At 32.0% G+C, this 119,956-nt stretch overlaps 4 protein-coding genes across 5 annotated transcripts; 3 read left to right on the top strand and 1 right to left on the bottom strand.

Annotated features, from left to right (window-relative positions):
- The first annotated feature begins 8,640 nt into the window (after positions 1-8,640).
- Positions 8,641-37,810, top strand: LOC113515697 (aminopeptidase N-like). The gene is made up of 16 exons (XM_026899969.3): positions 8,641-8,769; positions 17,170-17,635; positions 18,713-18,871; positions 19,398-19,733; positions 20,144-20,327; positions 21,197-21,350; positions 24,527-24,608; positions 24,867-25,050; positions 26,347-26,542; positions 28,849-28,994; positions 30,579-30,713; positions 31,213-31,384; positions 32,510-32,684; positions 34,325-34,471; positions 35,709-35,787; positions 36,808-37,810. Exons 2-16 carry the CDS (start codon positions 17,172-17,174, stop codon positions 37,024-37,026), a joined length of 2,832 nt encoding a protein of 943 aa, XP_026755770.2. The 5' UTR covers positions 8,641-8,769; positions 17,170-17,171; the 3' UTR covers positions 37,027-37,810.
- A 742-nt stretch (positions 37,811-38,552) lies between these two features.
- Positions 38,553-55,097, top strand: LOC113515696 (aminopeptidase N-like). 2 transcript variants are annotated; one of them, XM_026899968.3, is made up of 14 exons: positions 38,553-39,268; positions 44,877-45,035; positions 45,980-46,270; positions 46,943-47,123; positions 47,692-47,969; positions 48,815-48,989; positions 50,006-50,189; positions 50,381-50,484; positions 50,709-50,903; positions 51,336-51,529; positions 52,189-52,365; positions 53,098-53,244; positions 53,889-53,967; positions 54,821-55,097. In XM_026899968.3, the coding sequence occupies exons 1-14, from the start codon at positions 38,724-38,726 to the stop codon at positions 55,028-55,030; spliced, it is 2,919 nt and encodes a 972-aa protein (XP_026755769.2). In that variant the 5' UTR covers positions 38,553-38,723; the 3' UTR covers positions 55,031-55,097. The 2 variants fall into 2 exon arrangements, with proteins under 2 accessions (XP_026755769.2, XP_026755768.2); XM_026899967.3 differs by lacking the exon at positions 38,553-39,268 and adding an exon at positions 42,565-43,251.
- A 5,952-nt stretch (positions 55,098-61,049) lies between these two features.
- Positions 61,050-77,601, top strand: LOC113515547 (aminopeptidase N-like). Its single transcript, XM_026899798.3, has 14 exons — positions 61,050-61,702; positions 61,871-62,023; positions 62,787-63,074; positions 65,219-65,399; positions 65,943-66,214; positions 66,970-67,144; positions 67,582-67,771; positions 68,619-68,722; positions 69,442-69,636; positions 71,156-71,346; positions 73,077-73,253; positions 74,340-74,486; positions 75,314-75,392; positions 75,716-77,601. The coding sequence occupies exons 1-14, from the start codon at positions 61,110-61,112 to the stop codon at positions 76,493-76,495; spliced, it is 3,525 nt and encodes a 1,174-aa protein (XP_026755599.2). The 5' UTR covers positions 61,050-61,109; the 3' UTR covers positions 76,496-77,601.
- Positions 77,602-81,430: 3,829 nt separating this feature from the next.
- Positions 81,431-119,154, bottom strand: LOC113515678 (glutamyl aminopeptidase-like). The gene is made up of 13 exons (XM_026899944.3): positions 118,584-119,154; positions 99,625-99,798; positions 94,973-95,293; positions 92,159-92,348; positions 91,533-91,792; positions 90,873-91,065; positions 89,605-89,788; positions 86,288-86,385; positions 85,467-85,655; positions 84,533-84,711; positions 83,324-83,443; positions 82,687-82,771; positions 81,431-81,745 (listed from the first exon to the last, which is right to left on the bottom strand). The coding sequence occupies exons 1-13, from the start codon at positions 119,033-119,035 to the stop codon at positions 81,638-81,640; spliced, it is 2,553 nt and encodes an 850-aa protein (XP_026755745.2). The 5' UTR covers positions 119,036-119,154; the 3' UTR covers positions 81,431-81,637.
- Positions 119,155-119,956: the final 802 nt, after the last annotated feature.

Genomic DNA, 119,956 nt, shown 5'->3' with positions numbered 1-119,956 from the left:
ATTATACTAAAATTACAAATGTAGAACAAAAATGTAAAAATATTTATTACTCAATCACGAAAGAGACACTTTATTATCATGAGAGGTGGTAGTCACTTTCCATCAGGTGAGCCGCATGCTCGTTTACCCCCTGTGTTGTAAAAAGAACACAGCATACAAACAACTACTTCACAGCAGAAACACGAATGGTACAAAAGTACCCAAGCAGATAATAAAAGTTTCTTTTTTATTTTATTTTATATACAACTTAGAATGGCAAACAAGCTGACAGCCCACCTGATGGAAAGTGGTAACCGTCGCCTATAGACATGAGCAGTACCATGGACATAACAGAGTATACTGTTTCGTCCATGATACCCCCCATGCGTTGCCATTCCTCTGTATCCAGTAAATTCACGCCATATCCCACCCTTCAAGTTATATAAAGTCTCTACACGCATTTTTTCACAGTAAATTTTGAAGAGATTTATTTTATTAAATATTGAGTTAATTAATCAAAGAAACTTATAATGAAGAGATTGGTATTATTACTAAGAGATTAGCTATAGCTATGTCGGTCTACTTGACGTATTACATTATTGGCGACGGTATGCGTCAATAATTTGTGCAAATTAAATTGTTCTGCTTCTCGGTCAAGCGGTATTGGTTGGTCACCAATTGACCCATATCTACACTAGCATCATATAAAGGAGTTCACGTTCACAAGAGGTTCACCAGAGGGAGACTTTGTACAAAAGTCGTTTGCTTGGGTAACTCTGTCCCATTCGTGTTTCAACCGTAAAGCAGTTGTGTTTGCATGGCTGTGTTTCGGTTTGAAGGGTGGGATGTGGCGTGAATTTACAGGGTACAGAGGAATAACACCTGAGTTCTCAGGAATGGCATCGCATGAGGGGGGGGGGTATCATGGGCGAAACAGTATACTCTTTTATGTTTATGATAATGCTCATATCTGTAGGCGACGGTTATCACTTTCCATCAGGTGGGCCGGATTTGGAATACTATTTTTTTTTTTCTACTTTTCTATGCAAAGCTGGGGAAATGGTCGTTAGTATAGTAGAGCGGAGAAAACATGAAAGTGTAGAGTAAAATATTTTTTATTGTACTACTGTAATAATTAAACTAAATAGATTAGATAGTTAGCGCTGTCTAATAAGATTAGATTACACATATCAGTGTCACAAATATTAATTATTAGTTACAATTAAATGTCTTAAAACAATTCAAATTAATCCGGCTGACAGTAGACTAGCTCCCTGCCACGTTTAAATAGCTTGAAAAGGCTCGGCAAAATATGGGCATATCCAGTGATACAATTGCCAGTCCCTGTTCCCTCCCCGTGGAAAATTATCTTAAATGGGATTATTGTTCAGGGGTTTTTTTAAAAGATAACAATAGAATGGTAACCCCGCCTATGCTAACGGTATACGCTGGCGGGGCACCAGTGAGGGATAATAGATGATAATGAAAAGGCAGGTCAGTTAGTCCATCGTGTGAATACACCTAGAATTCAGCACAACGGCTTCCAGAGCGACCATATGGAGGTCGGATTACTAACAATCCCTTCTCTCTCAAGAGGGCTTGGCTCTTTAATAAAGCGCATATGTCCGCTCAGGCTGTCTCTCTTAGTATTTTCGAAGCTTCACAATTCTGTGCGTGGGCACGGCTTATACAGCCCCCCTTCTAATTACGTCAATGATGATACGTTCAGTGTAAAGGTTATAATCAACAAATGCCGCCAACTCCTGTTCAAGTACAACAATAATCATTTCTCATGAAATTGATCGTTTACTCGTTTACCTCTATATTTAATAAATTCTTCAAAAAAGGCAACCAGAGTCCACAAAATTTTAACAATATTATTATAATTTGCACCAACTATAAATTATTAAATCAATTTTTTTTTTTACATTTATAAATAAATAACATTAACTTAACCTACTTTTTTTTTATGTTAGCCAGTATATGGATCATTCTGCAACGATTCAAATACTGGCAGTCTGGACGGTCCGCAAATACCCTTAGAATAGCGCTAGAGCTGTCCCGGACTCTACGCATCAGAGATGTGCACCGCTTTCGTATAGTAGCGTAGAAACAATCAACACGCGCTTCGGCGAATATTCCCGACGCACTACGAAACCGGGACAGCCCCAACAGTATTAAACGCATTATTATACTGGACTCGTAGGGCGCTGTACTGTTTCTGAGTATAAAAAGCCCACAAACAAAAACAAAAAAAACAGTGCTTTTGACGTCCCTCGAACAACGTGAAAACCTACGAGCAATCATGTTGGCCCTCACAGACAACACCCTACGCTCCCTCATTTAAGAACTAGCGATCCGCTTAGGCTTCGCATAAGTAGGTAAAAAGATAAATTATATATATATATATATATATATATATATATATATATATATATATATATATATATATATATATATATATATATATTCTTTATTGCACTAAAACATACATTAACAACAATAAGTTAATAACAATGTTAGGTGTAACAAAGGCGAACTTATCTCTAAAAGAGATTTCTTCCAGTCAACCTAACGCAGTGGCATAGGAAGTAGTGAGTGGGCAGTAATAGTGCAAGACAGAAATTAAAATAAATATTTACATAAATTATAAATTTTATGTTACCTTTAATAGGCAAATTATCTTTTGTTCCTTTTTTTATTTCACTTCAAAATGTATTCTACTATCTGACGGAAAGTGCTAACCATCGCCATGGGTATCACATTACAGGTGACGGTAACAATTTCCCATCAGAGAGAGTTTATTATTATTTCAGCCGTTAACTGTCCACTGCTGAACATAAACCTTCTCCATAAGAGGAGTATTGCCAGTAGTTGCAACGCTTGGCAGACGGGCTGGCAACCGTAGTTAGGCTTTTAGAGATGTTTTAAGCGGGACCCTGCTGCCCATCCCTCGCCCTCCCTTAGTCGACTCTTACGACACCCACGGGAAAGGAAGGGATGGTCTATTTTATGCTGGGATCATATTCTATGACAGATCCGATTACGGGATCAGAGAAGGTAGGGAAGCATGATACCCTAGTTCTCAGGAATAGCAACACATGAAGAACGTATTATGCGTGTCACAGTATATTCTGTTATGTCCATGGTGCTGTACATATCTACATACGATTATTACCTACAATTAGGTGGGCCATCAGCTTGTTTGCCAATTTAGTTTTTTAAAAATGGAATACAATAAATTCCTTCAAACATTTGCTTCCAGATACTGCCTAATGACGTCATCGAACTCTAAAATCCACTGCAAAGTTCGTAAGACAAGAACACCGGAGCATAGTTTTCCAATTGGGAATATTTTCAACAGGAAATTTCTCATGCGAATATCCTTTGAATGTCTGTAAATTGAGAGGTTGTTTGAATTTCATAAAAGTTTCTTTTACAGACTTGGATATTTATATCTGGAGTTCCTTTCATTAAAGCAGTGACAGAGTCAGTATTGGTTTAGTAAATTATGGAGGGTGTCGAACCGCTTATATCGCTGCGAGGGCGAAAGGAAAATAAAACGTTACCGGTGGCGCGCTCTGGTGTTAAGAGTTTTATCGAGTGTCTACGATATTACCACGAATATTCTTTCAATCGACACAAGTTAGTTACTTCAATCTTTACCTTATATTAATTTAGTAGTAAATGAGGTGACTTGACTACTTTATTTGTAGAAGACGTACTTCCTAATAATACCACTTCTATAGTTCTACCTATTTATTTATTTATTAAATTTATACCTATTAACATTACATTAAAAGATAAAAGAATGATATTGCAAATTACGAAAAATTCATTTTTTTTTATATATGTACTGTTCGGTTTTTTTCCAGCCATTATTAATTAGGAATTATAATTATATGTATGTTTTTTCTAAAAATCATACTTGTCGAATAGTAATGTATTGAAAAATCAGTTATAAAGAGAGATAGTTACAATGTATTGAGTACTACTATTATTATTATGAATCAGAAAGTTTGTGAGGGTATATGGATGAATATTTGTTAGTATTTCACCCAAAAGGTACTAAACGGATTTGATTAAATCCGTGATACACTGGTAAGTAGCCGTGTGGGTTCCGGCATAGAATAGGCTATCCTTTCTCGTGGGTGTCTTTTGTTGTACAACAACAAAACAGGTAGGTTATATCTTGACTTTAATTTTACGTATTCAAGATCAATATTTAAAAAAAAATTAAATCTATCCGCATTTCAAACACACACACACACACACACACACACACACACACACACACACACACACACACACACAGAGAGAGAGAGAGACGCACACACACGCATGCACGCACGCACGCACACACGCACCCACGTGCATACGCCCATACGCGCAAACTATAATGAAGAACTCCTTCCTTTTCGAAGTCGGTTGAAAATGAATTTCGCCTAAAATCTATATAGATTTTATGAGCCACAGCAGAAGTGAACGAATCATAAAGCAAAAATATCAATATTTGTGGAGCAATAAAAAGAGAATAAAACGTTAGATACGGTGACAATTCGACAATCTGCATTTATGATCCACAAATATGTTATATTCGCACTTTGTCACTGATAGCGGACACTCTTATCTATGGAAGCGGCTCTCGTACATAAAAATACCTACATAAAATGGCCAAAAGACGCAGTTTGAGCCGATTTCAGAAATAAAGATTTCAGATTTAAATCCTTACTAATATACTGTTTATAGTTCTCTCTATCCAAAGGTTGCCTGGAAGAGATCACTTTTAGAGATAAGGTCGCCATATTGTTTTCTCATTGTGATTATTTCTTGTAATTGTTTATATCTATAATAAGTTTACTATTGTTATCTTTTGGAGGAAACAATAAAGAGTATCTATCTATCTATTTACAAATCACAACTTGGTAACATCTTTCCATCAGGTGGATTGTCAGCTTAACAACAAAGAGTGTACACAACATACTCAATACACATGTCCTTGGTGTCACAGTATATTCAGCATAACCCCGTTTTCAATCTATAGTGTTGTATATATCTCTGGCCGGTTCACCATAACTTTTAGTACTCTCTTTTTTTGTTCTTACCTTAACAAATATTTTAAAATTAAACTAGACAATACTTTATTGTTAAATTTCATCTTTTAACAAAATTGTATAAATAAAACAACTTTTAATTTAACATGAAAATATAAAGCAGGTATATTTGTCTCTTGAGAGATTAAGATAATACGAACTTATTCAATTTTTTTTACGACCTCAAACAATGAATCGTACGAGACAAGAAACAAAATACAATGTGCTCAAAGGAGTGTCGCTGAAGTGTCCATAAAATTTTCAACTTTCTGCCGTTAAATAACCTTCTAATGTTCCACTTTATAAATTTCGACACGTTCTGTAAAATAACAATGTATCAGATAAAATAGGATGAGTAAATAAACAAATAATTTTTTAAATACAACTTGAAAATGTTAAAAAAAATTGCTCATTATTAAAAAATAAGATTGATAGAAAAAAAAAATTAATTAGTTTTTACTTATTTATTCAGAGGTTTATCTTAAATTTAATGTGTCCACGAAATACCTCGTTTATTCAGTTCACCGTTTTGTTACAATTTATTTATTTAACACTTTATTGCACCAAAAACATAAAAATAAACAATGACATATTGACATGGCTGTTGTATGATATTTATTTTATTTATTTAATACTTTATTGTACACACCAATTATTTATAAAAATATGACAGAGGTAATCAAATGTACAAAGGCGAGCTTAACTGTAAAAGAGTTCATTTTCCAGCAAATTCATTGATATTATTATTATTTGTTAAATTATATATTTTTTGTTTATATGTTCAATTTAAAACTTATAAAATAATGTTCGTACAGTATAATATAAATTAAGTCTACAAATAACGTAAACTATTGATAATTTATGTACCTAGCAAATAGTATTTTACAATTTATCTCACATTTTAACGAAGTCAATCAATTTATAAGTGTCGTAAGAGGCGAGTAAGGGATCTTAATAGTCTAGGGATGGACAGCAGCGTCACTCTTAGATCATCACCATCGTACAACCCGCCATAAACTAAAATTTCATCCCAACCACCGTTCGTTTTTCAAGGACTATTTAACATTTTTGCACAGTTTCGACTTCGTTGCGATTTTATTATAAGCAAAGATAAATGGAGTCAAAAACTAATAATGTCACACTATTAATCTACGAGTCTCTTTATACGTTATACAAGATGTTATTGATAGGTTATATGAAGGTTATGAGAAAAAATGCCTAGTTTTTATGTGTTATTTACTAAAAGTAAATTTAGAAAAAGTACAGAAAGAAGGATTTCGCCATATGGTCCATGGCTTATGTTCAGCAGTGGACAGTTAAAGGCTGATATGATGATGATGATGACAGGTGTTTGTACAATAAGCTGTAATAGTATAACTATAAAATTAATAATAAAAATAAAGTAAACAAAATATGTATGTTTGTATATATACGATTAAATATAATTAGTTATGTATAAACTTAAGTTAGTCTCGATCTTTTTGTTTGAAACTTGTCACAATATTGTACACCACTGTACCCGCTGACATTGATGCTCCTTTCTTTTGGTTTTGCTGGAAGAAAACGCTTTTAGAGTTAACTTGTTGTAAATTTGCTTATATCTGTCATATTTTTTATGTTATATTAATGTGCAGAATAAAGTATAAATAAATAAATAAAGTATTTTTTATTATGATGATTAGAGTAATAATCAAGCTGACAATCTCGTGGATAGTCTCAATTGTGTATCTACCGTGAAATAGTTGTGTTTGCATGGCTGTGTTTCGGTTTGAAGGGTGGGATATGGCGTGAATTTACAGGGTACAGAGTAATAACACCTGAGCTCTCAGGAATGGCAACGCATGTGGGGTATCATGGGCGAAACAGTGTACTCTGTTATGTCCATGGTACTGTTCATGTCTATAAGCAACGGTTACCACTTTCCATTAGGTGGACCGTCAGCTTTTTTGCCATTCTAAGTTGCATAAAAAAAGAGATGGAATGTGGTAATTATCGTCCATAGACATGAACACAGTGGATGGCATAAACCACTGTAAAGCTAATTACCAAGTAGGATTTTAAAATTACCTACTTTCTATTTACAGTTATGCCTTATAAATACAGGTTTTAACAATACTAAAACGCTTTGTGCATTGTATATTAGTATTGGATTTCCATTGAAAGCGGTCGTTCCAGTAATGAAGTGTACTACCATGCTGCACGGCACGGATGTTCCTTGACCTAGCCATCGATTCTCCCATGCTTAGATATACATAGTTTGTTTCAATAGAAATTGATGGAAATGTAACCAAGTTTTATTAAAATCAATACATAATATAGGAGGGAAGGGATTGTTAGTAATGGGGACTAGCAATCCCCTGGCTAGCAATATACCCTATCAGGTCGACCTCCACACGGTTCCTCCTGGAAACTATCGTGGTTAATTCGTGTGTCACGATGGGCTAAATGAACTGCTTTCATCCTCACCTATCATCTCTCGCTGGTGCCCCGCCAGTGTATACCGATAACGCAGGCGGGATCACTATTTCATTTTCACCTATTAAAAAAAATAATACATAACATATTGAAAATTTTAATTAGCCCATCAGTAAGCACAAGACACTGAATGGCAAAAGATGAACAACAAAAGAAGAAGTGATGTAAACATCATTTCATCATCATCATCCCCTGTTTGCCATCTTGCTCGGTATATTTAATTTGACAGGCGACATTCTTAGATTTATATTTATATATTATTTAGTATAGATAGAGCATCAAGTCTCAAAAACGGGTCAATTTTTGTCAAATAATTAGCTGACTCGTTTTTTTTACCAGTGTTCTATATACTTACGCACATAATGTATCTTGACGTATCTATATTTAATAATTTAATAAATAAAATGAGTTTTTACGCATTAAAAAGATGCAAAAATTTTAAAACAAAGTGAATAAAGGAAACACTATTTATCATGCAAAATTTTATGAAAAAGTTGAGCGACTTTTATCGAAGCATTTGTACACGTATGGATACACTCTCTATATAATCTAAGGCTACATTACATACCAGAGGGAGACTTTGTACAAAAGTCGATTGCTTGGGTACCTCTGTCCTATTCGTGTTTCAACCGTGAAGCACTTGTGTTTGCATGGCTTTCGGTTTGAAGGGTGGTATATGGCGTGAATTTACTGGGTACAGAGGAATAACACCTGAGTCCACAGGAATGGCAACGCATGGGGGGTATCATGGGCGAAACAGTATACTCTCTTATGTCCATGGTACTGCTCATGTGTATAGGCGACGGTTACCACTTTCCATCAGGTGGGCCGTCAGCTTGTTTGCCATTATAAGCTGTATAAAAAAAAAAAACATTAATTGTCAAATGTAAAATGACATCGTACGAACGAAAGTTAAAAGTTTGTAAAATAAATTAATTGTAATAACTAATAACTGGCTATACATATATATATAATCTTTTCAAATATAAAAATATATATATATGTATAATCTACATCGTTATCTTTAAATAAGTAGTTTATTTATCAGCGAAGGTAAAATTTTAATGATTGTAACTCCATCACATTCACATTATCGTGATAATTATAATTACGTTAAGCAGTTAATGTGATAACCATAGATTAAAAAAGATTATTGATCCCTTGAATTACGTTTTTTAAATTTTAATCAGTCTATTTATCACGGTGTACTAGTAAATACGAGGTATGTTGGTAGTTTTTTTTTTTATATATATATTTATTGTTTACGTAACTATCAAAGAAATAATTAGGTATAATATTTTTTTTTTTATATTTATATATTTTTTAATGGATGATAATGAAATGGTAGCCCCGTCTGCGCTATTGGTATACGCTGGCGGGACACCAGTGAGGGATGATAGATGAGGGTGAAGCAGGTCAGTTAGCCCATTGTAGCAAATTCAACAATAAACCAATCACGATGGTTCCAGGAGGTCGACCTGATAGGGTTTATTGCTAGCAATAGGGTTGCTAATCCCCATTACTAACAATCCCTTCCCCCCTATATTTATATTTTGTGTGATGAAAGAAAGAGATTATAATGTGTTATCATTCCTTTCCATCTACAGAATGTCATAAGAGGTGTGTAATGTAACTAGAAGGATACTTTGTACAAAAGTCGTTTTTTTTATACCACTGAGGTGGCAAACAAGCATACGGCCCACTTGATGGTAAGCGGTTACCGTAGCCTACGAACGCCTGCAATACCAGAGGTATTACGCGCCCGTTGTCGACCCTAAAGAAATCTCTTTACCCCCCTTTTGAAGAACCCCATGCTGTAGTCTCATGGAAAAACCTCGGCAGGGAGCTCATTCCATAACCTGAGTGTTCGTGGGAGAAAACATCTCTGAAACCGCGTTGTACGCGACCATTTAGGCTGTAGGGTATGTAGGTCGTTTGATTGGCCACCTCTGTCTCATTCGTGTTTTTACCGTGAAGCAGTTGTATTTGTACGGCCGTGTTTCGGTTTTGAAGGGTGGGATATGGCGTGAATTTACTAGGTACAGAGAAATAACACCTGAGTCTGATCAGCTCTGAATGCTAGATACATTATTTCTATATTGATTCACCGATGATCCGAGATAAAATGCCAATACGTACCCGGTGGCTGTTTGGTCATACTATAAAATAAATAATAAGCGTTATGTACGTTGTTTGTCCAAGATATTTTCTTTATGCAAATTGGAATTAAAAAAAATAATGAAATCTTGATTTTAATAGCACGCGCGTCAAATCAATACATCTTGGTAACGCGAACGAAGTCACGGGTAAAAACTAGCATATATTAATAACACACAGTTCGAAAAAATACTACATCGCTATTCTTGAATAGGCGGTTAAAAAATAAAAGAGACACTTTTTACAGCAAAATGAATATCCACGGCCTCGCCCTGGGAACTCGTTATGGCAGATTCTTTGAGTATTATAATAAACCGTTTCTTAATGGCTTGGACTATATAGATAGAGCATTGAGTATTAAAAACGTCTCAGAAATTATTATTTTTTTAATCCAAACAAAGTACGCTATTTTCAGTATTGCATGTTATTAAACTTAAAAAAATTCAGTTTAGATCGATTTTAAGTTTGAATTTGGAAATAGTTCTGATATAATATAAGTATACATACATATGTATATTTGTTGTATACAAAAAATAATATATATGTATTAATTAAAACGGTGGCCGTTTTCAATGATTTGAAAACGAAAACATATTTTATGTCTATACTTTGATATAAATCAAAGTATTCATATGTTTATCGTGTTCTTTCAAATATTTTGTAAGGATTTTTTAACGTTATTATTTTTCAATTTAACACTACAACATAATTTCTCCCATATACAGAGTAATAAAGGTGTATTATTGCAACCCTATTCACGCACACATAGATAAAAATGTTGGCTTATTTTTGACGAAGCGTTTATATGGAGACACTCCATCTATATGAGTAGAATCTACTCTTAATGGATTACAGCCATATAAATCTGTGCAATTCCAAGTCTTCACCAGAGGGAGACTTTGTGCAAAAGTTGTTTACATGAACAACTCTGTCCCACTTGTGTTTCTGTCGCTAAGCACCTGTATTTGCACGGTTATGTTTCAATTTTTAGGGCGAAATATGATAGTAAAATTACAAAGTACCTGATTCTATATATTTTGAACAATATATATAACATAATTTATAAATAATTTGAATTTATTTTGATCATATTTCTCTACAATTCCCTATACCTGGCCACTAGTGAATAATATATATATATATATATATATATACACATTTTATTTTCTAATATTATATTTTCCGAAAGTTTTATATCACTTTTTATATATTTATTTATATTAAAATTTTTACTTAACTTATTTACTTACATAATCTATAATATATATATATATATAATATAAAGTAATATATTTCATTTATATATATGATATATATATATATATATATATATATATATATATATATATATATATATATATATATATATATATATATATATATATATATATATTTACTGACCGGGATAAAAAGTAACTGTGTCATAAATATCAGGTGGGCCGTATGTTTGTTTGTCACCTCAGTGGTATAAAAAAAGTATATATATATAAATTTTTGAGCTATCAAATTATTAAAACGTATTTATTGTGTTATTTATTTATGGTGTTAGTGATTAGATATGAGATAACTCATTAATACGTCATATATTATCTGACTTCTGTTTAAAATAGTGTAATTGAGTTTATATTATATCCAACAAGTAGTCTTTATTAATTTGATAGGATCCATCGAATGCTTCTTTTCGTGGGTCTCCAATATTTTCATTATCTTACACTTGCAATTTTTATATGAATATTTATTTCAATAAGTCTTATCTAATTATGGAAGCATTTTGTTTGTAGATCACGCGGTTTGTGAACAAATTTATTTTTTAATAAAAAAAAAAAATCTTATACTAACTTCATTATTTACGGCTTGCTATTCTAAGATTCATAAAAAAAAAAACTTAAGCACTTTTTATTTTATCAAAAAAAAAAAACTAGCGTGCTTGTAATTCAAATTTATACCTCTATGTACTTACATAAATAGGCTTTAAATACTTAAAAAGTCAATCCATCGTGGTACATTTTGGAGGAATAACGAAAAATATTTATTATAAATTTTAAAAATAAATATTCCTTTTTAATTTTTAATTATATTTTTGTATTAAAAAGTTCAATTATATTTTTAGCAGCTATCAGCCAAAATGCCTTTTTAGACTGATGGCTAGAAGTCAAAGCCTAATAAATAAAAAAAAATTGCGGGAAATCATTGGCAGTGCATCTAAAATTATTTCATCGTATCATCATCATCATGAGACGTTAGCTGTCCACTGCTGAACACAGACCTCTCCCGTAAGGGTTATAGATTTTTTTTTTAATTTGTATTAAATGAATGAAAAAATTAATTAAAGAAATAAATATTGATTCAATATGATTTAGTGTATATTTAAACAATAGCTACAATAGCCACCTGACTATATACCCAATATAGGGTAATTACAAGGGTAAGATCGCCGTGTAAGTCCCGGCATAGAATGGACCACCCCTTCCTTTCCTGTCGGTGTAGTAAGAGGTGACTAAGGGAGCACATGATAGAGGGATGAGCAGCAGCGTCCCTCTGAAAACATATATAAAAGCCTAACTGCGGTTGCCAACCCGCCTGCCAAGCGTGGCAACTAGTGGCAAAACACCCCTTATGGGAAAGGCTAATGTTCAGCATTGGACAGTTAACCCTTCTTTGCATACTAGTGGAAATTTCCATCATAATATTGAATGTTTAAAACTTATATAAAAGACCAAGTTCACTTTAAGTTGATTGTGTCTGGATAATTTTTAATGTCCATTGCAGAAAAAAAAACATAGCTGTCAAATTTATTGCTTTAACCATTTTTCCTTTAATTTTAAACATGAATTATATCACTTTGATTATATGACTTTGATTCCACCAATAAAAAAATCATGCAAAGGCGCTGAAATAAAAAGAGGGTAAGAAGGTCAATAATAAATAATGTGGAGGGGAAAGGATTCGAATGGGAAGTAATGGTTTTGAAAACTATTATTGTTAATTCTTGATGAGTTCGTCACGATGGGTCGATTGATTTGCATTTATCTTCTATCGCCCCTTATTGGTACCTCGCCAGTTGTTTTTATGCGTGTTCTGTAAGTAACGCAAATAAATTATCTATCTATCTATTTAATGACCCAATTTAAAAAATCCTCATCGTGCTTTATGTCAATTTATAGAATAACTAGCATTTACACGTGACTTCGGCCACGTGACCGAGATGTGTTTATTGACCGGGATTAAAAGCTTATATCCCATATAGTGCGTGTATAACAAATTTCATAGTGATTAGTTAAGTCATTACCGCACTATAAATTAACAAACAAACAAACTGATTTATCATTTATAATATAAGTAGGGATGTCTATCTCCGTATCATCTGTTGTGTATGTAATGTTGAAGATAAAATAGAAATAAATGAATAAATAAAATAGAATTATCACATATAAAATTATTTTTATAAATTAAAAAATTACAATAGATATCCTACTACTAGCGTCATCTTGTAAGAAATGCCACAAGAACGAATTATGCCTACTATATGCTACATTTCATTCCTGGCGACTAACGCCATCTTGTGCGCAATTTAGAAATTGAGAGTACAAAAATATTCAAGCACTTAAGTAGATAGTATTAAAATACGATAAATGCGCCGTTAGGTGTCACTAGTAATTAATGTTACTAATATAAAAATTACTTACTAACCTACTACTAATTAATTTGTCACCGATTGATAACTGTATGTGTAAGATATTTAAGAAAAAATTATATGGGGGTTCTTTACCCTCGACTTCGTTCGCGTGACCATCAATATGTTTACTGACCGGCATAAAAAATAGTCTATATCATTTTTTTATTCAATATAGTACTTGCATAACAATTTCCATAGCGATCGGTTAAACCATTAAGACTCTATAAGGTGACAAGTGAACAGATTCACTTTCATATTTATAATATTGTATTTGTAAGGATTAGCGATCTGCTCTGGCTTCACACGGTAGTAAAATAATATGGAAAAATTGGATTTTTTAAATTAAATACCAATATTTCTGATATACCTATTCTGATATATATAATATATATATATATATATATATATATATATATATATATATATATATATATATATATATATATATATATATATATATATATATATATATATACATATTAGACAATATTAATTAATTAACCGCTCTACCTGCTGATATTGATGCTCCTTTCCACTTTGGGTTTGCTGGAAGAGAACTCTTTTAGAGTCATATTTGTCATGTATTACTAGTATGTACAATAAAGTATGAATAAATAAACAAAATAATATAAATATTTATAGGTATTGTATGGGAATCGAATCCTCAACTATTAGTGAGACAGTATAGTAAACTACACCACAAAGGTTATCGTTGGTGATGCTAGAAACCACTTCTAAATGAGACTTTTGACCTAAGTTTAAAAGGATGTGTTAATTTCAAATAGGCCAAACTAAGTTTCAAAGGGTCACTCACGCCACTTTATCTATTTAACGATATAATTTTAACAAAATAATGTTATTATCTAGGTATTTAATAATTAATCCCTTTACACGTATTTGTTTTCAGTAAATCGTATGTCACTGATAAAATATTCAAATAAATTATAATTAAAATTCTCTATAAGTAGATAATTATATGTGTGTACAATATGTATGTATTGATATTGTATATATATATATATATAGTTATTTGTAATTTATGTAAATATCTGCTACTATGTTAGGTTAACTGGAAAAAATCTCTTTTAGACATAAGTCCGTCTTTGATAGCTTTGTTGTTATTACTGTATGTTTTAGTGCAATAAAAAATAAAAATAAAAGATACAAATTAATGCACAACTCGAACGGATATATAGTACGTAAAATTTACTAGATCAATTTTGGTGAAATTTAATATGGTGACAACTTTATTACTGGTTCAACAATTGTGTTAATATTTACAATAGAAAATATTTCATTTCTATAGAAAGATATGAAATTTTGCAAATGACGTTCATAGCTGAGAGTATTTTTTTAGTAAATTTATTCATTAGTAAAAGTCGTGGGTGAAAATGAAATGGTAAACCTGCCTCTGCTATCGGTATACACTAGGGATGAGAAATATCGATATCGCTCCTATATCTATATATTGGGTTTCTCTGGACACTGATGGCGGTAAATAAGCCATCACCTATTTCGATGTCGCCCACATCAGTCTCATATCTGTATTAATTTCGAACAGCTTCTTCATTTCGATATTATATATTGGTTAACTCACATTTTTTTTTTTTTTTTATACAACTTAGAATGACAAACAAGCTGACGGCTCACCTGATGGAAAGTGGTAACCGTCGCCTATAGACATGAGCAGTACCATGGACATAACAGAGTATACTGTTTCGCCCATGATACCCCCATGCGTTGCCATTCCTAAGGACTCAGATGTTATTCCTCTGTACCCAGTAAATTCACGCCATATCCCACCCTTCAAACCGAAACACAGCTATGCAAACACAACTGCTTCACGGTTGAAACACGAATGGGACAGAGGTACCCAAGCAATCGACTTTTGTACAAAGTCTCCCTCTGGTACATTTAATATATTTGTTCATTATCATCATATCAGCCTTCAACTGTCCACTGCTGAACATAAGCCTCCCCTTAGGGGGTTATGCCAATAGTTGCCACCCTTGACAGGCAGATTGACAACCGCATTTAGGCTTTAGAGATGTTTTAAGAGGTACGCTGCTACCCATCCCTCGCCCTCCCTTAGTCGCCTCTTACGACACCCACGGGAAATTAATGCGTGGCCTATTCTATGCTGGGACCACACGCCCATATATATTCGTTGTTAGGCCAATATAAAGATATTGCTAAATATTACATATCTCTTGTATATATTGGCGGGGCATCAGTGAATAATAACAGGTGAGGACAAAAATAGGTAGTTTGGCCCATCGTGATGAATGTAACAAGAATCGAACCGGGACAGTTTCCAGGGGGAACCGCGTGAATGTCGTAATATTCTGTTAGTAATAGGGCTGTTAGACCCCATTACTAACAATCCCTTTCCCCTATAGCTATTATGTATATTATGTTTGTAATTGTATTCGTATTTTGTCATGTAAATTAAATAATTTATATACAACTAAATGCCAAAATATTACCAAAAATAACAAGTATCAGCATATTTAGATAAAGAGTATTTTTTTTCATCATCGTTTCATTCTCATTCGACTATTTTTTTTAATTAAATTTATAACTGTCTGTTTATTTATAACATTATCAATTACAGTAAAATAACTAAACAGATATCAATGAAATTTTACAATTTAGTAGCTTATTATTTAATTTATATTATATTAGTTATTAGTTTTATAATAATTGATATTTATTATATATTTATGCTAATATCCATATTAGTCTAAATGTGATTCTTTTATCTATGGTTTAAAAAAACAAATGCATGTTCTAAATAATTGGTCGGGAGAATCTTATAGTTCGCTAGACAATGACTATACCTAAACTCCTCTACTATATGAACTCTCGTCGAATGCAGAGGTCTTTGTAAGTCGGAAACAATTTAAAAATTTAATCCGCTAGATGGCGTTAGTACCAAATTAATATCCAATATGAATTACCTAGTGTCAATAATACAAACTTTATACAGTTTGCAATTAGATGGCGCTGAGTAATACGTAAAAGGAAAATATAGAGCATATTTTATATTTCTTCAAATACAGTGACTAACAACTAGTATGGATCTTTTTAGTGTTTTATCATATCAATATCTCATGCCGATATGGCCTGGTATTCCGTTTATCTTGAGTTTTTATTACTTATCGCTTCAAAAGATATCTTATACTACATACTTCACAGATAAATACTTCATTTTAGAAAATAAATTGTGTTGCGTAATTTTTTCTTTTAAATTAAATATAGCTAATTACTGTTATGTTAAGGTATAAAATGGGATATATATATATATATATATATATATATATATATATATATATATATATATATATATATATATATATATATATATATATATATATATCCATCGCCACGTAAACCAATTTGAATAATATAGCTTGTATCCTTCATTATTTCATTAAATTTCATAGTAATTGGACAAACCATTTCGGCATTATAAAGTAACAAACGAACAAACTCAATTTTACAATTATAATATTAGCAAGGATTATTGTTAATATTGCCATGTGATACAGTCATAGAATGTGCCACCCCTGCTTTCCCATAGGTGTCGTAAGAGGCGACTAAGGGAGCTTATGTTGCAGGGATGGGCAGCAGCATACCTTTTAAAGAATCATCAAAATCTAAACTGTGGTTGTCAACCTGCGTGCTAAGCAGCTACTGGCAAAACCCCCTTTATGGGGAGGCTATGTTCAGCAGTGGACAGTTAACTGTTACAACAACAATATAACAATTGTTTAATTTTATTTTCAGATATGTTATTACTTGTACTCGTGGGCCTGTTGGCCGCTGCGAATGGCGTTCCAATAGCCAACGAAGATGCTAGAATAGACATATCGAATCCCTACGCTCTTCCCGGTACATCCATACCCACTTTCTACGACGTACGCCTCTTCTTCGATCCGAACAATGAAGAATACTTCTTTGGGAATGTCACTATTAGGGTTATACCAACAGAAAATATAAACGAGATAGTTCTGCAAGCTATGGAATTGGAAATTGACTCGATTGAAGTATTCGCCGATACTGATTTCAGTCAACAAACAAATTTGTTCGCAAATTACACATACTCTAATGAGACGCATTTGTTGAGGATCGGACTGGACACAGATATAGGAGCGCATCAACCACACGAGATTAACATCAACTATGTTGGGCACTACGCTGATAATATGTTTGGAGTTTACTTATCTACTTATGAGGATAATGGCAGAACTGTGTAAGTTTTTTATTGCCTTTTTCTCAGTGGATAAAAAAAAAAGAAAATTAGACGATAGATATACAAATTCTGACCAGAATACTCGTAGAAATAGTTTATTTTGTATTGTATTCTATTGTAAAATCTTTATTATACATAACTCAGATTAAACACTGGTAAATGATTTAATATACAATGGCGGACTTATCCCATAAAGGGATCTCTTACAGTCAACCTTTGAGAAGCTGAAAGAAAACTGTAGAATGTATAAGGGTAATAACCGTACAATTAAAGATAAACTAAATAATACCCAGTAAAAAATTGAATATATAATACAATAAAAACAGCTTTATATACCTACATATGTAAATAATAAAAGTACATGAATAATAATATTAGTTTATTCTGTATTGTTTACATATGAATTTAGTCCTGAGTAGGTATGGGTAATGTAGATACCGATCCGATATCTATATATCGGGTCCCTCTGGATATTGATGACGGAAAGAAGCTCATCACTCTCATGTCGGTCGGAATGGTCGGATATCTATTTTCGAATATGTTAAAAGTCTGTTATCCAATATTATTTTTTGGGTAACATACTTTTAATATATTAGTTATTGGACACGTATATAGATTTTGTGACTAAAATATATAGATATTGTTGTATATTACCCATCGCTAGTCCTGAGGACTAGGGATGTGTTAACCCTTCTTTGCATAATGGTGAAAATTTCTAACATAACATTGAATGCCCAAAAATTATATAAAAGACCAAGTTCATTTTAAGTTAATCGTGTCTGGATACCTTTTTAATGTCCATTGCAGGAAAAAAAACATAGCTGTCAAATTTATTTTTTTAACCATTATTCCTTTAATTTTGAACATGAATTATATCACCTTGACTTATTTCACCAATAAAAAAATCATACAAAGAAGATTTAAGCCTACGGATCTGATAATTTCACTGGTATATCTCACTCTTCAAACCGAATCACAGCCATATAAGCCTAGCTGCTTCGTGACAAAAACTCGAGAGTACATAGAGGTATCCATGCAAACGACTTGAATGCAAAAGTCTCTGCTGTCTTGTTTCAGAAAACTTGTGACCACTCAAATGCAGCCGACGTTTGCGCGTCGTGCGTTCCCTTGCTACGACGAGCCTGGGTACAAAGCTGTTTTCAGGACTACCATCTATGCTCCCTCTGAATACCCCGTTGTACTATCAAACACTCCAATTGGGGATATAACGAGGCAGTAAGTTTATTTATATTTATTTATTTATAATATATATACATATATTTGGTGAGCTTTACAGATTTACCAATGCACTCACCAAAAACCATAGAACAATTTTATAATACGTTAACGGAATGACATACTGTATGGTTCCGGCATAGAATTGACCACCCTTTCCTTTGCTCGTGGGTGTCGTAAGAAGCGATTAAGGGAACTTAGTGGACGAGGGATGGCCAGCAGCGTCCCTCCTAAAAGATTTTTAAGGCCCAACTGCAGTTGCTGCGTATGCATATGGTATGTTATATTGCTAGTAGTTGCCACGCTTGGCAGGGCAGATTGGCAATCACAGTTGGTGTTGGTGTTGGCAGTGGTGATGTTTTAAGAAGGACGCTGCTGCCCATCCCTCGACAATTAAGGTGCCTTAACCGCTTCTTACGACAACCACGAGAAAAGGAAGGAGTGGTGTATTCTATGCCGGAGCTACACGGCATGCCATTCTAATGTAATTTTGTATTCTCTACTTGTTATTTTTTTTTTATTTCAGACCAAACGTACCAGGATATGTAAAATATGAATTCGCCGACACTCTGCCAATGTCGACTTATCTGCTTGCATACGTCGTGTCCGAATTTGAACATATTGGCAATGTTGATAGCAATGGAAACCTTAATAACGATGCCATCTACAACATACCATTCCGCGTATATTCAAGACCAGGAACACAGAACGCGTCGGAATTTGCTCTGGACTACGGACAGAAGAATATGGTCGCTTTTGAGAATTACACCGACTTTCCATTCGCATTCCCAAAACTGGACAAAGCAGCGATACCCGATTTCACGGCCGGGGCTATGGAAAATTGGGGACTGGTACTGTATAGGTATGTTGTATGATATATTTAATATTTAGGTAAATTGGTTTATTTATATGTCAATTTCTTAAAAGATCTTTTCTAAACCAGCTCAGGGCTGGGTGTTCTGTTTTATTACCTGGTTCCTTATAACTCAGGGTATCCTATGGATCCTGATCCTGAGGATCAGGTGATTGGTTTGATTGTGTAGCACTTATTATCATTATTTATTTTTGTCTTTAGTTTGTTTTCTCCTTATCCTTCGTGAGTGAGATATTTTTGAATGTCTTTTTGAGCTTAGATGAGTCACGACTATTGCCATTCCTAAGGGTTAACATACTATGTCTCCATAGAATGTAGTTAACATAATCTTTTCATTTCATATATTCCTTGGATTACAACAAACATTTGAAAAAAGATAATCGTTTTAATTATTACAGGGAAGTAGCTCTCCTGGTAACAGAGGGAGTCACTACAACCGCCACAAAACAGGGCATTGGCAGGATCATATCCCATGAGAACGCCCACATGTGGTTCGGAAACGAAGTCAGTCCTGTTAATTGGACTTACACGTGGCTAAACGAAGGCTTCGCTAACTTGTTTGAGAGTTTAGGCACCGACTTTGTAAGTAATAATTAAACATAATAATTGGATGTTGTAAGCACCCTTGATTCTTTACAAGGAGTGAATTTACGATAGATAGAAATAATAGCATTTAATTAATAAAATTTGAAGAATTTAAGATTTTGTTCAACAATAAACACACAAAACCGCATGCAATTAAATTGCAGGTAGCAGAATCATTCTTTGGTTCTCGCCCTGCTGCACCTAATTGACTATTTTAGTAATGTTGTTTTGCTTTATATTGCTTTTGTTTAGTTATTATATATCAAGCTAAAAGATGTCTCATCAAAATTTATATCTTTTTAATTATTATAGATGTGTGTATGTATGCGTGTGTATGTGTATGTGTATGTATATGTGTATATGTATATATATATATATATATATATATATGTATATGTGTATGTATGTATGTGTATATATGTATTTTGCATATATAAAAACCGATCATTGTCATTACGCAAATGTGAAAACGATTCATGGCTTAATATAGATATAAATTTGATTATGTATTGACCGTAATTCAGCTGTTCGTTTTCCAAAAAATAAATAAATAAATAAATAAATAAACATCGACTTTAATTGTGACTAAACTAATTATTTTGATTTAAAAACTAAACTATTGAAATGATTTTGACAAAACTTCTATGGAATCAATTTGGTAATTTATTTTCTTTTAGATAAAAAAAGAACTTTCTATATCGGTTTATTTTTGACGGAGTTATGAGGTAAACATAAAAATGTGTTTAACATTAAAATTATCAGAGGAAGACTTTGTACAAAAGTCGATTGCTTGGGCACCTCTGTCCCATTCGTGTTTCAATCGTGAAGCAGTTGTGAAGTTGCCTAATATATTGTTATTATTACAGGTACTACCAGAATGGCGTATGATGGACCAGTTCGTGATATCTATGCAGAACGTGTTCCAGTCTGACGCTGTATTGAGCGTTAACCCGATGACCCATACAGTCCGCAGCCCATCAGAGATATTGGGAACATTCAACGCCGTCGCTTACCAGAAATGTATGTATTTATATTCTGAATAAATAATATCCTATTAATATTTATAAGTGCTTTATATTATTCCCAAATTCATGTATAATATAGTATATATCATATATGTGTAAGTATATTTGTTATTCATATATATATTTATTCGTTTATATATGTAATTTTAGTATGTATGTATATCAATAATTACTAGTACCGCATTCGAGTATGACACTTCCCTATGGTTGACTGGGAGAGAATGCTTTTAGCATTAAGTCCCCCATGTACACATATTTGTACTAATGAATAAATAAATAAATGAAAAATAAATATTTATTCAAATTTGTTGTTGTCCAAAAAACCAATTGTAATTTTTTGGAGGAAACAATAAAGAGTATCTATCTATCTATCTATAATATTATCTACCGACTTAAAAAAGAAGAAAGTTCTCAGTTCGGTTGTATTTTTTTTTAAGTTTTAACCTTATAACTCCGTTAGTTTTAAACCGATTTGGAAAATTATATTGTTTTATCTGAAAGAACATACTTACGTATTATTTATAAATAGACTATATTATTTACATATATTGAATAATTCATATATGTAATAATAATTTTGTAAAAGATATATAATTCTTAATAAATATTCATTCTTTACTATTGCAATTTTTTATACAATATATTATAATGTTACTATTCTTAATCAATTAATTTTTAAACAAAAAATGCTTAATATATAAATACATATACAAATAGTGTTAAAATTCAAGTTATATTTATACAAATAAACTCGTTTACAAGCTATTTTGAATCGCCATTTTTAACAAATCTACTACAGGGTTCGGAATGTTGTCATCTGCTGAGAAGAACCCGCAAGGAATTCAAGTTACTCTTTTAAATCTCTGTCAACATTATGTATATTTAAGACACACTCTATGTTGAAGAATGTACTGCACACAATCTATTATAATATTTCATCTATTGAGATGAACGCAATTGGATACTACCCAATTGATAACATCAAGAGTGTTTTATATATTATTATCAGTAGAACATGATTCAAATATCAATATACGACTATATCTATTGCGAAATCGACAATACCTGTCGCCCTTGTGCGATGAACGTGAATGTACCATGATATCACTAATACATTTCATTGCTATTTGTCATAATTTATGTATGATAAAGTATTGATGAATCATAATATACTTAATCATTATGATTAATATAATTAATCATAATATAAATAATACCAGAGGGAGACTTTGTACAAAAGTCGATTGCTTGGGTACCTCTGTCCCATTCGTGTTTCAACCATGAGCAGCTGTGTTTGCATGGCTGTGTTTCGGTTTGAAGGGTGGGATATGGCGTGAATTTACTGGGTACAGAGGAATAATACCTGAGTCCTCAGGAATGGCTACGCATGGGGGTATCATGGGCGAAACAGTATACTCTGTTGTGTCCATGGTACTGCTCATGTCCATAGGCGACGGTTACCACTTTCCATCAGGTGGACCGTCAGCTTGTTTGCTATTCTAAGTTGTATAAAAAAAAATTGGAGAATTTTCCAATAACAAACTACTTCATCATCCTATCAGTCTTTAACTGTCCACTGCTGAACTTAAACTTCCTAGGAAGGCTTTGCTAGTAGCTGCCATATTTAGTAAGTGGATTGGCAACCGCAGTTAGGCTTTGGAGATGTTTTAAGAGGGATGCTGCTGCCCATCCCTCGCCCTCCCCTAGTCTCTCTTACAACACTTACGGAACAGAAGGGGTAGCCTGGGATTCTTTGTCGGGACCACAGGATCAACTACTTCAGTTACGACGAAAATAATAAAAAAGCCAGGAGTAAGTTTTTCTATTTGTCCGTGTGATCCCGGCATAGAGTAGGCTACCTCTTTGTCCTGTGGGTGTGGTAAGAACCGACTAAAGGAACATAATGGTAGAGGGATGCAGCGTCCCTCTTAAAACATCACCAAAGCCTAACTGGGGTTACCAATCCGCATGCCAAGCGTGGTAACGACTGGCAAAACTCCTCTCATTAGGAAGGCTTAAGTTAACAATTGAAATGAAGCTTCTAGAATTAAATAAGAATTTTTTAATTATACATTATTATAAAGGAACAAACTCTTAAATTATTTAATTAAATAATCATTAAACAACATCAATTTCGTTGTTACAATTTGTTTGATTTAAAATTTATATCTAGTAATATACTGATTTTGATCAAATTTCTATTGGACTAACCTAAAAGTAGTAAAAAAAAAAGAGAATTTACTAAATTAATTTATAAGTGACGCAGTTATAGGGCAATAAACATAAAAAATACAACTGAGTTTAGAATTTCTTTAAGACTGTAAAACCTTAAAATCATTCAACAAAATTTCTATTGTAGGTAGTATATTAATTTATTTTAACATTTATTGTATAAGTAGGTAGGTATTATATTTATATATAGTATATGTATTTATGTAATATTTTATTATATATCTTAATATTTTATTTAACTATATTTTTGTCTATGTACTCTAAATATTAATAGTTGTTGTACTTCAGCTACCCGCTAACAACATGCTTTCTAATTGTATTGGGTTGACTGAAAGAGATCTCTGTCAGAGATAAGTCCACCCTTGCTCACAATATTTATAAATGCATTAACAATGTAATTTACAAGTGCAATAAAGAATATATATAAATCCTCCTTTTTTAAGACGGTTGAAAAATAAATTCATTTTAATAATACTAAAACAACAACAATGATGTCCCATATATTATATTATTATAGTCTTATTTATAATATATGAGTAAATTTTTAAGATTTCAAAAAGAATCATTAAGGTTTGTTCTGAACTAATTAACAAAGATATTGCAAAACTTACTTAAATTGATGTAAGGTGTTTTAACAGGAGAAACAGAAGCTAAAACAATAATAAAAAAATCCGTCTACATATCTGTTTGATCTGATATCATGCAAAAACTATGGCACTAAACTTATGGTAATAAACTTATCTCTAAAAAAGATTTCTTCCTGTCAACCTAGCACAGTGACATAGGAAGTAGTGGGCAGTAGAAGTGCTAAACAGGGGACTAAACATTTTATTGCTGGTGAGTCATTTATGACTACATTAGACTGTTTTTGAGCGTGTGTGTATTAAAAATATATATTATATTAATAATAGATATTATATTCAAGTTATTTTGTTACAGCTGGCTCCGTTATTCGCATGACACAACACTTCCTTACCCCTGAAGTATTCCGACAGGGCATTGTGAAATATTTGAGAGCTAAGTAAGTGTAATTTTTAATCTTAAATATAATATGGCATAGTATATAGTATAGTATATGTTATAACCATTATATACCATATCATATCAGCCATTGCTAAACATAGGCCTTGCTCTGTTGGAGGGTTTTGCCAGTAGTTGCCACGCTTGACAGACAGATTGGCAACCGCAGTTGGGTTTTGGAGATGTTTAAAGACGCTGCTGCCCATACCTCAACCACTAAGTTCCCTTATTGTATACTTTACAATAATTTTATTTTCAGTTCACGAAAGGCAGTCGTTCCCGGCGACTTGTTCGCGGCTCTCCAGGAAGCTTTGAATGAATCTAATCATTCAATACCGTACACGGTGGCGGCAGTATTAGACAGATGGACCACACAAGGTGGATTCCCGGTCATCAACGTCAGGAGATCCGCGCCAGCCGCTAACTCTTTGTCTCTTGACCAAGTATGTTTTATTTTTTTGTCTGACTACGTGTCGATATCTAGACTTTATTTATGTATAACATAAGAGGACAATGGTCAAGCATTGCTCTCTACGTAGCCTCATTTCTCTTCTGTAAGTGTCATCTCTTATTGGAGGATGGAAAAATATTCATTCGATCTTAATTTTATCCAACGCGTTTCTGATACCGGTATCTGGTGCTAATTCCGAACAATTGTCATAGGTATAATGCCTAGTGAAACTTTGAAGTTTCACTCAAGAACTCCTTTTTCTCCTTAAAACCCCATTTCATAGTTCTGTAGGTTATAATGGATACTTCACAGTATAAGCTGTTAGACTGTGGAACCCTCTTCCACATTGTATTCACAATAGCTAGTTGCCGAACACTTTAGTCGCCTATAGGCATGAGAGTACCATGGACATAACAGAGTATACTGTTTCGCTTAAGATACCCCCCATGCGTTGCCATTACTGAGGACTCAGATGTTATTCCTCTGTACTCTGTAAATTCACGCCATATCCCACCCTTCAAACCGAAACACAACCATGCAAACACAACCGCTTTACTGATAGAAGTAGATAGGATTTCGGTTTGCTAAAAAAAATTATAGGATTAAGCTCACCTATTGTATTGCCTATTTTTTCTAAGTTAAAATCTTACTGTTATTTCTTTATTACTGTCAACCGTTAACTGTCCATTATGACATACACACACAGAACACAGGTCTCCTCCATAAAGGGGGGCAGGGGGTTTCCAGTAGTTGCTCGCTTGACAGGCGGGTTGAAAATCACAGTTAAGTTTTGGTGATTTTTAAGAGTGACGGTGCTACCCAACCCTCGACAATTAAATTCTCTTAGTAGCCTTTTACGACACATATGGTAAAGGAAGGAGTACGACTAAGAAGATTTATATGATTATGGTATGGTCTAAATATAGATATGCAAAGCACCATTGTCACCCACACACACACACACACGCACACGCACACGCACACGCACACGCACACGCACACGCACACGCACACGCACACGCACACGTACACGCACACGCACACGTACACGCACACGCACACGTACACGCACACGCACACGCGCACCCAAACTCACATGAAACATTATATAGATTAACCATGTTCGCCGCACCATAACTGTAAAATTACTTGCTTTGACTTCCACGAAACAGGCTTTGCCTAGTGTGGGGTCATAGCTATATTGTACCATAGGCTAATTTTGTTCAAGGAAATAAAAATATTCTTATTCTTATTCTTATTCCATTGTAATATTTCCGTTTTATTTCAGGAAAGATTCCTATTAGACAGAAGTCAATGGTCCAATGAGCGTTGGCATGTACCACTGAATTGGGTATTGTCCACTGATGTAGACTTCTCTGATACTAGACCTCAGCAATGGTATCCCGTTACATCCTCACATTTGTCCATTAATATACCCGGACTCTCGAAAGCTGAGTGGTACATTATTAACAAACAACAAACAGGTAATTTGATCATTTATTAAAATTAGTGTGGAGTTCTTCAAAAAAGGTATTATATATTAAGGTCGGTCTTCAGGATCGGCAATGTGCAAGTGACACTCCTAGTATTGCAGGTGTCTATAGGCTACAGTGAACGTTTACCATCAGACGGGCTGTATGCTCGTTTGGCACCTTTGTGGTATAAAAAAATTATGCTGATACTTTGTTTGCTATTTTAATTTATTAAGAAACAAAATCATAGTGAATTATAAATTCTGATCCTTTCAATATAATAAATACAATCTACTTTTTTCGAGGATTATTGGAAAATAAAATATCGAATAAATTATTGGTACAATAATTTACTAGGGTTTCCAGATGCAACCTTTTATTTTTACCCAATACTAAATTTAGCTATGTCCGAACGCAGAAAGAAACTATATTACGGTTTTTATTCTTTCTCTTATCTTGTGTTTTGCTACCTATATTGGTATATATTATTATATTTATTTCCCGCTGTACAATGTACAATTACTAAACCTGTTAAAAAAATTACCAAAATTTCTTCAATTCAAAAATGTTTCTCCTAAATTTGGAGGTTACAAAAACATTACAGAAAATTTCGCAATTCTCTGTTTACGTCATATTGGTGTAAAAGTAAAATATATAAATCATTAAATTTTTATGTAATTATGTAATTTCGTCAAATTACATAAGTATCAAATATGTGTTTCTGATCGGGATCAACATAATCAGGAAATTCCATATATTTAACAGTTACTTAGAGATCATACATGTGATTCATACGTACATATCTATAACTAATGTCAATCAAAATAACATTGATATTTTATCATGATTTTTGTGTTGCAAGTGTTCAATAATTTTACGTTTATTTCCTGGCATAAAATAAATTCCCAATTGAACACTTGCAAGAACTAGAACATATCTATAACCAATGTCAAACAAAATAACATTGATATTTTATCATGATTTTTGTGTTGCAAGTGTTCAATAATTTTACGTTTATTTCCTGGCATAAAATAAATTCCCAATTGAACACTTGCAACACAAAAATTATGATGAAATATCAATGTTTTTGATTGACATTGGTTATAGATATGCTCTAGTTCTTGCAAGTGTTCAATGGGGAATTTATTTTATGCCAGGAAATAAACGTAAAATTATAAAAGGAAATATATTAAATTCTTAAACGTTAGAAGTCTGCATTCTTTTTTTTTCAAAAATTTTTAAAACATCCTTTTTACTGCCTCTAATGACAATTATTATTGTTACAAATTATTTCTAACATAGAATGCACTTTAGTAACGTAACAGGAAATAATAAATATATCATAGGAAATAATATAACAAAATAGACATATTTACATCAGCTGATAAGTAATCAATACAAGCAGATAAAAAGATGTCTGAAAAATAACAACAGGAAATAATTTAAGATAGACATTTCCTTTTATCGACTGGCAAAATTAAAGATTGTGTCCCACAAAAAAAAAATTATACTTGTAACAAAAAGAAAATATATATTTTCATTTAAAAATTAAACTGTTAAATCGATATTGATAAAATTTATATGAGACCAATCGGTGAGTATATTCTTTCATATAAAAAAGATTTTTTTATAAAAAAGAAATTATCGTTATATTGAGAAAAAAGAAATAAAACATCTCGCCAATTCAGAAACTTTCAAATTATCTTTAATTAAAAACAATAAACAATTACCCAAAGATTTCAGAATAGAATAGCAATGCATAATTCACATAGTGTGTTGCTCGTTGTACTCGTATTTATGATATTGGCAATGCGTTAGAGAGGGATTTAAAAACGTATCTGCCTTTCAACTAGTTCGTAGTAGTCAAATTCATCAAGATATGTATGCCACTTGTTTTTAACTCAGCCTATAACCCTACCAAATTCAGATACAACCTGCTTGCATACTTTCTACATAAACTGTGTCGAATATGTAATCTAGTAATGTAAATGAACAAAAATTTTACATACACATTTTCAATGCACTAGCCTGCTATGAATTGAGAAAAATAGCAACTGATGGTGTATCTTTCGTTCTCTTTTTATTTCTTATTTTTGCATAAGAAGAAAGGAGGAAATAATATGATTTGCAGTTTTTATTTTATCATTCCTTCTATGTAATTTTTAGCGAAAACCACAAGTCTTGATTCCAGCGCCATCTAGTATTTCTTGTCTAATTCTGTTTAGCGATCAATCACCTTGATCGTTAAAGTGCTAAGAAGTAACAAATAAACTCATTTTCACATTTATAATATTAGTAAAAATTCTCGTATTCCACAGGTTATTATCGTGTGAACTACGACGTTTCCAATTGGCAGGCTTTGGCTAGAGTTCTGAACTCGTCCTCGGAATACTTACAGATTCATGTGCTGAATCGAGCTCAGATCATCGACGATTCGTTCAATTTGGCAAGAAATGGACGACTTGTAAGTATTATTATAGTATGTGGAAATATAACAAAAAAGAAAAAAAACTTAACGAGTATCAGCTTCGTTATATCGGCTGGTAACTGTCCACTGCTGAACATAGGCCTTCCCCATAAGGGCAGTTTTACCAGTAGTTGCCACGTTTAGCAGGCGCGTTAGCAACTATAGTTAAATTTGGCAGTGTTTTAAGAGGGACGCTGCTGCTCATCCCTCGGCCATTAAGTTTCCTTAGTCACCTCTTACGACACCCACGGGATAGGAAGGGATGGCCCATTCTATGCCGGGACCATACGGCAACAGAATGATTACACTAAACTGTTTTTGAGTGTGTATTAATGAAACAAAACTAAACAATTTCCAATGAACATAAGTCGTAATAGGAAATTAATTATTCAATTTTCCATACAAACTATGCAATAAAAGTATAGTTTCAAAAAGCTTTTTGTAATAACCAGTCTTCCAAGATTGATAAATCTAGTTAGAGCATTGCGTCCCAAACTGCTGTAGAATCTTTTGGGACATACAAATGTTAGTTAGCTTCTGTTAGTTCTTTATATAGATAGATAGATACTCTTTATTGTTTCCTCCAAAAGATTACAATAGTGAACTTATTATAAATATAAATAATTACAAGAAATAATCACAATGAGGAAACAATGGGCGACCTTATCGCTAAGAGCGATCTTATTTTATACTGTCAGAATAGTATAAAACTAGAATAATATGAATATTCTGTATAACAAGAAATTAATAAATAAATTACATGATTCAGGGTTATCACTTTATAGTTGATTTTTTTTAATATATTTTAAGCAGCTGGGATATTACGGTAAGTATATTTAAATATTCACTTTCCTATAAGGTCATATTCTATCTGTAAGCTATTCTAACTATTCAATACTACGCTGACCGTATACTTATTTTCCACTTTAATAGTGTCAAAAATATAACGATGTTGTTTTTTTTTTTTATTCATAAAAATATAAAGCCTATTTCAGCTATTTTAGCTATCAAATTGACCATTTTACGTCAGCTAGACCATCATCTTGTTGATCATTGTTTCATTAAAAAATATCATCATTATCATATATATGTTACATGGCCTTTCTTATAAGAGAGGTTCTACTACCCTTGGCAGATGGATTGGCAACTGCAGCTAACCTAACTGCAGTTGGCGACCCGTCTGCCAAGTTGCCATTTGATGGGTTGGTGGTGTTTTAAGTGGATGCTGCTGTCCATCCCTTGACTATTAAATTCTCTTAGTTATATTTTAGAACAACCACGGGAAAGAAAGGAGTCGTTCATTCTATGCTAGGACCACACAGTATATACATTGGAATAGATAGATACTTGCTGTTTATTGTTTCTTTTTAAAGATTATAATAGTAAACTTATTATAAGTATAAACAAATACAAGAAAAAATTACACTGAGCAAACAATGATCGGCCTTATCGCTAAGAGCAATCTCTTTCAGGCAACTCTAGATAGATATATTATATAGAAAAAAATATATTGGAATTGAATTTTTAATTGAATACTTATTTGTATACGTATTTTAAATAAAAAATATTAATAATTTTCAGAATTACCTGTATCCGTTTGAAATTTCAAAATATTTGGTACAAGAAAAAGATTACATCCCGTGGGCAGCCGCTAACGCAGCTTTCAGTTATTTAGACATAGTACTCAGTTTCACAGAGGTCTACAACTTGTACAAGGTAAGATTATGATTACAAACTGAACAAATTGTTATTTGCTTGATACGACATTACAGTACAGATATACATTACACACACATATAGTAACATAAGCAATTAGAAACATGGGAATTTTGTTCCATTTTTGCTCCACAAAAAAAAAACAACCGATCAACTTCAATTTTGACAGAAATAGTTATTTTGATTTTATTTATATACGCACGCACGCACGGGCGCACGCACGCACGTACACACGCACGCACGCACGCACGCAAGTCAAGCACGCACGCACACACGCACACACCTATATATGTATGTACTTGTATATAAATATATACGAGTACCTACATACACATCTTCATAAAAGCATCTTCTAATGGTAATAGACGAATTTACCATCAGATACACTGTATGCTTGTTTGCCACATTTGTAATGTAAAAAAATAAGGAGATTAGCCTCTAATTAGTTATTTTTTTCTGTTTTCTGCAACTATTTTTAAATATTTTATTATTATCACAGAGTTACTTGCTCAACATAACGGAGCCGCTTTACAATGAACTTGGATTCATAGCGTCGTCTGATGAAGAACACGTGACAGCATACCACAGGAACATCGTGCTTGATATCAACTGCAGATACGGGAATGTGGATTGCTTGAACAAAGCCTCCGATCTGTTGGAACAATCGAAAAGTAATCATTTTTACATTTTGATAAAGTACTTTATTATAATTGCTCTTATTGCACTTTGTTGGACTCTTCTACTATCCATGTATTACAGAAAAAATATATACCAATTAATACAGAACAATACAGAATTTATTAACAGTATCTCATAATTTGTAAAAGAAATCTAAACTGGTTGACCCGGCAATCTACATTTTATCCCTCATTACCATCTATCGAGTCCATTTATTCTTACCGGGATAAAACAATCCTATCTTTTAAAGTTGGAGTAAGCATTTGTAAATATGTATTATATTTATAAATGTTTGAAATGATACTCACAGGCACCTTTTATTATCGCACCGCTCGTCATAGTCGGGGAATTTATCTTTACACGCTTGAACCTAAATGTTCGAACCGAATAATTCCTCCGAACAATCGAAGTTTCTTGTAAAGACTACATGGTACGGGGTTCTTGAAAAGGAGTATATTCAGGTTTCTAGGTCTATAGGCGACAATTATTACTTTCTATCAGGTGGGTCGTCAGCTTGTTTGCTACACAAAGTTGCATAAAAAAATAAAAAAGAATATTTTTTGAGAATAGCGTGTACAAAGATTGTAACACGCGACTTTTTACCCACTACTTCACACGCATGTTTTTAGAAACAGAAAAAGTAATGAAATATACCATTTCTGGATCTCTCTCTCTCTCTTTCTCTTCAGTCGTACACTCTTGATAGTGTGGTCGTGGTTTTCACAATGACAGTGGGTCGTCGATGAGGCTCTCCTTCGCGATTGAGGTCCTCGCAATATGTCTCCATCTACTTCTGTTCACCGCTGAGCGAGAGCATTCCACAATAGACTGCTGTGTGGCCGTTTTGCATTTCTATGTTTGGCATTCCTAGATGACATATGAAAACATATTTTATATCAGTTTTTATTTTAGATTTGCAGGAAAACACAACAGGAAAACTGGATCTAAATTGACAAACATATAGCTAGACAAAATTTTAAAAAATATTGTTTTAGTCTCTATTGGTCTTATTAAGGACCCCTCGTATAATTTTTTCATAATTATTTCCTACAGCATTAGTAAGAAGACATCATATATTTACAATTTTAAGATGTACCAAACAACATATTATTCTGCAGCTCAATCCATCAACCCTGACATCCAGAACTTGGTTTTCTGCGCCAGTCTTCGCGGTGGTGATAGAGACAACTTCGATTACCTCTGGAGTCTGTACGTGGCAAGCACCGATTCTACCTTCCAGTCTATTCTGTTGAACGCCCTTGGATGCACTTCAAACGAAGAAGCTCGGACAGAGTAAGTTTTTTTTTTTTTATAATAAACCCATTTTACTATAAAATGTTTGTATAACTTCTTCCCATTCATATTTCTTTCATCAAGTTATGTTTGTGCGGATGTTTTGATTTAAAGGGTTCCACCCTTTGACAGTGAAATTACAGGGTATGGAGGATTAACACCTGAGTCATAACTAACATCTTATTTCCTTGTAACGTCTCCGATGTTATTCATATCTATAGATAACAGTTATCACATTCCATCAAGTGGACCGTTAGCTTGCCTGCTATTCTATGTTTTATAAGAAATCTTTAAGTTTTTAGATTCTCAAAATATTAATTAGATTTTCAACGCATACCTTTCTTATTATTATCATTATGTATATAGTGTATATATATATATATAATTTATTTAGTTTATATATATAACTTACTTGAATGGCAAATGTGCATGGTGTTAATCGATCATGCACGGCCTTTTTAATGGCCATGTAATTTTAGACATAATACATTTAAATAAATAAATATAATATAATATAAATAATATAAATAAGAAAGGTATGCGTTGAAAATCTAATTAATATTTTGAGATCTGGTATATATATATATATATATATATATATATACCAGAGGGAGACTTTGTACAAAAGTCGATGGCTTGGGTACCTCTGTCCCATTCGTGTTTCAATCGTGAAGCAGCTGTGTTTGTATGGCTGTGTTTCGGTTTGAAGGGTGGGATATGGCGTGAATCTACTGGGTACAGAGGAATAACATCTGAGTCCTCAGGAATGGCAACGCATGGGGGGTATCATGTGCGAAACAGTATACTCTGTTATGTCCATGGTACTGCTCATGTCTATATGCGACGGTTACCACTTTCCATCAGGTGGACCGTCAGCTTGTTTGCCATTCTAAGTTGTATAAAAAAAAATACTACTAGTATACTATCAATTAAACTTTAAAGTTCATTAATTTGAAATATTTGAATTTAGAACAAGCAATTACGTCTATATTTTGTTTTGTGTCAACTGCAGTTTACTCCGCTTCAAACAACTCAAAACTAATACAGGAGCAAATTCTGTTAATTGCAAAAAGAATTATAAAACTTGACTCTTAAATTAAATACATAATCATAAAATATACAAAAAAAAGTTGAAATTGAAAACCTACTCCATTTGGAAGATTTTTAAATAAAGAAAAAGTTTTTTAAAATCCCTTGCAAAATACATGGCTTCATCTCGTCTTTCCATTACTTAGCTATCAATAAATTTATTATTAATTAAGATTTTTGGAAGCACCTACTTATATTTGCTTAATTTTTTATAAATACGCCTGAAGACGAAGTTTCGTAACCGGTCATGTGTATTAATTATACACATGACCGGTTTTTCTGTAAGAATATACTTTCAGATAATTTTCATAGAATTTCTTTTGGAATCTATCAAAAGAATTTCCGAATCATCAAAATAACCTTCAAGAAAAGAGCATATTTTTTTAAATCAAAATGCAACTGGTTTTACTACGATTGAAAACGCATGCTCGTTTGCCCCCAGTGTTGTTTTTTTTTCTGTGATATACTAGATAATTTTGATTGAATCTTTAAATACCCAAAATATAAAAGATATTCCGTTCTCGATTGTAACTTAATTTATTTTCTGTCAGATATTTGAATCAAGTCATCGATGACGACTCACCGGTCAGAGAGCAGGACAAGCATACCGTGATTGTTGCAGTCATCAACGCAAGCCCAGAAAACACTGAAGCAGCATTGGACTTTGTCATAGAAAACTTCGAACTGATTAAACCTAGGTGAGAGACGGCAACTTCATTTGCTATTAAATGTTTCCTGGCAGTTTGTTCACACGAATCTGTGTATAACAATAATAATACTTTAGACGAAAATGGAATAGCCTCCCATAGCACCACAATTACATAGAATATAGGTATATATATACATCACACACAAACACACACGCATACAAACACACACGCCCACAAACACACATGCACACAAACACACACGCACGCACGCACGCACGCACGCACGCACGCACGCACGCACGCACGCACGCTCGCACGCACGCACACACACACTACACTAGGTTACGACCCATAAGTATAGTATACGATAGCATAGTAACGTATGTACCAGCTAATACTGAGAAAAAAGGATAACTATGTTCTTATGGATAACGTTAGTAAATTCACACACAGATATACACAGAGTATATTTACATAGTAATAGTAATCAGCGCTGTACAATTCCATTGGAAATTGCCCGGCAGTGATTAACGTACACACAGTCTAGCCTGCTTGTCATCATATTCAAGACGCTGTTGGCACTGGCATGTAGGCTGCGTATCAGGATTGCGCACCTTTTCTGAATCGTGGCGTAAAAACAATCTACACGATGCTCTGAAAACATCCTGGATACGCTCTATAGAATCGTGGTAACCTCATCAACACCTTGAACGCATTGTTATATTGGATGCGAATGTCGCTATAGGATTTTTGAGTATATACAAACATCCAAATGTCTTCAGAGATTTTTACACTAATAATGTTGTTAGAAATAGAAATAGCTTTTACCCGCAACTTCATATAGGTGAATTTTAGAAGTACGCATATTAATAAATCACTTCTAAATGGCGTGAAGAGATAGATAATTAGTGACTTATAATTTATATTTAAAGCCGAATCTTCAAGAAAACAGCTGTGTAAATGGCATTCACTTTGGGTGTACCACTTTTAGCGTTATTCCGTAATAAATGTACAGACGGACGTAGAAAATGTATAAAAAATTATTTTATTTATTTATTTTTTATTGATTCTTTATTATACACAAACGTATTGATAAGAAAATTTTAATATAAATATAATGTACAAATGCGAGCATATCTCAAATAAGAAATTTCTTGTAGCAGAGTTTATTGTTCTTTTTAAAGCCCCTTGTATAATTTTCTTAAATATCTCCCATGTTTAGTAACAGTTTTATCATTTAAATAAGATAAACATATAATTTAGTTATAATACAATATTTTTACAGAGTACAAGAGCTCAGTGGAACTACTAATATCCTGAATGCCTTCTCCAGAAGGTTAATATCTGCAGAACATTTGAGCAAGGTAAGTTATTTTTAATAAATCGATTTGTCAATAATTTATATTTGAGAATGATATGTGAAGTGCCACACACAAGTCCAAGAGATTTAAGTGGTACTAAAAATTCTTAATTTTTTGTATGTATTTACACGATGATTTAATAAATAAAATCAAAATTAATTGATAAAATGTTTCTCTGTTACTATTTTCATTTAAAGTGCATTTCTGGGATTTTCTTTATTCTTTTCATTTAAGAGTTTCCTCTCATCGGTGCAAATAATTCATGCATCTTCTTCCAGCCAGCTCTGTCCCAGGCCATATCCTTGACTTCTGTATACGACATGACACCTAGTGTTTCTTTTATCTGTCCTGGGATCATTTCAATAAATTTAGCTACCTTCTCATTAATTTTGTTTTTACTATCGTACAATATGCCACAAATTAAAGAATGTTACTATATCTTCATGATCTGGATGACTAACGCTTTTCCACCTTGCATTTTTCAATGCACTTTCTTCCTCGTATAACCTTTGAAATCAACTTCTAGCAATAGTCGCAGCTTCTAAGGGGCAGCGTTTCCGACCTGATACGACATCGTAAATTTCAAGAAAAAAACATATTCCATTTTGAAAGATCGGTAGCATTCCTGCAGTTTCTCTGATCGTTAGTGCTCATGGGTGGGGGTAGGCACTTACCATTAGGCGAGTTGCATGGTCGTTTGCTCTCTGTGTTATAAAAACAAAATTCCATTAAAACTAAATACACGCAATTTCTAGTCGTTTATCGAAACCTTAGCTGTTACTTGCGACTTCGTTCCCGTAACCGGGATATTTACTAACCGGGAAAAAAAGCAAGCTATCTCCTTCTCCGTCCCATATAGTATATTGTCATTGATTAAGCCATTAAGGTAACAAACAAACACACTTTCACTTTTATAATATTAGTAAAGATTATCTGACCTTTAATTAAAGATAAATTCCTTAGTTCACGATTAAAGTCTCTTCTTTTTTGTGAAAAATAATTATACTTTATTTTTTATCTCAGATACAGACCTTCGAGTCACGTTATGACCACATCTTCTCCGCTGGCGAACGTGCTTCGGTGGCGGCCATCAAGGAAAATATCGGTGCTTCGATAGCTTGGTCTGAAGATAACTTGCCAAGTGTCAATTTATGGTTAGACGATAATTATGGAAATAGTGCTGTCATATTTACGTCCAACGTAGTTATGATGCTTTTAGTTGTTTTAGCCATTTTATTCTAATTTAACACTTAATTTGTAACTATTGAAGTAGATCTATTGTAATAGAGTTTGTGAAAAATGTAAACAAATAATAATTTCACTATAAAATTGTCTGTTGATATCCAATTGTAATAAATGTAAATGAAAAATCGATCGATCGATCGATTAAATGTTTCGATTTGTTACTTCATTTAGAGATAATATCTGTAATCATTTTAACAATACTTCGATATTTTTTTCATTAAATTCTATTAAAATAGACAATTGTTTATTATGTTTTATTGCAAAAATAATAAATAGATTAACTTAGGTTTCTTGTCGAGAATGATTGACTAAATTCAAAACCATCTGGTACCTTTAATCTTAAGTCGCCTTTTTGCGAGTATGCCTAATAAGAAATACACTTAAATTATTCCGATTATAATGTTTGCAACAAAGTATAATATATACTAGTACTTGTACTCGTGTCAATAAAATAGTTCATTATCGTTATATTTAATTTATTTATTATACAGGGTGAAATCGAATTGAATCAGTAATAATGTAACTCTGTAAATAAATAAATAAAATAATCAGTTTCGCTGGTAATATGGCATTTGTAAAAAAATGCTAACGATTTGGACTTCACCCTATATACATAAATATTATTTATTAAATACGTGTTTTGATTGTATATAAATAATTGAAGATTCGTTATCAGCTTAAATCTATTATTGTAAATAATAAATTATTATTATTTTTATTTTATATAAGAAAGTTTGGTAAAAAGTTGTGATGGATATAAATAAAATGTGATATAGTTTAATTGAAATGTTTTTTTATTTTATTTACCTATATAAACCTTTTTTTTTTTACTTTTAAATTATCAAAAACAGTTATAAATCGGTTCTAGCTCACATATATTCTGATATTAAATTATATTTTTGACGTTTGTACAGTTTGAATTTAAATATTGAGAGTAACAAGTCTAATCATGATAAAAGTATTGTTCCAATAATCTTTTGTTAATATAGTAAAGCTTTATTTACCTAAATCAGGATATTGTAAGTAGAATGTAAATAAAAACATAATTAAAAACATTTTAAAAGTACCTGATTCAATACTATTATTATCTTATTCAATAATTAAATCCATGCCCATTGTGCTGTTTATATCTATAAGTGACCACTTTTCATTAGTTTGTTTGCCATTTAAAGTATCATTAAAAAATTTTAAATATAATAATCTTATTCAAAAATGACCTGTGTGTTTGTGTCTTTTTATTTATTAAATTTAAAAGTTCTTTAAGAACTTTTAAATTTAATTTTTCATTTCTTAATATCATTTCTTATGAGTAAGAAATAATATTAAGAAATGAAAGGCTTAGCTTAAATCTGTGAATCGTAACGCAAATACATCATGATAATTGTTATTCAAATGATACCTATCTGATATCTAACGTCCAATCAGATTTTGTTAATCTTTACTTTATTGACACTTTCTTGTGATTTCAACTATTATCTTAGACAATTCCACTTAACATTCAAATGGTTTCAATTTTTGCCATTAGTATGAATTTGAACACAATATCAGCATGTAGTTTACCATAAAATTCTTTTTATGTTGTCAGCCATTTTCTTCATCTAGTAAGGTGATTAACAATTTGATGAATCTCTATGAGTGATTGTAAAACTGTGTTAATTTTCTAAAGATTAATAAGTATATTTACTTCAGTGAAAATGAATCTTTTAACAGTGATTACCGTGTTTTCTCTGATCGTATTTTCCGGGACTATACCAATATCGATAAAAAATCATGATACATTTAAAAAATCAAATGTCATCAATGATTTGAAAGCTAATGAAGGTTTTAACAAAGCGAACTCTGAAGACATTAATGAAAATATAATAATAAATGATAGTAATATATTAGGTATAAACACAATCAGGCCCGGCATGAGTGTAACCAACTATGCAATAGCGATTGAGCCCGATTTGGATAGTGGAACTTTTGATGGAGTCGCAATAATTGATATTATCATCACAGAGGCGTCGACGAGGGGAGAAGATGTAATATTATACTCAACAGATTTAGACATTCATTCAGTTAAATTCGTTGTTGGCAGTGGTAACAATTTTCAAAATGCTGAATTTAAAGTCAATGATGAAGCTGGTCGACTAGAAATTTCTACACATGACGACGTTACTCTTTATAGATTCATGATAGAATATACGGGAAATATGAACGTTGGTTGGGGATTGTTCACCGGACGTTATGACGAAGAGTAAGTAGAGATATTTTATATAACTCATTGGCAATAAATTCTTATTTCTGCTTACAACAATGAGAGACGGGTGTGTATGTACCTATCTAATTATTATTTGGAAACTTTTGCACAAAATAAGGATTAATTGATATTTAAAAATCCATATGTAGTACATAAATTTTTCTGTAATTTTTTTTTTTCAAATTAATTTCTTTTTCAGTTAGCTAAAATATATTTTCTGAAAAATCTTTTGTATTTAGTATATATTTTTGAGTCCTATTTTTTTACTTTGTCATGCCCGTTTGTTTGGTTACATGACTGATGACCAAGAAATTTCCTTGATGTAAGCATAGGTAAGGTTGCATCAAGAACATAACTGTAAATATGTTTATATTCAATTATCTAAAAATATATAAAACTAGCTTGCACGCGTGATTTCGTCCGTATGTCCGGAATATATTGATTGATTAGAATATAAAACAGCCTATGCCCTTTTCCATTACAAATATATTGTACATGGTAAATTTTATAATGTGCCATTGTAATGTTAAGGGATCCCAGTGGTAACAAACAAAATAATATCATTCAAAAATCTAAATGTTACATACATTTAGATTTTTTATCGTATTTCTTTTTTAAATTCTTTCCTTCAGAAGCGCTGTACCTGTTTGGCCAAAACATTTTTGTTCTTTTTTTTTTAATTTGTAAATAGAAAAATTTGTATGAATAAAAATATTTGCGTGAAACTGGGGAGAGACTTTTTAATAAAATCAAAAATATATATTATCATATATAATAGCAATTTTTTCCCTCTTATATATAATAATATAAGGGGGAAAAAATTGCAATATTTTAAGTCTAAAATGTTAAAATATTGTTGAAGTATATTTGTCAGTCACACTTTAATCTACAGTAAGATAAGTATATCTTATTTTATCTTGGAAATACCGTGGATGGTGTCAAATGTAAAAGTACTTACCTATCTTAAGAATATGATATCGATATAGTAGAGATGTATGACGTCATATTAGAATATTGAGTAAAGATATTAGGTATATTTTATGTATTAATTGACTTAATATTTAATTATTAATAACTAGATATTCTTCTTGTTTCACTTGTCTATTATCTCCGTTGATTTGGGGTCTACCCTTCTAGTAGTTCTACACCGCACCATACGATTATGGGTTGTCTGTTCTTTTTTTATGCAACTTAAAATGGCAAATAAATTGACGGCTCACCTGATGGAAAGTGCTAACCGTCACCTATAGACATGAGCAGTACCATAGACAAAACAGAGTATACTGTTTCGCCCATGATCACTCCCATGCGTTGTCATTCCTGAGGACCCAGGTGTACGGTAGAAACACGAATGGAACAGAGGACAAGCAATCGAATTTTGTACTCCCTCTAATATAATAAAGAAATAGAGTTTGTTTATATGAATACCCTAAATCTTTGGAACTTCTAGTTGGATCTGAAGATTTATCATTAATTACGAAATAATCAACAAAAACCACAAGTCTCGATTCCAGCGCCATCTAGTATTTCTTGTCAATTTTTTTTAGTTTAGTGACCAATCTACTACAGAAAAGAAGACCTGCCTAATCTCAGGTATTGTTCCAGTTACCCGTGGATAGTTGCCCCCGGAGTGATCCCAGCATAGAATAGGCCTCCTCTTCCTTTCTCGTGGGACTAAGGGAAATTAATGGTCGAATAATGGGCAACAGCGTTTCCTCTTAAAACGTCATCGAAAGCCTAACTGCGGTTGTCAACCCACCTGCCTAGTGTGACAACTACTGGCAAAACTTTTCTTATGGGAGAGGCTATGTTCAGCAGTGGACAATTAACAGCTGATATGATGAAGATAACATGATGATTATAGTTTTGTTAAACCATCAGATAAAAATTATTTCTTTATTTATTTATTCATTAAAAATAATTACAACATGATGACAGCAAAAACCAAATCAATGTTATAAATCTAGTGTGCTAACATAGAAAATTAGAATAAAAGTATTTCAACCCGACTCTAGATATTTATAAGCCGCTTCCAATACCTTTGGCAGTCATTATAATTTTAGGAATAAATTTAAAAAAAGAACACCTCAGAATCGAATCCATCTATTTATGTATTTATTTACGCTTTATTGTACCATTTATAAAAATAATAAATACAGTAAATTTTAATAAGAAGTGATACAAAAGGCGGTTTTAAAGTTAAGCAATCTCTTCCACACACACCACCTTTGGGTAGCGGATATTGAGAAAAAAAACAAAGTTATTATAGTTTGAAGTTTCAAATATTAATCAATAGTCTCGTTTGTATTGCAGGTGTGCAGTTTGAAAGAATCTGCATAATAAAACTATATGTAGTAAAGATTGTAGATTAGCAGTTTTTCTATAGTTTCTTTTTATTATTATAATCATATACTTGTTTATTTGTCGAGTTAGCATACTTTGTTCTTCAGATTTATAAAAATTTATAACTTTGTTTTTTACGTATACATGTTGACAGTATTTATGTATTTGTGTAGGTGTTTATATGCATGTGTGTATGTATGTGTGTGTGTATGTGTATATATATAGTGAGTAGGGATATATATTTACATTATTACATGTACTATATCTCCATATTTAGAAATAATAGGATCTTCATCGTGCCTTCAATTATTCCTCTCCATCCAAAGGTTACCTGGAAGAGATCGCTTTTAACGATAAGGTCGCCCATTCTTTTCTCATTGTAATTATTTCTTATAATTGTTTATATCTAGAATAAGTTTACTATTGTAATCTTTTGGAGGAAACAACAAAGAGCGAAACTTGGTAACAAGTTTCCATCAGATGGACTGTCAGCATACTTGTCATTATAAATGTGCAAAAAAATTTATAAATTTGTTACGTATAATGCGATATATCCAGCGAATCTTGCGAAGGTTAAATAAATCACGTTTATGATTCACTAACTACATCCTCAGTTTCGCCATTGGTCGTATCGTGAAACTGAATTGCCTATAGTTTTAAGAATTTAGCTAGAAAATGCAGATAAAGTCTTCAAATCCAACTAAAAGTTCCAAAGATTAGCGTATTATAAATACAAACAAATTGTATCGCTTTATTATATTAGAATAGATTTGAGTATTCAATTCTATGATCAGTAAAATCCATACATAAAACTACACTACTTATACACAATGTTTTCATTTCCTAATCAATAGCGCTTAACAGTATCCGTTGACGGGATTCCATCTTTTATCTCGCGTAAGTCTGGGTGTGACATTATCAGCATACATTCCTCGATCTGATATTTGATACACTCTTGTAATATTGAAACATAGCCAGTGTCGCGAAGTGAACGTATGTGTGAATGTAGTGTTAATTTAAAAATAAACCCCATAGTATGACCATATAGAAAAAATGGTCCAAAGAAAGTTAAAGTGGAAATTAGCTTTGTTTTTTTATTTAATACTGCTCAACGTATTTACGAAAAGTTTACCTATAGACAGAACAACTTTACCAAGTACTGTATTATCTGATAATGTGTTTACGAACATACCGATGTTAGAACCTCCAATCACGCAGCCATCACGAAGCAATGAAGATACAAAAGATGTACAAGCTACTAATAATATAACTGTGTCTGAAAAAAGTATTACAAGAAATACATTGATAAGTGAAGCGAGACCGAATCAAAATGTGACACAATATGCTATTGAAATAACTGTTGATGGAAATACATTCAGTGGTCGGGCAGTACTTTATGTTGATGTGGGTGCAAGTGAAGACAGCATACTGTTTAATTTAGAAGACGTGGATGTAAATTCAGTCAAAGGAGATATATTCACTATTACAAATCCTATTGATGTAGATTATTCTCATAATAACGGGATACTAGAGGTTACGCCGGAAGTAAGAGCCAATAGTCACGCACTTATTATCGAGTACTCAGGATCGCTTGAAAATAACGGTCGTGGATTTCATTTGGGACAATACGATTCCAAGTAAATATAACATTGTAAAATATTTATTGAGATTACAGAGTTTTTTTTTTAAATCATATTAGAAATTATTAAAAAGATAATTATGCAGATGTTTTTTTATGACAAAGATTTTGAATAATGTTACACAAATTATTAAATATAATTAAAAATAAAGTGTCTATTTCACATTAAAAATATAGGACAGAAGTTAAAATATAATTTTATTTGTTATTGTCACAGTATTTTTAAACATTCATTCTAATGTTTATTATGCTAGTTATTTTGCGTAGTTACAAAAAATAAAAGAAATTTAATATTCTGTCACTATTACATATATACAAACATATACATATAACAAGCTCTATAAAATACTAAAGTTGAGAAATATATATATAATTTTGTTCTTCAGTAACAGTACTGTTATAATTAAAAATAGAAAATAAAAACAAAAATTAAAAATAATTGTAGAAAGGATTACCTATAAAATAAATTATATAGTTTTATGACCACACACCGTAATAGCTTTTCGTTGAATGTTGCGTTGTGGTGGACATCCATATTACAATAATATAGGAATCTTAGAATTTTTTTTATGTTTTTTTTATCTATACTAAAACAAAGGAGCACACAAACAGTAATGATGTATATAAATAATTGGTTAAAATTTAAAAGATTCAATACAAATATTTTAAATTAACCGAGATCTTGGATTTTTTTTTTTATAGTAAACTATACAAGTTACCGCTACTAATATCTGTAGCTAAAAATAAGCTTTATATTGGTTTAAATGTATGATATTCATATATGTTATCATCTATTCAAATGTGCAATAAAGGTAAACTTATTAAAATAATTGTACCTATTTATTACACATGGCATCACTAAATTGCGGTTAACTTACAACAGGCAACCCCTACTTTATAAACTCAACTTTCAAATGCCTTTTAATCAATCAAAAATTAATTACGTTAAAGGCAATAGCGGTCATTTATTGCTAGGCGAATTTTGTTACGTTGTAATATATTTTCGTTAAGTTTTTATTTGAACCATTATTGAAAAACTTAATAGTTACTGATATATGGCGATAACCACGGGGATTTTTTTCTTCTAAAATTAGTTGATTTTGGAAATCTCTTATTTGTTAAATGGGGTATCACATTCTTCGTATAGAGTTTTAATTTTTTAATCCCGGCAGTGGGATTAGCTACCGGGATTTAATATAACTAGCCCTCCCTAGAGTATAGGATATTAATGAATATATATATAATGTGTCATAAGAGGCGACTAAGAGAGGGTCAAGTGTGAGCAGCAGCGCCTCTCTTAAAACATATCCAAAGGCTAACTGCGATTGTCAGCCTGCCTGCCAAGCGTGGGAACTACTGGCAAAACTTCCCTTACGGGGAAGACCTATGTTCAGCAGTGAACAGTTAACGGCTGAAATAATAATAATAATATAATAATTATTTTGATTTCTGTTTTACTCTACTGCTGTCCACCAATTGCTTCCTATGGACACTGTGTTAGGTTGATTGGAAGAAATCTCTTTTAGTTCACCTTTGCTTACGTTGCTTCTAATTATTATTATTATAACTGTGGGTTTTAGTATAATAAAGAACATATATTAACCATTTCCTCGTTTGTTTCAGTACATATATAGCAATGAACTTGCATCCAACTCACGCGAGGCGCGTCTTTCCTTGCATGGATGAACTGACGCAGGCATCTAACACTCGCATCTCGTTCACATTCAATGGTCTCGATGCATATACTATCGTAACAAATTCAAAAACACAAGGAAACAGCAAGTAAGTATGTAAATTACTATAAAATCGTGAAACATTCTCATTGTCAACCAATCTCAATGAGGATGGGGTTTTCAATTCGGTTGAACTTTTTTGTTTGTTACCTCACAATTCCGTTAGTTATGAACTAGAAATACTTTTTTATCTGTAAGGTTACGCTTACAATAGTTTAGTTTTTAAAATTACATAACTGGTTTTGCCATAATCCACGTCGTTTTTTAGTGGAATCTTATAATATTAGATTATATTATTAGTAAGTATGCGGACAAGTGATTCGTACACGGGTTCGTATTGCACTGTTTTATTAAGGACAAGTATCAAGGTCGTGGTGGGTAGCCACACACGTATACGTATAGCTACAAACAACAATTATTAACAATAGCTAACAATTATTATTATAGAATATATTATTATAATAGAATTTTAAATTATTTATTTATATTAAAATTATTTATAACGTCAAAGATAATCAGAATAATACTTTTTTTTACTTTATCGCCATTTTAATAACCACAGAATTTTGAAAATTATCCTAACTACGGTTGCCAAACCGCCTGCCACGTGTACCAACTACTGGTAAAACCCCCTCGTATGGGGGAGGCTTATGTTCAACAGTGGATTTTCACAGATAAAAATTTCGACTGACCGATTATTAGAAATGAACATTAATTTTTGTGGAAACAAATTTATCTAAATAAATTTGTATATGGTAAAACAACAATAACACTCTGCCTTGTAACCACATCGTATTGTAAAACTCTCACTTGAAATAATATTCCTATTCCCTTCACTCCACAGTCTTTTTATTATTGCTATATGAACCAGCAACTACAGTCCACTTGCCAAGCATACATGCGGACCATTCTCGTACACTGACAATACCTAATTCGATATTCAATTAATTAATGTTAAGTCAAAAAGAATTATTTATTTTACTATGTTTGCAGCAATGAATTTACAGCTCTGCCAGGCCCGCCTTACTTGTGGGGTATGTTGGCACATAACTTAGAAAATATTGTTGTACCAACGCCAAATGTCTTACTTTATGGACGACCAACTCTTCAAGGGATTCAAGATTCGCAAGCATCTTTAGCCATAAATTCTTATTTCAATTTTCTTAATGCATGGACTGATAAAGATTACTTCAGTATTGTTACGGATCAAGATGGCAAAATGCACATATACGTTCTACCCGATCTTTCAAGGGAATGGCATTCACTATCGGTAATAGGCTTATGGTAAGTATAATTCCTTGTAATAATTATCCTAATGTATTATCAATATTTAAATCAGCCACGTGTGTTTCTACACTTTTCTTATTTGCTCACTTTATACATTTGCTCTAGTATGTATCTATTGATTTTTATTATCATCTTCTTGCTCGTATCTCTCTCATTTGGGGTTGTCGTAATAGGTTTTTCTTTTTTCTTCTTATCTACTTGTAATTTTTCACTATTTGCTCAATCTATATATCTTTTATTGAGTTCTCCTCTTCCATTATTACTATCCATAGTCTTACTTATGGTAAACGTACGGCTGACTATCTAGTTCCTCGACTTATTAACGAACTGCCCACCGATGTACGGGATAATATTACTATTAGCAACATCAAGTGTAAATTAAAAGGATACTTCTTGCATGATTTTATTACAAATTAAATAGTTTTAATGTATTTAGTATTAATATAAACCTACGTGGTTTCTGAATGCTAATGTAACATAATTTCTGTAATTCTTATTTTTTGTTAATAAATAAAAAAAAAAAGAATTTTCTCTCTATGTTCAAATATATTCCCAGCGAAATCAAAGTAACGCATTATAAAATATTTTCAAATTTTGAGTCTCAAATTTCCAATTTTTTAATCTCTAAACTATTTTACTCTGTATATATATCTGTATTTGTGTCTGTAGGGAAGGTGATGTTTTTATGGAAAGATCACATTCCATAAAGCAAAGGAAAGTTGCTCTAGTGAAGATCGCAGAAGCCATGGCAAGGCAGTGGTTTGGCTACGTGATATATCCAGAGAACTGGCGGTATCAATGGGTGATATCTGGTTTAGCATCTTACGCCGCATGGGATGCCATCCGAGAGGTATTTATTTTTAAACGCTGTATCAATGTTTATATGTTTATTATATAATCTCTGGATCAATTCGGGAAAAGAACTTTTCTAAAATTGGCTCTGGTCTAAGTGTCCTGGATTACACCCTCAGATGTTTCTTACCTAGTTTCTCATAATGCAGGGTATTCTAGCTTGAAGACACTTACCATTGTTATTATATAATTTATTCCTTTACCGTTTGTTTTTTTTTTTAAATAACTCAACATAACTATTATAGCACAGATTTGTTTATAACAAATAAAAACTTTACAAACATTTTACAGTTTCGACCTTTTAGATTAGTTTTATAGAATTTTAATCAAAATCGGTCTAGTACTTTCGTTATTAAATCAAAGTAACTGGTTTTTCCAGTATTGTGTTCTGTTTTCTTAATTGTGAAACACAATCTTTAAATTATTAAGACAATATTGCAATGTTTTATACAATTGTTTTATTTTTGTTATTTTGATATTTTTATTTTTAAAATTTAATCGTACCTTAACTTAGATACATATTAAATCACTGAAAAATATTTAACAATACTTTTATTGGATTTTAGTTCCAACATAATCCCGTGTCAAATGACATAACGATGCTGGATGTTGATACCTTGTTTGTAACAGAAGTAATTCAGGAATCATTACTTCTTGATGGATATGCTGGTGCACAACTCTTGGAACCAAATGATGATATATTTGATGAAGATGAAGTCAGATATCATGTTAATGGACTTTTGAGGCTCAAGGCACCAGCCATATTAAGAATGTTAAGATTCATTCTCGGTGATGAAGAACATGATTTCATAAAAACTGCAGCGCAAACTCTGCTTTATCGTAGGTGAGTCTTAGCAACTGTTTCTTTATTTGTATACAGTTCCATAGCTCTTTTGATTATAAGAACATTAATATATAAAGATGGCTTCTATCGAGATATTTCTATCAGTTGGTGGAATAGATTGTGCTTATGTTTTATCTACGTCATTACAAAATTACATGTAGTTTACGTCTTGCAGCTTCATTTGCTTGAATAGGTATACTAACAAAATAAAGTACTCTATAAGTTAAATTAGGATATAACCTCTTCTCGTACAAAATAACATTAAAATCCGTTCTAAAGGTTTTGCATGAAGGAGTAATCATACAGTTTTAAATTTTCGCGTTTATAGTAATCGTTGGATTAGTAAGGATATAAATATAATTCCCAAAGTACTTTACAATTCCAAAAAAAGCTTAAAAGTTTTTGATCTAATATCTTACAACATTGAAATAAAGTTCGTTTAGTTTGATTAAAAATACGAATACATTTATAATTGCACCAATTGCTTCCCTCAAATATCTACAAGTATATTATAATGTATCCATGTTCTATCACTACATATCGTATAAATATCTTGGAGGTCCAAGATCCAATCCTAATCCTTTGGATAGGATCTTGGAGGTCCAAGATCCAATCCTAATCCTTTGGATAGGTATTTTTATTATTACTATAGTTAGTTTGTTTTATCAAATACCCTAATATCGCGATGAATGCCACTAAGAAGACAAAAAAAAATAAAAAACATACCAGCCAATTTGACGTTTGGCTGACTAAACGTTGACACATTTGTTTATACTTGATACTCTAGATATCGTAGATACATAATTTAAGAATATGACTTATATAGGTTATACTTTTTACTTCAGAGCTCTCGATACAATAAACTCTCACATCTTCTACGACTCAATTAAAAGTGACTGGATGCATAGTGGCACTGACTTGATAAATAATCTTGAAGATTATTTGGAAACGTGGGTGCATAATACAGGATATCCGGTTATATTTGTCAGTGCAAGGCCAGGAGGAGTGCTTCTGACACAGGTAAACAAATACAATTTGACCATAAATAATAATCTTTGGATATCACCATATCTAAAATAGCAATAACATTTCGGGGTAGAGGTATAACGCCTTAGTCCTCAGAAGTGATAACGTATAAAGGGTATTATGGGCGACACAGTTTATTCTGTTATGTCTATGGTGGTATTCATGTCTATAGACGACGCTTACTAACATATGTCAAGTGGGTCATCACTTTATTTGTCGTTCTAAGTTGCGTAAAAAAAATTACATATACTTATTTATAAATAAAAAAATGTCATGACTGTAACTCTAAAATGGGTCATCAGAGTGATTTGTTGAATGTTACCGTTCTATAAAACGTATCTATCGACATATCACAAGTTTGCACGAGCATATTAGATTCAAACGAGACCAGGTGCAAATGTATCGTCGTCATTCGGATTAATATTATATTTTCATAAAAAAATATATTTAACTAAATATGTTAAAAATTTTCTATGTAATAAAAAAAAAATTTCTAACTTCTTGGTAATTTTTTTTTTGTTTCTTACAAAAATTATTTAGAATCGCTGAAAGAAAATTATAAGTATTTACGAAGCTAAGTTGCTTTAAACTTTTATTCTGTCATTACTATATGAAAGTAGGTTGAGCTTTTCATAAATCAAATTAAAAAAACCAATAGACACTTACATTCTAGTCAATACACTAAACTTAAATAAACTTATAGCCAAGTTTATTATTTATTAAATCAATCATTTAATTATAGCCTATGGTGTCTCACTGCTGGGTAAAGCCCGCACTCAACTGCGTCCATCTTGTACGATCATTGGCCAAGCTATACCAATTTTTATATATACAACCGGTCAAAATCGTTTCTCCATCGCATACGAGTTTTTCTGCGACTTCTTTTTTATTTTTCAGGGACCAAATATGTACAGATCTATATTTATTATCTATAATCATTATAATTATTTACACAAGTATATTTTTAACTATCTCTATGAATTACTAATAAATATCTTTTAATAATACAGGAGCGCTTCGGTTTTACAAGTGTTCCAGAAGTAAATTATAAGATTCCTTTAACATTCACCACGAGTCTCGATCCTAATTTCGACGACGAACACATATACCCGATCGAGATGATGGACCAGACCAAAGCGTTGGATATTACATTGAACAGCGACAGTTGGATTCTCTTCAATATTCAAGGACAAGGTATAAGACTATTTATTTATAGTATAAACCAAATAAATTTCGGAACATTGATTTTATTTAGAAATACAGTAAATGTTGTGGATATATGTACATCAATCATTAAGTCCTAAATATTTTTCTATTCCATAATTTTGTTTTCATTTTGAATCCCTTGCTATTTTAATGAAAAGCTAAAAATAATTTTTTGACAGGTTACTATCGTGTAAATTATGCTGACGACTTATGGGAAAATATTATTGATGCTCTCGATGATCCAGATAGTAGAGAAGAGATACATCCTTTGAACAGAGCAACTGTGAGTACTCGCGTTATTATATATTGGGATATGAAATCTAAACTAAAGGATGAATGATCTAAGTAAACGAAGACAATTATAAATATTTATAGTAGTGATGAGTAATTAATTATTATTAATCGAATTAATATATATAGGAAAGTTTTAATTTTATTTTTAACCAAACAAAATTACAAGTTACTGCTAATTTGAAATAAGTTACAAATAATGTATTTTGTATGCAGTTGGTGGATGACTCGCTAAATCTAGCTAGAGCTGGAAAACTTAAATATGATATAGCTTTCGAAGTAGTTGCAACTATGGAACATGAAAAAGAGTATGCTGTTTGGAAAGCATTTATTAGAAACATGGACTTTATAAGGAAACGATTGGAAGCACTAGTATCCTCTGAAGACAATTTGGATCCAGACATCTATATAGTAAGTGTAATATTCAATTTAATCATATCTATTTCTAAATCTAAATAAATAAACATTATAATGTTTTCAAAGAAAACATATCAGTAAAGTATGGAAAATATCAAAATTACATTAAGTTTGAAACTGTTAAATATGAATGTTAACTTTAAAAGTTTATTAACCTAAAAGTATAACAAAATACTCAGAATGGTAAACAAGCTAACTGTCCACCCACATGTTTGGAAAATCATGGTGAAATGCTTCTGTGCCATATAATGTTATGCCATATTCCACCTTTCAAACCAAAACAGTTATATAAACACAGATGCTTTACAATAAAAATACGGGTAATATAGAAATACCCATACATATTTTTGGATAAAGTCTCCTTTTGTAATTTTCTTCCAACTTATGGTATATAAAACTAAACTTTTCGGAACTGTTGTTTTATAGAAAATGGTTCGAAGAGTGATCAGTCGTGTAGAAGATGAAATTGGTTTCGACCCGGATCCTCGGGTCTCTGAGGCGGCTATGGTTACCATGACTCGAGGACTGGTGATGGAGCACGCTTGCAAATCAAATTACAATCCCTGTGTAGCTGCAGCAGTAGACTGGTTTTATGACTCCGACAGTGATGAACCTACAGTGTAAGTTTTTTCACCTATTCACTTTTTATTTTTTTTACGAGATATAAACAAATGGCAACCTCGCTTGCACTATAAGTATATGCTGGTAAGGTACTGGTGAATGATAATAGATGAGAATGAAGGCAGGTCAGTTGGACTTTCGTGATGAATTCACCAGGAGTTAATCACGACAGGGGGTTTACGTGGAGGTCGACCTAACATGGCTAGCAATGGGGCTGTTAGATTCTATTGATAAGATTCCCTTGCTCACTCTCTTTCTAGATATTAGACATGATTTATATTAGTATTACTAACTAAAAAAAATCCAAAATACATATATTATTAATATATAGTCTAAATTATAATTTAAGTATGAAATAAATACTTCTATTTTAACTCTTCTATCTGCTCTTCTTCAAATTCGGAATTGCAAAAGAAAAATGCTACTATTATTTCTTGGAATGGCAAGCAAACTATCAGATTACTTGCAAATTAATAAATTGAAATATGATGCAGAGACCAACGTCGCATATAGATATGAACAGTACCATACAATGTCATGCGTTGCCATTCTTGAGGACTAAGGAGTTATGTCTCTGTAACCTTGAATTAACGTGCAATAGGAATCGAAGTAAGTTTTGTATCATTCATGTCATATAGTGTTAGAAACTTTTTTTCAGTAACCCCGACATACCTCACGAGATTAGGCCAGCTGTATATTGCACCATGGTGAGAGAAGGCGACGACGTCGTAATAGACGCTTTGTACGATCGCCTTGAAATAGAACCCACCATGTACGAACGTATAGTTATACTGGAGTCTTTGGCTTGTTCACAAAATGAAAACTTCATTACTTCGTAAGTATTATATAGTTCAATTATGATAATTCTATCCGTTCGCAATAAACAAGATGAAGGCTTCATCAATTCTTGTCTTCTACTCTTAAATCTAATATGAATTTTAATCCAAACTATTATCAAAGACGATTTTGTTCTGCGCTCATGATAAAACAATTAGGAATTAGGTTAGAGTTGGGATTGCTTTACAATAGGTTGCAATGGTAAGTGACACTAATATGTGTCTATCAGAAAATATGGAACCATTCCATAATGGTTCCATATTATTGCAATACGAAAATGCGAAACATCTCAATTCTAATATCGATCTATAAAGAGTAATCCTATAGATAAGTGAGATTACTCTTGAAAGTGGAGTCACTTACTATCGTATATGATACGTATATGTACTCTTCTCTGGTGCAATGAACCATCTTTGAAGTTACCATCCTTTAAATACGAGTATAATGATAATTTCTGTTTATAAAATTTATTAAAATTATCTACTTGTACATAGCATTCTGTGATATTCATGATGCTGATTTATATGTTATAGTTACTATGTGGGCCCTCAATTTGTTTGTCATTTATAAAAAAGTTTGGAGATTCTAGAATGTTCAACCGTACTAGAAACTCTTAAATTATATAAAAATATAACAACAAGTTCTAAGCAGAACAACACGACTGGCAATGTAACTTTTTCTCTCAATATCCAATATTTATTTATTATAACTATTTTTTTTTTTATTTTAGCCTTCTATACGACACTATAGCTGATGATAGTCCCTATAACTTGGAAGAGAGAAATAAAATATTCGCAGCAGTTGCTTCATCCAGTTTTAATAACGCTTTCATTGCTATGCACTTTATGGCGGAACGCACTATCGAAATAAGGAATATGTATGTACTTTTTGTTTTTGTTAAAATTATTACATTTTCAAACTTCTTTTTTAGTTCACAATAAAGGTTATGTAATGCAAGCTAAAATGTGTTCAAATAATATAAGAGTTTTGGTTAAAATTAATAAAATCGAGTAAACTTCTAAAATGTTTAAGGATCAATGACAACAGTAAATAATTTCCATTAAAAAAAATCTTCAAAATCACAAATAATGAAGATTTTTAAAACAAAATAAAATGAAAAAAAAAGAACGTAGTCGAATTGGCAACTTTCTTCTTGAAGTCGACTAATAAAGTCATAAATAATAATTGGAGATTAATTTTAAAACTAATAAATATATTTTTATAATGTAACTTATATTTTTAATAGACGTTTCTAAGAGATTTCGAATTAATTAAAATTATATATAACATGTAATATAGTATATGATAAAAACTCATCATTATCATTACACCAACTGTTATCTGTTCATTGCTGAACATAGGCCTCCCCCATAGACACAACGAGGAACAATCCTAAGCTACCTGCATCCACTAACTTTCTGCAATGTACTTGAGATCGCGACTCCATCTAGTGGGGAGTCGTCCAACATATATAGAAATCAAATCACCAAATAAACTTTACGCTTGTACTTTTAATTTTAGGTATGGCGGTCCAGAAAAATTAGAAGAACTCATATTTATTCTCGCTGACAATATGGCTGATGAAGGCCAATCAGCTGATGTAAGTTACTTATCTTATACTTTATTAATATTTTAACATATAAACTAAGCCCTTTTACTCATAAAAACAACAAGTTTTCATAGACATATTTTAGCTATTGAAGTATTTTAAATTTTTCTTTTTTCAGATTTTTTAATTTAAGAAATAGTAACACGACACTGCTTTAATTTAAATAGCTTTGTAGGTGTTTGTTTTATAACTAAATGATATAGTCAAATCATAGATTATACATATAGATAGTGTCTTCATACAAATGCTTCGAGAAAAGCGTTACAACTTTTTCATACAATTTTGCGTGATAATTAATTCCGAGTATTTCCTTTATAACTTATATATTTAGTTTGTTTTATAATTTTTGCACCTTTTTAATGGATATTTTTTTTATTAAATACTTTAATATAGATATGCCAAGGTACATTAAGTGAGTAAGTATATAGAACACAGATAAAAAAACGAATCAGCTAATTTGACAAATAGCTAACAAAAAGTTGATCCGTTTTTTGAGACTTGATGCTGATAGAGCATCGAGTCTCAAAAATGTAATTTAAGAGTCAAATATACCAATTATAAGTTTTGAATTTAAACCATATTGCTAAAATCAGTATAAATAATAATTTTTAAATTTATTGTATACCTCAATACATAGGCATACTTCTGAACATAATCTTCCCATTTTGTTATCATGGATACTTGTACAAAAAGTACATTGTAAGGTGCCCAAATTCCTCGCCCATTATTAGACACCTTATATTTTTTTTCTTAAATATCTCCCATGTACAGAGATAACATTTAGTTACAAGTTTATTGTAATAGTAATACAGTATAGATTAATGTGAACAAAACATTATTCCAGTTTCAAATATGGGTGAATTCATTGAGCAGTAATCTACAAGATTCAGAGATGGCAGCAAAAAAAGCAGTCGAAAGAGTCACAACGCACCTAGTTTGGAATCGTGCACACTTAGAAGACGTCTATGATTGGATCGCAGAAAATAATTCACCTGCTTTAACGACCTCTATAATATTGTTATTAATAACAGTATTTGTTACATTATTTAATTGATAAATGTTTAATTCAAACAAGTAAGTAGGTGCATTTAAAAAACACGACTGCTCCGACAGAAATCAAATTGTTTTAAAAAAATATAAAGTCAGTGTCATTCGAGATAATGTAATGATTCTATACACATACATCCATAGCACATAATATATCCAAATCTGCTTAGGTATTTGGAAAATATGAGAAAATAAAAACAAACATTTATATATGAACTTTAAAGATATTATACTTTTTTTTTTGGTAGTCGTGTAAAAAATTATGTTCGAATTCTGGTGGATGGAACGATTTAGATTTACATAAACATAAAACCTATTGACTCCGATTTAATTATCTAACTGAATAACTAATATTTCTCGTAAATAACACATAAATAGAATGACGTTATAGTCTTACGATGTAATATTTGACAGTTTTATTAATAAAACTATCAAATAAAACAGCAAGTATCAAATTGTTTCAAACTATAATTTATTAGCAATGAATCTTTAACTAGAATTGTAAAAGGCAATTGAAATAGTTGCAACCACCAGAATACGGGTTATGTGTATTATAATAAATTAGTTAAGACAAAATTTATAAATTAATACATATTGATATAAATTAATTCAGTAATTATTCTAATTTGTTTAAATATAAAATTTTAGTATATAAGCACATTATTTAGATCTAAGGTTTATTGATTTAATGCATTAATTTTTAAATGTCATTTCAGTAATACATTTATTAATATAATTTTTAGTGTAAAAATATAGTAATATATTTACATTAATTTATTAATGCGCATTAATTTATAAATTTGTAGTTATTTAAATTATATATATAGAAACTCATTATTATCTTTTAGGATAATATTTGTAGTTTCGAAAATACTTAAATCGGTTTTGAAATTCAAACTATAATATAAAAACTATAACAAATATTTATGTTATATTACATAATTGTTACTAAAATAAAATGAGAGATAAATCGATAACATTTAAAAAGTCACATCTTGTTACAGGAATGTTTGTAATAAGTTTATGTGATTTGTTTTTTGTTTTAAATTTTTTTTTATAGTTATAATAATAATAGAATTAATAAATCTTATTACTATTTACCTTAGAAAATATTTTCACAAAAAAAATATTATTGATTATAATCTTTATATTTAAACAATTTTAAATTTTGTGTTTTTAGTTTAAAAAAAATTTCAATATTTATATTAAAATACATATTAATTTAAGTCATGTACGAGTATGTGTAAGTATGTGTGTGTGAATCATAATTGCACAAAGTGAAATAAGTAAAACAAGTATGTAAAAACAATATGTTTTAAGTAGGTATTATTATAATTTTATCATTTGATTACCAATTACTATATTATGAAAATAATATTCATAGAAAATATATATTATAAGTAGGTATAATTAATGTAAAATTATTATAATTACAATTTAATTAATTTTAAAAATTGCACAAAGTGAATTTTAATTTTTAATTATATAATTAATAAGAGTTTTGATGTTTAATACTAATAAGTTTTTTATACTGTGTTTTCACTCAATGCTTGTAGATTATAAAATTAAAATAGAATTTAATTAGCTAAATCTGAAGTAAACGCGTCCTCATACTTCAAATTTAGCCTATTGTAATTTATTAAAACAATTTGTAAGGTTATATTAATATAATTTATTATTATTAACAGTGTTATGTACATATAAATATATAAATGTATTAAAGTAGAATAAGAAATAAGAACAATGTGTATTATTATAATTTTGATTCATTGAGAAAGGTTTTTTTTTTAAATATGTAGATGATAATAAAATGGTTATTCCGTTAGCGCTAACGGTATACGCTTGCGGGGCACAAGTGAAGCATGATAGGTGTGAATGAAAAGGTAAGTCAGTTAGCCCGTCATGATAAAGAAATTTGGAGGTCAGGAAGATAGTTTCCAGAGGGGACCGCGAGGAGTTTGACTTGACAGGATATATACTAACAGTGGAGCTGGTAGTCCACATTACTAATAATGCCTTCCTCCATATTGAGAAAGGTCGGTTTAGATTTTTAAGACGTATTGTAAAAATATGAATCCTGATGGTATAGTGTTTTAAAATAACATCTGGCTTTGTAATAGTCGCGGTACGCTTGTATTATTTTTATTTGTTTAGATCTTAGAGGTGTTTTCTATTATATAAATTTGTATTCACAAAAAAATATTCGATACATACTCGTAGTTAATGAGTATTAGTTGTTTAGTACAAGTTTTGCTCAGTATATATAGATGGCGCTGTAAAATGGAGATAGCAAGTAATATTTATTATGTTCTCTAAATTGTAAATGATAGGTAGACAGGTATTTTGTGATTGTTATGATAAATATTAGACTTGACTGCACATAGTGTAAAAATTTAGATATGATAATCTCCGTATAGTAACGGATTAAATATAAAAAGAGCATCGACTCTTCAACAGCATTTTTATCTGTTTTATTAAAATTTATTTTATTTAATATTAAAATTTGAAATCAGCATTGTTGCGTAAAGATCCTATAGAGGTAAATAAAAGATAGTTTTTAATGTTGACACTGGCTTGGTTATGCACATACACTCCGCTGTATAACGTCTGCCCTCGCGAATCGCTCCCGTAATACTGATTGCTACTGATATTTCTGGTCCCAATCGCTATCTATATACCTTATCAGGTCGCCCGCCACGCAGTTCCCCCTGGAAACCATCGTGTATAATTTATCGTTAAATTCGTCACGATGGGCTAACTGACCTGCCTTTCTTCCTCACCAATAATCTCTCACTGGTACCCCGCTAGTGTATACTGATAGCGCAGGCGAGTTTACCATTCCATTATCGTCCATCAAAAAAAAAATTAATATTTCTGACGTATGTACCCTCGTGTAAAGTGTAGATATTACCATACATTACGTATATGACAGCGAAATACTTGTAATTGTTCTAAGGACTAGTGTGAAACGAATCTTTACTAGAATTGCGTGAGAATTACTTTACATTTAATTTACATTTGTTCACACTCAAGTAGTTTTATTTAAGCTATCAAATTAAATTTGTAATTTCTGAAATAAGTATATAGGATGATATCTCAGAATTGACCGTAGATGTCGATTCTAAGATGCATGAAAAGATAAAATAAAGAGGCATGTTCTCCATTACCAGAATGTCAATTCTGGCAATGCGTGCAATTTTAGCTAAATTCAAAATAAAATCTAAAAACAAATCAATCGACTAATCGGATAATAATAATTAGCTGATAAGTTAATCTCTTTATACGGTTAACGCAAGCGAAGGGATTTTTGTCTATAGTACACAAAATTCCCCGATATATCAGCTAAAGGCTTGTAAGTTATGGATTGTATTTAAGTGACTGTCTAAGCGATAAATCTGTGGACAAATATAAAACCCAATTGATTGTAGAGTGGTAACCCCGGCTTAGATCTAGAAGCAGTGTTGCTAGATTCGATTTTTAATTTCTACTCAAATTTTATTTATTTTTTCTTTAAATTGATACGATATCCTTTATTTAAACTTTCTTCTTCCTTCTTTCACATCAAATGTATACCCGTTTTCTCTACATTTTACAATGTAAACGATACATGAAAGACAAAAAAAGACGATCTCTTAAATATTCTGTCACCCCATGTTACTTCCTTCTTTCATTCATTAATGTGTTATATAGATATATATGCTACTAGGTGTATCTCACAGCCTCGCTTGTTATCGTATCATGATGTAGAGTAACCTTTAATACCAAGATTATACGACAGGGAAAGCCGTGGATGTGGTGGAAGAGATTAGCGTGTTAAAACAAATATTCGTATTATATAATTGTATAGGTATACAGTTTATCATACCAAAACTATCAAAAAATTAGTTAATTTTAAACTTTTGTATTGTTGACACATATTTTAAATACACTCGTGGTATGAAAATTGATTTAAGTGGACTGTAGAAACTTAAATAGGGCTTTATTACTGCTGTAAAATACCGGCACATGTGAACAAGTACAGGCAAGATGTAGAAAGGTAAGGACTTACGGAATATTCTTGTTGTAGTCTGCCTGGAGTTGCCCACAAGTGTACGGGTTGTCGATCGCCTTAGGTTCACTTTTAGCAAATTTATATGAATATCAAACTGAAGCACTTAAGATATGATTATTTTGTTGTGAACGCGCGAAACGGCCGCCATCGATGATATTTGTTTTTCTCGAATGTTGTCATATTGGGCAGCTCTGATTGGTCGCGTTCGTTGACAGGTTGAATGGATAGGGAGGGCGCGGGAAATTTGAGTATACTTTTTCTTATGTTCTAACAACTCGATTGCGGGTAAACAGTACCTCCATACTTAATTTTTATTGCCAACATTTCGCTGTCAAAAGAAAACACCATTCATTTTAGTTCTGCCATGACCATAACGTGGTGCTATCTATATACTTGTAAATGCATCACGTTAAGTATTAATAGTGCATTTAAAATATGTATTAAAAAATATTTAAAATACTCAACACTCTTTTTTTTTTACGATTTCACCAACACAATTTTTTCCCTCAATTGCGGGAAAAATACCCAATGTGGCAACGATACGTTAAGATATTGATAGAATTTCATGAGTCATGATATCGTATCGTTCGAACTAGGTATCGATCAAGAAATAATGAATAAAAGTGATTTGAATAAATATTAAAAAAAATATCGTGAGATTATCGATCGGTGGTCTTATCATCGTGAAAAAGATATCAGTTGTAATTTTTTCATAGTTAAAATACCTATCAAGTGCTTACATTTACCATATATGATTTCTTTATTTATAAGATTTATTATTGCCACAGATAACATAATACTAGTGGCAGTTACAATGATAAAACTAAAAAAGAAAGTTGTCTATAACCTGGAATAAATTATCAGGAAGGTTGGATTTACCTGTCTTTGATCAAGAGGTTCGACAAATTCAACACCGTTGGTCTGTTTAGAGAAATATAGGCCATAACCTTAACCTATAGAGTACTCCAAAAGTTTGAACACGAAATATTACTGCGTTTATATATATATATAAAATTATCTTGCAAATATAAGATATAAGATATTGGCTATATAAGATATTCGAAACCATAGACTTAGTATAACGTACTTACGTTTCGTAACTGTAAATTCCCCAGGAAACTGAAAAGGGCTAGTAATACCCAAGATTTTGCTGTGTGATAGAATTCGCGAAATAATCAATGTAACTTTAGGCAGTAGGACAAGCACGCTGCAATATAATTCGAGGAACCAACAACCATAAAGAAAGATCCTCAAGTATCGATCAAGATAATAGCAAACGCATGACTCCCCATTTGATGGAGAGATGACGACTTTAAACATGTAAAAACAATCGATGTAAATTGTTTCGAACTTTTATTTTTGGCTGTCTAAGTGAAGGAGGATTATTTTCTGAATTGGCTAAATAATTAATAGCTGAAATGAAAATGATAAATCTGAATTTATTTGTCACGTATAATGATAAGGGAAACATGATAAATATTTGTCATATTGCAGTCAACGTTATACTTTTATTTTATTTAGTGACGAATTGATAGTTCTATATACATAGATAAATCAAAGTACAGTTTGTCACTCTTGAGTTTTTCACGCTTTGATATCTTAATCGAACACTAAAGCAAATGTTTTAGTTTTATATCAAGAATCTATGAAATATACATAATCTCCAAACTCCTAGTTTAAAACTGGCAGACCTTGTACGAATTTTTTTTATCTTCTATTACAAATTCAGAATAAAATGTATCTCTTACTTTGATACCAGAAACTCGAATACGAAATTTATAGATACCAAGTAATTATAAAAATTTTTATTCCTATTATTGTAATTTAATATTTTTGTGTTTGGTTCGTCGATGGTGTTAGTTAATCAAGATTATCTGCTTCTTTAAAATATTAATATAGATTAATACTTACGTGAAAATGGATAATTGATAATAAATGTTGATAAATTTTTAGCTAGAGATTTACTATACGTTATTAGTACATTATCAGTGTCGTGTAATGACTTGTAATGGAAGTAGTGTAAACAGTTAACAATATGAGTAATGTTACTTTGAGAATAATACGGAAAACAATTAAATGGAAATTTAATATGTTTATCTTTTGGATATTATTGTTAAGTGTGTTCGATAAATGTTTAGCAACAGATATTATTACACGACGAATTGACGCTAATAATACAAATTCAAAAATCCTTGAACAGTTAAATACATTGCAACTTACAGCTAAAATTAATATTACGGATGATGTGGAAATTGCAGAAAATGTAGACTTAAATAATATTAAACGAAATGCATCAAAACAAGTGAGACCGGGACAAACTGTTCGTTATTATTCTATAGAAATAATTGTTAATGGTGATAAATTCAATGGTCGGGCTACACTTGATGTTCGACTGACTACATCAACAAGCAGATATCCAGTTATTCTTCATGTAGAAGATTTAGACATACATTCAGTATATACAGGATATAATAACCCAAACTTTTTGAGTGATTTTGAAGTTTATGATGGCTTATTAGAAATTAGACCCGCACACTCTTTTAGTGACTTGATGATTCTCATTGAGTACAGTGGGTCATTGGGAAGTGATGGTCGAGGAGGAATTTACCGAGGGCAATACGGTGACAGGTATAATAATATTACAAAGAGGACAGATTTGATTGTTTGTTTGTATAAAATTTTTTAGATGGATAATGGTCAGATCGGAGTCCAATAGCTGGTTGTGGGATTTACGTAGTTATTTATTTATATATTTATAAAAAAAATTAAGATAAATACGATATAATTTTATTTCAGCACATATATAGCAATGAATTTATATCCAACAAATGCAAGACGAGTTTTTCCTTGCATGGACGAACCGACGGCATCATCAGATATTACGTTTAGTTTTAAAAATCTCAATTATAATTTCATTTTGTCTAATTCTTTATTAGAAAACAAGGATCCGTAAGTGCAGTTTTCCTTTATTTTTATAATTTTTATAATTATTAAATTTCACCATACAGAAATATTAAGACACGAATATGAACACTAATTTTAAACTTTCGCAAGTTTTAGACATATTGAAACATTCATCATTTAATACGACGTGATTTTAGATAAATAATTTAATTTAAAACACATATATACGAGTATAATAAAATAAAGTATATAAATATGTTTCCGTGTGGTGATAAAACAGGAATAAAACATATCGTTTTCTCTCTTCACCAAAATATTATATATGTAACGAAGGAAACGATACATCTGTTCAAAAGAAGTATAATTCGTAACAAAACTCAATATCAAGTACCTAGTATGAGTAATAATAGAAATTTTATTATTTTTAATAGTTAACAATCAAGATACATATATTATATTATAAAATAAATATTAATATATTCAATCAGAGACCCGTATATAGTCATACGAATGGTTTATTTACCTAAAATTTTGTTACATTTGAATTTACTAGGTACAGAGGAATAACACCTGAGTTCTCAGGAATGGCAACGCATGGGGGGTATCATGGGCGAAACAGTATACTCTGTTATTTCCATGGCACTGTTCATGTCTATAGGCGACGGTTACCACTTTCCATCAGGTGGGCCGTCAGCTTCTTTGCCATTCTAAGTTGTATAAAAAAAAGTCAATGTTATTCATTAATCCGTTCATTTGTTAATTAATTCATTCACATTAAGAGGCTTGTAACTGATAAGAATGTTTTTAGGCACCAATTCCACCCTTTGGTAACTCCTCCACATCTTTGGGGCGTGGTAGCGCACAATTTTCTAAACATTGCATGGCCTATCTCAAAGGTTTTTGTATTTGGACGTCCAGGACTAAGGAATCAACATGAACTCGCCTCAATTACTATCAGTCAGTATTATAATAATCTCAATATGTGGACTGGAAAGAACTATTTCAACATACAGGACAACCAAGCAGATAAATTAATTATAATTGCCTTTCCTGATATTTCCAAAGAGTGGTATTCGCTCTCTGTGATTGGAATATGGTAAGTTTTAAGAGTAGACTTAAAGAGCATCTTCCATCTCTATGAACATATATTAATTTATCTATATATGTAGGTATATTATATGTATGTAGGTATATTATGTGTATCTGTAAGTATATGCATAGATGTAGGTATATATTTATGTATATGTATATGTGTATTTCTACGATTAAATATAATATAATTAATTTAATTTTGTCTATTTAAAAATTTTACACTGCTCTATCCGCTGACATTGATGCTACTTTCCACTTTGGGTTTGCTGAAAGAAAACTCTATCAGAGTTAAGCTCGCCTTTGTACTTTTGTTTACCTCTGTCATATTTTTATAACTAATGTGTACAATAAAGTATTAAATAAATAAATAAAATAAGTTTACGAATGGATATAATGATATTTGTTGTACCAGCTGCCCACTGCTAGACATAACATAACGGGCTAAGCGAGCTCCTACTAGTACTAAGAAACTACTCAATGATATTTTGAGCCAGTATCCGTAATTGGATGCATTTTCCACCAACTTGCCGGACTTTCGTCGAGTGACCACATAGTATTTGTGTTCAGACGTTTTTTGTTTATAATGTTTTTTTGTTAATATTCCTTTTTATATGTTATTATACTCATGCTTTCCTGGGTGAGCGTATTAGAAGACATAGAAGAGGGTGAGCCTTACAACCCAGTGGATGTATAATAAATAAATAAATAATTCCATAAGGGGGATTTTACCAGTAGTTGCCATGCTTGGCAGGCGGGTTGGTAACCGCAGATTGGTTGCCCATCCCTCCACTATAAGCGTCCTTAATTGCTTCATGTGACACTTAAGGAAAAAGAAGAGATAGTCTATTCTATTGCCGGTACCTACACAGTTACATGATATTTAATATTTGCGTGGCTGTATTTGAGTTTGAAGGGTGAGATATGGAAATTAAATTACAGGGTACAGGGGAATAACACCTTAATTCTAAAGAATGGCAATGCATGAAGGATATCATAGACGACACAGTATACTCTGTTATATCCATGGTACTGTTCATGTCTATAGGCGACGATTACCACATTAAAAAAAGTAAATATAAATAAACCTTTGAAAATGCCTTCAATGGCAAAATTAATCGATTACTTATTGTATCATATTGTAGTTCGATCGATTCGATGGATCGATTCAATTTCGATCAGTCGATCGAAGTGTGGTTTATCGATTGATTGAATGATAATATTGATAGAATCATATTTCTTTTAAATACAATTTTATGTATGAACCTCTTCTACATAAAAGTGAATAGCTATATCTCGCGGTTTTGCCCGCGTAGGTAGTAGGTAGGTAGGTTATATAACCTACCTATGTACCACATTTCATTTAAATTCGTTCACTCATTATTGATTAAAAAAGGAACCATCTATTTATCGTTAAAATTTTTGGCATTTATTGTATTAACTAGTTTTTACTCGCTCAGTTTACTCACTATGATAAATATAACCTATATTGTTGGATAAAAAGAAGGGTAAAGGACAAACCTGGTTTACGTAGTCCCTGCGTGTAGGTCTTTTGTACGCGTTCTTGTTCAATCTTCAAATTATCCAACACTTTTGCCGATTTGCATAAGATGTCACTGTATGTTGCGCGGAGATCGCGGCTAATTGAATAATTCGCAACTGGCGGAGATTTATTCGTGATCTTAGCGGAACTTGACCAGCTCGACGCGCAGTTGGATTATAGACTGATTTTGTCCATCTACCCATCTACATGATCTCAGATTTGATAGGAAATATGAATAGGTAAGGAGGGTAGAGGGATATTGCGTTCGGAAATGTTTAATGCATGTACAAATGATGAGATTATATTTACGCATAGATGGCAACGCATGGGGGGTATCATGGGCGAAACAGTATGCTCTGTTATGTTCATGGTACTGCTCATATTTATAAGAGACGGTTAACACTTTCCATCAGGTGGGCCGTCAGCTTGTTTGCCATTCTAAATACCATATATCTTTCTGCATCCCATATAGTACGTGTATACCAGATTTCATCGAGATTGGTTAAGCCGTTAAGGCGAAGGTAACAAATAAACGAAACAAACTCACTTTCGTATTTATAATACTAGTAAGGATAGCTTTAACGTGTATAATTTTTTTTTTATATCAGGGAGCCTTACATTTGCATGGAATATGAACATTCAGTAAAGCAAAGAAGTATTGGCTTTATAAAGATAGCAGAAGCTCTGTCCAGACATTGGTTCGGATATGGCATATATCCAGAGAACTGGAAACACGAATGGATAGTATCAGGTCTCGGAATATATGCTGCTTGGGATATATTTAGAGAGGTACAAGTAAATACCGTCATCAATTAAATAAAAATACATACCTCCATCTAGTCCCAGACTAACACTCCCAGAAAAACCCAAAATATCTGAGTTTAAAAACGTTCCTAATTCCTAAATTGGCCCGGCCAGCAATAGAACCCGGGACCTCATTTGCGTAAAGCGACTTGCTCTCCCCTACGCCACGGAACTTATCTGAGAAGTAGACTAAACTTCTTTTTTTATATATATATCTATGGTAGCAAACAAGCATATACCCCGTTTGATGGTAAACTGGGTTACCGTAGTCTATGGACACCTGTAACTCATTTTTGAAGAACCCCATGTTGTAGTCTTTAGTGAAAGTCTTGACTGGAAGAACATCGTAGTCTACCATAGTAGTTCAAATTTATTTGTTTTGTTCTTTAGTTTTCAATAATAAATTATGTAAATAGAGAGGCAACAGATACCTTTCAAGGACACGACTTTCAGTAATGATATGGACGAAAAGAGAGAGAAAGAGAAAAAAAATGATATTTTAAAATATAAAAAATCTTAACTTTTCAGTATCAATCTGATCTTTTAAGTACAGACACATCGCTTCTAGACGTCAACAGTTTATTTGTCACGGAGATTATACAAGAAAGTTTACTTCGAGATGCCTATATAAGTTCTCAAGTTTTACAACCGCTAGATGACTTGTTTGATGAAATGAGTATTAGAAATAACATTAATGGACTTATCAAATATAAAGCACCGGCAATAATGAGGATGCTGAGACTCGCACTTGGTGATAAAGACTTTATACAAATTGCAGCTAGACTCTTACTAGAATTCAGGTATGTGTATATATAATTTTTTTTTTATACAACTTAGAATGGCAAACAAGCTGACGGCCCACCTGATGGAAAGTGGTAACCGTCGCCTATAGATATAAGCAGTACCATGGACATAACAGACCTTTTGTCTTTTTTTTCATGAAACTTAGATTGGCAAGCTGACGATCCACCTGATGGAAAGTGGTAACCATTGTATATAGACATGAGCAGTACCATGGGCATAACATGATATCCCCAATGCATTGCTATTCTTGAGGGCTTAGGTGTTAGTTCTCTGCACCCTGTAAATTCACTGCCACATCCCATCCTCCAAACTGAAACACAGCCATGCAAACACAACTGTTTCACGGTAGAAACACGGATGAGACAGAGGTGCCCAAGTAAACGACTTTTGTACAAACTCTCCCTCTGGTTTCTGGTATTGTCTCAATCTTACACGAATACAGCATCATTTCTGAACCCATGTTTAAATTTTTTTTGCAATGGACAGAGTCAATGGTTATCTTGTATATTTTGTGACGATTGAAGCCGTTATTTTTTTTGAGAAAAATTATTCTTGGCTAAGTAGAATCTATGTACTTCTCGTAAGTATAAATTTAATACATCTATGAATATATTTTCATTTTGCGGTGAGTATTTGTGTGAATGTGTGTACATACGAGTGAGCGTGCGTGCGTGCGTGTTGGTGTACGTTTGAAATAGCACTTTAATGAAATAATAATAATGTACTTATTATAAAACTATGCCAATTACAGGTCTGTTAATACAGTAAATACTTTTCGTTTTATCGATGCTATTAATAGTGAGTGGATTGCAACTGGCAATGGTTTAATAGACAATATGGCGGAATTTGTGAATTCATGGGCACAGAATACCGGATATCCGACCCTTCATGTCAGTATAAGAAGAATGGGAATATTTGTCACTCAGGTAAACGAGTTATTTATAGATTAAAATAAAAAAAAAATATTGGAAAACAAGCTGATAATGGCATCATTGACAATACAAGCGCTGTTACCAGAGTGTTACCAATCAGCCTTGTAAGAGTTGGTAAGCGCATATTTTGAAGTTTAGCCAATTAAAATAGCAGATTGCAAGTTGATGTTATTGATTTATATACTATTTATTATTATTACATATTATTATTGATGCTAACAGCATAAATAATAGCGTAAAACGTAGTTTAGGTATACAGTATCACTCAAAGTACCACTTCAAGAAATAATCACAATGAGAAAACAATGGATGGCCTTATAGCTAAGAGCGATCTCTTTCAGACAACCTTTGCATGGAGAAGAATAATAATAATAATTATAATTATGAACTATATTATTTTGATTAATAAAAAATCCGTATTTCTATTGCAGGAGCGATTTTCTTTTACTTACCAATCAGGTGTAGATGTCATATATCCGGTACCGATAACTTATACAACAAGTGCGAATCCTAACTTTACCTCTCAAAATACATATCCACAAATAGTAATGCAGCATGTGATGTCAATAAATATGGTTTTGGATGACAATGATTGGGTACTTCTTAATATTCAAGGCCAAGGTCAGTATAAACCTACAGGTTTAATTTTTTTTTTATTATGCAACTTAGAATGGCAAACAAGCTGACGGTCCACCTGATGGAAAGTGGTAACCGTCGCCTATAGACATGAGCAGTACCATGGACATAACAGAGTATACTGTTTCGCCCATGATACCCTCCATGCGATGCCATTCCTGAGGACTCAGGTGTTATTCCTCTGTACCCAGAAAATTCACGCCATATCCCTTCAAACCGAAACACAGCCATGCAAACACAGCTGCTTCACGGTTGAAACACGAATGGGACAGAGGTATCCAAGCAATCGACTTTTGTACAAAGTCTCCCTCTGGTCGATTTTGTAATCGTCTTCAAAAAGAAGGAGGTACTTGAGAAACCGAATTGATTCGGTAATATTATTTTTTCCATGTTTATTATTTTATAACTCCAACTAAACTGAAGGTAAGTTTGAAAAATTATTTTTTTATTTGAATAGATTTTTTTTATACAACTTAGAATGGCAAAGAAGCTGACGGCCCACCTGATGGAAAGTGGTAACCGTCGCCTATAGACATGAACAGTGCCATGGAAATAACAGAGTATACTGTTTCGCCCATGATACCCCCCATGCGTTGCCATTCCTGAGGACTCAGGTGTTATTCCTCTGTACCCTGTAAATTCACGCCATATCCCACCCTATATATACTCACAAATTGTTCCCATAGACAAATTATTAGTTAGTTCAGATCGGTAGTTTAGTTTTTACATCAAAATAACTGGTATTGTCACAATTTATGTCGATTCTTTTATGGGAAACAATCTTTAAATATTCAGTAAAATTATTCATTAATGTATAATTCCTTTTTCCCAGGATATTATCGTGTCAATTACGATATTGATTTATGGAAGAGACTGATCGCAGCTCTTGAAGATCGTGACACGAGAGATGTCATCCATCCACTGAATCGAGCCACCGTATGTATTTTCTGTGATGATGATGATGAGTCCTGAGGGCCTACCATGAACTGTTTTTCGAAATTTCGGAGCCGATGGAAACACAAATTTCATGTTAAAATTACTGAAAGCACGAAATTGAATTTAAAATTTTCGAATTTCATGGTAGGCCCTCTGACCGTTTTCGCTTTGATGCCGCTTATTGATTGATTATTTGCATAGGGGGTAGTTCTCGATGTTGTATTTTCTATACTAATATTTAACTTTGTTTTTGGTATGTTTATTTATAATGAGTAATCTCAAAAACTACTGAGTCGATTTTAAAAATTATTTTAGCTTATATGTTTATTAAAAAAAAATTAGAGGTCCCTGCGAAAATTACATTAATTTAATCCAAAATATCAGATTTTAATTATGTGCGACAATGGAGCGGATCCCTAGTTTTCAACCGACTTCAAAAAGAGGGAGGTTCTCAATTTGATTATTTTTTTTATGTTTGCTATTATATATATATATATATATATATATAATTCATATGGTTAACTATTAATGTATTAAATATCAAAAAATATACTTTCAGAATGGTCCCATAGTTTAATTAAATACGGTTTTGTATTAATTTAGTTTCTAAATCAAAATAAATAAATGTATATGCCACGATTGAATTAATCTACTTGTCTAATTATGCTAAATACAAAAAAAAAACTATTTATTTATACGGCTTGTTTCATTTTTAATAGTTAGTGGACGATGCGTTGAATCTGGCAAGAGCAAAAAAACTGAGCTACGACATAGCTTTCCGCGTCGTTTTGACTATGGAACATGAAGTTGAGTACTCCGCTTGGAAAGCGTACGTGAGGAATATGGACTATATAAGGAGACGTCTCGATGGAGCAGCAGTAAACAGCGACCACAGGGATTCAGACGCTTACTTGGTAAGTCCTATTAATATCATCATTATCATCATCTCAGCCATCACTCGTTTACAGCTGAATCTAGATCTCCCCCATAGACTTCTATAAAGAACGCTCCTGAGCATTTGAATTCCATTTATATATATAATATATCTTGCGATGTCCAGTTTTGCGGTCATCTGGAGGAGAAGGCTAAGATAGTTTCCAAAAAGTTAGGAGAGCTCAATAGGGTGAGACGGTATTTTATGCCAGAACACCGCCTGAAATTATATAAAGCCCAAGTCAGGCCGCATATGGAATATTGTTCTCACCTGTGGGCAGGAGCGCCACAGTACTAACTCCGTCCGTTAGACCGCATTCAAAGTCAGGCGGCTCGAATTATCGATAGTCAACTTGACTTGACCCACTGAAACTGCGCAGAGATGTTGCATCTCTGTGCATCTTCTACCGAATTTATCATCGGGAGTGTTCTGAGGAATTGTTCGGATTGATACCTGCTGCTGATTTTCACCACCGTACAACCCGCCACAAACTAAAGTTTCATCCCAATCATCTGGACGAGTGGCGGTCTTCCACCGTGCGTTTTTCAAGGCACTTTCTTCCACGCACAACCATTCTTTGGAATCAACTTCCAGCAGCAGTATTTCCAAACCAATACGACAACATAACCTTCAAGAAAAGAGTATATTCCTTTTTAAAATGCCGGCAGCACACCTGCAATGCCGCTGGTGTTGTGGGTGATCGTGAGCGGCGGTAGTCACTTACCATCAGGTGAGCTGTATGCTCGTTTGCCCCCTGTGTTGTAAAAAAAAATTATATAATAAATACTATAAGTATGATAAGTAAGCTGAAGCGTCAATGGGTTGATTACATAGCTCTTTTTTTATGCAACTTAGAATGGCAAACAAACTGACAGCCCATCTGATGGAAAGTGCTAATGGTCGCCTATAGACATGAGCAGTAATATAAACATAACAGAGTACACTGTTTCACCCGTGATACCCCCCATGCGTTGCCATTCCTGAGGACTAAGGTGTTATTCCTCTGTACCCTGTAAATTCACTGCCATATCCCAACCTTCAAACCGAAACACAGCCATGCAAACACAACTGCTTCACGGTAGAAACATGAATGGGACATAGGTGCTAAGCAAACGACTTTTGTACAAAGTCTCCATCTGGTAGTTTGGGGACTGATGGTAATGCTGACTTTTCATAATGTAACTTGATATAAGTGTTACTCTTATTCTGTTCTGTCTCTGTTATTTCTTTTTGGTAATAAACGCATTTTAATTTAATTATTATAAATGTGAAAGTAAGTTTCTTTGTTGCATTTTAGAGCCTTAACGACTTAATCATTCACTATCACTATGTATTCGCCCCGATCTATGCTCACTGATCACTTGGACGAGGTTGCAAGTAAAAGCTTTTAAAAATAAATCTTACCTATTATGATTCCTGTACAGCAGGTATTTTTAGCTCCACAGGATTATAACTTCATCCTATGTCTTATTGTAACTTTAAAAATTACTTAATTTCAGTATATTCTTCGAAAAGTTATTAGCAGATTCGAAAAGGAAATCGGATTTTATCCGATTGTTTCAAATGAGCCTGCAATAACGTCGCTAACACGAGGATTGGTTATGGACCATGCTTGCAGGGCTAACTATCAGCCTTGTATCGAGGCAGCCATAAATTGGTTCTACGAACCTGATAGCAAAAGAACTGTTCTGTAAGTACATGATTACTATATGCGTATATATACCTATGCGTATTCATCTACCTATCACACAATATCACACAGTGCTCTCTCACAATGCTGATGTATGTACTTATTATATTTGTGTGTTATTTATAGATCATTAGTTTTTCTCATATTGGGTTTTGCTGGAATAAATCTTTTAGAGATTTCTTTTTATACAACTTAGATTGGCAAATAAGCTGACGGCCCACCTAATGGAAAGTAGTAACCATCGCCTATAGACATGAGCAGTATTATGGACATAACAGAATATACTGTTTCGTCCATGATACCCCCCATGCGTTGCCATTCCTGAAGACTCAGGTGTTATTTCTCTTTACCCTGTAAATTCACGCCATATCCCACCCTTCAAACCGAAACACAGCCTTGCAAACACAATTGCTTCATGGTAGAAACACGAATGGGACAGAGGTATGCAAGCAATTTACTTTTGTACAAAGTCTCCCTCTGATAAGCTCGCCTTTGTGCACTTATTATGTTTGTTTTTTTTTCTATTTCAATAACCTTTTGTGTACAATAAGGAATAAAAGAATATATTTTATTAGTATGTGTATTGTTACATAGTTCCTTATATTTTAAATTTTTGAACCGTGGTTAACTGGTAGAGAATGCCTTTAGGTATTACGTTGGCCATGTGCACCTTTGTTTTTTTTTTATTATAACAGCCGTTAACCATCCGCTGCTACCTCTTCCTTCTCCATAAGTGCTCCATAGTTGTTACGCTTGCCACGGATTGGCAATCACAATTAGATTTTGGTGATACATTATGAAAGACGCTGCTGCCCATCCCTAGACTTTTATTATGTACGTCGTCGTCTTCCTATCCTTATCCCAATTATTATTTGGGGTCGACGTAATATGTTTTTATTCATATTACAAAAAGATTTGGCTTTTAGTTTTACGATCGGCCGCCTGCTTGCCGTCAACCCGTTTTGGGAACTTTTATTATGTACACGAACAAAAATCACTACATAGTATAAAACAAAGTCGCTGTCGCTTCCTGTCCGTTCCTATGTATGCTTAAATCTTTGAAACTACGTAACGGATTATAAAGTGTTTTTTTTTTAGATAGAGTGATTTAAGAGGAAGGTTTATATGTATAATACATGCATAATATAGTAAAGAAACACTGATAATTTTAGAGGTTTCTAATGTGGTGTGATGTAAAGTGCTCCCGTGAGAAGCCGGGGCAGGTCGCTAGTAAGAAATAAAATAAATAAGAAAGTAAGCGAGAAAACAAGCTACATAAACACATTACCAATGACGAACTTTGTCGTCTGCATATGCACCTCTGTCCTGCTCGTGTTTTTGCCATCAAGTAGTTATGCTTGCATAACTATGGTTTCAGTTTGAATGAATATGGCAGTAAAATTACACGGTTATGAGGTTCTCAGTATACAGGTACACTGTGTGGTTCCAGCATAGAATGATGGCCCATTCGTTTACCGTGGATGTGGTAAGAAGTGACTTAGGAAATTTAATGGAAGAGGGTTTCATAAGTTCGTCGCGTCGTATCAAGTGTCCCAACATTTTTTTCCCTTCTTCTAATTTTATAAATTTGACGTTTTTTCTAAACCTTAAGCAGGACCTTCTTATTACTAATTCCATCTTTCCAATTAATTTTCTCCATCCTTCTCCAGCATCACATTTCAAATATATATGACTAGTTGTTTTTATTATTTATTTATTTATAATTTCAGGAATCCACACATACCATATGATATCAGACCGGCAGTATACTGTGCTGTTGTGAAAGAGGGTGGTGATCAGGTATTGTCACTATTGCAAAACCGTCTCAAGATAGAGCCAACGATGTATGAACGCGTTGTCATATTGGAGTCATTTGGCTGCTCTCAAGATGACGCATTTATAAAAACGTGAGTTTCGAATCCCACTATTGGTCATGGGTTTTTGTACAAATTCACTTAGATTATTATTACTTGCTGAACAATTGGTAATTTAGATATTACAGTATCTTGGCTATATCAATTAGAATATTTAGATATATATATATATATATATATATATATATATATATATATATATATATATATATATATATATATATATATATATATATATATTATATATATCAGAATAGGTATATCAGAAATATTGGTATTTAATTTAAAAAATCCAAATTTTCCATATTATCTTACTACCGTGTGAAGCCATATAGCCGTATATATATATATATATATATATATATATATTTTTTTTTTTTTGAAGATGTTCAAAATATTTTTTTAATGCTAATCCCGTATCTGTGAAACTTAAATATAGCTTGAGAAATATTATTAACCTGGTAGATGTCATTTATTTATTTATTTACTTATTGGAAAACCAACAGCTTACAATTTATAGCTTAAAACAATAACAACTTATCCATATATTAAAAAGCCAATAACAGGTTTTCACTGACTTAGCGATATAAATTTGTCGTGGCTAGAGTAATTATAAAATTTAGAAGAAAATAAGATATTATATTCTAGATATCTTAGTCAAGACAAACAAAACATGATCATTTTTTTATTTACTATAAATTTTTAAGAAAGTTTTCACTGAGTGAAATTAACGAAGTTTTCTAACGAAATGTAAAAATGATAAAATTGTGATTCATAATAGAATTATACTAATAATTGTATTAAACATAGATTTGCACGACACGTCTAGTAAAATATGGAGGGAGTAATTACCTAATCCAAATGTTGTTCGGGCGAACGCATTGTAGGACGATGGACGATTGATAGGAGTGACGACCTCAGACGAGTCGAGACGAGACGAGAACAGTTCCTATATATATATATATATATATATATATATATATATATATATATATATATATATATATATATATATATATATATATATATATATATATATATATATATATCATATGGTTAACTACAATAAAAATAATATTATAGCATATGAAATAATAAACTATGTAATGTGTATAACAGGTTTCTTCAAGAGACCATAGACGAAAATAGCCCCTACAGTGTTGAGGAAAGATCCAAGATTTTTGAAGCCGTAGCCAAAAGCAATTATGACAACATCGATATAGCTTTATCATTTATAACGAGGAACATTGAAGTAATTAGGAATAAGTAAGTAAATGTCCATTTATATATAACCAGTTTTACGTGTGAATTATGAAACAGTGAAATAGACCCACAATTTCATTTAATAAAAAGACATGGGAAGCTATTGCTACAATGAAAGCTATCAAAAGCAAAAAGTCTTTTTCAAAACCGACTGGTAGTTTCAGAAATTAACGCATTCAAATTAAATGACAATCAACATATTGGGACCGTTCGTGGTGTTAGAGGCGAGCGTGGGATTGCTCCATGTAGTCCCGGCATAGAATGGGCCCTTCCTTCCTTCTCCGTGGATGTCGTAAAAGATCACGACTAAGGGAAGACAACGGTCGAGGGACGGATAGCAGCATTCTTTTTTAAACATCACCAAAGCCTAACTGTGGTTGTCAATCCACTTGCCGAGCGTGGTAACTAGTGACAAAGCCGTCCCAAAGTTAATGGCTGATATCATGACATATTAGGACAGAATAACTATTTTAAAATTACGAGTACATATCATATCGTATTTTGGTCAAAAATTCGGCCAAAATCCTTTAAAAAATATCAGATTATTATCAACCTCATTCAGTACGAAGTAAAAAATATAAAAGTAAGTAAATAAAGTAAATAAAAGGTAAAATATTCTCGATATTATGTTTACCCGATTTCGGAAGTTCTGTATTTGTTTGACGAATATCGATGAGAATATATATAACCTTATGTATAGATGAATGTTTGTTACTTTTTCACGTAAAAACTAATAAACGGATTTGAAAAACATTTGATGCACGGGCAGCTTAGATTTTATGTAAAGAGGTAAATTACTTGTAGTGTCATTATACATTTAATTTACACAGATATGGCGGTCCGGAAAAATTGGAAGAAATTATGTATATAGTGGCTGATAACTTAGTGGATGAAAATCAAACTTTATACGTGAGTATCTAAAATCACTAAATTATTAAACACTCAATTATATATTTCATCGTACTATCCGTATAGAGACAAATTAAGAATACAATATATCACCAGTCCAAAAGTTTTTTCGAAAAATCGAACAAATACTAGGCAAAACACAAATGCAAAAAAAAAAATTGCAAAATATATATCACATAAATAAAATTTATATGATTTTAATTTTTATGTTTTTTTTTTCATCCTATCATTATTGCCACTTTGATAATACTAATCTGTTATCTAAAACCTGTAAAAATAAATTTAAGAGTGAATGAGTAAATAAATAATTTTTGTTTTTTCAGTTTGAACAATGGGTGTACTCGGTGAACAGTAGTTTAGGTGATTCTCTTAATGCCGCAGAAAAAGCAAGGGATTTAGCTAATGAAAATTTTAATTGGGTTATTTCTCATATAGATTCGATTTATGAATTGTTGTTGGAAATCGCAGATGAAGATGATAATGGCAATGGGAATGGCGAATGTAGTGGAGATGAAGATTGTGAAGAGAACAGCGGCGATGAATGCGACAAAAGTAGTGATGAAGATTGTGAAGGGAACAGCGGAGACGAATGCGACAAAAGTAGTGGAGATGAAGATTGTGAAGAGGACAGCGGAGACGAATGCGACAAAAGTAGTGATGAAGACTGTGAAGAGAACAGCGGAGACGAATGCGACAAAAGTAGTGATGAAGATTGTGAAGAGAACAGCGGAGACGAATGCGACAAAAGTAGTGATGAAGATTGTGAAGAGAACAGCGGAGACGAATGCGACAAAAGTAGTGGAGATGAAGATTGTGAAGAGAACAGCGGAGACGAATGCGACAAAAGTAGTGATGAAGATTGTGAAGAGAACAGCGGAGACGAATGCGACAAAAGTAGTGGAGATGAAGATTGTGAAGAGGACAACGGAGGCAAAAGCAATGAAAGTAACGGAACTGAAGATTGCAATGAGATTGGCAATGAAAATAACTCAAACGAATGCAAAACTGATGGTGGGGATGATGCTCCGAAATTATTATTCTCTTTTATTATGACTACTTTATGTCTATCAATTACTACATTCAATTTTTATACTGATGTATAGTATTAACACATAAATCATACATATATAATGGACATTACAATAATTTCAATCTTTTATTGTCTATGGAATTTTTTAGTTATTTCATTTTCATTTAAGAGTTTCCTCTTGTCGGTTCAACTAATTCATGCATCTTCCTCCAGCCAGCTCTATCCCAGGCCATATCCTTTATCTCCCTATACGAAATGACGCCTAGTGTTTCCTTTATCTGTCTCATGTAGTTAACCCTCGGTCTTCCTCTTCCTCTTTTGCCCTCTATCTTTCCTTCTATTATTAGTTATAATATCATAAAATATAAACTCAAGTATAAATTAGCCATCGCATACCTCTTTATTTTTCTAGAGCTACCATTACATAATTAACAGAAATTCCTCGAGTGTTGTAGACATTCAAATATATTGAGAATTCACATGTAAAACAAAGAAAATCGGCTTTATAAGAACGCGGCCAAAATAATTTTTCTCTAGTCCTCATAATTATAACTAGTCTCCCTTATACAATGCCCTAAGGATTGTTTCTAAGCTGCTGAAACAGTTGAATCCATTGGCACTCTTTAAAACATTTGAGGTTCATTTATTTAATGCGGGTTATTATGCATTTCGTTCACTTCTAATTGTTTTTCTCCTCTATCCTTTGGTAAATTCATTTACACTTCAGCTCGTCATCGATATATCTATATAGTCTGTCTCCAATAAATATATTCAAAAATTCTGTATTAATGGAGCTGTCACCGACTCGGTGTCGGTACATTTTGAAAACATAATTATTTTTATTTGACAATAATAAAAAAGGTGAAAACTGAATGTGGTATATTTTCTACAAATGTCATATATTGAAGAGTTATATACGTTAGATTAGTTTATCATTCATTGAGTACATTATAGTTTCTTACCAATCGAGGACTTCCGACTTTTACTTCTTTAAACTGATTTGTCCATAAAGGTTAAATTCTATACTATAATTAGGTATATTCAAACGGTGACAATCGCCATTTTGTCAATGAACTTAAAAATTAATTCTACGATTTAATAAAGCATGCCAAACATTGTATTGATGTTGAAGTACACAATTTTGAAAAAGATAAGAGATAATAAATTTTTCGAATATAATACTGTTTTTATTTTGAAAACATTTTCCTTACTCTGAAATAGACGGTGTATAACTTTGGTATATTTACAATTGAAAAAAAATCACGTTTAAAAGAAAAATCCACGCTCACCTTATGAACTCATTACAACAAGAGTAGCTAGTCATTTTTTTTTATATCTTATTTATTAATATATTATTTAAATTTTATATATGTATTTATTTTGTTGTATATATATAATAATTAATGAATCTATATTACAATCATAATTTTATGTTATTTATGTATATATTATTTATTGTGTATCAGTAGGTATTCATTATTAGCTGTTATTTTTCTTACCTACCCCAATATTGGAGTACCACATTCGTGATTCACTGTTCATCCCAAAGATCAACTAGTAGAGAATACTGTACGCATTAAGTCCACCTTTTGTACAATATTTTCATTTGGTCATTAAAGTTATTTAAATAAATAAATAAAATAAAACATTTTTTTTTTATTTTATTATACAATTAATGCATGCTTATATAAACAATTATGGCAGTAAGGCACATTAATTTTAATTAGTATTATTTTATAATATTATATAGATCTATATTGTAACAGTTAATCCCCAATACTTATATATATATATATATATATATATATATATATATATATATATATATATATATATATATATATATATATATATATATATATATATATATATATATATATATATATATATATATATATATATATATATATTTCATCTAATTTATCTCCTTTTGGTTCTATAGGTAATTTATTTTTACATGAATATATTGAGAATTGATATTAAAAGTAACTACATATGTTATAGGTAAGGAGATACTTTGTTTTTTGGTTTTATCAATACTATATATTAGCTGATGCACGCGACTTTGTCTGCGTAGTATTTGTTATTCCTCTTTAGTATGTATCGATGTATGTACCTACCTGTTTGTTATGTCTGGGAATACTGGACCAAAATTAACAAATGACGTGTCGTTCTCACTCTTTGACTTAGGTCAAAATGGCTTTACTTAAGTAGGCGAACTAAGCTGTATAAGTTACTATAGTTTTTTAATTATCTCACGGGAACTCTTTTGTGATTAAAGGTATCTAAAACCTTTTTTGATGACGGGGGATGTAAGATACCACCATGAAAAATTTCATTTAAATCTGTCGAACAGTTTCGGAGATTAGCCCGTACAAACAGACAGACAGATAGAGAAACAAAAAAAAATTAAAAAATCTAGATGTGTTCTATTTCACTTCTAACATCCCCCTGACTCGGTTTTTAGAGTTTTTTTTTTCTATGTACAGACATTCGACCTCTACAGTTTTATCCTATAGATGTTATTTTCTGTGTCTCTTGTACAATTTTGTTCATATTTGGAAATGTTCGCTGTTAATTGTCGATTAATTGTACAATTGTTGTATAAATACTTGATATGTTTATTTATTATTAAACATGTACACATATATACAATGCTATTATAAGAAATACAATTTAATTTTATATTACATTAATGAAAATAAATTATTTAATATTAATAGTATTATTACAATTATGACTAGAAACAATATATTTATTCAAATATATACTATATAGAATGTTATCAGTGTCAATCATCCAGCTATAACAATTTATTCGAAGTATCATTTCTTACAAGCTTTTATTTAACATGGTCTTTACACTCAAAATTTGCAATAAATTTTATAATCACTACTGCGTCGGATTATACTGAAATTTGGTAAACTTATGAAAATTCTGTGATAATACAATAATATTATTATATCATGAAGCTAATATGATAACGAGAATGGAAGGAAGCCTTGTGATGGATAGGATCTTGTGAATTTTTGTTGTGTTTGGGCTTGTTTAATTTGTATTGACAAAAAATATATTGTGATGCCCAGTCTGATTATGAAGCCTAAAAGCTATCACAACTTGTTTTTAAAAAGTTTTTAAATGATTTGTTTACGATTCCTTTTATAGTGCTACTTTTAAAGCACACGAGTTTCCGTATTTTAAGCTTTTGATAAAGTAGAATCTCGATTATCCGAATATTCGATTATCCGGACGTCGCGGTTCTAATTGTCGATTTATAAATGATATTAATTGAGTAAATATGTATTATATAATCCATTATCTTTACAGCTCATAATTTTTTACATCGTATTGTCTAAATGACGTGTGTAAAACCCTTTTAATAAATATTAAAATTTAATTATGTATTGTTTAATTTGACTTTGTAATCGATTATCCGGATTTTCGATTATACGATATATCCCTGGTTTTATTTGATTCGAATAATCAAGATTTTACAGTAATTTATAATATAGTGGGATAATACAATAGATTCGTTTGGACGATTTATTACATTTGGTTTTGGGCTTGTTATTAGTCAAATTTTATTCAAAAAGATTTACTTAATTCGTTAGTAACAGACCGAGAGGGTTAATTTCACTTAAGATATCTAGTAAAATATAGTAATTTCATAAAAAAATTAATACTTAATTTAGTTTTTCTTAGGCAGTGCATTGAAGGATAAAATATATTTATCATGTCAACCAATTTCAAATATATAACTAAAAGGAATGTAATTATGTACTCAAGAAGTAATTTAGTAATAATTTATTTTTTATAAATAACATAAATATAAATACTCAGTACGTATTTTTTTAAATTAGTGAAAATATTAAAAACAAAGTAAAATATTGAGTCATCTTTTTTTTATACCACACTAGGAGGGTAGGGGTGGTGCGCGTTGCTAATTAATTTTGAAAAATATATATATATATATATATATATATATATATATATATATATATATATATATATATATATATATATATATATAATAGCTACCACCTTTTTCTTTTTTCCTCTAATCAATGGTTGTCTGGTAGAGATATTTAAAGAATAATACAATAAAGAATAAATAAATAAATAAATATCAAATTGAAAACAGATAGTTTTAGAGAAATGGCGTCACAAAATAGGCCTTATTGTTTCTTACGGAATAATATTTTATTAAATCGAGAGTGAATTGGGACCGATATTATAGTGGAGATCAGAGGAAGCTAACTAGAAGCGAGGCCAACCAATCTATGTGTAGTTACGATGCCAATAGTTGCCATGCTTGGCAGGCGGATTGGCAACCGTAGTTAAGTTTGGAGATGTTTGAAGAGGGACGCTGTGGCTCTTTCCACTTCCTCCCTTAGTTGCCTCTTACGACACTAACGAGAAAGGAAGGGCTGGCCTTTTCTATACCGGGACCACACGGCTGTATTCATAGAGTTAAAATAATTAATACCATAATTCTATAATAACAAAAAAGAGACTGTGCATACAATGGGGTCGATTCTATGGCATCGTCCACTAAACCTATCTCTTGCATGGCTGTTTCGGTTTAATATGAAGTCATTATATCAGCCATGAATTGTCCACTGCTAAACATAGGTCTCTCTCATAAGGGGGATTTTGCCAGTAGTTGTCACACTTGGCAGTTAGGCTTAAGATGAGATATGGCAGTGAAATTAGAGGGTAGCTTACAAGAAGGCATAATATCTCATATCACAGTTAACATAATTTCTTCTGTTATTACCATGGTGTTGTGAATCTATAGATAATGGTCATCAGATTTCGTCAGGTGAGCCATCAGTTTGATTACGATTTTTGTATGTGAAATAGAGATAGGTAATAATATCTGTCACGCCTTCTCCCATTAGGGTAGGGAGAAACAATGGAACGTATAAGTAAAATAAAATATATAGATACTGTATACTGTAGTTGTAATATCTGTATATTATGGATACCCAATAACAGATATATTAAATATCAGAGATCCAATATATAATATCGAAAAGAGTATGGATGTCTAACTGGTATGAGCGATATTGAAATGCGTGATGGCCATTTTTTTCGCCATCAATAGGTCCATAGGAACCCAATATATAGATATCAGAGCGGTTCCAGTATCACCGATATTAAATGAAAAGCGCTCAGTATATAGTTGCGTATTAAAAAAAGTAATTACCTAACTTTATCTATTCATTAACGCAATTAAAGCTGTTATAACTATTATAAATACAGTAGGAGATATTGATGTTGATCCTGCTGTTTGTTTGTCCACTATAGGGAGCGGTGGTAGCTGTAATAAAGATGAAAACTTTATTATAAAAAATATATATGAAAATATTTTTTATTATTGAAATATTTTTTTTAATACGTCATCATCATTAATCATCATTATACCAGCCATTATCCGTCCACTGCTGGATATAAGCCTCCCCCATAGACTGCCATAAGGCAAGATCCTGAGCCACCTGCATCCACTGACTCCCTGCAATGCATTTCAGATTGTCACTCCATCTATTGGGAGGTCGTCTTACACTGCGTTTGTCTGTACGGGTTCGCCAGTCAAGAATCATTCTTCCCCATCGGTTGTCGGTTCTTTGAGCTATTGACAAGCCCATAATAATAAATCATACGTTTTATAAATATAAAAAATTCACACCAACACTCTGCGGGAATCGAACCTACGGCTATTAAAAGGTACGCCGGTATGTTAAAATACTACATTATCAAAAATATTAAGTACCAAAATATAAGTATTTATGGTATGGCCAGTAAAACAAATTCAGTCAAAATAAAAAAAAAAAAAATCTTATTTCCTATTCCTCTGTCTGCTATTGACTTCTAATAGCGAGGAGGTTTGTCCCTATTGCTATCAATATATCAAGTCGACCTCCACGCGGTTCCCCCTGGAAACTATCGTAACTAATTTATCGTTGAATTAGTCACGATTGGCTAACTGACTTGTCTTTTCATCCTCACCAATCATCCTTCACTGGTGCCAGTGTATACCGATAGCGCAGGCGGGGTCAACATTCCATTATCATCCATTAAAAAAATAGCGAAGAAAGGTCGAAAGTATGTTTAGAAAAAAAAAAACGATGAATGATACATACATACATACATATCTGTCACGACTGTCTCCTATTATGGTAGGCAGAAACAATGGAACGCCAAATGCATCGATTCAAACAAACCTCTTTCGATGAATGATAAGATTGTATATTCCAAACTCACCGTGGTGGAAGTGGTAGTGGACCTGATGGGCATGGGTCTCGGCTCACCCTTTGGGAGCTTCATCAGGAATCTATTCTCTTCACGTCTGAAATAAATAGAAATGACTTTTGTAATTTGTCTCAAACAACCCAAAAAAAAAAAGAAAAACAAAAATAATATAACAAAGCATTGAAAAAAAGTAAATTCCTTTTACTTTCGCTTGTCTGCTGCAGAACATAGGCCTGTCCCTAATTGGTAAGTTCTGCTAGTAGTTGCCACGCTTGGCAGGTAAATTGGCAACCGCAGTTACGCTTTGATAACCAAAGTTTTAAGAAGTTTTAAAAAGGACGCTGCCGCCCGTCTCTAGACCATCTTTTCGTGTGTTGTTTTAAGTTTTTTTATATCCCGTCTGTCTATTCTTATGTATGCTTAGATCCTTAAAACTACGCAACAGATTTTGATACAGTTATTTTTAATAGATAATTTGATTAAAGAGAAAGGTTTATATGTATAATACATGCATAATATAGTGAAGAAACACTGATAATTTTAGAGGTTTCTAATGTGATATGATGTAATGTGCACCCGTGCGAAGCCGGGGCGGGTCGCTAGTTAAAAATAAAATTAAGCAAAAACATTGGGAAAGAAGTACACTTACAATCTTTGTTCGACCATAAGTCGATCGTCTTTCTCGAATGCGTTCATCGGATGAACGCCGAAGTATCCGTTCGTTTTCAATAACATACGATAACATGCCTCGCGAATGTCCGGATCGATTCTGGAAATGTTAATGATTAAAGTTTTGATGATTTAAGACGTTCAATTCAGTAAACTCGAGTTTAAAAAACAGAAGGATACTTAAAGTGGTAATTTTAACTGATAGTAAATTTTATTACATTTTATTTTTTAACTTTTTTTTTTATACATAAGTTTTATTTAATCTTAAGTCCCGTATGATGAAATGATATCGAAGGAACTCTATGTCCGGTGGGTAATGACTCTTTTGATGATACTTTAAATGACAATCAGACAGACGGTTCACCTGATGAAATGCCAACTCTCACCAATGGACATAAATTACACCACGGATAAGCTTGTTTGCCATTCCAAGTTGCATCAACTTAGAATAGCATTTTATTTACTGTACCAGCCATTAGCTGTCCACTGCTGGACATAAGTCTTCCCTATAAGGGGAGTTTTGCCACTAGTTGCCACGCTTGGCAGGCCGGTTGACAATCGCAATTAGGCCTGTGGAGATGTTTTAGGTGGGACACTATTGCCCATCCTTCGACTTTCCCTTAGTCGCCTCTTACGACGATGAACATTTTACTTTATTTATGTGTGTGTATATATATATATATATATATATATATATATATATATATATATATATATATATATATATATATATATATATATATATATATATATATATATATATATATATATATATATATATATATATATATATATATATATATATATATATATATATATATATATATATATATATATATATATATATATATATATATGTATCACATCTCCATATTTAGAACTAACAGATTTTTTCATCGTGCGCCCACCACATTGTTTATCATACACTCCTCTCCATCCAAAGCTTGCCTGAAAGAAATCGCTTTTAGCGATAAGCCCATTGTTTTCTCACTGTGATTATTTCTTGTAATTATTTATATTTATAATAAGTTGACTATTGTAATCTTTTAAAGGAAACAATAAAGAGTATCTATCTATCTATATATCTTGATGGAACAAAGATACCCAAGCAGATGATATTTGTTCAAACTCTCCTACTGATGATTTTTTAAAATGATTAATAATCGTAATATGTTATTAAGTTCCTGACCTCATTCCATTTCTTCTGTACTGCTCGTAAGTATACTGCAGCCGTTGTCTGCAGGGCTCATACTGTAGAGCGCACGCCAGCGATACCACGTTGCTGCGGAACAAACGGCTGGTGCCGTCTTGTTCTATATTATCTGATATTATGTTGTATATTGGTGCTATTTTCCTTCGCATGAACTCCTGCGCACAGTTAACAAAGAAACCTGAATATAACCATAATATAATCATATAATGCAAATAAAGTATACTTATTCATTCATTCATAAAGATGGCAAGCATACAACCCTAATTATATATATATATATATATATATATATATATATATATATATATATATATATATATATATATATATATTGATATCAGTTGTAAATTTATCCACAAAAAAAACGAGCTAGAAGGTACTTTTTTTTATACAACTTAGAATGGCAAACAAGCTGACGGCCCACTTGATGGAAAGTGCTAACCGTCGCCTATAGACATGAGCAGTACCATGGACATAACAGAGTATACTGTTTCGCCCATGATACCCCCCATGCGTTGCCATTCCTGAGGACTCAGGTATTATTCCTCTGTACCCAGTAAATTCACGCCACGGTACTAGGACAGGACGTTATGTTTCTGCCAAATTTCATGTATAAACATTCAACTATTGTTATTATTATGATTTATACTTATAAATACCTTATTTATAAATGTGTAAGTTTTATAGTCTTACACATTTAGAAGTAAGGTATTTATAACTAATTAATTTATCTAACTACCCCAATTCTATAATATTAATTTATAAATAACATTAATAATTATTGTACTGTAGAATATGTTTTCGACACAATGTATATTGTTATGAAATAAAATAAATAAAAAGAAAACAAATATATAAGTATGAATTACAATTTTATGTTACATAACGATCTTCAATATCACTAATTTACCTTCCATTCTTCATACAAAATTTTCGTCATATTACATCTAGCATTTTCTGTCTTTAGTAGTTCGAATCCTGCTATTGCAGACTCCCAAACGGCAGGGCTTCGTTCATTATGCAGATAGTCGAGTATTTCCATAGCCAGGTCTTGGTTTATATCCCCGGACACATATAAAGCAAAGGCATCGTTGACTAACTGAAAATATAGTAAGTTGATTTAAAGTGTCTTTTTTTTATATAATATTAAAATCATAAAATATTTTTTAAACAAATTAAAAATACACAAATATACAAAAATACTAAATTAGACAAAAATGAAAGAGAATAACGAGCTGATGATTTATAAAAATAAATAAATAATTTAAAGTTTTATTTTATTTATTTATTTAAAGTAACACCAACAGCATATTGCATTATAACATATATAACAAACATTAAATATAATACAATATTAATGCACATGCCTATTATAGGTATTCACAGCATTCACTTTAACATAATTATATACAGTACGAGAAAATGAAGTAATAAATTTAATGAATTAAATAACACTAGACTACAAATGTTTAAAAGTTGCGTTATTAGTTATAGAAATATACATGTAACCTAAGTTGTGAGCAATATCAGTAAATAGAATTACGAGTATAAGTTGTAATATAAAAAAAGGAACAAAATTTTTCCTTGATTTTTGATACAAAAAGAATAGAAAAAATTATAGAATATATAGGTAAATAGACTAGATATATAAATAAACAGGTAAATAGGTAAATAAATAAATAAATCAACAAATAAATATATTTTAAAGGAAAATATATCTATGTTACTTACTTGTGCTCTAGTCAGTTCATCAATTGAATTATGGTCTTCATTCAAAGTCTTCGCTATAAGCTTCCACGTGTACACATCGTAGTTCACTCGATAATATCCTGTAAAAATATTTTAAATTTTAACATTTTAAATTTTTCAAATACATTTTTTTTAATTCTAAATTCCTAAGATAAAAAAAAATGGTCACAAGGTACCAACAGTGTAAGAATTTAATGTTTTTTATAATTAATAAACCGTAATCTATTATTATAAAAATATCCAATTGGCGGTGAAATAAGACTACGGTAAAACAATAATAATAATAATGAAATACTATAAATAAATTTATTTCGCATTATCTTATTTGATCATCATTTATCTATTAAACATCCGCTTGTATCTTTGATCTTTTTTAGTACTATACTCATAATTTATACAGCTTAATAATAATAATAAGTTACAGGGTACAGAGGAATAACATCTCAGAAATGACAACGCATAGGAAGTATCATGGGCGAAACAGTATACCTATTCTGTTATATACATGGTACTGCTCATGTCTATAGGCGACGGTTACCACTTTCCATCAGGTGGACCGTTAGTTTGTTTGCCATTTTAAGTTGTATAAAAAAAAAACTTAATATTAATTTTACTATTTTTCAATTTTTACACAAATTCTCATCTCCCCTCTTAAGGAGAGGAGATGGCAACTAACCCCCGACAGAAGCACAGTCGGCCGGAGTTCAGAACCCCAGGGAGAGAAACCGGCGTACAATACGTAAAATACATAATACATAAAAGGAGAAGAAATCAATAGACATCTGCAATAATACAGGTCCTTAGTAAACACTTCTCTCTGACTACCTAGTGATTTTATGAATTACATCATACAAAAATACAAATGCAAATACTTAATCTATATTCACGGCGAGTAGAGATACTTGGTATGAATATAAATTGCATACAGTAGGATATAATAGTTTTGTAGATTTGTAAAAATTTTGTTCGCCGTGTAGTGTCGCGGCCCAGATTGGGTCCTCCCTTCTTTTTCCATGGGTGTCGTAAGAGACGACTAAAGGAACTTAAAACATCACCAAATACTAACAACGGTTGTTAACGCGCCTGCCAAGCGTGGCAACTATTGGTAAAACCTCTCTTTATGAGGGCCACTTATGTCCAGCAGTGGACATTTAACGACTGATATGATGATTATTACTGGCATAGAACAGGCCACCCCGTGGGTGTCGTAAGAATTCACTAATGGAGGGCGAGGGATGGGCAGCAGCGTCCCTCTTAAAACATCTCCAAAGCCTAACTTCGGTTGCCAACCCAACTTTAATTGGGTTGGCAACACTCCTCTTTATTGGCTTATTCAGCAGTTAAAAAGTTGAAATAATAATAAATGACGATTATTTGTACAAAAACTATCCTGAAACTGTAACTAGGAGCAATTCAGTAACATTCCAATACAATTATTCTTGACATTGAACAGTCAAAGCCGCTATAGGAAGTACCTATACATTATGCATTCAAAGATGTAAATGTAACTAATTGACGCATACTGCGCTAAGCGGTCGCGCGTGGGCTCAGTTCAAAAATAAATTATTTTATAGCAGTACACCGACCAAGGACTCGACATTGTCGTAAAATACATATATTGCATACAATACTCATGCAGTCAGTTTTAAATGTAATATAACTTTTGAATAAATATATTCAGTGTTATTTTATCCGATTTAAAAAAAGGAAGACTGATTCGGAATTTGTTTATCTATTAGATTAGTCGCATAGAAATTTTATTAAAACCGGTTCAGTAGTGAGTTTATAAATCAAAATAATTGTATTTCGAATGGCTAACAAGCTAACGAGTTATCAGGTGAAACATAGTAAAGAGATATGAATTAACTGAGATAACAATAATATACCTCATGATTTAGCAGCCTTCAGAACTTTAGAACTATATGCCTATTGTATTAAATAGAATAGGCCATCCCTTCCTTTCCCGTGGCTGTCGTAAAATGCGATTAAGAGAGAGCGAGGGATGGACAGCAGCGTCCTTCGAAGAAGAAGCCGAACTGCGGTTGTCAATTCGCCTGCCAAGTGTGGCAACTACTGGTAAAACCCCCCTAGAGAGAGAGTTATGTTCAGCAGTGGACAGTTAAAAGCTTATATGATGATGATGACGATGATACCGAAACATAACAAGACGTATTGTTGTCAGATGACAAAAAAGAAGGATCTATACAATTTACTAACCAGGAAAATGACTTTATTCTAAAACAGAATAACGAATAAGCGAATATATGCAGAAGAAATAGTTTCCAAGAAATAAAACAGGCACAAATATATTGTGGTGAGTGGATTCAAACAAGGAAAATCCAACTCGAATTTGGCAGTGAGACATACTCTGATGCTAATGTGACTTTGTTGACAATATAAATTATTTTTAGCGATAAAAATATTTACAAATAATGCCTCGAAATTGAAAAGCTCAAGTACAAAATTGGATTTATCCCCGACAGAACACAATCATGTCAACTTAGATTTTATAAATAGAGTGTCTCCATACAAATGTTTCGAGAAAAACGGGTCATCTTTTTTATATAATTTTACATGATAAATAGTTATGAGTGATTCCTTTATAACTTCTATATTTATTTTGTCTTATAATTTCTATATCTTTTTAATGCGTAAACACTTATTTTATTTATTAAATAATACGCCAACATATACTGTATGCATAAGTATATAGAACACTAATAAAAAAACAAGTCGGCTAATTTGATAATTAGCTGACAAAAAGTTGACCCGTTTTTGAAGCTTGATACTATGGTTTATGCTATACAATCTAAGCATGTCAAATTGTCTAGGATGAGTGTGTCTCTAAACATCACAGCTTATTTAAAATATATTATTAATTAAAAAAAAATTATAGTTCATTCAGCAAACATTAAAAACACTTACAAAAAAGGTTCAACAGATTAAAATAATAGGAAAGTGATGATATTACGCAATGTTTGCCGAAATGGTCCCCGCTCAGCATTATGTTGCAATCGAGCTGATTTTTAGCTGGAGCCCTTCGAGTAGGGCTTAATTAATCAATTTTTTTTTTATGTAAAGTAGAAAGGCAAACAATCTTACAGCCCACCTGATGGAAAGTAGGAATCGCCGCCTATAGACATGGGCAGTACCATGGACATAACAGAGTATACTGTTTCGCCATGATGATGACATGACATGATCTGTGATTGATTAATTGATTGGTTAAGAAGACGTAGTACAAAATTATTCATGTAGATCTTGACACTGACATTTTTTAATTAAATAAAAGATCATACCTGAAGAATTTCTGTTTAGAATTATCCATCCACCATTCAGGTTCTCGCGGAAACTGTAAGTCTGTCTGCCAATGGTGAAACGCGGCTGGTAACAATTGTAGCAGTTCTGATTGTGTTGCATTATGTAAGAGATAGGAATCAGATAGTCCGACTCACGACGTCTGTCTATAAAGCTGAAATATCTCTGTAATATAAAAATAAATTATTATTTCTCAAGTATGCTTGGAAATGTGAGCATTATTTTGACAATATTCTTCAAGATAAATCAAAATTGCCGTACTGGCCATATACTCGTACATGCGGGCAGCGGCCGGCAAAAGTTGTATAAAAATCCATATCTGTCGTGTTTTGCGGCCAGATAAATTACTATGTAAACTCATATCTGTCCTGTAATTTAAATATGGAATGACCTTTTACTTCGAAACACGGCTACCAAGGAGCTAACTAATAAAAAGTTTAATTTCAATTTCGAACTGGCTTGCAAATAGAAAGCTGTTTATTGAAAAAAAAAAAACAAAAGAACATTATGGCGCGTGAAAAATTATTATTGCTCGTTATTCGTCATTGAACTTAAAAAGTAAAATTGCGTTTTTGATTTCCGCGCATTGTTTAAGAAAAGTACTATACAAGCCTTGGCCACAACTAGGCATTGATGGACTCACGTATGTGTGCCTTGGCTACGTCTCGGCCCACATTTGCACGTTCGTCCACCAATGCTTCAGTTGCTGGCCGCTGCAGTGATGTACTATTTTTTATATTATAATTTATTATCGAAAATTTATTGTAATTGGAGTAAGAACAGTAAGAGCGTAAAACTATAAGCCAAATCTTTTTGTAATATGGATAAAAACATATTACACCGACCCCAAATAATAATTGGGATAAAGGTAAGAAAATAATAATGATGATATAGAAAATATAAGTTTTTACTCCCATTGGAGGGGAGGGGGATCGTTGCCAGTAGTTGCCATGCTTGGCAAGCGGATTGATAACCGCGGTCAGGCTTTGTTGATAGTTATACGCTGCTGTCTATCCCTCGCCCTTCCTTCGTCCCCTCTTACGACACCCACAGAAAAGAAACGAGTGGCCTATGCTATGCCGGGACCACACGGGGTAATTTACCTAAATGATCGCGTTAAATCCTGTCTCTTATAAAATATAAAAAGAAAATATTTAAACAAATAGGTTTATACTTAGTAAGATAACTATTATAATTAATTATAACAAGTACATATATATTTTTCTGTAAAATATAATAATGTATTAACCTGATTCAATAGAACTCTATCATCTGAATTGTCTCTCAGAACTTGCACGTCTACCACCGGATACCCTGGATGGTGGAACCAAGAGGATAGCACTCTTGATGCTGTCGATCCATTAAAAAACTGAAGTTCGCATTCCACTGTTTCAAAATCTAATTTTTCGTAAAAATCTTTCAAGGAAATAAACTTTCCCCTCCTGTAAAGGAATTGTATTTAAAATTGTCTATAATAAACATCGTATTCATATTTATAATATCTCTCTCTCTCTCTCTCTCTCTCTCTCTCTCTCTCTTATACACATATCAAAACTATTTTTACCCGCGACTTCGTTCGCGTCACTAGAATATATTCACTAATCAGTTTAAAAAATAGTCTATGTCCTTTTCCATCGCATATAGTACGTGTATATCAAATTTTAAAATAATTACTTAAGCCTTTAAGGCATTAAAAGGTAACAAACAAGCTCACTTCCACATTTATAATATTTATGTAAGATTTAAAGATTAGTGTAAAACTCATTTCTATATGTGTAGTTTAAGAAAAAAAAAACAGAAAGAAAGTAAGAAAGACAGAAAAAAAAGAAATTTAGAAAAAAAAAGAGACATAAAGAAAGACGGAGAGAAAGAAAGAAAGAAAAAGTTCTAAGTTCACCTAAACTCTTACCTCGAATTAATATACTTCACTAAAGCCTGATGAAACTTCTCTGACCCGATCCAATTTTCCACCATCCACAATATTGAGGCTGTCTTCATCGTCACCAGATTCTTGTACCTTGACGGGATCTCTATGGCTAAAGTATTATTGAAACTAGCTAAAGCCGGTGTACTCCGATGCCAGTCTGTCTCCATAGCTTTGATTTTCATTTCTAGACCGTATTTAGCTATTTCTTGATTATAGGTCGTGTGCCGATGTTGCTGATTGTACTGAAACAAAAAGATAATTAAAAACTTTTGCTTATAAATAAAAAAACTATAAATAACATAACTACTACCAATTATTTCACAAAACCAGGTATTTTGATTTAAAAATAGAACTACGAAACCAATTTTGGTAAAATTTCTACAAGAATAAACTGTAAGTATATCCTTTCAGATAAAAAAATAATTTTCCAAATCGGTTTAAAACTGACGGAGTTATGAATTGACAAATATATATAAAAATACGACCGAATTGAGAACCTTTTTTGTTTTGAAGTAAATTCAAAAATATAATCATGAATTTAAAATTTATAAACAAACTAATGAGTCAGTCTACTCAAATTTAATTTCTCATAAACGTGAATACAATACCTGTGCCAAGAAATAGTATGCCAAGTAAGTAGCGACGCCTTCTTTAAACCATTCTTCCCTCCATCTTGTCCGTTCAGTTTCCCCAGGGTTTCCCAGCCATATTCTACATAACTGTTGTGCTAATTCGAAATTCATTCGATTAATCTGCTTAATACTGGAGTATTCTTCCCTACAAGCTAATCGGTTTGCCCTGGAAAAAATATTTATTTATTTATACAAAAATAATAAATACAGTGAGTTATTAATATCTATTTTCTTTTTATATATAAAATTTACATTAAATATTGACAAATATAGGACATTTAAATGTCAACTGGCATTTTTAAACCGTAATTAGAATTTTTTAACAGAACAAATATAGCACTGAAATCTTGGTGATAGTAAGTAGACACCACAGTCTTCAATATTTGCCAGGAATTTAAATGGATGGATGTATGAATGGATTAATGGATGGATTAATGAATGGATGAATAAACGAATTAATTAATGAATAGTTGAACGAATGAATAGATTTATTTGCACACACAGTCCGATATACATTGTTGATGGCACAGTAGATTCAGCTGGCAGCACTATCGTATGCTTTTTAACAGTAGGTAGGCAATTTTTTTATACAACTTAGAATGGCAACCAAATTGACGTCTCACCTGGTGAAAAGTGGTAACCGACACCTATAGACATGAGCAGTACCATGGATATAATAGAGTTTTCTGTTTCGCTCATGATACCCTGTAAATTCACTGCCATATCTTACTGCTAAACGGAAACACAACCATGTAAACATAACTGCTTTACAGTAGAAACACGAATGGGACAGAGGTGCCCAAGCAAAAGACTTTTGTACGAAGTCTCCCACAACTTATACTTAATATCTATATCTATAGCTGCTGTACAATCACAATAATTATGATATAATTATAATTCAGTTATTATTACTAATTCACTAATTCAGTTTATTATTATATTAGTTCTCATTAATCAAAGCATTTACTATTGAAGTCGCTCGTTTCTTGCGAAGTAATGCGAGTATATATGTATATTCTTGCTTATATATAAGGTAAACGATGATAATAAGTACTATCTATAAATAAGCCGTTGCATATGGTTCACGTTCTCGTACAAGTAAACAAAATACATCAGCTGTTTTGGTCGGAATTATATCGGTTCACATAAAATATTTGGCCTTGTGTGTTTCGTAATAAATAGCCGAGTGTTTCACGCTTGACAGACGCGAGACGACTGTTCGAACGCCGAATTTGGAGAATCAACTAACTTACTTGTCTACTATATATGGCTCTGATCTATAATATCGTATTACTCATTGCTTTCTACGACTTTGTTACCATGGAGTTAATATTTTGGAAATAACTAAAACGTTATAAATATAGAAACATTATTGAATTTATTATTATTAGAGAGCAGTGAACTGTGATTAGGTGCTAAATGATGTAGACACGGAATTTTGCAAAGCAAAATGTATTAACAGGGACCAAACAAGAAAGAAGCAGAAGTTGTCAAATACAAAACTGAAATCACAAATAAAAACATATTTAAAATAAACACACACAAAAAAATATATAATAAAATTTAAAGAGTTTGCATCGGCCATTCGCCAATTATTATTATAGAAATATAGAAATGCATTGATTTTTTTATTACTTTTTAACGTAGCATCATACTCAATTGTTTCCTAATAAGAAAAATCTTAATCTTCTTTTTCTTTCTTTCACTTCTGCTGCTATAGCCACAGAATACTATATTCTGCACGTAATTTGCAGCTTCACATTTAAATATTATTATACAACGGCTTTACTACAAAGAATGTTTAAAACATTATTTATCTAAAATAACTATTAACCCAACTCTATTTAAATCATGAATGATTGTTTGGAAAGTATAACGATGTATATTTGTACATAATTCTACGTATCGAAATGGATAGATATTATAATAAAAAATATTATTTCGAACACCTTTATTTGTTAAAAACTTTCTTGTTTATATGTAAAAAGATATAACGCTTTTGTAGTATGTCATCTAAACATATACTGAACACTATCTATTTTATGTTAAACCTTTTTATAGTAAAACGGATAATCTTTAAAGTCTAGTTTAAATTATCAGTACATAATTACATTATTTGTTTATTAATATAGGCAATACTAGTTGTGGAGTGTCTGTAGATCTAAAAAAGTATCTGATTATTTAGTTACATGTTGGTGACAAAACTTTTTTTTTAAATATTAAATTAGAAACTCATTTGATTCCAGTCTCGCTTAATCTTAACTGATAATGAGGTCATCATCGTCATTATCTCAGCTACAATTCGTCCACTGTTGAACATAGGTCTTCCCCATAAATTGCCATAAAGAACGGTCCTGAGTCACCTGCATCCGCTGACTCCCCTTAAACTTAGGTTTAAGGCGTTACACTCAAATTCATTAATACCTATTTACTTTAGATTTGAAATAACTATATATAAAGGGCACATATTATCACTTATTCACTTATTGAACAAAACCTATAACACACCAAACGATTACTTGAATGACAAATATGGATTGTCTTAGTCGATCATGCACAGGCTTTTAACGATCATATCATTTTATACATAGTACATTTAAATAAATAGACATAATGTTAACAGAGATTTAAAATAGTAACTATTGAATTTCTTGCTGATTCTTCTAAACATATAAAAACCTTCCAAACGTTGCAGTAGATTAAAAAAAAATGACAATTTAAAAGTACTTGTGAACAAATATATTTGAATAAAGATGATTTAAGTTTGATGCTATAAATTCTTCAACTTACCGATAAGTAAGAAGATTCCAGCTGCCGACTTCGTACCCGTCGATTTTCTCCGACGGTACTGCTATTATATTGATCGGCCCATTTGCTAATGGCCGATCCACTGCTGCGTATTTGTGGATCAAATTAATCATATCCACACCATAATTGAGTACGCATCGGTAATTCTCCAGTTCGTGTTCTGGTGCCCAGACCACTAGTGTGTCCTTGGTATTCTTGGATGGTTTCTTTATATTCGAAAAATCGGAAATGTGTAAGCCAATCTCGTTCAATTTTACTTGAGGTGAAGGGGTATAGTAAACTATGACACTTTGGTCTTGCATACTGTAACAAAGTTAACACAGCATTTATAACAAACTAGTAATCCGACCCGACTTTACATGTATGAATAGAATTTTCGAAAATTATATATAACCTATGTCATTCGCTGATTAAATAGCTTTTTTTATACCACGGAGGTGGCAAACAAGCATACGGCTCACCTGATGGTAAGCGGTTACCGTAGCCTATGAACGCCTGCAATACCAGAGGTATTACACGCGCGTTGCCGACTCGAAAAAACCTCTTTACCCCCCTTTTGAAGAACTCCATGCTGTAGTCTCTTGGGCTCGGCGGGGACCATTACCTGATGTTCGTGAGAGAAAACAACTTTGAAACCGCGTTGTACGTGACCATTTAGGCTGTAAGGTATGAGGGTGAACTCCCTGTCGATGGCGGGCCGTACGATGATAGAAAGTGGCCGTAGGCACAGGCAGCTTTCTATAGGTGAAAGATTTTTTGAAATTGGTTGCAAAGTTTTTCAGTTTATCCATTACAAACGAACAATCAATCAAACATTTCTTCTTTGTATTATTAGTATAGATAGATTAGACAGAGAGAGAATTCTTGGCTTCCATCCGTAAATACAATCCATAGCATAGCATTATATTGCATAGCATAGCTTCGTGTGTTATCCATTTATGTTATAAATTTGTAATATTTTTAATATAGTGGTATAAAAAAAAAACTAACATTACAAATTGTATAAATGCAAACAATTTTTTTTAGCTCTTGGCACCTTAGCAACACAACCAAATGTTATTAAATTTATATTTGCGATGATTCCAGTCAATCAACAGTCTCAGCCAAGCGGATAGAGTCCCAGGTAAACACTAGTGGTATGTAACTTATGCCAATGTTTTTCAATATAAATTTATACATTAGGACTCCAAATAAAAATGTAGCTAGAGACAGACTATATGCAATCAGTTTTAAAGCCAGTTTTAAATAATAATAAAATTATTTATTTCAAACGTCAAGGATCATCATAAGTTTACGTTACTTCAATCACAATTAATAAATATAAATTATATACATGAAATATATCTGAAAAAATCTATATATCTATTGTAAAGTTATATATATATATATATATATATATATATGTGTGTATATATATAAAACTTATTTTAAGATTTTTATTATTCCATCGTTCATTATATTTTATTCCCACTTTTGTTTTGTTTATTATCCATCATATGAATCAACGATACTACAACGATTCAAATACTGGCAATTTGGACATAAATGCATATTTCTCTATAACTATTAATTAACATTTATTATAGTAGGCAATATTGTTATGACGATAAATAATCAGTCCTATAAATGGAAAAGAAAACTAATGTTTCACATAAATTAAATCTATATGATTTCTATGAGTAAAAAGGAAATGTATTCCAATACTTTCCACTTTCATTTCGTAATATTTCCAAGTACTTTTTATATGGAACTTATAAAAAAATACTGCTTTCCCTTAGAGATAGTGTAGGTATCTAAATGGAACTCTATACTGGGAAATAACGGTAGAGGCTTTCTGATAGCGTAGCTGTACATTGGCTTTAGCAATAAATAATATTATGTTGTCAACTTAAAAAAAATATTGAAATAATTACTTTCACTCTAAAAGTGCATCTCTTTAAAGGATTAATTTCAAAAATTCGTAATTTAGCTGGACAAGAATACTATAATAGAAGTATAGTATATGTGTGTAATAAACAAAATAAATTACTTTTTATTCTTTATTGACAGCATTCACAAAAACTATACGGTACAAAAGACAGACTTGATGCTATATACGAGTAGCATTCTCTTTCAGTCAACATTCTTTTTTTATCTTTTTTTATACGACTTAGAATGGCAAACAAGCTGACGGCCCACCTGATGGAAAGTGGTAACCATCGCCTATACACATGAGTAGTACCATGGACATAATAGAGTATACTGTTTCGCCCATGATACCCCCCATGCGTTCCCATTCCTGAGGACTCAGGTGTTATTCCTGCTTCACGGTAGAAACACGAATGGGACAGAGGTACCCAAGCAATCGACTTTTGTACAAAGTCTCCCTCTGGTAAAATAAAAATCTAATTATGTGATGAAAAGTATTTACGTATATTAATATTAGGTATGGGTAATATGGATACCTATATATTGAATTCCTCTGGACATCGATCACGAAAAAAAGGTCATCACTCATTATGATATCGCTCATACCGGTTAGATTTTTGGATGTGTTAAATATCTGTTATCCAATTTTAATTTTTTGGTTCACTATATAGATACTGTAACTAAAATAAATTGATATTGCCATGTATTAATTAATCATCATCATCATATCTGCCTTTAACTGTCCACTGCTGAACATAAGCCTCCCCCTTAGAAGATTTTTCCAGTAGTTACCATGCATAGCAGGCGGATTGGCAACTGCAGTTGGGTTTTAGAGATGTTTTAAAAGGGACGCTGCTGCCCATCCCTCGCTCCTAATTAATACTATAATTATTAATTGCTAATCTACAATTATATATATTATATACAAATGTGTAAAAAATAAAATCTATCTAATAAATACGATAATAAAAATACTTATAAACTTCCATAGTTGAATGTTTTTATTTTTACAATTCAACAGTTTTTGAAGACGCTTATATTTCCGCTGTCAGTTAGACCTATACCATAACAACATATCCGTACAAGGCGGCAGTGCAACCGCGGGTAGGTACTAAGAATTGTGTCAATTATTGTAACCACATATGACACGTTGATACTGGACTTGATTGACTGGTTTATAGAAAATTATTAAAAACATCGCCCTTTATGTGCCTTTTATATGCGCGTATATATTTGGGTAAAGGTTCGTTACTGGTACTATTTCTGTAACAGTTTATGGTATACGTTTTATGAGTTTTGACAGATTTCAATTTAGAAAATCTCTTATACTAATCTCGCATGACTGTGAAAATAGGCAGTTACCTTATTTTACTGCATAATCTAATTATACAGTCAGACAATTACGTAATGTTTCCTAGCAATTTATCAAGAAATAGTACAGTATTGTCAATCTGACAAATTAGAGTAATTATTGGTTGAATAATATTGAAAGAACAAGGCACATAACAAATATAAACAGATGCAATTCAAGAATCATAAAAAAATAAATTATATTAAAAATTGTATTGTAGTAGGTACTTTTTTTATTAGTATTATCAATGGAAACAAATTGGTTACCTCGTCTGTATTATTTATTTATGCTGGTGTCTGGTACCAGTGAGGGACGATAGCTGAATCAAAGCAGGATGGATGATAACTGTAAGTTAACCCTCACCTGCACTATAGGTATACGCTGGAGGGACACTAGTGAGTGAGGTTTTTTTTTTGATGGGTGAAAATGGTATGGTAACTCCGCCTGCACTAACGGTATACGATTGCGGAGCACCTGTGAAGGGTGATAGATGAGAATGAAAACAGGCCAGTTAGCCCATCATGATGAATTCATCAGGAATTAACCATGATAGTTTCCAGGGAGAACCGCGAGGAGGTCGACCTGGTTGGGTATATTGCTAGCAATGGGATTGTTAGTCTTCATTACTAACAATCCCCTCCGTCCCCCCCTCCCCCCCAAAGTGAGTAAGGTTAAAGTTAGACATTAAGAATTCAATACAATGGTTTCTAGGGCCAATTACGTGATGGTCGACTTAAAAGGGTACTTCAAGGGATCTATGAGCTTACTAGTTTCCCTTCTTATTGTTCATTATTATTGTTCCTTTCGCGAACTATATCTGTCATCATTATTATCATCACATCAGACATTAACTGTTTACTGCTGAACATAGGCCTCACCCATAACAAGAGTTTTGCCAGTAGTTGCCACTTTCGGTAAACAGGTTGGCAAGCGCAGTTAAGCTTTTATGATGTTTTATGAGGGAAGTTGCTACCCATCCTACGCCCATTAAGTTCCCTTAGTCGCCTCTTACGACACCTAGAGAAAGGAAGGGTGGTCCATTCTATGCTGGGACCACACGGCAACACAATTTCTATACTGATCTAATATTGTTTTAGTATGTAATTTTTGGTGTATGTATATGGTCGTGAGGTTCCGACATAGAGTAAATCACCTTTTTCTTTCCTGTGGGTTTCGTAAGAGGCGTCTAAAGGAGGGCGAGGAGTCCTCCTTCTTAAAACATCTCCAAAGCCTAACTGCGGTTGCCAATCCGCCTGGCAAGCATGGAAACTACTAGTAAAACCCCCTCTAGGGGGGTTTATGTTCAGCAGTGGACAGTTAAAAGCTGATATGATGATGATGATGCAACTTTTACAGACTAAAAGCATCCACTTACGTTTGATTTCTTTGCTCTTTAGTTATGGTCAAGGAATTATTTACAGATTCTTCAACTATTAACGGGGTCATCATGTGTACAATGAATTTGAACACCGCTTCAAATCTTGGATTGTCGAAACAAGGGAAGAAGTATTTCGCCCTGTTAGGAGACAGTCTCGTAGTTACTGAGTACCTGAAACGAAATAAAAATCTTGTTAAGAAATAATTTAAAAACACTAAATATACTTAAATACTAAATTAATATATTGCTTTATATTTTTATTGGTAATTTCTGACAACTAACCCTTGCATATGGTTAGTTGATAGAAATTACCATGCGGTTTTAAAGTCGCTATATTATTACTACTTATTACTAGTTTTTTCCATACGCTAATAATTACATTAAATTAGTTATATTCCATAACTTCGCCCATGTGAATCAGTAAACAAAGTATCTTATGTATTATATTAGGACATAACCTACCCTTGTACCAAATTTCATTCAAATCCGTTTAGTACTTTTTGCGTGAAAGATAAACAAACATCTATCCATCCAGTGTAACAAACTTTTACATTTATAATGAAAATAATATTTTAAAATTTATTAAAAAAAAAACTCTCCTAATTTCATCATCATCTTCCTACCCTTATCCCAACTATCATTTGGGGTCGCCGTAATATGTTTAAGCTCCTAATTTAAGCTACAGTATCAACAAAGAACGTGGGTTGTACTTTATTAAAGAAAAAACATAGCAACATTTTAATAAAAAAAAAAACATCCAAAATTGCAAACTTTAAAATTTATAATATTAATGGGAATTTAAAAACTTTTTCAAAAATATTTTTCTAATTTAAGGTACATTATCAACAAATAGCATGGGCTGAATTTATTTGTATTTTTTTTAATAAAACAAAGGAAGCAAACTCTTAACATTCAGATGGTGATAGTGTGTTTAACCACTACATCAAAATGAGGTGCAGTTAAAAAGAATCTGCTATTAAAAACATCTATTAAACCATATCAAGGTCATTCGAGTTAGAACAATAGTGTACCGTGGTCGACGATGCGTGAGATTCAGTTAAAGATAGGTTAGCCGACCGTTCGAACTGATAATATCTAGGTTACTAACCTAAATGGCTGACGATCAATTAACCAATAATCTAACTTGTCATTGATTGTACATAATACTCACTCGACCTAACATTACCAGAGGGAGACTTTGTACAAAAGTCGATTGCTTGGGTACCTCTGTCCCATTCGTGTTTCTACCGTGAAGCAGTTGTGTTTGCATGGCTGTGTTTCGGTCTGAAGGGTGGGATATGGCAGTGAATTTACAGGGTACAGAGGAATAACATCTGAGTCCTCAGGAATGACAACGCATGATTCATCGGACATCATTGATAAACACAAAAACCAAGATGCATGAACGGATATTGAAATGAAATGAAATTTATTTGCTAGAAACATTGTAGAAAAGGTGTTGCATTTGTGAAGTTTATAAGATGTCCATTATGTTTCGCCACATCAAATGGCATGCAAATATTAATTATTGAATTTATCCATTTTCTATTTTATACAGGTACATCATATATTTAATTTTCAATTACATATACAATAAATCACTATTAGTACGAAGTGTCACTTTGGTCATGCATTACAAACAGTCAATAAAGCTACTACAATAAATAAAATGATAACAATGTCAAATAAAATTAAAATTACAATTTAAATTTCAACTAAGTCAATGTCACAGCATTTATATTTTACAAAAACTCATTAATATTGTAAAAAATATTTTCTATTAACCATGTTTTCAATTTTAATTTAAAATAATTTAATGGCAATTCTCTTATTTTTTTTGGTATCCTATTATAAATTCGAATAGCCATTACACCACAATTTTGTTGATGCAGCATTGACTTACAGGTGGGTACTTTCAGTTGTGTGGGGTCTCTGGGTGTGAATTTATTATATTCTGTCATTGTTGTAAATAAATACAAATGTTTTTTTACAAATATTCCCACCTCATAAATATACATTGAGGTAAGTGTCAAAAGCTTTAATTTTTTAAATAGAGGTTTACAAGATTCTGTTGGACCAACACCACAAATCGCTCTTATACATTTCTTTTGCGCGATAAAAACTTTTCTTACTAATACCGAATTTCCCCATAGTAGAAGTCCGTATCTCAATATCGATCCTACATAACCGTGGTAAGCGGTAAGGACTGTGGTTTCATTGGCTTCTCTTTTTAACCTTCTTAGAGCATACACAAAACTGTTTATACGCTTCCTTACATTATTTGTATGTCCTTTCCAATTACAATTTTGGTCCAATATAAAGCCTAGAAACTTTATTTCTTTACATTCGGTTACAATTTCATTATCACATTTTATAAAAATGTTTATTGGTTTCATGGAATAATTCAAGAATTGCATATACTTAGTCTTAGATATATTGACACTTAAATCGTTGTATTGCAACCAGTTTACTATGTCTCTTATTGTGTTCTTTATAGTAATTTCATAGTCAGATTTTATTCTTTCATTTTCAGGAATAATAACTGATAAATCGTCGGCAAATAAAACACATTGATATTTAGTTATATCTGGCAAGTCATTTATATATAGGAGGAATAATAGAGGTCCTAGTATACTTCCTTGTGGGACTCCCGATAGGTTACAATGATAATTAGACTTAAAAGACTTGTTTGTGTTTGTATTATCAATTTTATTTATAAGTACACATTGTTTTCTGTTTGAGATGAAGCTTGATATCCATTTCAGAGTAGGACCTCTAATCCCATATCTTTCGCACTTATTTAATAATATAGTATGATTTAAATTGTCAAAGGCCTTAGTCATGTCAAAAAATATTCCTGTTACTCTCTTTTTATTGTCAATATAATGTGTCAAATTACGAATAACAGAAAATGCAGCTAATGTTGTCGATTTATTTGTTTGGAATCCATTTTGTTCCTTTTTAATTATATTAAATTTATTAATAAAATTATTCAGTCTAATATGCATCAATCTTTCAAATACCTTTGAAAATACTGAGTTTAATGTAATGGGTCTATAATTGTTTAATTTGGTTTTATCGTCTTTTTTATGTAGTGGGATTACTATTCAATGTTTCAATCGATTTGGAAATATACCTTGCATGAAAGACAAGTTCACAATATACGTTAACACTGGAGCAATCTCGTTTGCAACTCTTTTTAATATATGAGTTGAGATATCATCAAAACCCACAGACCTTGTACTTTTCAAAGATTTTATAATTTTAATGACTTCTTCTTCATTACAATGTATTATAAATACTGATGAATTCAGATTTTGAATATTTTTGTGCTGGCAATTTGCTTTTTCCGGATTTTTTTTTTGTATACGATATAAAATAATCGTTAAATGCAGTTGCAATATTTGAGGATCATTTATTTTTTTATTCTCAACCTTAATACTTTTAATTTCTTGTTTACTTATATTGCTTCTTTTTTTATTATATTAAAAAACGTCACTGAAAATAACCAACCAAATTATACACTTATTTATAATCAAGCAGTGATATATATACATAGATCCAATTATATCGAAGTGATCTTATAAATGTTGTAAAAATATCTAAAAATATTTTATACTAGCGGCCCATCCCGGCTTCGCACGGGTGGACATTTTTACATTTTAAAAAGTGACCATTAAGGTTGCACACGCGACGAAAGCTTAAAAATAGAGTAAGTTCTCCCGTTTTCCCAACATTTCCCTTCACTGCTCTGCTCCTATTGATCGTAGCGTGATGAAAAGTATACTATAACCCGCCCAGGAGTATGAAGAATAATTGTACCAAGTTTCGTTAAAATCCGTTGAGTAGTTTTTGTTTCTATAACGAACATACATACAGACACAGATAAAAATTTTACTGATCGCATTTTTGGCATCAGTATCGATCACTAATCACCTCCTGATAGTTATTTTGGAAATATATTTCATGTACAGAATTGACCTCTACAGATTTATTATAAGTATAGATTGTAAATAACAAATATCCAGTCTAAATACGTACCTTCATATTTACAGTTAATAAATATAACATCACTAAAATTAAAAGGAAAATAAACATCTATTGTTAAATATGTTTGGTCATAAACATACTCGTATAATAAATATGAAAGTTCTATCATATTCTACCTTCTAGAGGCGTACAATATTCATTAATTTATATTATTGTGGCATGTCAACTATAGACTTTACCAGAGGGAGACTTTGCACAAAAGTCGATTGCTTGGGTACTTCTGTCCCATTCGTGTTTCTACCGTGAAGCAGTTTTGTTTGCATGGCTGTGTTTCGGTTTGAAGGGTGGGATATGGCAGTGAATTTACAGGGTACAGAGGAATAACATCTGAGTCCTCAGGAATGGCAACGCATGGGGGGTATCATGTGCGAAACAGTATACTCTGTTATGTCCATGGTACTGCTCATGTCTATAGGCGACGGTTACCAATTTCCATCAGGTGGGCCGTCTGCTTGTTTGCCATTATAAGTTGTATAAAAAAAAAGGAAATATATGCATTTATATACATATAAAAAAATAAGCCATATACTAAAGTATTACACACACATTTCAGATGTCAATACGTTTTTAAGTTTTGTCAAGAATTTATAATAATAATACTGTATTTACTCGTATCCTGTGGTATAATACTAAGGAGTAAATAAGCGTTTATTTCTTTTAATTTAAATTTAGAAGACTGAGCGTGTAACTTTTTAGGGGAATGTGAATCTAGGATTTTATTATATCTATGAAGGAAATTGTTTTATTTTTACACTAGTTTTTACCCGTGATTTCGTCTGTGTGACGAGGATATTTTTGTTGACCAAAATAAAAAGCAGTCTATATCCATCTCTATCAAATATAGTACATATGTGTTAACATTCACAATAATTGTTTAAGACGTTATAGGTACTAAATAAACAAACTCACTTTCGTATTTGCAATATTTTTTTGAATAGGCAGTTAATCTACCGATACCTGCCCAAGTGGCATTTTTGATGGTTATCATCAATCATACTCACTGTGAGATGGCAAAAATGTATCTACCAAAATACTCGATAAAAGGTCAAGGTCATTTCGACTTTTTGTATGTTATGAATACTATAACCGTGTAATCTATTTAAAATTCACACACACACACACATAAAGACACACCCACACACACACGCATGCACGCATACACGCACGCACGCACACAAATATACGTATGCATTCGCCTTCTCCTTACTAATATTTTAGATGTGAAAGTATGTTTGTTTATAATAACAATAATTTGACGCCTCAAAAACGAAACTAAATTTGGCATTCGTATACCGTGTATTTGAGGTGGAGAAGGGCTTGCTACTTTTTATCCCGACCAAATAACATGTTTCGATCATGCAGACGAAGCCACGGATCAACATACACTTAAAATTGGCTATTTAATTACGACTTAATGAAAAGATAACCAAGTTTTGTTGAAAAATTATTACAAAAACACTCTTTAAATGAATTTACTAACAAATCAAAACATTCGATCAATAAAATCAACACTAAACGATTACTTCAATGACAAATGTGTATGGTGTTAGTCGCTCATGCACGGGTTTTTAACGACCATGTTATTTTAGACATAGTACATTTAAATAAATACACATAAAGTTAACAGAGATTTAAAAGAGTGACTGTTAAGTTTCTTGCGAGCTCTTCCAACAGATAACAACTTTCTGAACCCTGTATTCTTTAAAAAAAATATTTAAAAGTGCTTACAAAATAAGTCTATTTGAATAAAGATCATTTAAATTTAAATTTATCTTTATAATTTTCTCCCACGAACACTCAGGTTATGGAATGAGCTCTCTGCCGAGGTTTTCCCAAGGGTCTACAGTATGGGGTTCTTCAAAATGGGGGATGAAGAGGTTACTAATACTAAAACCCCGACGTTCAAAATAAAGCCTTAATCCCTTTGTAATAAAACACAGATTATTTACAATATTGGAGTCCGTCATTATTATTTTTCTCCCACCTTAGTTTAACGAAAAAAAAAGGTATTGACCGAATGGAGGCGTGTGCGCGGACGCGGATGCTCCTGTAAAACAAATGTAATTTGTGTGTTTTAAACTGTATGTGCCCTGATGAACCTGTAAGAATTTGTGTGTGCGTGCATATAGGAGTTAAGGAAGAACTGCCGATCACCTACAGCATAAAAACTCACGAAGCCGATGCCAGGTTAGTCCTCCTCGACAGACAGAATCTTTCCCTTATAAAACGCTTGCGGTGTTTTACCTTACAAACACCCTGGTATTGCAGGCGTCCATAGGCTACGGTAATCGCTTACCGTCAGGTGGGCCTTATGCTTGTTTGCCATCTCAATGGTATAAAAAAAAATTTTTAATTTGAATTCAAACAATGGATCGATTTTTAATTCGTAGATCAGCTGACTGTATGGTCGGGTAAACTGTTCATTTGTTTACATTTTCATTCAGTTTTATTGAAACAAACTTATAGTCTCTATATGACAGTAGTCTTTGTTAAAATATCCAAATCCATATAACGACTGTCCTATTTAGACTAGCTAACGAACCGAAACGACATCGGTGGCCGCGACATATTTATTATGGTAATTAGTACTCCTTCGCTGTTATTGTATCACAGCTCTATAGAAGACCGGATATTGGTTATTAACCCAATACAAATGAGTAGTTGTTTCCCGTGGCTTCGCTTATATCAAACCCGTTGTCTCCCACTGCAGAGAGCCTACTATGAAATGTTTTACGAAATTTCGGAGCCGAACGAAACATAAATTTGATGTTAAAATTACATACCCACCTGATGGAAAGTGGTAACCGTAGCCTATAGACATGAGCAGTATCATGAACATAACAGAGTAGTAGTAGAGTTTCATCCATGATACTCTCCACGCGTCGCCATTCCTGAAGACTCAAGTGTTATTCCTCTGTACCCTGTAAATTCACTGCCATATCTCACCCTTCAAATCGGAACACAGCTATGCAAACATCTATTCCAGGGGAGAAAGGGATTGTTAGTAATGAGGTCTAATAGCTCCATTGCTAGCAATTGACCTTATCAGGTCGACCTCCACGCGGTTCTCCTCGAAACCATCATGGTTAATTTTTGTCGAATTCATAATGGTGGGCTAACTGACCTGCATTCATTCTCACCTATCATCTTCTACTGGTGCCCCGTCATTGTATCCCGATAGCACGAGTGGGGCTACCATTCCATTTACATCTATTAAAAAAAACATCCATTCCATTCATGTTTCAACCGTGAAATTGAACAGAGGTGCCCAAGGAAACGACTTTTGTACAAAGTCTCCCTCTGGTATGGTGGGAAATTGAACAAAATAATTCTTAAACAGTTTTATATAATATAGACACAAAATAATAATTTATATAACCATATTATTTCTTGTTTTTTTTTTTTTTAAGTAAGTAGTGTAATAAATAAAATTTCATAGTACATTCAAAGCTCATATCTATAGGCGATGGTTACCAGTTTCCATCAGGTGGGCCGTCAGCTTGTTTGTCATTGTAAGTTGTATAAAAAAAAATTGAAATATACTCGTATAAATGTACTAATAAAAAAAAAAACACGAAAGCCTATTAATAGTAAATTAATTGACGACACTAGAAATTATTCATAAAACAAATGGCCATTTACCTTCGCGCTATCCTCTTTATAATATCTCACAGTTAATTAATGTGTCATTAAAAACATTCTAATTAATTCTAGTTAATATCCCATTCTGAAACTTTGATTTTTAAAAATATCCCAGTGTGTAAACTATTTTGGCCATTGCTTCCGTAACTATAAAATGTTAATTTACAAAATATACGACAACAGCCCAAAGATTTATGGGTTTATGACAAATATATTTTGGGATAAGTACATCAAACGGAGTTAGAATTCATAAAGACATACACATACAGACCAAGGTCATGCTTTGTCGTAAAAATCGCCGATAAAATCGTAAAAATGTGCAATATATAATGTTATATGGATTTTAGTACAAGCTTACTATTGTTATAAATTAGGGTTCCTATAGTAACTAATTTTAAATACTCTATTTTTTTGTTTTGCATCAGCCTTTAACTGTCCATTGCTGAACATAGCCTATCCCATAAGGAGGGGTTTCCAGTAGTTGCCACGCCTGGCAGGCGGTTTGACAACCACAGTTTGGCTTTTGGTGATGTTTTAATAGGAACGCTATTGCCTATTCCTCGACCATAAGCTCCTTTAATCACGTCTTACGATACCCACGGGAAAGGAAGGGGTATTCTATGCCGGGATCTACACGTCTAAATTCTGCGTATATACTTAATTTCATAACGATTAAGTTAAAGCGCCAAGAGATAATAAACACGCGCATTCTCACATTCAACATGACTTCGTTCGGGTACAAATTGTATATACATTCAGTAAAAGTAAGCCTTTGTACATTTGATTCATCATCGTCATCATTTCAGCCATTATCCGTCCACTGCTGGATATAAACCTCCCCCATAGACTGCCATAAAGAATGGTCCTGAGCAATCTGCATCCTCTGATCCTCTGCAATGCATTTCAGGTCGTCACTGCATCAAGTGGGAGACGTCCTACACTGATTTTGTTCGGACTGGGTGGCCACTCAAAAACCATTGATTGTACATTGGATTATTTCTATCATATTTTTATGTATAAATAGTGTGTACAATAAAGTATTAAATAAATAAATAAATCAAAATATCTAAATGACTGTGATAACCCAAAATGATACATTTCTGATTAAATACTTTTAGTACGGAACCTCTTAAGTGAATTTATTATCTATAATAAAAAAAAGTCTATAACACAGCATTAACAAAGACTGTGGCATTACAGGTATTACTATAATAGTAGTCATTCAATGTAATCATTTGTGTGCTAGACAACACGTGGGTGAAAAGGCCAACAAGTCTGCGTAAACGCATAACCTACATGGCCACAATGCAATATATAGTTAAAACAGAGATGCAAGATCTTTAAGGTCACATACATTATAGCGTTTTTTATCTGACCAATGAGTACTTAAAAGGTTTCAATAATAAGGATTATTTCTGTAGTATTGTACATATAAATTTACATATTTATGTAATGCAAGTTTTTTTCCGCCATTTTGTACACATGGATCAAAATCCACGTCGTTTTGTAGTGGGGAAAGCGACTGTTACTAATGAAAAAAAGAAAGAAAAAAAAATTATTTCACTTTAAAAAAAAATCCACATTAAAAAAAAACATAATAATAATAAAAAAAAAAAACATTTAACAATAAACAAAAAAAAATTGAATAGAAAAGAACTAAAATGGTGTCATTCAACTATGTGCCATGTTCTTTCGAACATGACGCTGACTTTCAGTGGCACCATGAGGTCTAAAATCCCAACTGCTAGCAACATACCTTATTAATAAAGAGAGAAAGAAAGGCTTTATTGATAACCGATTGTATTTATAAAACAAAACAAAATAAAGACAATAATTTTAATTTACAGCAATTAGTTGTTAAAGTGGTCAGCACTCAACGTTATATCATGGCAGTTTATTTACTGCTAGATCGCTGTTATTCTATGCAAGCAACACAAAGACTTCACGAATGACTCTGGTATACTTTATCAGGTTGACCTCTATGCGGTTCCCCTGGAAACCACCATAGTTAAATTTTGATGAATTTGTCACAATAGGACCAACCGATTTGCTCCCATCCTCGCTTATCATCTTTCTTTGGTGCCCCGCCTGCATGTACTGATAGCGCAGGTGGCGTCACCATTCCATTTCCACCCATTAAAAAATCACTGTTTTGTCGTGTAAGAATAATAACGAATGGTAGACTACTTGTAGAAATTCTATCAAGATAAAACAAATACCATATTTTAAATACGACCTTCAGGAATACAATTGTGAGAACCGTGTTTAATGCCGGAACAAACATACTGGCTCTATAACATGACAGACAGGCAAAAAATCTAAAAAATAATATAAGTATTTATTTATTTTATTTCGACTTCAATTGCTCTTATTAAGATTCTTTATATTATTTTTTTTTAATATTTTCCATGTATAAATATCATGGTTACATATATTTTTTTATATATATAAATTTATATTATAATTTTATTATATATATATAATAAAATTGTAATTATGATATTTATACATGGAAAATATTTAAAAAAATAATATAAAGAATCTTAATAAGAGCAATTGAAGTCGAAATAAAATATTATATTTAATATACAAATATGTTCTCCTTCGATGACTGCGTGGTGTTTTAACATATTGATTCATCATACTGTTGGATCCCCGCAAAAATACAAATTTGTAATCATGACTGTTATCTCTTTATTTATTTAGCTCTTTATACATACATATATATAATATAATAAGTATATATATATACAAAATATACATATTATGAAAATTAGAAATTTAAAATGAAATGTACAAAAGGCAATCTTTACAGACAACCTTTCTCTAAAGAATTATTTATGCGTATTTATATATACATATTTATTAATAAATATTTAAACATATCTATTCGTTTCAGTTGCCTACCTAGACAGTGACCTAATTGCATAGGATTTGCTCCGATTACTTTGACTAGACGATAATATTGTAAATCTGGTATTTATTTTATCGCATATGACCTGTTGTTTCAATCTAAGGTCACATCACTTATGATTTACATTAATTGTTCTTTATACTTCATTAAATTAAGATAACAGTGTAGTCAAAAACAGATATAATTAAACAACGTAGGGAACTTGAAATTATTACGATACAGTTAAAAAAAGGCGTTCATTAAAAAAATAAAAAGAAAACTCGATATATTTATTTTATACTATCGTAAATGACATTTAAGGTCATTGTACGGTAGATCCAATTGTAATGCTTGATGTAAACAGCAGATTTTTTTTTTATACAACTTAGAATAGCAAACAAGCTGACGACCCACCTGATGGAAAGTGGTAACCGTTGCCTATAGATATGAGCAGTGCCATGGACATAACAGTTTACAAAATACAAAGTATACAAAGAGCAGAATACAGTAGTAAAACGTATAAGTATTTATAATATATTTACAATTTGTGTATGTTTATTTTATTTGTATTATTTTTACCTGTACCTTTCCTGCACTAGATTACCCGCTAATTAATAATTTTCTCTCTAACTGTATTGGGTTGACTGGAAGAGGTCTCTTTTAGAAATAAGCCGAGCCTTGCTAACAAGTTATTAAACTAATCGCTGTACACGTATCTTTTGCTTGAATGTAATAATTCTTTATAAGAGACTGTCACGGAACAAATTTAAAAAACAATATATGTTATAAAAACCTCAGTGTTAACAGCCGGTATTTTAACTTCAACTTTATTCATAAAGCATAGGTATGAATTTAAGTTTTAACTCATTATCATATAATAATAATTCTATACAATACTTATTATAGTTCATTCACATAGTACGTCTGTGAAATTTAACAGGCAATATTTTTATTACGTGATGATTTAATATCACATTTGCTATATTATATTATTATGCTTTTTGTTTAATTATGCTATTTTATGAATGAAATTGAACAGCGTAATATATTTAAGCTATGTTCTTCTAAATTTGTATAGTATAATCTGTTGTCTTTTATATCTTGCCATAAGTGGTTATATGTAAAACGATTTTGACATGTCCTAAATCTGTATATTAACATTTCCTAGTTCATCCACGCTTGCTATTTATGGCTTAAATGTTCGTCGTGAATATATTACACACTATGATTTCATTTCATAAGCCTGAATTACGATGAAATGTGAATTATTTACTGCATTTACTGCGATTTCTCAATAAACGCTATTTATATCAGTTTTAACGATGAAAAGTAACAAATGTGATGTATGAAATTTCATTGTTTATTATATGTATATATAACACAAGCAATTGGACAAACTAAATAAATACATTTTTAATTTTTACTAATTGCCCGACCTAGCTTCGCTCGGGTGTACTAAAGAAGAACATGAGACCAAGCAATCTATAAAACTGTTTAATATTTTTGAAAATTCCCCTATTGTCTTCTCGCTTACTTAATCTCTATACAAAAAAATCTATTTTTATATACTTAGAGCTTTTGAAATCAGATTTTTCACTTTTTTACAATTTTTTATACATTTTCTTTTATACAATATGGCTAATATGATGATGATGATGAAGAAGAAGAAGAATATAAATTTTACCTAATACGCATTATACAAATACCAAATCCATGTCTGTAATATACGTATAAACATAAACACTTACTTTTTGGGTCAATGTCATGAAAGAAAGTGACTCACGATGACGATCGTCACTTGGCGTAACCTTCTAACGTACGAAATCAAGATCATCTTACCCGCAACCGGTATATTTAGACGACTGAACGTAAATATCAACAATAGTTCGCAAGTGCTGCAGAGAACCTTGATCATGACGCACCGCGTCTTCCACACTGACCTGTATGTATTTTGTACAAGTATATGTACATTAAAAATATTTTCACCACCTGTCCACTTAGTCATCGTCACTTTAATTCTAAGCGTATTACATTCGTTTCAAGAACTAAAATGAAGGATATTGTTTTAAAACTATGAAAATCAAAGTAACGAATATCCAAATATTAAATGCATAAATAAATAAATGTACTTATAGTAATAAATCATTACCATTAAAAATATTCTTACGCCTGTGTATGCGAATTTATTTTATTAAAAAAAAAATATATACAGAATGTCTGCGCAAAAATCTAGAATTTTTAAAGTTAAATTTGATTGAATTTGAACATTTAACATGTTAAAATCAACATGAGATCAGTCAGTTACGTAGCTTTTTTACTCAAAATAAAATCCAGTCCTATTAGTGGCAACAATCATCATTATTATCATTATCAGTCATTATCTGCCCATTGCTGAACGGCAGTGGATATATAACGATCAAATAATAGATTCCCCCCATAGACTGCCATAAGAAATGGTCCTGAGACATCTACAGTTGTAATAATAAGCTAAAATCGTTTTCTAATTGGCTTTCTCCGAATATATTAATAGTTATACGAATACATACATACATACATATCCGTCACGCCTGTCTCTCATTAGGGTAGGCAGACTTCGATTCAAACAAACCTCTTTCGCTTCTTCCACATTCATCAATCTTTTTATACATGCTCGCCGGTTACGGGTACTTTTAATTTGGCCCTTCTTCAGCACGTCGCCTATTTGGTCGACATACGTCCATCTAGGGCGGCCCCTACCGACATTTACATTCATTCTTGCTTGATAAATCTCTTTCGTAATTCTTCTTTCATCCATTCTCTCCAAATGACCAAACCAACGCAACATTCCTTTTTCGATTTTTGTCACTACATCGTCTTTCAGTCCACACTTCTCTCTAATCACGCTGTTTCTTACTCTATCTTTTAAAGTAATACCACACATACTTCTCAAAGCTCTCATCTGTACAGCATTTATCTTACTTTCATGCTTCTTCTGCCATACCCACGATTCGCTTCCATACATGAGTGTTGGTGTCAGTACTCCTTGAATTATGGCAAGGCGAGCTTTGCTCGATACATTTTTACTAATAATAATACGTATATATACGTATTTATACGAATAATAATACGTATTATACTAGTATTATAACTAAATATAATTAATAATAAAAATCGGTAAAAAAACTTTTAAGTTAAACGGTTTTATTTTATGTGCACTGAAAACTACAAAATAAATAAATAGTTACTTACCTATCAACCTACGTAGGTGATCTCGGTCATTAATATCTCTGATGGTAGTGGTTGTCATAACATGAACCATGTCAGCGGCCGAAAGGCAGTTCATGAGAGAACACTAACACCAGGGTTTGCTTGGTAGGTAAACTAAGCAGCCCACACTATAACAAGTAGGTATTTTGACCTTCTAGTTCAGAAATATTTTAGTACTAGGCAGAATAGCTTTTAGGCATATTAGACTAAAATAAAAACGTGGGGCCCATTAACTATTTCTGTATTACTTTCTACTATACTAAGTGTGGATTGCATCGACTTATTATAATCGTCATCATCATCATCCTAGCGGTTTATCCCAGTCGCATTCGAAACCTCATAGCTCCGGAGTCCAGGGTCCGCTGAATCGACTTACTATAATCGTAACTGGAGGTTTTGACCATCAATAACCAGCCGTTACGGCTTCACTAGCGAACGCCGAGCTCATGATCTACTAAAGTATAAGATATGCTCTGCTATAGGTATGATTTCAGAGGGGCCCCACGTTTTTATTTTAGTCTAATATGCCTAAAAGCTATTCTGCCTAGTACTAAAATATTTCTGAACTAGAAGGTCAAAATACCTACTTGTTATAGTGTGGGCTGCTTAGTTTACCTACCAAGCAAACCCTGGTGTTAGTGTTCTCTCATGAACTGCCTTTCGGCCGCTGACATGGTTCATGTTATGACAACCACTACCATCAGAGATATTAATGACCGAGATCACCTACGTAGGTTGATAGGTAAGTAACTATTTATTTATTTTGTAGTTTTCAGTGCACATAAAATAAAACCGTTTAACTTAAAAGTTTTTTTACCGATTTTTATTTTCTTGTTTTTAGTATTTAGTGAAATTGTTTACCGAATATTCCTCATTCTATTTAATTCATTCAGTGCATCATTATTACATTGTTTCTTACCTGATAATTTAGTACAATCTAATTCCTCAATACATAGCCCGTCCAGAGACTTGACTTAGAGCCACGTATGCTTGTCCTTCCTCAAACAATTTTGAGCCCAAATATACTACTGCATGGTCGACGGTGCTGCCCTGCATTTTATGGACGGTGAATGCCCATGACAAAACTAAGGGCAACATCCTTTTTCAGCCGTATCATAATTGAATTTTGCTGGAAACTGTATGGCTTTAGGGTAAATAACGTGCATGCCGTCTGTGCCAAAGTCAATTAAAACTGATGATATATCTGTTTCGTACATTTGGGTTCGACGGAACTGAGACCAAAAAATTTCTGTAATGTGGCCTATAGCGTCATTTAACAATCCTTTTGTAACGTCAATGTTGGACCGCAACCTTACTTTTGCACCTACAAATATTTCAAGTACTGATGGTAAGCCTCCAGTCTTATTTATATTTGTTGGTATTTTTGTTTATTGTTACCATGTTGTTCCCACGATTAAGGGGCATTTTGACGGTCGACCCCCCCCCCGCAGTCCAGTAAAGGGGCAAGGCTTAATATACAACAAGATGCGCCCAATCTTGAGGGGGAAGCGCTTACGACATTACATTTTTATCCACCCTAATGCCATACAGTCCTCGGCACGTTTTAACCTATTACCTTAACTTGGGTGGTATAACTACCGCTTACTAACGAGGTATCTAATTACCTATTTTTTTTATCTGCCCCTCTAACGTCACACAATCTTAAACGCAACTGTTCTCGATACGACTAATCATGCCCCCACCTAATACGCCATTTTGTAACGGCGTATATCTTGAATTTGATATTTTGACATAATCATCATGTTTTACTAGTGTAGCCCTTTCATTTGATACCCATATTGCGGGGGTTAAGGAAAAATATGTAATCCGCCATTTTGTATCGGCGGCCATCTTAGATTTATAATGTTATTGATTTTATTATATTGTATTGTCATCTAAATTAAATGTGTGTACCAAATTTCAGATCAATCTGACAACGGGAAGGTGCTTAAATTCTAATTTCTAATTTTGACCCAAATAAATAAATACCGTACAGGTCGAGCTAAATAAAACCGTTTAAAAATAATTATATTTAATACAATATTATTGAATAATAACAATTGAAAAAGAAAATAAGTATTGCTGAGATTCCTATCAATCACTGGAAAACTAATCGGATCTTATAACTAAGAAGAATCCTGTAATTTTTCGTCCTAATAATCATCAACAACATCATTAATCTATTGATAATATTTGTGTAAATTTAATATGGGACTAAGGAGGGGATAGGGATTGTCAGTAATGGAGATTTACTCTTGAAATAATATCCGATAAATCGATATTGAAATTGAGATGTTTCACACTCTTGAATTGCAATACTAGCGACATAATAGTTCCATATTGTTCTGATAGATGCATATTACTGTAACTTATCATTGCAAACTATTGTAAGTCGATCCCAATGATAACCGAACAGTGAGTGCTTTATATTATTCTCAATTTCGTGTATAATATAGTATATATCATATATGTGTAAGTATATTTGTTATTTATATATATTTATTCGTTTATATATGTAATTTTAGTATGTATGTATATCAATAATTAGTAGTACCGCATTCGAGTATTCTGACACTTCCCTGTGGTTGACTGGGAGAGAATGCTTTTAGCATTAAGTTCATCATGTACGCATATTTGTACTAATGAATAAATAAATAAATAACCTAATTCCTGTTGTTTCATGAGTACAGTTCAAAATTGTCATTAGTAATTATTTGGATTGGGGGGAGGAATTGTTAGTAATGATCTTCATTAATCCCATTGCTAGCAATATAGCCTATCAGGTCGACCTCCACGTAGTTCCCCCTGGAAACCATCCTGATTATTTCCTTATAAATTCGTCAATAATAGCCAACTGCCCTGATCCATTTTCATCTATCTCATCCGTCACTGGTGCCCCGCCAGCGTATACAGATAGAGCAAGCGAGGTTACCATTCCATTGTTACTAATTAAAAAAAATATATGGGAGTAAACATTTATTAATAAGGAAAAAAAATTTAAATATGTTCGGATTTAAAGAAAACAAAAAAAAAAACTGAATTACACATTACTTTTTTTTTTTTTTTTGTAAAAACAAAAGAAATTACCATTTATTCATCCTGCACTGCTGTATGCTAAATACTTATGGTATTTTTATAGCCACTTCGCAACCCGTCCATGTATAGTTCCTCGTAATAGGCGGTAAATATATTCTCACAATTAGTATTGCTCTAATAATATTACAACACATCGACGGCTAATTTGGTCACTTGTGGTATCTCTCCTAATAGATATTGATAAACGTATGGTTACAAAATACTCATTATTGACGAAATAATTAAATATTTATTTATTATTTATTAAATCGTTGTATTTACTTTGTAAATTTTTATTAATTTATTAATACAGGAATCACGTTTATACTGAAATTTGCGTAAGTGTGGTAACTGAATTGAACAATTCTCGGTTTTTAATATCAATTATTTAAAAAATACTCTGCTTTTTTATACAACTTAGAATGACAAACAAGCTGACGACCTACCTGATGGAAAGTGGTAAACGTCACCTATAGACATGAGCAGTAGCATGGACATAACAGAGTATACTGTTTCGCCCATGATACCCCCCATGCGTTGCTATTCCTGAGGAGTCAGGTGTTATTCCTCTGTACCCTGTAAATTCACGCCATATCCTACCCTTCAAACAGAAACACAGCCATGCAAACACAACTGCTTTACGGTTAAAATACGAATGGGACAGAGGTACCTAAGCAAACGACTTTTGTACAAAGTTTCCGTCTGATGAAAATATATGATACTCTGCTTTTAACTTAAACATGTACTAGCTGTTTCCTGCAGCATTTCCCGCATGATTAAATGTACATAGTATTTGGTGTATAGTTTATAATATATAGTGTATAGTTTATAATATATAGTGTATAGTACATTGTATGGTAGTGTATATTGTATCTTATATATTAAGTTACGATATACTTTATCCGTGTACCAAATTTTATTCAAATTTGTTCAATAGTATTCTTCGTGAATGTGTAACAAACATCTATCCATTCTTACAAAACTTTAATAATAGTATAGTAAGATATAGATTTTCAAAAAAGGACTGTAATATTGTTAAATCTACTTATATTAGTCTAATTTTATGCACTGTTCATGTATATTATAGGCAATAGTTACCACTTTCTATCAAATGGGCTATGAGTTTATTTACCAAGAATAATAATTAAATGCAAAAATACATAATAACTGAAAACATACAGAATTTGAATATTTACCTTTTAACATTTAAAACTTTTATATTCGTCTATTTAACTTATACAATTAAACTGAAAATTTTATACGTATTTGCTCTTCCAAATACAGAGACTGATAACAATTGAATTATTTATTTTAATAATTCTTAGACGTCTTTTATGAAAATTTTTGATCTTCGTGTCTTGGTTTTAATTTAAAAAGTATCTACTTACTTAACAACGTTAGAAATAACTACATACATAAGAGTTATTCTGATATTTATCTGTTTTTTTTTTTAACAAAACTTTTATTATTTTTTATTATTTATTATTTAACTCTTTATTGCACCATAAATAAAAATATACAATGACAAGTAAATAATTCAAGTGAAATACAGTAACATAAATACAGATTGAAATATACACATAAAGGTACAAAAGGCGGTTTTATCGCTAGAGAAATCTTTTACAGATAACTTTTGGTTAAAGGAGAACAGAACAGAAATAAACCAAGATGGTTTCAAGGTGGGGCCGTGTGGAGGTCGACCTGACCAAGTATAATCCATTCCCTGTGTACATTGTAGAAAATAATTGAAATAAAAAATATCATACACGTTAACCAGCGCCATCTAAAAGTCACAAACAAAGCAGAATTTGTACTATAAGTATATTATACAACTGATAAACATATTTGAATACTGTTTTTAATACATACGTTTATGTCAATATTAAGACCAATACTAACAGTCATACTTAATGAATATAAATATTTGTATAGTACGGTGGTCGAACACGCGACCAGCGGAAAGTGAGGTTTGGTAAACTTCTAGATCCCCAAGGTCATCAATTCAAAACGTGTATTATTCTTAAAATATGAGTTTTATTAAAGTACTTACTTAATTTTACCGGATACATCCTTATATGGCACCAAAAAGATTCCTTCAGTTTCTTCTGTTAAATATTTCCTAAACATCATTACGATATAGTATTGAGGGCTTTCCTTGCTATAACGAATCAATGGTTCCCTCAAATATATATATAACTTTCCATTCATTCTATCATATTCATAAGGCCTCGGTCTATTCACTATATCAACGTTTTCCTTGTAAACTTTTAAACTGTCGAAGTTAATTTTTAAATCGTTTGCATCCAATTCGATCATATTTACATTAAGAGCATTCGCTATAACAGTTATTTTTATCTGACAATCGTAATAGGATTTGCTAACAAATAATTTGATTTCATATTGCACAGGGTACACTGTATAGTTCAAACATTCCTCTTCATTTAAATAATACGCGTTTACCACAGACAATAGAAAAAGAAAAGAAAGCGCGCGTAAAATCATTTTATTTTTTTAATGTCATTCGCTTTTTTTAAACGACCCGCCAATTTTCGAATCGCGCGTTCGAATACGTCCGTACGCGGCCAGAACTGCACACTACAGAAAAAGATTTTCGCGTTTCGCGCCATAGTCAGCTGTATAAAGTTGGAGGCGGCCAATTTAAGATGAGATACCGCTCCGTCTTCAGTAAACGAGTTGTAAGATTTGATACAGGCTATTCGATATAAAGTAAGGGATCAATTTATATTGGAGTTTTCTTGCTCTACATTAGTATGAGTAATTTACGTGATGACCACATATATGCATTTGCTTCTTACGAGCAAATAGTGTTTTTTTTTTTTTTTTTTATATAATAATATTGATTTCTATAATTGTAACTATGATTCCAGACAATTTATCATATTGAAGACTAGACAGCATGGTCTCCGACCTTAGCCTGTTCCACAACGGAACAAACGTACTAAAAAAAAATTGTAACTATGAGCTATTCTCAATTCTACGAATAAAAGATATAAGCATGAATAACCTTTTACACAATTAGTACTTAGGTAATTTTACAGAATGAATATATGAATGAAACAGGAAAATGCGAACAATAAACTTTTATGAAAATGACATTGAAAATAACTAATTATACTTAGGTATTATGCTTACTAATTGAATATTCACGTAAAATTTCAATGTTGCGTACGTTATCGGACTGTTTAATTTTCCTGGCTAAACGGCTGAATTAATTGGTACGGAGATATTTTAAATATACGACTTTTTTTTAATTAACAGAGTTCAAATGAAATCTGAGAAATTTTATATAAATTAAATTGAAAGAATTTTTTTATTAAAATAAATATGTAGTTACATAGAGAGTAACTTATAATTCATTTAATTATCTTCTTTTATAAAAGGATTTAAAGATACGAGGTCTGT

The sequence above is a fragment of the Galleria mellonella genome, unplaced genomic scaffold (genome assembly GCF_026898425.1).
Source record: "Galleria mellonella isolate WM207_F2 unplaced genomic scaffold, CSIRO_AGI_GalMel_v1 utg37, whole genome shotgun sequence".
NCBI lineage: Eukaryota > Metazoa > Arthropoda > Insecta > Lepidoptera > Pyralidae > Galleria > Galleria mellonella.
The sequence above is the reverse complement of the archived record's forward strand: the minus strand, read 5'-3'. Positions and strand labels throughout refer to the sequence as shown.

Excerpts from the sequence above, each read along its gene's own strand:
- LOC113515697 (XM_026899969.3), top strand. The coding sequence starts at position 17,172 with ATGTTATTACTTGTACTCGTGGGCCTGTTGGCCGCTGCGAATGGCGTT. Across the intron at positions 20,328-21,196 it reads AGAGTTTAGGCACCGACTTT|GTACTACCAGAATGGCGTAT; the intron begins GTAAGTAATAAT and ends TTATTATTACAG. Across the intron at positions 25,051-26,346 it reads ACTCTTTGTCTCTTGACCAA|GAAAGATTCCTATTAGACAG; the intron begins GTATGTTTTATT and ends GTTTTATTTCAG.
- LOC113515696 (XM_026899967.3), top strand. The coding sequence starts at position 42,668 with ATGGTCCAAAGAAAGTTAAAGTGGAAATTAGCTTTGTTTTTTTATTTA. Across the intron at positions 46,271-46,942 it reads CTATCGGTAATAGGCTTATG|GGAAGGTGATGTTTTTATGG; the intron begins GTAAGTATAATT and ends TTGTGTCTGTAG. Across the intron at positions 48,990-50,005 it reads GAGGAGTGCTTCTGACACAG|GAGCGCTTCGGTTTTACAAG; the intron begins GTAAACAAATAC and ends TTAATAATACAG.
- LOC113515547 (XM_026899798.3), top strand. The coding sequence starts at position 61,110 with ATGAGTAATGTTACTTTGAGAATAATACGGAAAACAATTAAATGGAAA. Across the intron at positions 61,703-61,870 it reads CGAGGGCAATACGGTGACAG|CACATATATAGCAATGAATT; the intron begins GTATAATAATAT and ends ATTTTATTTCAG. Across the intron at positions 74,487-75,313 it reads ATTGAAGTAATTAGGAATAA|ATATGGCGGTCCGGAAAAAT; the intron begins GTAAGTAAATGT and ends TAATTTACACAG.
- LOC113515678 (XM_026899944.3), bottom strand. The coding sequence starts at position 119,035 with ATGATTTTACGCGCGCTTTCTTTTCTTTTTCTATTGTCTGTGGTAAAC. Across the intron at positions 95,294-99,624 it reads AAAGAGCAAAGAAATCAAAC|TATGCAAGACCAAAGTGTCA; the intron begins GTAAGTGGATGC and ends ACTTTGTTACAG. Across the intron at positions 83,444-84,532 it reads TACAGAAGAAATGGAATGAG|AATCGATCCGGACATTCGCG; the intron begins GTCAGGAACTTA and ends TAACATTTCCAG.